Source organism: Anser cygnoides, chromosome 1, assembly GCF_040182565.1.
Source record: "Anser cygnoides isolate HZ-2024a breed goose chromosome 1, Taihu_goose_T2T_genome, whole genome shotgun sequence".
Lineage (NCBI taxonomy): Eukaryota > Metazoa > Chordata > Aves > Anseriformes > Anatidae > Anser > Anser cygnoides.
The window spans coordinates 104,535,512-104,649,095 of record NC_089873.1 but is presented as its reverse complement, the minus strand read 5'-3'; the positions used below and the strand labels follow the sequence as shown (position 1 = coordinate 104,649,095).

The window sequence follows — 113,584 nt, the reverse complement described above, 5'->3', positions numbered from 1 at the left end:
TTCATTGACCAACAGAGGTCTCCACCAGCTCTCTGCAACATCCATTAGAAACGGCACCATCTGCAAAGATGATGTCTGAAGAACGAGCTCCAGTTCCACATTGTTCATGTCTGGGTCTGAAAGGTCTAGGGTGCAGGGATACCATCTTTTAGCACCCAAGGGTCAGCCTAGAACTCACAAATTAAACATGGGGGCCATTTTCTAGCACTGACAACCTGTATAGAAAGGTAGGCAACTGTGTTGCTTAACCATCCTGGCTTTCAGAAGAGCATTGTCACCATGTAAATTGCCAGTCATGAGTAGTGCATGGATTGCATAAACTCATGAACTACATCTGCAACACATGTGAGACAGCATTAGTTAGGTCAGGTGGAAATGTAACAGGGACTGTCCTAAAAATACAGACAGCTAAGGTTCTGTACATGGAAATATTTCCCAGCACTGTCTAATAGTGCTGATGCAGCCTAAGCTTTACATATCTAGGTCCTAATGTGGCATTACTCAAGCAGGCAGCTGGTACCTCCATATCTGGCAAAACCAGGCTCCAGGATGCCTAGAAATTTCCATCTAACCTGGGATTGCTGTTCCCCGGGCTCTCCATACTCTTTTTCCAGCTGGGGTTTGAAAGACTGATCTCCATTTGACTGCTCTCCATTTCACCTCTATCACCAGGCCACTCTAAAGCAAGCATGCGTCATGTGGGCTATCTGCTATGCACAGGAGCACTTGGTGCTAGTACTGCCTTTGCCTCAAGTGAGTATTTCACTGCTCATCTGGCCTCTGGCCAATTAGCTTAATCAGTTCTCACAACTCATTTCAGAGATCACTTTGAGTCAGCCTAAATCAGAGCTAGGCAGCCAGGCAAGGAAGACCGGCCACTTTTTATTTTGATAGACACATTCTCCCCATTCTTGTGAAGGAAGGTCACGTTACTGAAAATGGCAGACAGATTTTTAAATTGCTCCTTTGCCTAAAATCTGTCATTTTCCCAGAGAAAGCACCAGCCAGGTGCAATAAAATAAAAGCAATAAAAACAATAAACTGTAGCCAGAGAGGGCCAGCTGCTGGCAGATTTCTGACAGGACCTGTGCCCACCAAGACCAGCGCTGGGGAGAGCTCTCTGATCCTGTCCCACTGTGCTCCTCCTACAGTGTTTGCCCAGGTGCATTCTCTGTTTCTTGTTTGACTTAGGCAAACCTGGCTCTTGGTCACAGCAACATGCATATGAAGGATATGTATTGAAGGCAGTGACTGACAGCTGCAGAGGTGTCACAGACCTGAAGAAGTCTCTGAAATACAGAGAGTACAGCAAAGCTGTGCACAGCTTCTGCAGTTTGTTTCTGTAAATGGACTCAGAGAATGCCTTTGTGATAGAAGTGCTCAGTCAAGGAATCCAAGAGAGGTAAAGGATCTATATCCATCATGAAAATACACTATTCAGCTGGAGCAAAGGACACACACAGTGGTAACACAAAACCAAACAGAAACCTGTTTCTCAATAGATGGTTTGCATCAAAAATGGAAAGGAAGGAGTAAAGACTTAGTAAAGGTCACACCCATGATCAGGGAAGACACCTCCCATGGTTCAGAATCAGGATTAAGTGCAGTGGCATCTTGGAACTCACTCCAGTGTTTTAATCTAATTGAAGAAATTATAAAGGCAATGGTATTATCATTCTCTATAAGAAAAGCACTAGGAAAGCAGAGCACTGACAGAAGACTGAGCAGAGAAGAAGAACTGATCATTGCCCCTCCCTGGAAGTGTTCAAAGCCAGGCTGGATGGGGCTTTGAGCAACTTCATCTAATGAAAGATGTCCCTGACCATGGCAGGGGGAGAGCTGGACTAGATGTTCTTTAAAGGCCCCTTCCAACTCAGATATTCTACGATTCTGACTTTATCATTTTCTTTAAAGAACCATATCTGTTACAGAGCCTGTGCTCCATAATTGGCCATCAAGGCCACTGAATCACTCTTCATTTTCCTGCAAACACTCATTTCCAGGCCTGGGGCCTCCTCCGTTGTTGCCTCCTTTCCTTTGCAACTGCAGACTTCATGATCCTGATCACTGACATTCCCAGCTCACCTCTTATACACCCATACCATCTATACCCGCTGTGTAGTATCTTCTTTGAAGACGATGGGATTTGATAGTATACTGAAGTATACTTTTGCATTAAGAATTTTTCACAGTCCATTCAAGGTTTGTAAAATCTGTGAGGCCATAATATTTCTGCAACCTGACTAGCATGCATAACATAATGGAGTCCTCAAAAGAATCTTTCTGTAATACCAAGTTGGAGAACTGTGCCTATTTTCTGCTGCTTTGACAGCAAAATTTGTCCACTGCACCAAAGTCAGTCAAGGACTTGAGAGCACACCTGGACAAACAGCAGAAGGAGCAGGAACTGACTGGGTCAGAAAGCTTGAAGGAGACATAGGGTAAATTGTTCTATGCCTCTAACAATGATTGGCCTCTACACAGAGACCATCCAAAGAACTGCAATTTGAAGGAAAATCCAAAAGCCTGTATCAGGATTAATCCCGTCTTCTGAAACCTTTGCCTGGGAATCTAGTGCAAGTTTTTTATATCATAAGCTTTGAATTTGTTAACTGGAACTGAGCTTTGGAGAATTATGGAAGTATGGACTTTGGAAATCTTCACAAGAAGGTTCTCAAACAGAGGGCAAGGCATGTCTCTCTCTCCAAAACACAGGTGAAGCCTCCTGAAGCCTGCAGCTTTTGCATACTTTACATGAAAGGGCACCAATAACTAGCAAAACTTATTTCTAGCTAACATTCCAAAAATCTGTGCAACCCATTGAAAGCATCTGTTGTCTTCTGAACCTTCTTGACACAAAACCAAAGCTCTGGTTCTTGCTTGATCTCTCCCACTTACCCCACTGAACTGAGAAAGTGTCACCAGCTTTCCAGGCATAATGACTGCCCTGGTTCTTGTCTTTGCAGCCAGCTGCTTGGACCCTACTAGTTCTGGATCACTTTTCTTTACCTTCTAAAAGAGTCAGAAGAAGAAAAGGGAGGGAGAGGTGAGAGGTATACCAGTGTCCTAAAGAGTTCATCATAAGCCTTATGCTTATATCAGGCCAGTGACAGTTATGAGGAGGACCAACAGCATTTTTGCATATTTCCTTTACCACCAAGGTGCTCTAGCCAGCCTATTAGAAGAGTGAGAGCAACAAGTCACCTCCATCATTTCTGGGACAGTTATACAATTGGTTTCCCTGGCAGGGGGAATTCAGTGGGACCAAGAAGAAGTGACACAACTGGTCTGAGCCCATATAGTAACAATGAGTCATAGTTACTCCCACTGAGAGGGGTGGGAAGAGAGGACACCTTTGTACATTTGTGCCACTAGGGCTCCCCACCCTTACAAGCACAGGACAAGGACTTCTACACAGGACAGACTCCTGTGCAGAAGGAGAAGGTGTTTACTGAAATGTCCAAGATGAAACAACCCATCCCAGTGTGGTAGGAGAGAGAGAAAGGGACTGATAGGTACAATCTGGTGCTGACAGGTGCTCTGAAAGGGACTCTCAGGTAGCACTGGTTCATGAGCACTGACAGCACCGGGTGACATAGGTATGAACCAGTCTGCAAAAACAGCAAGTGCAAGAAAGGATCCAGGACCAAAGACATTGCAGAAAAATGAGATTATGGCTAGAGGATATCACAAATCAAGGACTCTCTCTTTACTTCCCGAGATGGATCTGGAAGAGTGCAGTTGTACCTCTCCAAATACAGCGGAGGATTCATTGCTATGTTTGAACTGAAAATCTCTCTGGTAGCCTGGGTGGGAGAGAAATAAGAGTGAAGATCTTCCAGAAGCAACAACTACTTTCCATCTGCCATAATTGTATTGTACTCATGAAGAAGAAACCACTTGTTAAGAGAACTGGAACACTCAGTACTGACAGTAAAGAAATGGTGTAACAGATCTGATGAACCTGTCTGCAAGAATTCCATAGCTTTAATCTTCAGCTTTTCTGTCAGCTGCCTTGTCTTCTCCAGGTATTGTAGCACACAAATTATGGGGACAAATTGTGCCATGTTCTGCTCCCCACAGCCATGGGCATCTGGTTGGGACACAGAACCAGGTGATCCAGGTTCTTCAGAGCCATCCCCATGATGTTACCTGGGCATCTAGGATAAAAGACAACAAGGAAAGGGCAAAGCTCAGATATTCAGGCATAGTTCCAAACCTACTTGTTTGGAAAGTAAACAAAATTCATTTTTCAAATAATAGACAAGAAACACACAGACACAGTAGATACACATGTTCCTCTTACCTGCCACCCTTTCTGTACCCACTCTTCCCTACAGATACCTGAAAAATAAACAAAATTCCAGTGAATCCAAATGCACTTCTGCAAAGTCCCCAGCCTCTTCATTGACATCCAATTCTTCCACATACCCGTGCAGGTTCCAAGTCACATGCCATTTGCTAACACACCTTTTTCCCAGCTCCTGACCACATCAGGTACCTGACAAATTCCTTACCCAGCACCAACACTTGGGACCTTGTTGAATTTTACACCATGTTCTCATGGAGCAGCATGACACCATGTTCCAGGTGAAATTTCCCACCAATGGACAGCAAAGAAAATAATGACTCAACACATATCACCCAGCCAGAGTACCTCTGACAGTGATGGCTCTCCTGAGTTCCAACACAGAAGGGAGATGAACTAAACATTTCAGCAATAAAGGAAAAAAAGAAGAAAGATCAGTTTGAGCTGGTCACATACCGATCAGTGACCTTCAAGTACATACACATATTGACACATTTATATAAACCATGTTCCCATTATAGAAAAACAAGTATTCCTTGTGTACTAGTTGCTTTTCACCACCAGCACCTGCTCAGCACATTTTTACTGCCTAAATGAAAATTCTATTGTTTCTGAAGCCTTTCCTGACTTTTCAATTCGCATCTACATTTTGGGCAGAGGGGAAAGCTGTGAGAAATCTCCCCAGTACATCTTCCAGATTGTGGAAGACATAAAGGAAAACGTAGTAAGTACATAATAGTGGGGAAAAAAACAACAACAACCAACCAACCAAACAAACAAAAAACCACACTGTCACTGTGTACATTTGCAGAACTTTGGGGCTTTGTTTCTTCACTCACCTTAGAGAAACCAGAGGGTCTTGCATTGGGAATGTCTTGGCATTTCACAGAATCACAGAATCACAGAACTGTAGGGGTTGGAAGGGACCTCAAGAGATCCTTGGGGCCAACCCCCTGCCAAAGCAGGTTCCCTAGAGCAGGTTGCACAGGTAGGCGTCCAGATGGGCCTTGAATATCCCCAGAGAAGGAGACTCCACAACCTCCCTGGGCAGCCTGTTCCAGTGCTCCGTCACCCTCACCGTGAAGAAGTTCTTTCTCATGTTGTTGTGGAACTTCCTGTGATCCATTTTGTGGCCATTGCCCCTTGTCCTATCCCCACAAACCACTGAAAAGAGGTTGGCCAAATCCCTCTGTCTCCCACACCTCAGGTATTTATAAACATTGATGAGATCCCCCCTCAGTCTTCTTTTCTCCAGGCTGAACAGACCCAGGTCTCTCAGCCTTTCCTCACAGGGGCAATGCTCCAAGCCCCGTATCATCTTTGTGGCCCTCCGCTGGACTCTTTCCAGGAGATCCCTGTCTTTTTTGTACCGGGAAGCCCAGAACTGGACACAGTACTCCAGGTGAGGCCTGACCAGGGCAGAGCAGAGGGGAGGATCACCTCCCTTGACCTGCTGGCCACGCTCCTTTTAATGCATGCCAGGATCCCATTGGCCCTCTTGGCCACCAGGGCACACTGCTGGCTCATGGTCAACCTGTCGTCCACCAGGACCCCCAGGTCCTTCTCCTCAGAGCTCCTCTCCAGCAGGCCATCCCCCAGCCTGTACTGATACATGCGGTTGTTCCTTCCCAGGTGCAGGACTCTACACTTGCTCTTGTTAAACTTAATTTGGTTTCTTCCTGAAGTATTCAGGAAAAAATTCAGTATTTCAGTATTGCTGTTCCACAAGGTGGACAGAGTATTGTGTCTTTCTCTTGTGTAGCCGCACACATGCTCCCCCTTCCCCCCCCAAAAAAAAAAGTTATTCGTAATTAAATACAAAATCCACTGGCTTCTTTACCCTGCCATTTGCAAGAATTTTCACTCCCATGTCTTCCTTTCTTTTCACTATAGACTTTAAAAACAAAATGAATAAAATATTAGAAATGGAAGTCTACATTTCCTTACAGTATTGCTTCTTGGTATGTCACTAAATTAATTCCCTCCATTTTCTTTACCACCCTCCATCTCCTTCCCTTCTTCCTCCAGTCTTTCCTGAGGTCTTTTCATAGAAGTTGAGGAAACTAAAACTTAATGATTCCGCAAGGTGGCTGGTTGTCCCATTTGTCATCATCACTGCCAGCAGCAGAACGCCCAAGGATCAGTCTGATTGCTTCAGTAGTACATTGTATTAGCTGCAGGAAGCAACCCATAAAGCACAAGGCTCTGGTCCATATCAGATATTCAAAATGAGAACTGGATTTGTAAAGATATAATTGTTTTTTTGTTAGCATTAATTGTTTGTTTTAACTTGGAGAAAAAAAAATAATAATAATCCCAGATCCTTTTGTAGCTGCAGGACTCAGAATTCAGCATGGAAACTTACAGGCTTACATTCAGACTTAAGGACCACTCTGCCATGTTCACTGGCTTTACTTTGGAAATTAATTTGTTTCAGACATCTAAGACAAAAAGTATCTGACAGTTTGTATTGCCAACACCTGAACATGGCCCAGCTGGATTCCATTTTGATTTGTCTATTGTGAGTATGAAATGACCAAAAGAGATCATTAACAGAGATCATTTGAAAAACAGCCTCTTAGCGCTGTCATGGTTGAGATAGTAAATTTTCTTCACAGAGGCTCATATGATGCTCTGTTTTGGATGTTTGATGAAAACTGTGGTGTTAACATGCTGATGTTTTTAGTTGTTGCTGAGCAGGGCTTAGACAGAGCCGAGGACTTCTCATCTTCTCATACTGCCCTGCCAGCAAGGAGGCTGGGGGTGCACAAGCAACTGGGAAGGGACACAGTCAGGACAGCTGGCCTAAACCGGCCAAAGAGATATCCCATACCATATGACATATATCAGGATGAGGGTGGGACAAGGGGTCACCAACACATGGCTGATTCTCCCCTCCATCCCAACATCATGCCCAGCAGTAAAAGCTGGGGTAAAGAAGGAGGAAGGAGAGTATGTTTGGAGTGATGGCATTTGTCTTCCCAAGAAACCATTACACGTGATGAGCCCTGCTTTCCTGGAGGTGGCTGAACACCTGCCTGCTGACGGCAAATAGTGAACAAATTCCTTGTTTTGTTTTGCTTGCACACACAGCTTTTGCTTTACCTAGTAAACTGTCTCTATCTCAACCCACGAGTTCTCTCACTTCTACCTTTCCGATTCTCTCCCCCATCCCATCTGGGGAGTGTGGTGGTTAGCTGCCTACCGGGGTTAAAACACAGCAAGAGTTAACAGCTTGTCTCTCTTTTGCAGGTTTCTCTCCCTCACTGTAGGTGTTGTACAGCTTCTCAGCGCAGGAAGAGCTTGTAGGAATCTGCCTTTAGAAAGCTGAGGAAGTCAAGCTGGATGATTGAGCCACAAGAAAAGATATCTCCGACGTTCTAGGGACACAGGATCAATGACAGGTATTGGAAATGACCTTACCCTGGTACAGAGCAGTCAATGTCCTCATCAATTTCAATCTCAAAATGGAGGTTATCCCACCTGCTATCACACAGGAACTCCAAGAGAAAAGAACAAAAAGCTCACACTGCAGACAAGACACATGATAGAATCATAGAATCACAGAATCATTAGGGTTGGAAAAGACCTCCAAGATCATCTGGTCCAACCATCCCCCTACCACCACTATCACCCACTAAACCATGTCCCTAAGAACCAGGTCCAAACTTTCCTTGAACCCCCCCAGGGACGGTGACTCCATGATAGATTATCATCCCACAGATTTCCTTCTTCCTTACATTTCAAATACCAGCAAGCCACCACGTACTGTAGCACCAAAAAATTATTTAAACAAGTTCATCAGTTATTAACAGCTAGAATTATAGTGTCATTTAATCATATTTCAGCAGACTTGCTGAAGGTTTCAAAGCCTGTGGAAAGTTAGGGTGATTGTGTCTTTTCCCTGGCAATAGCTTTTTGAACTACTAACCCATCAGCTCCCTAAGACATGAAACATCTCTGACTCTATAACGTTTGATTAAGAAGTTAACAGTTATAAAGAAAAGAGAGGCCAGCTATCATATCTTTCACAGAGGAGGAGTATGCTGTTGAAGATCAGCAGTGATCTATCTTGTACAGCAGCTACATGGCCAGCTGGTCAGTGGATGACTACAGGTTAGTCAGAGAGCAAACAAATAGTTCTCAGTCAGCCGGAATATGCACTGCCTCTTGCCCTAGCCAGAAGTACAGAAATACAGGAAAACTGGGTTATAAGAATTAGGACACTAAGAATTCATAAAAAGCAGTTTAAAATGAAGGAGAAAGGCGTAGACAAATAACATATAAGTCACTAAGAAGTCAAACTGTCTTAGTTTTTGGTGTTTATTTAACAGTTTGGTTTAAAAATAAGTATTTTTACAATTCATTTTAAATTCATAACAGACATATGCTGAGTCCTGACTAACTTTTTAGAATACAGCCAATTAACTAAAGTAAAAAATTAATAAAGCCCTCGAAGTTTCCTACAAGATTTTGAAGATCAAACTACTGAGCAAGTATGTCATTAGTAACAGTCCAGAAAACAGTTTACAAAGGTGTTCAGCCAGTTTTTGACAAGAGCAGTCTGTTCATGTCCCCACAGAATATTTCCTTTCTTCTGTTTATTCACCTGGTTCAAAGTAATGACGAGCTTATTCAAACGAAAAGAGGCTTAGGGGACTGAAAAAGCATGGAAATTGCTTCTTCTTTCCATATCTACAAACAGGAACTAGTTTTGAGGAGATAAGCTCCCTGATTTCTGAAACGCAGAAAAGAAGTAACCAGAAAAAGAAAAAAGATCGATCAACTAATTATTTTTTGAGAGATAAATCTTGCTTTATTTAAATTGAATCCATGTCTGTGTTAAATATGTTTAGACTAGTTTACTTTTTGTGAATCCAACATGTTTAAGGTAGCTTTAATGACAAATTTTAAGTGCTGAGGGATTGTGCATTAACTGAATTCCAGCTTCCATGAAGCTATACTTGAATGCATTGAGAAACAAAACCTGATGCTTATCTAGTTATTTACTCATCGTGAAAAAGGATAAAAGTGAAGAATCTAAACCATTAACTTAACAGGGTTGATTAAAATGCACAGCTTTACTATACACACTTCTGGATAGCAAAAATAGTTTAAAATGTAACACAGACTATAATTATTCAGTGTATACTGGTTAGTACCCCAGGAGAAGATGAAATATCTTAACGGCTTCATATTAGTTCATTTCAATGTATTTACATAAATGATTTACAGCACTTCAGTTTGCATCAGTTTATCTCAGAGGCACTGCAGTTCTGACCCCGGTTCTTTACTCAGCACAAACACCTGCTGTCCATTCACCAGCTCAACTCCTACTACAACTCAGTACAATTTTTCTGTCTTTCTGCCCTTTCTACTGCCTCGCTGCCTGTCACATCCAGCCATTCACGCTGCTGTTGCCAAGCTCATCCCCTGGTCTCAGGAGCAGCACACTCTGGTACCAAAGAGCACCCTGTGCCCTGATCCCACCACAACGCTCACCGAGGCGAGGGACTCCGGTGCAGGCACGTCCTGGAGCAGAGTGCTCAGGGGGGCCTGAGCGAGGGGACCCCAGGGCGTGCGGGAAGGGCTCACAGGAGGCAGCGTCCGCCAGATCGGCTGGCGGGGTTTGAGTGGGCCAACGAAGGCTGCAGTGGGGCGGGAACGGTGCAGGGACAGCGCTGCCATGCTTGCAGCGGCCGTTTTAGCCCGCTCACAAGGAGCTCCAGTCATGGTACGTGCCCAGCAGGAAGCCATGTCCTCTGTGTCCCCTCGTGGCCTCTCCAGCCACGGGGAGCAATGCGCCTACCCAGACGGAGCTCCCCAGGAGACATGCGGCCATCCAGGCCCCAGGCTGCAGGGTGTACCTGAGTGATCTGCCAGTGTCTGAGGGGAGCAGCGAGCACAGCTGTGGGAGGCATGCGCAGGTTGAAGGGCTGCTTCGCCTGGTGACAGAGCTTTGGGAAGAGGTGGGCAGGCTGAGGAGCATCAGGCAGCTGGAGGAGGAGATCAGCTGGTGGAATCGTCCTGTACCATCCCTGAAACAGACTTTTCAGCCAGCCACAAGAAACAAAGGATCCCCTACCCACTTGCCACCAGGCAATAGGAGGGAACCCGGGAGACAGGGGAATGGAAGCAATCTTCTGCTCAGGGCAACAGGCAGACCCCCCCTCCCTGCCTCCCTCATCTTCCCAGGTGCTCTTACACCTGCATGGGGCTCTGGAACTGGATGGACAGGAAAATGGTGATGTGGACAGAGGACTGTCTGGGTCAGAGGGGTCAGCAAGTCAGCCTAGCCCCTGTACCATGACCACCTCCATCACAAAAAAAAAGTAAAAAAAAAAAAGTTGTTGTCATAGGTGACTTCCTTCTGTCAATAAGACGTTACTAGAAAACTCGCTAGTCTGGTGCAGCTCTCTGATCATCATCCATTATCAATTTTTCATATTGGCAGTCATGAAGCAGCAAAGAAAAGTCCAAGGGCAATCAAGAGGGATGGTAGGGCTTTGGGGCAATTAGTGAAAAGATAAGGCATGCAGGTAATGTTTTCCTCTATCCTTCCAATAGCAGGGAACCACATTGACATGGCTCCAAGGCTGGCACTGGCAGAATTTGGGGTTTCTCACTTACGGGACAGTCTACACAACACCAGGACTGCTGGCGCCTGATGGGAATACACTTTTCTCAGAAGGGAAAAAGGATTTTTGTGCAGAAGTTAGCAGGGCTGATCATTAGGGCTTTAAACTAGATTTGAAGGGGAAAAAGGATAAAACCAGGCCCACCAATGATAAGCCATGGGATGGCATGCCAAAAATTGAGGGACTGTATGCTTGTGAGATCCTTCAGTCTGCTCCGTGAGGTGCTGGGTACAATGAAGCACATTTGAAACGTTTCTACACCACTGCATGCAACACGAGGAACAAGCAAGAGGAGCTAGAAGCCTTGCTACAGTCCCAGAGCTGTAACATCATTGTCATAAGCAAGCAAGTCCTGGTGGGAAGAGTCCTGTGACTGGAGTGTTACGATGGGTGGCTATAGGCTCTTCAGAAGGGATAGGAAGGGCGGGTGAGGCAGGGGGTGGCATTCTGTGTAATGGAGAGACTACACTGTACGGGGCTTGAGAGCTTCTGGGTTAGGATTAAGGGATAAGTAAATAAAGGAGATGTCATTGTGAGAGTCTGCTATAGGCCCCACCCTAGATGACAACACAGATGAGTTATCTCTTTAAGGAACTGAGAGATACCTCTAGATCAGCTGCCCTTGTCCCTATGGGTGACTTCAACTTGCCAAATGTGAACTGAGAATATCAGACAGCCGATACAAACAGGTCCAGGAGATTCCTCAAGCACCTTGATGATAATTTCTAGGTAGAGGCATTAAGGGAGCTGGCTAGGAAAGGTGCCGTCCTAGATCTGTTTCTTCTGAACAGAGAGGATCTCATGGGTGAAGTGGTGAATTGGTGGACATCTTGGCCATAGTAATCATAAAGTGGTCTAGTTTAAAATCTTTGGTGATAGCAAGAAAAATGCCACCAGAACTTCAGTCCTGGATCTAGAGATAGCAGACTTTGGGCTGCTCAGGGAACTAGTTAGTAAGGTCCCCCAGGAAGCTGCTTTTGAAGATATTGGCACCCATCAGTGATGCTGTAGAGCAGCCCTGCAAAAAGGGATCTCGGGGTTTTGGTTGACAGCAAGCTGACCATGAGCCAACAGTGTGCCTTGGCGGCCAGGAGGGCTAACCGTATCCTGGGGTGCATCAAGAAGAGCAATGCTAGCTGGTCAAGGGTGATTGTTCCACTCTGCTCTGCATTGGTGCAGCCTCACCTTGAGTACTGTGTGCAGTTTTGGGTACCACATAAAACTGTTAGAGAGTGTCCAAAGGAGGGCAGCAAAGATGGTAAAGGATCTAGAGGGGAAGATGTATGAGGAACAGCTGAAGTCACTTGGATTGTTCAGCCTGGAGAAGAGGAGACTGAGGGGAGGCCTCATCATGATCTGCAACTTCCTCAAGAAGTGGAGTGGAGGGGCGGGTGCTGATCTCTCCTCTCTGGTGACTAGCGATAGGACCCAAGGGAATGGCTTGAAGCTGCAACAGGGGAGGGTCAGGCTGGATCTTAGGAAAAGGTGCTTCACTGAGAAGGCGGTCAGGCACTGGAACAGGCTCCCCAGGGAAGTGGTCACAGCACTGAGTCTGACAGAGTTCAAGAAGCATTTGGACAATGCTGTCAGACACACGATCTGTCAGCTTACAAAGACAAAATTTTGTCACTTCATCTCTTCGGTCTGTATCCTCTCCAAATAAGTTAGCATGTATATCACACACACAAAAATAGGCAAGTCATTCTAGCCCAATGTACTGCTTTAAGTAGGGTGCAGGGCCAACTTTACATCTAGATGAGATCATTCTGGGCTCAGGCATGGTCATTCCCCAGCATCTTCAGGCACCTGCTCCAATGCTGCATTGCTCTCTCACTGAGTAACTTCCTCCCATGTCTAATTCATATTTTCCTAATTGTAGCCTTGGTTGTATCTTCTACCTTTAGGAAAATCTCCTGCTAATACTTTGTGGCATTTGGGGAATACAATCAACTACATCAATTCTACTCCTGTTGATAGTTCCACTGGAATGATTCTTTTTTAATACTGCAAGGAAGTATTTTTATTTTGATATTTATTTCCAATGTCTTTGTGTGTTTTCCCTTAGCAGTTCAAAATTGTATTTATTTGTTGTATTTAAAGATTTTTTTTATTTTTTATTTTTTTTTAGAAAACAAGTGTTTCACTGGTTAGCCCTGTTGCTGTGGTCACTGAAGAAGACAGTTCAAATGTTTCACTTGGAATTACAAGGAAGCAACAACTTTAGAAGTTTGGTTGTGAGTGGAAAAAAAACGAAAGAAAAAAAAACCACCACAATATTAACTACATGCCAGCAGAGGGAAACACAGCCTCAAGAAAAACTCAAATCTCCTTTGGAGATGTTTTTACCTTGTTTTTACCCAACACATCCATTGAAACTGACTGATTTACCCAGAGATTAATTAGACTTATAGAAATGTGGTAAGATATATCATCTTGTTTCCTGTATATACTATGTACACCACCAGAAATATATAAAAGTGATCTTTGATTTGCACTGCTTTTGTTAATACATGACTAGGACATCTTCAGCTTGATTTTTTTAAAGGTTGTTAAGTGCTTCCCACTCTATGTGAAGTTAATGGATCTGGAATTCATTTGGCAAAATACAATCCAAAGTCAGCATAGTTAGAAGTGGCTTCTGTGTGTTGGAATTCACATCGTTCACCTTGAAAGATGTCATTCAGGTATTAGTCACTGGGGCAGTAGGTGCATGCTTTTTATCAAACCATTTCTGGAAAAAAGAAACAGAATGATGAACAGGCATGATAGGCAAGCTCTATATGAGTACTTCTCCTGCACCAGTTCAGGGCATCTCTGTCCTGAACGCTGAAGACTAACACCCAGGTCAGGTAGATGTTCAGAAAGCCAGTGCTAGATTTTATTAGAAGGGGAGTATTTCTGTTCTTATGGAGGGGTGTTCAGACAGCATGCATCCAAAACACTGGGAGAACTTCTAATTATAATGAGGAAGGTAGGAACTTTAAAAAGTCTTCCAAGAGTGGTTCTGCCTAGGAGTGTGAATTTCAGTTCTCTGAAAGTTCTCACTATCCAGGCTCAGAGCATCTGCTTTCAAATCCCTCCAAACCAGCCTACTTCTCATACTCACTGTTCTAGCTTCTAAGCATTACTTCTGTTAAAGGACACTTATAAAAATATTAAAATATATAAATATTACAATAATTGTATATATATTTAAATAAATATTAAATAATAATTAAAAGATGCTGAACTCCTCCAGACAACCAAAGCAAAAACACACTGTGACCTGCTTGCCAACTCTACACGAACAAAATAATGCAGCATAGCGTGCCCCACTCCAAAGGTCACTCAATGCAGTGATATTAAACACCAGTCATTTGGCTAAGAGAAGGAGATGGAAATTTAATTAAACTTGATAGTTACAGTGATGTAATTTTGCAAGATTTGGATCCCTTAAGAATACATTCTCTTCTTTCCCCTTGACATGTCTAAAGTCAGAGACAGCCTCATCCTAGATGCTATGAGCACCTTCTTTTCTCTCTGAAGTCAGAAGGCGTGGACAAAGTTAAGCACACTGAATCATTTCCCACAAAGCATCACAAATGAACTCTTACTTCTCTCCCACCTCCACTGTGCAAAAGAGTTTGTTGCCACTGCACGCAGAGAACTGATGCCACTTTGTGAGTTTGGGTCATCTAAAGTGTGTCTACAGAGCATCCTAAGTATAAAATTCCTGTGACTGCATCCCAACTTCTGCTTCTATCACCTTCAGCTGCATGCAGCTCACTGGGAGGTCCCTAAGTGAAAAATAAAATTGTGACAATTCAGCCTGGGAAGGGAGGTCACCACCACCCTTTCCCATGAGTATGTAGGCTGGGAAATGCATTAGCTGCTCAAGAACAGATGTCCATAGATTCTACCTGTAAATGTAGTGTGTCTCTACAGTAATTCCACGAGGGTGAAAAACAGGATGTATGCAAAGCACAAAAGTCAGCCTATGTACAGAATCTTGCTTGCTTTTCATCTCTCAGTCTAATGGATCCCAAAGCAGAATGGATAGCTATCCCTGCATCACAGGTACGTTACAACTTTTAATTATCGGCATGTAGTTTCCTTGCATTCTTCCATCTTGTCTTCTGCTTTGACTGTATGCTTTTGAGTAGGTTCGTCTTTTTGTAAAGCCTAGAATACCACACACTCAATGCCACTGTCCTCTAAATAAGTAACTAAATTTCCAAAGAAACACAGCTACTTCTCCTAGTGTAAAGCTCATCAGGAATTCCATAATGGTCATGATGCAAGAAAGTCTTGCACAAAGGAATATAAACCACAGCGCATTAAAATTGAATAGAAAATAAATAAATAAATAAAATGAAATAGAAGTGCTCCCCTTACAACCTTCTAAGTTGTGACATAGATATTTGAAAATTAATAGCCAGTCTTGTAAGAAATTCCAGGAAACCTTTGCTCAGTTGCCAAAAAAATAAAAAAATAATTAAAAAAAGGAACCTCCAAGAGTTAAGAACTTGTGACCCTTGAAATTAAAGTGAAAAGGAACCTACCAAATCACTCTGCAAAATGGTATCTCAGTAGAGCAATAGGAGGAATAGTGTTTAGAGAAGAAAACGTAGTTAGGAACCCCTCTCATCCTCCCACTACCACGTCATCACTAGACCAAGCATAGTCAGCTGCATCTAACCAAAGCCATACTCCTTCAGTGTTTCCCATACAAGCAAACTGACTCCCTATGACATGTGATGAAATCAGGACCAGGAGTGTTGTAACAGACAGTTACGCACACCCACGTATCAAAATAGGTGGTTGGACTAAATGATCTTAGAGGTCTTTTCCAACCTGAATGATTCCATGAAAATCTGAAAATTTAGATATTGAAAATACTTCTCCCTTCCCTCCAGCTACAGGGCCTCTTCTCTTCTCCTGCTTCAGGGTTTGCTTGTTCCAGAATGAAGTCTCATAACTGGGCTGCTATTTTTCATTTTAATTTCTTGCTTACAAACTCAGCTGTTTTCAAAATAAATGCTTCATTATTAAAATTGGACTAAGATGAAAGATCACCAAACCAAGTCATGAAAAGATTCAGTCTGAATGATTTTGTAAAGGCGTTCTTCTGTCAGTCTTATCCTCCAAATAGGGCCACATAAAAGCTGTGCTGTCTGATATTACAGGGAGAACTAAGGAGATATTCTTCCCTGTTACACAGCTCTGGCCACAAGGCTAGAAAGAAAGGACAAGAGAACTGCGGCGGTTACTTCTTTTTTACTCTGAAAGCCCTAGCTTTGCAACCAGCTCTTTCCCCCACCAAAGATATAACCTCTACAGCTGGAAGTGATTCTGCCCCTTCTTTACCTGCTTCCTCCTGTCTCAGTTCCACATTTTTAGAGACAAGCAGTGTCACCACCAGTGTCACAAGCAGAACAGGGGCATCTGGGATGCTCGAAAGTCACACCTCATTCTTTTCCCTTGGAAGCTCAAATCAAAACACCGCTATATTCTTCTGCGTCTCTTTATCCTGGATCTTAAGGACTGTAGGGAAGAAATGATAATACTTTGGACAGCTCTAACGGCTGCTGTATGCTCTCTCTAGGAAGGAAAACATAGAACTAGGAGGATTTTTTTCTTCATTAGAAATATTCAGAAGCCCTGACACAAAAAGGGTAAAGAATTTTTTTAATGAAAAAGCTCAAGAAAAAAATGGAGCAGTTGTAACTCCATCTCTGACAGAAACTCTTCCTAATGGCTTTCAGATGCTTTTGGAGCCCACTACTACTCATCTCACTTCCATAAACTAGGACGGCAGATCCACAACAGACCGTGACAAACAAATGCAGAAGGCAAGGAACTTGCCTGTATCTCAAACGCACACATTTGCAAAGCAAGAAAGAGCGCAGCAGTAATCATTGATCTCACCAACTGGCAGAAAGAAGTACTGTTTATCCTAACCAATGAAGCATGCCAACATCTAAGATAAAGCACGTAAGCCAATAAACAGTGCAAGGTCCTGCATCTGGGCCGGGACAATCCTAAGCACAAATACAGGCTGGGCAGAGAATGGATTGAAAGCAGCCGTGATGAGGACCTGGGGGTGTTGGTTGATGAGAAGCTCAACACGATTCAGCAGTGTGTGCTTGCAGCCCAGAAAGTCAGCTGTATCCTGGGCTGCATCAAAAGAAGCATGGCCAGCAGGTCAAGGGAAGTGATTCTTCCCCTCTGCTCTGCTCTCACGAGACCCCACCTGGAGTACTGCGTTTGGCTCTGGGGCCCCTGGCACAAGAAGCATATGGAAGTATTAGAATGAGTCAAGAGGAGGGCCACGAGGATGATCAAGGGGCTGGAGCACCTCTCCTGTGAAGACAGGCCAAGGGAGTTGAGGTTGTTCAGCCTGGAGAAGAGAAGGATCTGGTGAGACCTTACAGCAGCCTTCCAGTACCTAAAGGGGGCCTACAGGAAAGCTGAGGAGGGACTCTTTATCAGAGGGTGTAGTGATAGGACAAGGAATAAAAAATTTAAACCAAAAGAGGGTAGATTTAGATCAGTTATATGAAAGAAATTATTCACTAGGAGGGTATTTAGACACTGGAAATGCTTGCCCAGAGACCTCTCCCTGGAGGTGTTCAAGGCCAGGCTGGATGGGGCTTTGAGCAGCCTGGTCTGGTGGGAGGTGTCCCTGCCCATGGCAGGGGGGTTGGAACTGGGTGATCTTTAAGGTCCCTTCCAACCCAAATCATTCTGTGATTATATGATTATTAGCTTGTGTTTTGCCTACTAGCCTGTGCACCAACAGGCTAAACTTGGGGGGTTATAGAAGAGCAAGTACAGAATGGCAGCCTCTCCACCACATATTACACCTCTGAGGCTTTTGAGGCAACTTTGACATTGTATTGCGTGCTTCTCCTTCTCAACATTACTATCCCAACAGAGGAAGTCCTCTGAAGTAGCGTATCTGGAAAAATATTGAAATGATGACAGCGTGGGATGAGAAAGTGGCAGAGAAGATGATTCAATGAGTAGTTCCAATCTGATACCTAGAGCTTGAGATAACCTAAAGTAAATATACAGTAATAAACCAAGCTGTTCAGAGAGGGAAAGAGTGGGTTGGAAAAGCAATCAAGGTGACAGAGCAAAAGATAAGGAAAACGACCCAGAAAAACAAAAGACAGTGATCAAAACAGTGCTGTCTGCTTAGATCATGCACAACTGGGAATGCAGACCAGCCAAGTTACAGAGGTTTTCCAGAGCTTATTATAAACATAGTTACAGCCTCTCTCCCTGTATGGCCCTGATACAAATGCACTCCACCCCAAGACCTCATTACACTAAGCAGACCCAAGTTCTACAAGTGCTCCGTTTCTGTAGCCAGCACAAAACCACAATTCCAGTTAAGAGGAAATGCAAGAAGTGCAAAAGGAACCATTTATACCCAGTTTTCCTAACTGTCACAGCACAGGTCAGTAATAACATCATAGGCATATTCTCATGCTGTTTCCACTGTACCGTTTGAGTCAAATAGTAATATTCAAATATTTTATTATGAATATCCAAGTACTATATAATTATTGATACCCAGTATTCATATCCAAAGGATACAAAAGAAATACAAAGAGAAATAAAACTTAACATGTTACTAACACATTCTTGATCATAGCTCTTTAGCAAGAGCCTTTAAGTGAGGTACATGAAGACTGCAAGGAGATCAATCCCTCTCCCCAAATTGCTAAATGAGTGCAAGAGCCAGAGACCTATTGATCTTTTCAGTATTGAAGTTTGCTGGCTATTGCTCACTGAGACATTGAATTGAAAGTAGACATCTTCATTAACTTAACATTCTACCTTGTTCAGAACAAGAGGTATTTACAAAACTCTTTACACAATTAGCACCGGTTTAAGTCTTCACAGTGTTTCACTAACAAGAAATTTAAAGAGATACATGCAAGATCTATATAACCTTAGCTCTTGTCAGGAAAAGCATATAGTAAGAATTCACGTATCCACGTACATAACTGCCAAAGCCCCAGATTCAAACACACCTTATCTTAATAAAGAATCTCTGATTGGTTGACAGAGGTGCAGTTCTGTTTCTCTCTAGCAGTCACAAATGCTATCAAGATAGCATAATTTTCCTTTTAAAACCCGCAAGACTTGTACTCTCAGGGACTTAGGTGAACTGATAACATGACTGATAAAACCAAGGCCTGACACTGGGTTTCCAAAGCATTTTAGAATGCTTGGGAATTAAATTGCTGGGGGAAGAAAAAAATAAAAACAAAAAACAAACAAAAAAAAAAAACAGCCCAATATGATGGAGATTATATGATGGAGATTATATGATATGATATGATGGAGATTATATGATGGAGATAATATGCTGTCTTGGACTTCCGGAGGGCTGACTTTGAGCTGCTCAGGACGCTGGTTGGCCGAGTCCCTTGGGAGGCAGTTCTGAAGGGCAGAGGAGTCCAGGAAGGCTGGGCGCTCCTCAAGAAGGAAATCGTGATGGCACAGGAGCGGTCCGTCCCCACGTGCCCAAAGATGAGCCGGCGTGGAAGAAGACCGGCCTGGCTCAACAGAGAGTTGCGGCTGGAGCTTAGCAGAAAAAAGAGGGTTTATAATCTTTGGAAAAAAGGGCGGGCCACTGAGGAGGACTACAAGGATGTAGCGAGGCTGTGCAGGGAGAAAATTAGAAAGGCCAAAGCTCATCTGGAGCTCAATCTGGCTACTGCCGTTAAAGACAACAAAAAATCCTTTTACAAATACATCAACGCGAAACGGAGGACTAGGGAGAATCTCCATCCTTTACTGGATGCGAGGGGAAACCTAGTTACTAAGGATGAGGAAAAGGCTGAGGTGCTTAATGCCGCCTTTGCCTCAGTCTTTAGCGGCAATACCGGTTGTTCTCCGGACACCCAGTGCCCTGAGCTGGTGGAAGGGGATGGGGAGCAGGATGTGGCCTTCGCTATCCATGAGGAAATGGTTGGCGACCTACTACGGAGCTTGGATGTGCGCAAGTCGATGGGGCCGGATGGGATCCACCCAAGGGTACTGAGAGAACTGGCGGAGGAGCTGGCCGAGCCGCTTTCCATCATTTATCGGCAGTCCTGGCTATCGGGGGAGGTCCCGGTTGACTGGCGGCTAGCCAATGTGACGCCCATCTATAAGAAGGGCCGGAGGGCAGACCCGGGGAACTATAGGCCTGTCAGTTTGACCTCAGTGCCGGGGAAGCTCATGGAGCAGATTATCTTGAGGGTCATCACGCGGCACTTGCAGGGCAAGCAGGCGATCAGGCCCAGTCAGCATGGGTTTATGAAAGGCAGGTCCTGCTTGACGAACCTGATCTCCTTCTATGACCAAGTGACGCGCTTGGTGGATGAGGGAAAGGCTGTGGACGTGGTCTACCTTGACCTCAGTAAGGCTTTTGACACCGTTCCCCACAACATTCTCCTCAAGAAACTGGCTGCTCGGGGCTTGGACTGGCGTACGCTTCGCTGGGTTAGAAACTGGCTGGATGGCCGGGCCCAGAGAGTTGTGGTGAATGGAGTCAAATCTGGTTGGAGGCCGGTCACTAGTGGAGTCCCCCAGGGCTCGGTACTGGGGCCGGTCCTCTTTAATATCTTTATTGATGATCTGGATGAGGGCGTCCAGTGCACCGTCAGTAAGTTTGCAGATGACACCAAGCTAAGTGCGTGTGTCGATCTGCTCGAGGGCAGGAAGGCTCTGCAGGAGGATCTGGATAGGCTGGAGCGATGGGCTGAGGTCAACTGCATGAAGTTCAACAAGGCCAAGTGCCGGGTCCTGCACCTGGGCTGCAACAACCCCAAGCAGAGCTACAGGCTGGGAGATGAGTGGCTGGAAAGCTGCCTGGCCGAGAAGGACCTGGGAGTATTGGTGGATAGTCGGCTGAATATGAGCCAGCAGTGTGCTCAGGTGGCCAAGAGGGCCAACGGCATCCTGGCCTGTATAAGAAGCAGTGTGGCCAGCAGGTCGAGGGAAGTGATTGTGCCCCTGTACTCGGCTCTGGTGAGGCCGCACCTCGAGTACTGTGTTCAGTTTTGGGCCCCTCGCTACAGGAAGGACATGGACGTGCTCGAGCGAGTCCAGAGAAGGGCGACCAAGCTTGTGAGGGGTCTGGAGAACAAGTCTTACGAGGAGCGGCTGAGGGAGCTGGGATTGTTCAGCCTGGAGAAGAGGAGGCTCAGGGGCGACCTTATCGCTCTCTACAGTTACCTGAAAGGAGGCTGTAGAGAGGTGGGGGTTGGTCTATTCTCCCACGTGCCTAGTGACAGGACGAGGGGGAATGGGCTAAAGTTGCGACAGGGGAGTTTTAGGTTGGATGTTAGGAAGTACTTCTTTACCGAAAGGGTTATTAAGCATTGGAACGGGCTGCCCAGGGAGGTGGTGGAGTCACCATCCCTGGAGGTCTTTAAAAGACGTTTAGATGTAGAGCTTAGGGGTATGGTTTAGTGGAGTACTTAGTGTTAGGTCGGAGGTTGGACTCGATGATCTTGAGGTCTCTTCCAACCTAGAGAAATCTGTGAATCTGTGAATCTGAGAACATCCGATGTGTCTTATTTTTCTGGCTTAGCTGTATCAAATAATAGAACCATAAAATCACAGAATGTTTGGCTTGGAAGAGCCAAAAGATCATCCATGTCTAACCCCCTGCCATGGGCAGGGATGCAACCCACTAGATCAGGTTGCCCAGGGCCTCATCCAACCTGGTCTTGAACACCTCCAGGGATGGGGCATCCACAGCTTCTCTGGGCAACCTGTTCCAGTGTCTCACCACCCTCTGAGTGAAGAATTTCTTCCTAACCTCTAATCTAAATCTTTAAAACCTTTCCCCCTTGTCCTAACATTATCTGCCCAAGCAAAGGTTGCTCTCCATCTTCTTCATAAGCCCCCTTCGAGTATTGAAAAGCTGCAATAAGGTCACCCCAGAGCCTTGTCTTCTTCAGGCTGAACAGCTCCAGCTTTCTCAGCCTTTCTTCACAGGAGAGGTGCTCCAGCCCTCTCATCTTCTTCAGGATTCTCCTCTGGACCTGCTCTAACAGATCCACATCCTTCTTGTGCTGGGGACCCCAGAGCTGGACGCAGTACTGCAGGTGGGGCCTCACAAGGACAGAACAGAGGGGGACAATCACCTCCCTCGACCTGCTGGCCACTCCTCTGTTGATGCAGCCCAGGACGCAGTTGGCCTTCTGTGCTGCAAGCACACACTGGCTCATGTCGAGCTTTTTGTCCACCAGAACACCAAAGTCCTTCTCTGCAGGGCTGCTCTCAACAAGTTCTTCTCCCAGTCTGTGCTCATGTCTGGGCTTGCCCAGACCCAGGTGCAGCACCTTGCACTTGTTGAACCTCATTAGGTTCACATGGGCCCACTTCTCAAACTTGTCCAGGCCCCTTTGGATGGCATCCCTTCCTTCTGTTGCATCAACTGCACCACTCAGCTCAGTGTCATCTGCAAAGTTGCTGAGGGTGCACTTGATCCACTGTCTCTGTCATTAATGTCTACATCAAAGCTGCAAGATCAACAGATTTCTGAAGTTAACCAGCACTTGAAGAAAGGGTAATTGGTAAAGAAGACACAACGAAAAACCACACACCCTCATGAATTAGAAGTATTAACTCTTTTATTCAGTTCTCTGTGTTTGTAAGACAGCGTTCATTATGACTGCTAACCCCATGTCTGGACATTCCCCCATTCCACTTTACTTTTGGTCTGTCCCTTCTTCCCTTTACTGTGAAGGGGGCATTACCAAGAGATAAGTGTCCCAGTAAGAAGGAAAGCACGCATCCTGCTGATGCAGAAAACCTAGAGAAAAAAATCGTTCAAAGAGTTAGGCTTTTCCCAAAAAACTGTGCATCAAAAATTCAATCAGGCATCATAAAGAAGATTTCTGTAACTGGCATCTATCTTATTTCCTTGATATCTGCATTACAGGTGCACCAAGGGTGGAGCCATGGGTTATCAAACTCCTCTTCTGACCTAGGAAAAGGCCCTTCCAGTTCAAGGAGTGAGGTACAGCGTTCTAAAGGTGAAATCTAGTTCCTGTTACCTTTCCTGCAGGTAGAGGAGTTCAGTCTCTGCAACTGCTGATCCATCAACTTTTCACAAGCATTACATTCCTGTGGAAACATTTCACGTGGAGGAAAAATTGTATATTAAGTTCAGCAAAGTCAAACTGCAACTTATTTCTGCCTAGTATCTCCTGAGATAAGACTTCCATATTTGCCATTTGGTAAACAAACATTTCCATTTAGGCATGCACAAGCATTCCTACATCACAATACATTTGTGCTACTCCTCCCACACACTGCTGTAAGGATAGGTGGGGCAAGTAACTAATATTTCTGTTGTTTCTTTTGCCCTTGCGTTTGTAAGATGGACGGGAAAATATAAACACCAGCTTCTAAAGTGTCCTCCTGGAACTCATAAAATACTATACAATTTTTGTGCTTAGTACACAATGCTGATGAACAGACAGAATCCAGGGAATAACATTAGCAGACAGTACTTTGCATAGTAGTAGTGAGGAAGACAAACTATACACACCTCCTGGGGTAAACCACACTTCTTGTGAACACCAGATATGAAATATTTGCGATATATTTACAGCTGTACCAACAGCCAATACAACATTCCCATTCCTCACCATCGTATGACTGAAACAGTCATCTTGACTCCCAGCCTTCCACTACATTGATAAAACTGAATTGAATGGATACCGGTGTATACAGCTTCTGCTCAATCTTCCTTCTGTGCTTCGGGACACCTTCCTGGTTTGTCCATGTAATACTGTGTATTGTATTCATCTGTCCAGATCCTTCCTCCCTAAGATGTAAGTACTTTATGACACTGATAAACTAAGTATCAAGGAAGCTTAGTAGTGTCATTGCTTCTACCATAAACAGGAAATATGCATAGCAAAAATGTGTGACAGGCCAAAGAGGCAGCAACAACTGGGTTACTGTTTTTTCCTCCCACTTTAACAAGTGCCATTTTGTACGTGAGCAATCATCCCATAAAATTCTGGAAATAGCACATATTCCCAAAAAACTATCAATGTAATAGTGTTTTCTGATTAAAATATTTTACTCAAAAAAATTTCAATGCCCTGTAATAAAACTCCATTCCTATTCCATTCCTGTGTTGAAGCATATTTGAAATTGTATTGCAATTTGTCTAAAACAAAAATTCACTCCTTATTTTGTGTATATCTTAGGTTAAGCCACAGATTAATGTAATATAGTACTGGTGGGAAAACGCAACTGTACTTTCTGGTACCAAATATTCAATATACTGTTTGACAAAGAATTTTGCTACTACATTAAAAATATAAAGACCTGCAAAATTAATGTTAGGCTCGAACTCTGTACTCACTTAGTCATCCAGATCAGCACAGCCAACATTTCTCAGTTAGAGAGCTCTCCAAACCTATTTCCCCTGTTCAACTGACCTCAGCCTGAAGAACCAGAGACATTTTAGCAGCCAATACTCTTTTTAATAAGGTACATACATGTACAGAAGTACATCAAAGAGTTCTGAATGCAACGAAAGATGTAATTTGATGTATGCAACACTTTCAAAGTCCTTTCTCACATGTCTCTTTACCTCCTCTTATTAATAGATATACCAAAAAGCCTTCTCCCTAGCAACATCAATGAGTGCCTAACTGAGACTGGGCTTTGGATATCACTATCTTGTAGGTAGGCATTTTGACTGCTTATCAATTCTGCTTCCTATAGGAATGAACAACCAAATGACATATATAACTCCTTAAGCACATTTCCTTCCAAACCAAAACCAAAATCTATTGCTGAGACAGTGTTATATGTAATTGCATCTACCAGTTGCCTCCAAGTAAAAAAGTAGACTTAGTAGACACAGAAATTCACATAAATCTTTTATGAGCCCTTTCTCACCCACAAACTAGGCAGAACTTAATATGCTGATACACTACTATCCGGGCTCTGTACATTCTATTAACACTTGCACTGTTTCTAAATGCAACAAAAGGGGAATGCAGAAACACCCTCGAAATGGTCTTCCTTAAATTCACTGTAAACGTCAACTTTTCTATCAGCCTAATTCATAACCTACTTCTCCTCCAGAGTGAGGAACTTGTCCTTTCTTCCCTTCACATATATACCAACCCTTCCCTGCCCACAGAAGTCTATGAATAAGAATAGAAAGTATCATTTTTCCATTCTTCAAATCCACACCAGATCAGGGTTGCAGAGAACAGTATCGGTTGCTTTACTATGTCGTATCTAGTAGAAAAAAAAACACTTTGTATCAACAGTCACATGTAAAAATGTGGAGGATCTACTAGAATACTCTAAATCCATGCTTGTCTTACACCCAAAAAATCTTTCCTTAACAGCTGACTGAATCACCTGAAATGGTGGTCCCTGCTAAAAAGGCTGATATACATTTCTATGCCTCTAAGCCTTACCTAAAATGGCTTCCAAAAACTGTTGAGAAGCAAAAGCTCACAGGTTCGGGGACAGATGACCAACTCTTCCTTCCACAAATTACTGTCATCTAGACTCAGCACAGTAACATTTTTAATCCACATGACCATCCATTCTAGTAGGCAAGTACTACAGCTAGTTTCCATATCAACAGCTCTATAATCAGCATTCAGCTCTCTTCCTTGATATCCAGTCCCCAAAGGCTAGCATGCCTATCATATATTATGTACAGAAAGTCTGGTGATATTCCTCCTTACAACAAAAAGCTGGGAATGCTCAAGATCAGCAAAAGCTCTTTTACTGCCTTCTCTCCATCTCTGATGACAGACTGATATATGCTTAGACTCCTTTGCCTCTACTACCAGAAGATAGTTTCTCCCTTTCACATCTCTGCTGTCTTACTGGATGTAAAAACTTTCTCTATGGGGCTTCATCAGCTACATAGACTTTGCTCATTGTTATATTCAATAACTCTTTTCAAATCTCTGTCCAAAATATTTTTCACTTTGTGCATTTGATCTCCCTTTCACTCTGCAGTAACTCAGTTCTGCGATTTAAAGCCTGTGGTCCACATACTACCTCTACAAGCTCTATGAGAACTGACAAGCTGCTAAGAAAAGCACATCAGTTGTCTGTAGTCCTAGGTGGTACCTGATGTGCACTGGAAACTCTTTGGTGGCCTGAATATCAAAAACTCAGATCCAGCTTAGTTCCCATGTTTAAGTATTCTTTCCAATTTTAGCATGACCATCCCAGATAACTACAGAAATGGAATTCGGAATTTATCAGCTAATACTTGATAACTGTTCCACATTCAACTGATCCAGATTCAAACTTCCCCCCATGCTAGACTGTTCATCAGTGCCTCCATAACCTGGCTCTTCTCTCCCATTTTCTTTTCTTTTCAGAAACAGAAGTCATCTTACTGGATGTCAGCATCTTAATCTCTGGTAGGAGATACAGTTAACATGGAGGTCTTGTTATGATGAAACATACTGACTACTTGTGCAACAATAACTCTTTGATGATGTCTACATCATTGGTCTCCAAAGCGGGGAGCACAAGACAATCCATTAGGGTGCAAAAAGAAATTATTTTGGTACCATTAGTAAATTAAATGAAATACTTTTTAGAACAGAATTTGTTTCATCTTTATCTGATCTTTTATTTCTGTGTATGTTTAATAATGTATATAATAGTACAGTAGTACATGTACATACTGTATAAATAAATGAATATACATATATTGGGGTGCATAATCAAAATGTTTTACGAGATACACACAAAATAAAAACATTTTATGGGAAAGGGATGCACAATCAAAAACGTGTGAGACATTGAAGTCTAGATAACTGAAGAGGTGGCTAAAACTACTCACTGTTAGTCATTACATCAGAAACACTATAGATTTTACATTTCTCACTGTCTCCCACTTCCATACGCAATTTAACTTTTGGTCTTTTGAGTATTTTTTCTATCTTGAGATATAAGATATCTCGATAAAGCATACTGTCCTTTACTATCATGGTGTTTCTAAGGCATCTATCATTTAATCTAAGTTGTGCTCTGTAAGTATTATTACACAATAACTAATATTTATATAAGATTCACAGAAGAGAATAATAGATCTGCTTTTTGGCTTTTTCTGGTTTAGAGCTCTTAATATTTCCAAATTTGGAACTGACAACATTTGGGTGTCTAAGGCATTTTGCACTTTTATTTTTGTACCTGTAATCAACCTCTTACCTAACCCTTACATATAAATATTTTATCATTACATAGAAATGTTATTTCTTAAATGTAAAATGTAAAGATATTTAAATATTTCAATTAATAAGATATTATTTATGTTGTAATGGGCTAATGAGTGGTACACCCACCCAAAAAGCAATTTATCTTCTTTACTTACCAGTTTGGATTTACTAAAATGACTAGCTAAATTAACCAAAAAGAGGCCAGGATTCAGAAACAGAAGGGACAGCCTCAAAGAGTCTTTTTACACATAGAAAACCTTATACCAGAATTTTGAAAAAATACATCTAGTTCTGTCTGAATAAATGTGCACCATTGTGCCCTACTGATCAAAATTAGAATGGTTCAAGGATACAATTTAGACTTAGTGTCAAACCAATTTATTTGTTTAAGGTGGACCCCTGCTGTTGTCCCCTAAATCTCAAATGACCATTATGTACTACATGAGAATCCTGATTTCCTAAAGTGTCATTAGAACATGAAACTGGCTGCTTACTATGTGCATCTATAAACTATGCCCCTTGGACAAAAACAATGAATGTGGGCAACAGTAAAAGATCTTCACACTCAAAGGGGGACCAGGCTTTAGATGCAGAGGAAAAAACATCTGATGAGAAATGTTAAGATATATGTTTACACACATGCAATGTCAGTTACCACCAAGTACAATTGTGATGAACTACTCAAAAACATTTCAAGAAGACATACATATGTTTGAAAAGTACATAAAAGAATCACCCAAAAGGTAGTATCAGATAGCAGATGGGCCAAAATGAAGTAGCAAAAATTAGACAAGCTCTCAGCCCGTAACACTGACTACTGTCTGACAGTGGTCATTTCCTCCCTTCATAAAAAAAAAAAAATCTGTAGATAAAAACTGCACAATGTTCCTCATTTATTCCTTTTTTTAAAAAAAAAAATGTTAAAACAAACGTCATCAACAGCATAACTTGGACTGATCTTCTTGTGGGGCAGATAGATGAATGGACTAGATTAATTCCTTCCAGCCCTAGTTTTCCATATTCTTAAGATGTGGCAATTTAAGTGAAGTTTAAATTTTTAGGGCATATACTGTACCTTACAGAAGCAGAGAGGAAAATGGAATGTTGACTGAAAGACCAGAATTAGGACATCAGGTAACCAAACATTAAATCAGATAGAACCATGTGTCTACTGTAATACAGTTAGTCTTGTGATGGTTAGAATTCAGTAAATTAGACTCACCATTCAAAAGGACAGTTCAGGGACTCTGCCTCTCTCCTCCGTCCCCATTACTCCAGTTAATATTTTGCAATCCATCTCTCCCAGTACTGTAGTTTTCTCAGGTCACAGTCACATGAGTTTCTTCTGCTGCTGCTGCCACCTACCAGTTTTAATATTCTGTTGCAGCAGAAGGGCATATAGAAGAAGTTCTTGTTCAGCACTTACATAATCACCATCCTTTGTCTAAGATGTCATGGTTTTATTCAAGTTCTACAATGTTTCCCTATACACCAGGCAAAGCACTGGGAACAATCAACATGAGCAAGGAACAACCAATAAGGCTTTGAAAGCCATTCCATAAGCAGGCAGGAGCATAATCTGTAAAAACATCTTTCAAGCAATTACTTAATAAAGATTAACTTCTGCAGAATGCAGTAAATTTTGATTAACTCTCCCCCCAAAAGATCATTTGCAGACACTACAAAGAACTAGTACTGTCCTTCTTTCAAGAAAATCTTCAAGTAATACTTTGGAAGTAAGATTGGAGATACTAAACTATGAGACTGTGAATTTGTTCAACAAATTTGAGGAAAATAAATTCTTTTTTAGACATTACTATAAACCCACAAAGCTCTCCCCCAGAAAGACACCCAACCACATGCCTGAGAAGTGTTACACCCATGTCCTATAGCAGCTGATGTACAAAAATATTACACAAATAAAGGAATAGGCCTGCCCAGTGCTGAGACGCAAGAAGCGGGTGTGTCTGAAAGGAAAAAGCATTAGAAACATAAGTATAACATGTCTGTAAAATTATCTTAAAAGTAAAATTAAAGAAACAAATTATACTCTCAATTATACCAGTGAAATTGGATATCACATAGAGATTCCAGGTTTATCTCAGCATAGCTGAGAGCAAAATTTGGCTCCAAACTGATTCCCTCCCACTGTAATCTGAAGATGTAATTTATGGTAGTGCTGACAAATTTGCTGCGTTCCAGGAAAACATAAACTGAGAAAAGTACAGTATTTAATGATAATATAGAGGAGTTATTTAAAGTACACAGAAAAAAAGATTGAAACAAAAGCTAATTCTTTACAGATGTCATGAGAAATAAAACACGGCATCAGGAAACTTGGAAGCCTGTCTGAAGGTTAGCATTCCTCTACTTTGAATGGAATTCCAGTTGTCTGATATTTACCACTGTATATAAAATACAGATTCTCCTCTTCGCACAAAATAAAACCTGAAGTTCTCATCAACTTTGAAGTGGTTTGAGACTAAAGGAGAGAGTTTACAGAGAAGGATAACATTTACAGGTATTTAGATCTATTAGCGAGGGCAACATGAACTGTATCCCCCATCCTTTGCTAACAAATAATCAGACCCACAACTTTTGTTTTTATTTTCCTCTAGAACACCCATTCTCCCATCTGTCCTCTTCACAGGATCCAGCTCTACTGAATTTTAGTAAATTTAATTTAATTTCCTTAGTACTCGTTTTTATGTACCTCTCAGCACCCAATTGATGCAGTTAAATGTTATGCTCACTTTGCAACTGGAAAGCATTATATCTTTCAAGAACCGAAGCTAAAATAGTACACTTAAAAGCAAACTACCTAAAAGTGATAAAGAGGTAGAATTAATGTATTACAAAACTCTCTCATATATCTACCATGAGAGGACTTTTAACCTGCCCTAATTTTTGTCTTATCTGAGTAAAGCAAAGGACAATGACAGACTTCTTAAAGGTCAGCATGTATAAGGAGGGGATATAAAGAAAAGTAAGATTTATCTAAATTATCACTAGTAAAATCATTCAGAAAGTTTCACCAAAACGGACCAACTGGGAAAACAGGAAGAAAGGAAGGCAAACAAGTTAGCAAATTTACGAAGGTTACATAGAGCAGAAAAGAGTCAATTTACCTGACAACAGGTCGGTTTTAGATGTCACCAAACTGCTGCGTTTACCATTCTACCCGCTTGCATTACTGGGGGGAAAAGTTTAGGAAGAAACATTCTCAAGGACTTTTCATAAGTTCTCACTCTCGCCACCGGAAAGGGGAGAAGGGAAGGTTTTCTCTGGATTGTTTGACTTTTTTGGCTCCTGAAAAGTTTTGCAAAGAACAGTAAGAAAGTGCGAACTGTTAGAACACATTTCTGTTAAAAAAAAGGGGGGGGGGAAGGGGGAGGGAATAAGTCAAATAAGTCATACAGAATAGAGCAACAACAAAACCCACCCAAAATTCGTGCATCAAATTTCTGTCATCAGTTTAAACAAATAAACAAAACAAAAACTTTTCAACTCAAAGTGGAAACATGAGAGGCTTGGAGACTTCCAACAGCAAGATCCACCATCAGAATGCTCCGAAAGTCTCCCTCAAAGATTAAGACTTAAAGAAAAAAAAAAAAAAAGGAAAAGCCAGCAAACACCTGGTTATAGATCCTGCAGTGTTCAGTTTAAAACAACTCCTAGAACAGTGAAAAAATTAAAAATTAAAAAAGACAGTAGCAACAGAGGTTACCTGTCCGAGCACCTACAATTCCATAGAGAGAACAGGAGTGGGTCGTATGTCTCACACCAGCCATAAAGCCCATAAACCTTCTCAAAAAGAGTGAGCCATGAGAAAGATACTGTACATGGGATTTGTTTCCACAAAGTCTCTCTAATCCTTTAGGGTCCCTTACACATTTAACTGACAAATTTCCACAACAAGGCGGAGAAAAGATTTAGCAAATGTCACATGTGTTGGATTTTGAAGTCCAATGTAACATCTTAAGAAGTATCCTTTGCATTTGACAAACACCGATGTTCCAGAGGTTATGTCCTGAGTAAGTATCACACATGGAAGATAGCCCACGAAGTGGAAGAAAATGCTCCAAGAGTGACCATTAGCAGAACAAAAAGGAAACAGTCCACATCGGCATCAAGCATTAACCTTCTATTGCATTATGGGTGACATGGTATAACATTCCATAAAAGCATTTTATAAAACACATTAAAGCATTAAATACAAAGTTTAACATACAATCCATATATTGACACAGCAAGACATCAATTATAAGCATATTAAATTTAACAGAAGAAACTCTGCACTGTTACAAAAAAAGAAAAAAAAACAATTTTATCAGATGTAGTTTAAGGAACTTATTGTTGCAAACAAGTTTCTAACTGGCTCTTTCAAACATTAAAAAATACAAAAATAATTGTATCACCATCAGATCTATTAATGCTATTATAATCCAGCACTACATTGACCACTTTTTCACCATAAGCTTCCAAACTCAAGTACAGAGGTAGTGTTAGTGCAACTGCATGAAAGTTTAGCATGTGTTTTTCAGCGTATGTAACTGAAGGAAATACAGCATATAAAGCTGATACCTGTAAAGTTCACCTTACATGGGAAATACTGCCTGGTTACAACAGACTACATTTGGGTGGTGGTGTTTTTTTTTGCTTTAAGTGAAAACAAGAAGCTCCCTCCACAACCCATCCCATTCTATACATTTCACTATTTCAAAAGCAATGGATAAATACTGAGTAAATATATCAGACAAGTGTGCCTATTCATACCAATGAGTCTTCAAGCAAGGTTTCCATATGTAGTATCAATAACTTACGTACAAACAAACGTACGTGATGTTTCAAATACTGTTTTCTTCCCTGACCACTATGCAAAGACTTATCTCCAAACTTGCTGGGGAAGCACCAACCACAGAGGAGCACCTCATCACAAGGGAAGCAAACTTTAAGTCTCTCAACCCACTGCTTGTCTTTCAAAAAATCTCATGTTTACTTCACAAATTTTATTACTTTAAGATGTTACCTGGACATTCTGAAAGGGTGATAAGAAATGTAAAGTTCCTGTGCATCACACCATTTCTCCACAAAATAGAATGGAGCCTTAAAAAAACAGTCCGGAATATTCAGTTACCTGCTCTCTACTCTCAAAGGTATCTCCTGTGATAGAAATACAGAGGTCCTATTGTACCAACAAGCATATGCTTACTCTCTGCTGTTATCCTACATGTGCTCAATGTGTGTGACAGCTGAAAAGGGAAGGGTTGACCCTATCAGCCTCTCAAGAAGTGCACACACCTACCACTAATAAGAAAAAGGAAAAGAAAAAAAAAGGGGGAGGGGAACAGGAAGGGGGAAAAAAACCAAAGAACTAACACCCAAATTCCCCTTAGATAAACAAACCAGGGGATAAGAGCCTCTGAAGAGACTGCTCAATGACTAGAAAATTAGTTTTGTGTTCTGTGTTTCTGCAACTGTTCACAGAAGTTGAAGACCTTTATATTCTTCAAGTATAACCTGTGCACTTGAAGGCTCAGAAGATTTGAAAATACCTTGACTGCTGAAGCTCCTTTTGTTGCTGGACCAGCTGGTCCACTTCTCTTGCTTAACACCAATAGTCAACCTTTCACTTGATTTTAATAATAATATTTAATTCTACAAAAAAAAAAGCCATTTTATTACATTCCTTTTAAAATAAAATAATAATAATAAAAAAAACAAACTGTACAAAGAAGCATGATCAAACTTCCATGAAAGCAGGTTAATACTGTTTATTGCCTCTTGAAGACTCTCTGCATAATGTCCGTGAGTTGTGTCTAAGGTCCAAAGTGAAGATAAAACAGCAGAGCAGCAGAGAGGTGAGGAGGGGCCACAGAGGTGGGCAGTGCAGAGCCTCAGAGGGTACATGGGACATGCTCCATTAAGTATCCAGAAAACAGCAGCATTGCACACACACAACCCCCCTCCAAACAAACCCTATTTTCACAAGATTGTTTTTCAGTTGTAAACATTTTACCTTTTGTTTTTAAAAAAAGAGGCTTATGTTTATATATATATATATATATTTCTATCTTATATATATATATATATATATAGACACACACACATACACACATATATATAGTTCCAGGGCTTTATGAACCCAGAAAATGGGAAAGGAACGAGAACAGAGGGAGGAGGAGGAGGAAAAGGAGGGGGAAGATAGGGACTGAAAAATGGACTCGGTATATCTGTTTTGGTTATCTGTTTTCCAAAACAGCTCAAGGGGAATGAGAAAATGCACAGCCAGAAGGACTAAGAAAAATCAGGCAGCCTAGAAAAAGTATAGGATCTAAACAGCCAAAACCCAAAAAGAAATGAAGCAAAGCAAATGTGCATATACAAACACACAAGTGTGTGCACTCACACCACATACACATAAGGGTCCAGGATCGATTTGTTACTTGTATATGGACCTAGGTTATATGTTTTTTATTTTTATTTTTTTTAATTCTGGCTGAGCTCTCTTTTTTTTTTTCCTTTTTTCTTTTTTTAAATTTAATTTGCTGCATGTTTCCCAAAACTAAGAATTTAGTATTTGTCCCCAGTTATGCTCTTTGGATTTCTGACATCAGCTTTTAAGTATTTTCAACGGGGAAAAAGTAAACCTTGCAAGTATTGTATGAACTGCAGCTTTATTCTAAAGTACCTCTAGAATTCTAATCACTTTTAACCAACTTTTCACTCCTCCACACTTACCACATTTCTCCCCCCGAAGAACAGAAAATATCACCCTCCCCCCCCAAAAAAAAACTGTACAGGCTTTAACTCAGTGTTTTCTTAGCAAATATTCTGCAGTGTTTTCACTTTGGCCACTGTAAAGATGCAGGCATAGAGAAGGGAGTGTTGGACTAGCATGTATTAAAAAAAAAAAAGAACATTAACATTGCAGATCTCTCTCAAAAAGACTAAAACACTAACAAATACAAGTCAATGCACGTTTGTTTTAAACTAGTGTAATTCTTTTTCACATTGGATTAAACATTATTTTGTATACCAAACATTACAGTGCTGTTTATCTCCTCCAATCATGCAAAAATAGTTAAAACGTGACACTTCTGCCACAAATATAATGAGAAATTCCCCTGCATACCTTCCAAAATCTGGAGTTGAAATGAGAAAAACACAAGTTCTAGAAATCCTCCTTCAAAAGCTTTATAAAGAAATATGGACACAAAGCTGCCAATTAATACCAAGACGGCACAAATTAGAGACTTGTACAGAAAGCTCACATTAAGTCAAACGACACTTCTCTCTGCCTCATCATTTGAAGGGCCATATCCTGCAAGGTCAGAAAGGGATGACTTTAAAAGTATGCTGAACCTACGGCTCCCACCTACAAGAGAGGGAACAGTAGGTGTCCAGGAACATTGAAATACCTGGCATTTAACACCTTCAGCTCTCACTGAGAACTAAAGGCACTGAGCAATTTACAGGATCAAGCCTTACAGAGGTAGAAGAGACTTAACTGCTGCATTAATTCCCGGAAGTTTCTAGAGAGCTGCCAGAGCTTTCTGAAAATCTTCCAGTGAATCATGCTTCAATGCTTTCCTGTGAACACATGCGCACTGCAATATGTCTGGGGACCAAAGCAGCATCCAAATAAAACTTCCATTTAGGTTGTGAATTGAGCATCTTCATTAGAAAACTGATGCTGAAGAATGAACACAATATTATGTTCTGCAAAAACACAGGGGCAGCAGTCACAGAACGCATGTCTTTTAATCTTGCTCTCTTGATTGACTCCCCTTTCCTCATTTCTCTGAGCTTCTCTGATAAACAGCATTGCAAGTTGGTTTAAAGGAAATTTTTACAAGAGAGAGTTCTGTTGGTCATCTATTTACACGTGGCATCACTCCACAAGAAGTTTGATCTCATTGGCTAATAGCTGGTTCATGTTGAATAGAGCCCCCGGGAGCTTGGTGAGCAACTCTCTCTCCGTGGTCTCAGGGTCGCTGTCGACAGAGCTGGAGCTAGCACTCATATTGTCGACAGCGGCACTAGCTGGAGGGCCCAGCTCTGGCTCGCTAGTCTCGCTTGCCGTGGACACCACAGAGAGCAAGGACATGCGCCGCGTCAAGCGACCGGGGGTTAAAAGAGAAGCGGCATAGTCCGCTATGATACCAGCTACATCTAGATTACAAGCCTTGTCAAAGGCAATGAAACCTACATTTGCATTGGCCTCGCAGACGTAGAATGAACCGTCGTCCTTCATCAGCAGGTCAATGCCACACACGTCCATCCCCAGGATGTTTGATACTTGGACTGCCAGTTGCTTGCCTTGTTCACTCAGTGAGCACATCATCCCTACACCACCTGCAAGAAGTGGGGAAAAAAAACTTGCTGTCTCTAATCTGGTCACAGGTGACCAACATGATTCTTGACTGGCTGGTGCACTTTGGTTGTGAAGCTCCAAAACAATCCTGCAAGCATAGTGTTGATGATGATTCACAAAGTGACTTCCTTTCCGCAGTGACTACTAATGAACTTGAAGTCACAGCAGGGTTTTGAAAGACTCTGTCCTGCCAAAGGCAGTTCAAGATTATGGTTTGTTTTTAAAAATGGTAGCTACTGACTTTTTAGTCAAAAAAAATAACATTTTTACAATCTTGGGATATTAAAAGGATGACAAAACAAATCACCTTTGTTTCTTCTTCTAAGGCAGAGGCTTTCTATGCATGCCCTTGTTTCTTCCTTTACAGTAGAGGTTTGCTATACATGTTTATAAGAAGAAATCTTCCAACAAAATTAAAACAAATATTCCAGATAAGACTACAGGTCTGACAGACATAATCGAGGGGGAAGAGGGTAAAGATATTATCTTTACTTGTGTCCCTCTCAGCTTGCTTCATAGGTTACTGTCTCTAAAGAAAGAATTCTGGAAAATTTGTGTCTGCACCTCAGCTGGTCCAGTACACAGTCCATAATCTAAGTATTAAATGAAACAGACTTAATCCTTAATCTGTCATAACTCTTAAATTTAAAAATATAAAAGAAAAATAAAAACATTTAGCAGAAAAATCTTCCAGGTTACATTTCCTAAGCATCAAGAAAGCAGTAACTAAAATCTTTCAGGCATTTTGACTTAGTAAAACCGTATTGCATACAAACACATTTTATCCAATCCTGCTCAGGTCAATTTCAGTTTCAGTAATTTCAGATAATTAACCAGCCAGGTAACCTCTATCCTACTTCCTTCTTCCACCCTAAGAATCCTCTCCTATCCTACACACAAAGTGACGCAGAAACTCAGTTCTAAGGATACTAGCACTAAATTTCCTCTTCCTCACAGACATGTTTTTTAAGCAAAAAAAATGTTGCATGGAGGAGACTGACACTTAAGGCAGCACAGCAGCTGCATATGTAGTCCAACTGTTGATTGCCTTCAACAGTTTTCTCTCTTAACACTCTACCCTCTTGCCAACTGGATGTCTCCTCTACCACCCTCGCTCTCTTTTTCCATCTTCCTTCTTTTTCCGTTCCTCTTAAAAGGATGTAATGAATGATAATATGGCATTAGCATGATGTTGCCATTATCACATCATTTGCTCTGTTTGCGTTCCTAGAACTCTACATTCCCTTTCATCTGTCCTATCCACCTAAAACTTCAGGCAGAAATAGTCTCTGATTATGGGTTTGTGCAATGCACATCTCACTTACTCCTCACTCTCATGTTTTCTCTGTAAACATCCAACAGTAAACACAATTAATAGAAAATAAAACCTGCAGCTTCTTTCAGTTGGGTTTGTCATTTTTCCACTGGATTAAAGTATTTTGATCAAAACTATGAATAAAGCTTTTCCTACCAAGTGAGCAGTTACTCTGCATTCTCCCATCTGTTGAGCAACGGAGCATGGTGCCCACCACACGGCCTCCTACTACGATGACACGTACATCCTTGCCATGGGACTCTTTAACATATTTTTGAAATAAGTAAGGGGCATCATGACGGATCAAATGGCTCAGGTCTGCCAAATGGTGCTTGTCTCGTGCCAGGAATACAGCTTTGCCTGTATGAAGAAAAAGAACATTGTAGAATTAGAAGAAACTACCAATTTGAGCTGCATCAATGATTCAACATAGAAAAGTTAAACCTCTGACCAGTATGCTGGTCAGTCTCATGTGCCTCATCTGTAGTTTATATCCATTTACAAATTCTTCTGTGGACATCAGTGTTCCACTGCTTCAGTGCTTCTAAGTGTTCAAGGACTGAAAGAGTTGAGGAGCCATGAGAACAGTATTAAAATTAAAAAAAAAAAAAACCACCATTGCTTTAGATAAAGGAGGCAGTTTTGTAATTTCAAACCGTTCTGGTACAAGTCCCTAATGAGAGATGAAAGACGTAAAAAAAAGAAAACAACACGAAAAGAGCAGTAAATAACTAATAGCATGGAGCTATTCATCTAAAAAGACTAGATCCACAGACTACAAGTTTGATGCACAGAAACCATTTGCATGAAACTGTTAAAGAACAGGCTGCTAGGAACTCTTACATCATTAGTATGCCACTGCAAAGCTATTTAACTATTGGAAAGATGCTGACAGCTGCTCTTCCCAGTACTTCTAAGAACTCACAACTCCAGAATGAGGCTTTGCAGTAGTACTAAGTTCAGAACAAAACTCTAGACTCCAAAGCATATGAGATAAATTTAGCAAAATATTCCACAAAACATAAAAGTAAATGGTATGTACTGCAGTTTTGAAGAAACTGTTTAGAATTTAAAATCACTGGCTTTTTTGCAAGTAAATATCTTAAGGATTTTTGTCATTTCATTCCCCTTCATTTCTAAAGCACATCAAAGACTTCTCTCTTCTCTTCCAATTTTACTAATACTAACGAAAAGCATTCCTGAAAGATTCTACCATTTCCATCTCTTTTTAGTCTCACAAGAAGGTATCTGTTTCCATCTTCAGCCACTTCTCTCAACTCCTCTCCCACTTTGTTTACACTCATTTATGTTGTATTAGATTTACATTTTGCAATAAGGCTGCACTGATTTTTTGTGGCAGAATTGTCACTCATTTATGCTGCAATGTTAACAATGCTGAAATGTTAACAGAATTCAAAAAACAATTGATGAACTGCCTATCTTAATTAAAGGAACAGAAATGCAGCAGCAGAATAGGAGAAATAACGTGCTAAGAATTCCATTCCAGCAAGTGCTCCAAAGCCCACCTGGGACAGCTTCTGCTTCCTCAGGGTTTAAGGTCTGTCTAACAAAAAATGTTGCTTGAGGAACATAGAATCTCTCATAACAAACAGCAGCAGAATGTAGACTTAAAATCATGACCAAAAAAGCAAATTCCTCCATGTGATCTCTCCCATACCCAACTCTAAGTCTCCTACAGGCACTTAATAATTCTACTGTACTCCTAAAACTGGACAGAAAGAATGACTCCTTGGAGGGGAACTACTTAATTCTTGGTAATTATGCTGCACCATGACATCTTTGCAAAAATAATATTGGCACATTTGCAGCAGCAGCATTAACTGTGCAGAAAATGGGCTTAGAAGAACATGACTTTTATTCATCAGCATCTATAACCATGCTTGCCTCATTTTCTAAATACCATTTGCAAATGGCTGCTCTTTAATTAATTTGAAAAGGTTTCCCCAACTCTCTTAATGTGAAAGGGCATGCACTCTGATAAATTTGCACTAAAACTCATGAAATTTAAAGTGCTTTAAAGAAAAACTTGTAAACAGAAGCACAGAATCAATGGACGTTTTAAGAACCTCTGGAGGTCATCCAGTCCAATCCCTTACTCAAGCAGGTACACCTAGAGCAGGATGTGCAGCACAGTGCCCACACAGCTTTTGAGTATTTCCAAGGAGGAAGACTCCACAACCTCTCTGGGCAACCTGTGCCAGTGCTCTCAGTCACCCTCACAATAAAGTGTTTTCTGATGTTTAGAGGGAACTTCCTGTGTTTCCATTTCCTCCCATTGCCTCTTGTCCTGGCACTGGGTTCCATTAAAAAGAGCTTGGCTCCATCTTCTTTGCACACTCCCTTCAAGTATTTAATCACACCAATATGATTCCCCTGAGCCTTTTCTCTAGGCTGAACAGTCCCAGCTCTCCCAGTGTTCCCTCACGGGAGATATTCCAGTCTCTTAATCATCTCTGTGGCCCTTCACTGGACTCTCCAGTAGCTCCATGTTGCTCTTGAATTGGGTAGCCCAGTACTGGAACCATCGCTCCAGTTGTGGCTTGACCAGGGCTGAGTAGAGGGGAAGAGACACCTCCCTCAACCTGCTGGCAATACTTTGCCTAATGCAGCCCAGGACATGAATTCTGGCTAAAAATGGAAAAGCAAGTCAATAGCTGCAAACTCTATAATTACTTCTAGATCTTAACAACCGGTAATGTCAAGTCAAGTCCAGTGTTTCAGTAAATCCACGTTTGTCAAACTGAGCTTACTACGAAGACAAGCCCCAACTTTGCTTCATAGCTCTGCAAGCACTTTAAGACCACATAAACAGGTATGACTGCCAAAATCTTCCTCTGCCCCAGCCTTTTGCTCTCACTCTTCCATTACATCAATACAGGAAATTGTGAAAGTAAATGATAATTCAAGCAAGGAATTAATCCAAGTAAACATAACCAGTCTAGATTTAGCTAAGATCTGTTCCTGAATCCATTTACTATCCGGTTACAGAAATACTCATGTCAGCAGAAGAGATGCACCAGAGCAGCAAAATGTGGGAACAAAGACAGGGACAATAAGAAGGAAGAGGTGGCTTTTTTTAAATGTTTCAGTTTGTTTATGGTAACTCCTGGCTTATGTGGTGAAACATCAGTTTCAGACTCTTTTTACTGCTAGTATTTATTAAATTGGTTTTAAAACCAGTGACCTCCTGTGTAAATAATTCTGAACTTGGTTTCCTTTAGTAGATCACTAGCTACCATTAAACTAAATCAATGTAGTTCAACACTTTCTATTTCAACACCTAAAATAAAATAATAAAAAAAAAATAACACAAAAATTTCATCTGAACCTGCTGCGCTATCACTAGCAGTCAGAGTTTTTTCAGGGGAGGGGAGGAATCAATCCCATTTGGCAAACAGTATATGAGATTGTATTTAAACCAGAATCCTAATTACCGACAAAGTCAATTAGAAAGAAAAGTCAAATTAAGATTCAATGAACTAAGACTTCATTTCTTACGCCTATTTAGAAAAATCCCTAAAATCCATGTAGGCTTCCCTCTGCATCCCTAAAGCCAGACCTTCCATTAATCCAGTTCAAAGCTTTCCTCTCAAAAGTCACCAATGCACCATTATTTTGAACACCTATCCCCCCTGCTATTCCAAGACTATGTTCTACTAAAACTGCTTTCCAGTGTGCAGCCCTCTCAATATTGAGAAGTTTGAGGCTAGGAGAACTTAGAAGTACTACAAAAAAAGTTCAACACCTAACAGAAGACCTTCTTAACTATTACCCCTTGACAAGACAAAATCTTAAAGAGTGCTGCTAACAATATTCCTTGCCCTCACCTCTGACCTCACACCCACCTCGGTGACCCCGCGTGTTCTTCACCACCATAGGGAACTCCAGCACTTCCGCCTCATCAATCATTTTGGCAAAATTCTCATGACCACCTGGCAAAAGAAAACCAACAATATTATGTGCCACCAGCCTGATGTGGCCAAATTGGGGATGTAATTGCCATGCATTCCTCCCACCCTTCTAACTTAGATAATGCAGAAAAAACTAACAATTAAGAAGAACTTGGTCACGGAGTACTGTCAGACTTTGTGGTGTTTGTAACTTGTGCAATACTTATTCCTATGTCCTTTGGAATGAAAGAAACAAATTGACAAAGGGCTATTGATCGCAACCCCAAAAGACTCAACCCAGTGTTCCGAATCTGAATGCCCCAATTCTACCATCTTGTTCCAGTTTAGCCCTATTACCTTAAAAGCTCCTATTTTTTCAAATGTCTTGCAGGAAAATGCAATGGACATAACACCAGGAACAGTTCCATCCAAACTACTAACAAGGAAAACAGCATGAAATACAAAGACAAGGCATAATCCAGAGAGCAGCAACAACCCAAATCTTGGAACTCTACCTCCCCCTTTACCAAGGCTTAAGGGTCCTTCATCTCATTCTCCCTATTTCTTGAAGTACTACTTAAACCTTCTTCTTTTATTGCATCTCTAAGAATCGTAGGGGGCAGCTTTTAATGACCATTGACAATGGTTGATGCTTTAATTTTATGTTTGATTCACAGAAGGCTGACCATAGTACAAGAAATAAGATGAAAGTCAGCAGACAAAAGGATGAGACTCCTCTAAAGGCATGTGCAGTAAAATGCAGAAGTCAAGCCAAGACATTGGTCAGAAAGCCAGAAGTAACCATCACTATCCTAACATGGGTTTTAATGCATGTCACGGAATAACATGCAGTTCAGCACATACTGCTGGCAAAGCCAGATCTTACTGACAACTTGATACTTGTGTAAAAACGGAAGGCCATGCTTCTGTCAAATTCTAGAGAGAGGCATTAAAAGAAATGTCATGGAGTTACAAAGAAACAGAGATGTTCTCCAACTACCCCATAATTTGCGGTTTCCCTTTCCCAACAAAAATTAAAAACTCATTCCACTCTCAAAGATCTAGAGCAACTGCCTCTACAAAGGAAGGATGTTCTCAAATGTATTTTCATACTAATTGATGGAAATATTTGACTGATGTTTTTGTCAAGTTCCCATTACAGAAGCCTGTCAGTGTAAGTGCACAAAGGAAAGGAAAGCACTAGTGTTTCCCAAGAAGGAAAGTAAAGCTAAGAGGCATCTTCCATTCTTCAACATATTATAAGTAAAATCAGAAAAAGTATCAGGGTAGCTCAGTCAAATGGTTCTTCTAATTTAGCACTCTGTCAGGAGCCATACATTCCAGAGGCAGGAACAAGGAATATCAGTAATTAACTGATGGAGGGAATTCTGGAGGGAAAGCAAACACCAAAGAACTGTTAATAGTTGAACACAAGAGCCTGTGCTATTTCTGTCCTTTTATAATAAATAATATATTTGCAGATATTTTTAGTCATATAGAAGTTTAATCTATTTTCAGATGTTACTGAAGTGTAGATTCTGACAATATCTTGTGACATTTAGTTTCTTGAGTTCCTGTCTCTTGTTTTGGGCAACTGGAAAAGAGTTCAAAATGTGTCAGTAGTAACAACCAAAGTTAGATGCTTAAGTTGAGGTATAATTAAACTATTCTTCATAAAGCATCAAGCAAACCAACATAGCCAAAACCAGAAGCTTGAGTTTCATAACTTTTTTGCTTCTTCTGGTTACTGAACACTTATCTGTGAAACTAGCCTCACACTACTTGCACAGATTATTGTAGGCAGCTATTTTATCCTTTTGATCCCAAAGCCTTACCATACGAAAAGGTGTCTGGCAGGGGTACACCATGACCAGCAAGTTCTTGAAACGTCCAGAACTTATTGACACAGTTGAGGATGGCTTGGGGACGATTCATCAATCGACAACCCATCTTCTCTAGGTGGCGAAGGACTGTGATATCACTGTCACTTTGGACCCAAGGTGTTGGTACACGCACAACCACCACCTGTGGGTAAGCAGTAATAAGCTCACCATTCACCCGGAGACCTAAAGAAGGAAAATAAGAACATTCCAATCAACTACAAGGTTTTCACGAAGATGTAAACACGCAAAGAAATACTGCCCTGTATCTAATTACATCAGATTTCAATGGTGAGCATTAGAACAACACAACTCTTCCTAAAACACATCTTGTCAGTTGTACTGTTTCATATATGCTACTTTTAGCCTACTTAAAACTAGGGCTAGGCAAAGAACATTGTATGAGGGCACATAATCTTGGGCTTCTTCCCAAGATTAAAGACTTTCTAGGTTGACGTGTCATCCTTTCTATGCATGTTAGCTGCACAGTACATTGACATGGGCAGTAACAATAGCTCAGGAAGTCTCTGCCTCTCACAGACATTTCTTGCCTACATGACACAGTTTATACCTTTCCCAGTCCCAGTTGTATCGATCCCTCTGATTTTGGCATCATGTTGCACAACAATTGCCAAAGTAACTGAGGCTAGATACGACCCTTAAAAAATAGCAGTATTTTTTAACATGACCCATATCAACAATCTGATATATAATAATACTCAGAAATAATTTTATCAGCTAACAGGGCAGCACCCTGTGGCATTAAGACAGGAATCAGAAGGAAAGCCAGCTTTGTCACCAAGACCAACGTATCCCTTAGTCATGATCTATAGCTTTACAGAAATTGTCTCTGAAAAAGAAACATGGAAAGAAAAGTTGCAGGAATGGAAATATGATAGGATTAGTTGGGAAGGCATCGAGCTTGATGAAGACAGTCTGGCAGCTGAAAATGAGAACAGACAAGACGTATTCAATATTCACTTTATTCGCCTTATGTTCAAACTAAAACCGTCCGACTACAATGTAAAATACACAGTTGACACTGCTGTCAGCAGCTTAAGGGTTAAAAAGAAGTGATCTGAGAAATCACAGTTCATCTGCATTTCTGTGCCCACGAAAGGCCTGCTCCTTCAGATCTAGCCCACATTAATTACCTGTTTAGTTCTATTCTAAAGATGTTACTTTACAAATACAAACTTGCATCTACTCAATCTGTAGACACACATATTGTCAGGCAATATATTTTCATTTAATTTTCATTTAAAGGTGCATTTGAATTAACGTGTGTGTTGGGGGTGAGAATTCCTCTCTGTACTTCCTATTTTGTTTTCTTCTCCCAGCCAGGTTGTATTTTAGAGCTTGCATTAAATATAATGAAGTAACCACCTAACTCCCCAAATAGAAGTAGAAATATGCTGTCCAGCCCTCAGGAGAGCATAGAACCATACTCTGGAAAGGCCAAAACAAACCCATAGGCAATACAAATCCTTTTTTTTCAGTACCCATTGCCATAATTGTACTGAGATGAGAGAACATAAGCAGACGGGTGCTCTGGCTGCTCACCTCATTAGCACCAAGCACTGCCGCATTGCAGCTGACATGACTTGCGTGTTTAAACAAGCAGGCTTCAGATGCACACACAACCATTTTACAGAAGCATCTCAAGCAAGAATAAAAACAAAAGACTGATAAAAGTCTGAGCAGAATGTGAACATCAGTAAATAGACTATGATCTCCTTTAGTCAGAAAAAGAGTACTGATTTGGCAAGCAAAAGATTTTAACTTGTCATTCAGATTCCATTTTACACATGTAGAAAATACATTTAGGTTTACATCCAACTACACCCCCTTTTTGCCATTGCAATTGCATGCATATCCTGATCCACGTGCAAGCTGTGTAACAACCCATTTTAGAAAGGACTGTATTTTCTATAGACCTCAAAGATTGCCACTGTACATCTCTGCCGTGAACCAAAACTACAGTTTTCTAATTCCTATCATCTCAGAGTCTATTTTGTTATTCTTCTTTACAGCCATACCACGTGCTGAAATTCTGCACAACTGAGTCTGAAAAATCAAACAGAAGTGATGCATATGCCTCAGATAGGATATTGTCCTGAATACCTGGATTAAACTTGACTATCAGACTGGTTCGAATTCAGTCAGGTCACCACTCCCCCTGGAGTGACATTGGATGTACAATGTATTGGAGTACAGTCATGTTATCAACAGAATAATCTGAGCTTTTGTTCCCAATTCAAACATTTTCACATTTCTCCAGAGCATTTTTTTTCTCTCCCCTAATAGAAGACAGTTTACAAACAAAGAGAAGAGCTACTCAATGAAATGTATAATTTGAGTCACCACTACTGACATGCGCCACAAAAATTAGCTGCAGTCTCCCAGCAACACAGTGCTGCAAACAGAAGCAGCTTTATTACAGTAAAAAGGAGCCAGATTCTGCCATTTTGAAAAACAAGCTTGTATTCAGCATTCCATCCGAGATCCAGCAGTTAATGGTCATTATTGCTGAGTGGCTGATCAAATAATATTTATTCACTATGATACACTGAAACTTGAAACACAGAAAATATCAATCCATACAATTAATTTCTTTTCCAAAGAACCAATTCTTGTATACAAAGATGGAGAAAGTTTTTTTGTTTTTTTTTTTTTAAAAAAGATAGGCTACAGTGGGATTAATCTTTTTTTTTTTTTTTTTTTTTTGAAAATGGAGATGAGCTCTCTTTCCTTTGTAGTAATAGCACCATTCCAGTCCCAGAAGAGTAGTAGTGAGTTACATTCATGGTCGCCTGCAGACAATGAACCAAATTCACAAACAAGCAGAAGGCAGATGTTCAGACCATGTGCAAGTACCTAAACAAATAACAGCCTGGTCCATTCATTGGCTTTCTCAATGGATGCCCATGACATTGCAGACATAGAAAACACAGACAGCTGTAGAGTCCTTTGAAGTACCAATAATCACAGCAAGGAAAGAGAGATTTTACTGATTCTCCAATATCTTTAACTTTACCAACATCCATTTCACACTGCTTGGAAGACAATTTCTCAAGTTATCATAAAACATTTGGGTATTCTTTGGCCCTATGAGATAGAGGACTCCTGAGCTGGAATATCATACTATAACAACAAATGTAAAATCTGCACTTGAACAAGACCTTTTCTTCCACTCACTACCAGTTTTCCTTGGTTTACCTCTGTGAAATGTCTCGAAAACTACATATGACAGACCCTTAACATTATACTGCAGATATCACAGTATTCAGATCAAAGTGCAAAAGGAGTTCTTGCAGTAAGAATTGTAATCACCTGCGAATGAACTTAACCAGGTTACACTATGTCCTTCAGATAAAGCCAAAAAGCTTCAAGTTTCTCTCAAATACAGCTCAAAGCAACTCATGATAACTGAGCAGGTAAGTACATGATTCCTCATCAGCTGGCCCAACTGGTCCTGCTGCTTGTCATTCTAAAAGAGTAGCAGGTGAGCTTAAAGTATAAAGCACCTGGTCTCTACTGAAGAGTTTTACTGTGATCCAAACAGATTAGAAGCCACCACATGAATCTCTGAAGCCCACAGAAAACAGATGCAACATTATTCTCCAGCGAAGATGAAAGAGGCAGAAACTTCTGCTGCTGCTACCAGTGAAATCGGGAGACATGTATCTACAGCCTAAGAAAGTCCTTGAGACAATAACATCTAATACAGTGCATCCTATTTGCATAGCACTTATCTAGAGGACAACAGTTTCCTCTCTACAGGGTGATTTAGTAGAATTTTAGGGTGGAAGCCCATATTTTAAAAAATAAAAATCAACTCTGGAATTTCTCAGTCCTCATTCACACATGCAGATTTTTTTAGTAGCGTATGTCTTCCTGTCTATGACAACTGTGGTGGTTTTACTCAGGTAGGCAGCCGAGTTCCACCACGGCTGCTCTCTCACTCCCCCTCCTCAAAGGGAAAGGGGGAGAAAATACGACACAAAGGGCTCAAGGGTTGAGGTAAGGACGGCGAGATAGCTCAACAATTATTGTGATAGGCAAAACAGACTCAAAGTAGGGAGATAGTAAGATTTATTGCCTATTGTTAGCAAGCTAGAGAAGTGAGAAACAGAGGAAACAAACCAAAAACGCCTTCCCCCCATCCGCCCTCTTCCACCTTCTCCCCCCGAGCGGCGCAGGGGAACGGGGCAATGGGGGTTGCGGTCAGTCTATGGCACTTCATCTCCGCCGCTCCTTCTCGGTCACTCTCGTCCCCTGCTCCAGGTGGGGTCCCTCCCATGGGATGCCGTCCTTGCTGAACTGATCCGGCGTGGGCTGCCCACAGGCAGCAGCTCTTCAAGAACTGCTCCAGATATGGGTCCGTACCACGGGGTCCATCCCTCAGGAGCAAACTGCTCCAACCTGGATCCCCCACGGGCAGCAGCTCCTGCCAGGTCACCTGCTCCTGCGTGGTCTCCTCTCCACGGGCTACAGGTCCGGCCCGGAATCTGCTGCGGCAGGGGTCTTCCACAGGCCGCAGCCTCCGTTGGTGCAGCTCCACCTGCTCCACCGTGGTCTCCTCCATGGGCTGCAGGGTGGAACCCTGCTCCACCGTGGTACTCCATGGGCTGCAGGGGGACAGCCTGCTTCACCATGGTCCTCACCACAGGCCGCAGGGGACTTCTGCTCCGGCGCCTGGAGCACCTCTCTCCCTCCTTCTTCACTGACCTTGGTGCAAGACTCTTTCTCACTCCTCTCTCTCTCCCAGCTGCTGTTCCCAGCAGTTTTTTTTCCCTGTCTTACATATGCTCTCACAGAAGCGCAAACAACATCGCTTATTGGCTTGGCTCTGGCCAGCAGCAGGGTCCTTATCTAACATGTGGCAGCTTCTGGATTCTTCTCACAGAAGCCACCCCTATGGCCCCTGCCATGTAAACCCACTACAACAACGTATTTCATGAAAATTCAATTCAGTTACATTTCTCAATTATAAAACCTCATTTTTAAGAGAGTTATCATTTAGGTGGCACATATTCCAAATGAAATGCCTCAAAATAGACATGCAAACAACACTGAGTTATTGTGACTTAAGTTGCTGCCTGTCAACTAAGACTCCTAAGCTGTCTATGTGCTTGTTCCCACCCTACAACAAAACACAAGGCCAAATGCTTGACCTTAAGCCTCAGTGAAGAGGTTTCACAATGAATCTCGCTACGCAACTGGGAGAAGCTAAGTGCACAAACACATTCATGATATCCTGTAAAGCTTGCAAGTCAAACACACTTCTGCAAGTCAATCACATCCACAGACAGAGTACATAAATTCCTGAACTGCAGCCTCATGCCTATTATAATCCATAAGCATCAGTGTTCACCTATCCATTTAGGTTAACCTACTTTCTTGTGCTTTAGAAACTCTAAGCAGCACTTTCACATTGATGAATGGCTACAAAGGATCAAGATTTCAAGTAACAGTGTGCAGCTTCTGAACATCTTAACTCACACCCAAGCAGCATTTTAAATTACTAGTCATTTCTGAAGCTCAATTTAGTTTTGCACGCTACACAAATCCCTTCCAAATTCTACAAGAATCAGTTCATCAACAGGTTAATAGCTAATGTGAAGCAACATCTTAGATCCATCTTGCATGTTATGAACAGCTGTATTTTCAGCTGAAACAATGCATATGTTCACAGAAGGAATATGATTTCAGGAGATAGGTCTAAAACCTCAAAGATTTGCTAAAGACATAAGAAATAATTAAAGGTTTTATGCCTCTCATTACAGCAAATATTAAGCATTTTAAACAAAATATAAATCACAGTAATATCAAATAAGTTGATTTTAAGTATTTTCATTCCAAATCATAGTTTTCGAAAACAGTCAAAAAAAAAAAAAAAAAGCAAACTGACTCACCAATACCATGAAGTACCCAGCACTCAAATTCAGGTCTTCAAGTACACCACGACTGTAGGGACCACAGCTTGGTTAAATTCTTTAATAAAATGGTATGATACAAAGCTAAATGCATAAAGTATTCAATGCACAAGCACAAGGAAAACTGGATAGACTTCCAGTAAATCAAATTACTGGTATCAAGCTTCTATTCTTATGCAATTTAAATCATCAGTATTAACTGATACACTATCACAGATAAAAAGACTGAAGTAGCTGGAAATGTCAGAAGCTATGGCCTGAAGAAACCCAAAGGACAACAGCATAAGAGAAAGGAAGAAGAAAACTTTCTCAGCAAAAAATACATTTACTTGTACTTCTATGTATGTAAAAACAAAACAAAGAAAAATACAGTAAACAGGTTTCCATAATCAAAACCATAAGTCAAAAAATAAGCAGAAAATAACTGTTTCAGTATTCAGACGGATCCAGTATGCAGAATACATTTTTAACAGCAGTAGCATACAACTGGAATACATGGTCATTGTGCATGCAACATTCCAAAAAAATAAGTTTGAATTACATTTTCAAAAACATGAAACATACACCAGCTCCATCACATTCCCAATGGGAGCTAGCATGGACTGAGAACTTCCAAAAAAATTACACTGAGGAAAAATCCTCAGAGATCTGTATGCTAACCTGAAAGTCTCCAGCTCTCTCAACTTCACTGTACCAATTTATTCATCCAGACATTCACAGATTTGCTAATGTTTCCCAAATGAACAGACCTCCAGCATGCAGGCTATTATGATTTCAACTTACTCTGCTGGGAAAAACAGGCTAGCCTTCCAGCATACAAACTGTTCCCCAAAATATGAGGACATCACTTTCTGCTACCTGTTTTTCCCAGTTAATTGGTTGTTGTAACAAGAATCATTGAATTGTCCTACAAGCCTTGACTCACTCTTGTTCTCAAAACAGTGCATTGCTATTTCTGGTTTGTTCATCCTCCCAATATCTGTCAGCCACAAGACACTGCATAATATGTGTTAAATTTCTGAAATGTTTAATATTTACTTACAGTTTAGTTGAAGAGAGTTAAATGTGTTTCATCCTAATTGCTATATAAAAATTCAAAAAGGAAGTACCCCAAACTTTACCTCTAACAGTAGATTACTGGCAATAACAAAATACAAATTTACTCACCAACCTCAAAAGAAAAACCACATAACTATATCTCTAAAATTCTTAAAACTCTGCATACTTTGAACGCAAATTCTGCCAAGAGAGTGGCAGTATTTAGGCATAATTAACAACAGCATTAACAAAATGCCATTGTATACATCAAAAACTTGCTTTAATCTGTTGATCTAACCTTACATATCGATCTTGTAAAATGACTATAAGCAGGATAGATGTCCACAAAATGAGTAATGCTTAGTAAAGTACAGCACTTCAAATGCAATTTTATTTCAACTAGTCCTTAACCTGAAGAGAGCAGCTAAGAGCACAACCACAGCTCCAAACAGAAAGAAAGCAGGAACCTAAATTGAACCAGTTCTATTTCATGTCCCTTCCTTGACTCAGAATATCTCTTACCTTCCCAAGAAAGAACGCAGAATCATTCTTAGAAATGCATGTGCTATTGAAAATGTTGAAAAACTTGGGAAGGAGAATGACACTCAAAGTGATTATGGCCATTCTGGATACAGCAATCTTTTCAATACAAAGGAGAAGCAGGCCAGATGCCTGTATGTATACCTCATTAATACTAAGTAAACTGGTTATGGCTAGATCTGTGTTTCTGAACATTTCTGGTAACAATACACCGCTTATAATCCCAAACCACAAGCACTTCTTTGGAGTCATGCATAAATATGAAGTGAATGGACCCAAATATAAAGACATATACTGTAAAAAGGTATATCATAAACATAAATTCATTCTAGACCACCATCTTGCTCTGAAAATGTATTTCATGGTAGGAATACAAACATGGAAACTATACTAAAATCATGTTAAAGCCTCAGCTATAGTTATTATATTACGTAAACATTCATACATTTAAGAAAAACTTTCCATCAACAACAAAAAAGATGGATTTCCAGAAAATACTCAAAAGGCATTTGAACAAGTAAAGATAGAAACACATGGCATTTTAGCCAGATTCCCATATATGGATGCTTTAGTGATACAACTGTTAAGATGGATTTTTAAAGGGAGTGTTGTAAAAAAAATTATAAACAAAAAAAATGCAAAAAAGAGGAATCAAAAGATTCAATGGTTAAACAAACAACAGTGTTAGAAAATACATTATTTCAAATACCTTGAAAAGTTAAATTCTGTTTGTAATTTGTTCCTGGGCAAAGTTAGAAGAATTTAAGTATTTTCCATAACAAAAACTCAAAAAAAAATTCATTGTGAGATAAATTTGAACATATTGAAATTAAAAAATAAGTTTTGATCAAAGTTTTAAATTATTTTAATTACACTGAAGACAAGTCCCTCACAGCTCAAGTTAATGACTCGGTGAGTGCACGGGAGTTTTAACTTGAATAGTGCAAAAAGCTTTCCCTATTCTTATACAAGTATATGAATGTGTGAACATACACGCATGCAATATAGCCACTTCACAAACTATCATTAGATTCTCTTTCTCCATCAGATTTCCCTTCAAAGCTCATAACGAAGAAAGTGATTCTCCTTATTAAAAAGAAGATCAGGCTCATAAACAGGATTTAGATATCCAGCCCTCACTCACTATATGCCCTTAAAAATGCCTACCTAGCAACTGCACTGCAAATGCTTTTTTTTGTTGTTGTTTTTGCACGTGAAAAAAAAGAAACTTGGGTTTCATGATCTGACTGACGTAAGCCAGCGCTGACATACACGGGGACAATGTTGCCTTTTACCACACTACCAGCAATGTGCTTCCACCACCTCTCCTTTGGCCTGGTGATGGTGCTCAACAGGCAACTCATTTTACAGGAGGAAAAAAAAGTTTTCAGTTTACACAGCTTCATAGTTGCTATTATCAACATAATTAACAAGGCATGGTGAGATGACAAGCAACACAACTACTTTGAGCAACTGAAAGTGTGAAATTTTAAATTTAGGGTGGGGCTGTACAAGACAGCTGAGACAACAAACTTATCACTGAAACAAAAACAAGCAGTCTCAATACCCTCTATTCTGACCATACATTTCCACTCTCCTTTGCTCGGTATTTCTGGTGCTCATCTGATCCTGTCAGCGAGTCGGGCTGGCTTGCTAAATTTGCAGAGAACCGTTCATGACTTTTTGTGCTCAAACAGCAACCTGAAACATTAGTGGGGTAATATCTCAGATAATCAGGTCCCGTATTGCAAAAGCAAGGGGTGGGACCGCACAGACAGGAGAGGTGAGGAGGAAGACGGACAGCCCTTTGAGTACTGAAAGTGCAGTCAGCTCTAACATCTCACAAATCACCACACTTGTGCACAAACACTATAAACCAGCACAAATCAGCACTGCCACAGAAAGAAAGCCCTGCTCTTTTGCTGTTGCAGCTGCTGGTTCCAAATCCACAAATGCTTCTGCCCATCGCCTGTGAAAGTATTTCCACATCTACCAATTGACCTGAACCCACAAAAAAGAGAAGGCAGTGCACAGACAACAATGTGTAGTTAAGAATAGGGACGGCTTTCCTCTACTTCTTCCATGGGCAGTGTCATCTTACAGTTTTCTGACTCTTAAAATATTTCAGATGACTTCTGAGTAGACCAGGACTTTAGATACTATTATTTGGATTAATAACAAAAGGTTCATCAGCCACTGCTACTGCCTAGCTTTTGCAGCATGGTTAAAGTAACTTTAGCTTTCTTGAAGGAATCTCATTTAAAACAAGATAGTCTAAGTTAAGTTGTAAGAAAAAAAATCAAAGCATTTAGTATATTTTAATATATTTTATAATATATTTTTATATTTTATATAAATATATATATAATATATTTTATATTTTAATATATTTTAACTTTTAGTTATTAATTATTATTAGTTTTATTATTAAATTAGTAATTATTATTATCATTAAATTAATTAATTATTAAATTATTATTAAATTAGTATTATTATTAGTTATTTTAATTATTAAAATTTAGTTAATATTTTTAACTTTTAGTTCCTTCTGTAAAAGGGAGGAAAACTACTTGACTAGTAGAGAAGTACAAATGCAAAATACAAAACGGCAACATGGGAAAAAATGGCATTTTATGAAAGGTAGTTAAAACAAATTCTAACATGGCAGTTTTCCATTTGCTTTATCAACTTCTTGGGTTCTTCTCCCCTACTCTGCTGGACTTCTGTAGGGCCTCTGATGTGGTTCCACATGACATCTTGATCTCCAAATTGTAGAGATACAGATTTGAAGGGTGGGGGAAAATGAGGGGAAAAAGAGGAAAGAAAGCTAGAGACTATTTTTGTATTTAAACATCTAGCTAACTCAACTCACTAAGTAGTCGTGAAATGTTAAACTGCAAGGGAAGCAACAGGGACACAATGTGTACAGGAAAAACAGAACCATTCCTTTCAATAACGGTCTGCATTTATGTTATGAAATACTTTCTTCTGTTTTCCACTCAACACTACAATTGCAAAGTTGTAACAGTTGTGTTTGCACTGTCATTTGTAAGAAGTGGTCCTAGTACTCACACACACCCTCCTCACAGTTCTCCTTCTTTTGTGCTAGCAGCAACGCTCATGGCTATGGAGTGAATCAGACGAGGTAATTATTGTGAATTAATAATCAAACCAGCAATGAAATTCATTATTTTTTTACCCCACAGGAATTCTTAAGTTTTGTTCATTATGTAGCCATAAAAAAAAAAGTTTGAGCTAAGTATAGAACCAGTGTGACAAACAAGTAGGCAGCTCTCTGCTGAGAATATGTATCATACAGAGCAGGATATGACCAAAAAAGACTAGTCAGAAATAATAACATAAAGCAGTGGGAATACTCAGGAATACAGCCCTAATGCTTATAGATTTTGTTTATTTATGGAGGAGTCTGTATTGATTTCTTTAGATTAGCTTTTGTCTTTTGTACTAGGGATCTTAGATAAGATAATTAGTTTAGAAAGATATTCAGATAACATGCAGTGAATCTGAATGTCAGATTAATGTAATGTTCTGACAGTTGAACATTGTGTGAATCAGAATTGTGTTGATACACCTCTCATGTCTTGTACTGATAATACACTTTCTAGAAAAAAACTAAACATGAACTGAAAACCAAACTATTTCAAAATGTCACCAAAGCCAATTCAAAATGTCACCAGGGCCGCTACAAAATGAGAATGATAAATAATTTGTACACAATTGTAATGATCTTAGAAAGTCAATGTTTTAACAAACTATGAATACTTTGAAGACACAGATTGGCACTCCCAAATAAAGTATCATAATCATGTTAATATGTCAAAGCATGAGGCAGGTCTAAGAAAAAAGCAGTGGAGAGAAAGAAAGGGAAAGTAATCTATCTAGGAAACACAGGTGTGACCATCTAAAGCTCCCAAAGCTCAGTAACTGGTGAAGAATTAAAACCTACAGAATGGTTACTTGAGATCTGAATTAAGAACTGTTCTCTCCCCCTCTTTCTCTCTCCCCTTATGAACGTGGGTATATGTGACTAACGCTGAACTGACTTGCTTTAGATGACAAAAGCAGCGGGGACCTAACCCAAACAAACACTAGTGAGTTACAGCTGCTCAGGAGTTACAAGAGCCAAGGTAAGAGAAAAAGCAAACACAAACCTAACAAGAGGAGCATGCTCTTCCTCTTCTCATAGCAGCAGCTTAACAGTTTTGTGAACATTAGCTGCAGCGCATGGTTTCTTGAAGAGAGTAGAAGTAACAGCTTCCCTGTCATAAAAAGAAGTTTATCCTATACCCATCTCCCTCCTGCTTGCACTTTGGGCGAGCTTTGGTAGCCACCTGGTTGCACTACAGGCCACCTCAACAAACCAGTATTGACAGAAAATTGACCTGGGAGGGGGGAAACAGGTGGTAGGGTGTTTGTTTTTTTTTAGTGAGATTAATTGGCCTGTGATTAGAAGATGAGTGTAAGTGCCTGCACAAGGGAGAAATGATGGCATAACGGGGAACAGAGATGAGAAAGGGACCAAGGGAAACAAGGGCTCCCTCCACCTTTTGGAAGCCAGGAGTTGCAAATTTAACAAGGTTGTATGATGAAACTGTTGCCTAAAACCACTGCTCAGCACAGACTGTACCTCAGAAGCAGGAGTATTATGTCATAAACCAGACATGAACTCTCACTTTCTACATAGCTGTAGGTGAGACTTCTTGTACGATTTTTGTATGTTTTCCACTAGGAGATCTCAGAACATCCCTGGGTCAAGTACGTTCTTAATTTTTTTAAAAGTACAAAGCATTCTCTCAACTGACAGAAAACCTCCTTATAGCAGATATCTGTCCTTTTATATCATCTATCCAGAGCCCATCTACACTGAGAGTCTTAGAAATATAGTGCTGGGCTCCCCCTCAGCCCCAGATGCACAGTCACAAGCATCAAATGTTTCAAACTTAAAATACAAGTCTTCAATGTTATAGAACAAGACTAGAGACAAATATGTAACTAACCTTACTGCAAACTCACTCCACTTTTAATGTTCAGTCTCTCCCATGTTTTGAATGTCCAACTTCCATTAATTTTAAATAGCAGATGAAGAAAAGAATTAAGAACCCACCCCCAGAAAACAGGTAATCAGAAAGGTCTTTCCGAAAGCAGAAAGAAATCCAGAGGAAAGACTGAAGCAACTCAGAATGGACCATCTAAGGAAATCTGGATGTGTGTAAGTCCATGGCGCCAGATGGTATACATCCCAGGGTGCAGAGAGAGATGGCTGATGTGGTTGCCGAGCCGCTCTCCGTCATATTTGAAAAATCATGGCTGTCGGGTGAAGTCCCTGGTGACCGGAAAAAGGGAAACATTACTCCCATTTTCAAGAAGGGGAGAAAGGAAGACCCAGGGAACTACAGGCCGGTGAGCCTCACCTCTGTGCCTGGGTAGATCATGGAGCAGATCCTCCTGGAAGACATGTTAAGGCATGCACGAGATAAAGAGGTGATCCGAGACAGCCAGCACTGCTTCACCAAAGGCAGATCTTGCCTAACCAATCTGGTGGCCTTCTATGATGGAGTGACGGCATAGGTGGAAAAAGGAAGGGCGATGGATATATCTACCTGGACTTGAGCAAAGCCAAGTTCTTCTCTCTAAATTGGACAGGTATGGATTTGAACGATGGACTGTTAGGTGGATAAAGAATTGGTTGGCTGGTCACAGCCAAAGGGTTGTGGTCAATGGTTCTACGTCTGGGTGGAGGACGGTCACAAGTGGCATCCCTCAGGGTTTGGTCTTGGGTCCAGTGCTCTCCAACATCTTTATCAAAGACATAGACGATGGAATCGAGTGCACCCTCAGCAAGTTTGCAGATGACACCAAGCTGAGTGGTGCAGTTGACACAATAGAGGGAAGGGATGCCATCCAGAGGGACCTGGACAGGCTGGAGAAGTGGGCCCATGAGAACCTAATGAGGTTCAACAAGACCAAGTGCAAGATGTTGCACTTGGGCTGGAGCAATCTCAGGTATTTATATAGACTGGGCGAAGAAGAGCTAGAGAACAAGCAGCCCTGCAGAGAAGGACTTGGGGGTCCTGATAGACGAGAAGCTGGACATGAGCCGGCAGTGCACGCTTGCAGCCCGGAAGGCCAGCTATGTCCTGGGCTGCATTAAAAAAAGGGGTGGCCAGCAGGGAGAGGGAGGTGATTGTCCCCCTCTACTCTGCTCTTGTGAGACCCCACCTGGAATACTGGGTGCAAGTCTGGGGCCCCCAGCACAAGAAGGATGTGGAGCTCTTGGAACGGGTCCAGAGGAGGGCCACTAAGATGATCAGAGGGCTGGAGCACCTCTCCTATGCAGAAAGGTTGAGGGAACTGGGCTTGTTTAACTTGGAGAAGAGAAGGCTCCAGGGAGACCTCATTGCGGCCTTCCAGTACTTGAAGGGAGCGTAGAAACAGCAGGGGGAATGCCTGTTTACATCTGTTGGTAGTGATAGGACAAGGGGGAATGGTTTTAAACCAAGACAGGGGAGATTTAGGTTAGAAATTAGGAGAAAGTTTTTCACTCAGAGGGTGGTGAGGCACTGGAACGGGTTACCCAGAGAAGCTGTGGATGCCCCACCCCTGGAGGCATTCAAGGCCAGGCTGGATGTGGCTCTGGGCAGCCTGTTCTAGTGGTTGGCAATCCTGCCTAGAGCAGGGGTTTGAAACTACATGATCTTTAAGGTCCTTTTCAACCCAGGCCATTCTATGATTCTATGTATCTTTCATATCTGGATCCCATTTCAAAAAAAGATATCTGGAAGCACTTATACACTGTCAGGAGCTTATAAGAAATAATATTAAACTACCTGTCCCTTTCAAGCGTTCCTAGACATACTTCACTGAATTTTGGGGAATGGAAAGGTCCCCTCAGATAGGTCCCCTTAGATTTCTGTTTTGACCTGTCATTCCAGTCTAAGGACTTTCTAAACAAAACCACACTAAATTTATGAATTGGAGGCATTTGCTTTGGAGACAAATTACTCTTGAAGGGAGTAATTCAATAGTGATCTTTTAGGAAAAAAAAAGTGTTAAAACTGACTCTACCGCTTGCAGAGATAACATCAGCTCCTATCTCCAAGGACAGTCTATATCTCACCTTTTTTGGTGGTTGTGGTGGTGTGGCAGAGAAGTATTTAATGTCCTCGGGTATATGATATGCAAGTTTGGGGTCTCTTCATAAGTACATTTTCCTACACACACCCACCAAAAAAAATGTTGTAGACCAAACATATAACCCAAAATTGCCTAGTTTTGACAGATACTAATATAAAACTACAGACAAAGTAAAGCTAGAGATGGAAGAATTCTATTTTTCCCCACACCTCTGTAAGCTCACTTGGCTTGTTTCCTCTTCCCAGCTTTACAGGGTTAAAACCATACTGCAGTTAACTGTACTTGAGTTCCATGCCAGCACTGTAAAGAAAATAAAGTATACAAGTATATATGCCACAGTATTATTTCCTACCTGTTCTGGATGCAGGAGCTTCCACCTAGGACCAAAAAGGTGTTAATTAATTAGACGTTATCTTAGCATGTTCCCTAATTAAAACAATCCACATAGACTGTAACTACCTTAAAAGAAAACATTCTTCACAAAGACACAGATATACAGTCCTTTAACCAGATCAGTCAAACAAGTGAAATCAAGCAGTGGTAGTATTGAACTCAGAGACAGCAGGTTAAAGCAAGCAGAAGGGACATCCCCCACTGTCAGCTTGTTTCAACCTTTGCAGTCAACACATTTAAGAGATCAGGCTATCTTAACACTAATCTTTGGACTGTAAATGTAGCCCTGAGTTTAGCAATCCCTACAAATTCAGAAATATCATTATCTACATTTTATCTGAACTACAAGTTCAAAAACTTTGTCTTGTCTATTTGGAAATAAGCATCTGCCTAACTTAAAGAAACAACAATCAGTGAGGGGCTGCTGATCTTATCATGAACAAATTAGTGTCAGAAATGCGAAAATGAAGCTTTTTTTTTTTAACAAGCAGCTGGTATTACAAGTCTCCTTTGTTCATTTATCTACATCTTGCATAGATTCCTCTAAGAATCTCCTTTAAGTATTTGCAGATTACATTTTCTTCAAGTTCCTCCATTTTACAGGAACACAATGAGATAAATCTCACTTCCAAATGCCACTTTGGATCCATTCTCAGTAACAGAATCATAATTTACATTACTCCTAAACTACTGAACTAGTTACTCCTAAACTCTGCCTCTAATAATTGGAAAAGATTAATAATTCTTAGAGGAAAATGGTTAATTGCACATTATGTACCTTGGACCCAAGCAAGAAAAGGGGATAAATGAACATATTTTTAGAAATTCCCATGTGAAAAGGATGCTGGACAGAGCAGTTACATAATATCATGTTTCTAAGACAATTTAAGTCACCCTAAACTGCTGCTGTAGCAGTTTTACTCTCCAGTCACACGCAATCCTGTTGGGGCACGTAGTACCAACCACTCCCTAGCACTCGCTGCATACACTGGCAAGCAGAAAAGCTTCCTACACTAGCAAAAAAGCAATCCTGTTCTTTTGTTGAATTAGACTTCTGCAGGTTATGCCACTGCATAATGAACCAGCTCACTACAGGATCTGATCAACCCAAAAGTCAGCGCAACAGACAAGGCTGGGTCACAGGAACAACAGCAATCATCTGAACAGCTTAAATTGCTAGGATCCTGCCATTTATAGACTGCAGAATTGTATGTAGTGAGATCTTCTTCTTTGTGCTTTTCTTCTTTTCTTCATAGCTGTATGGTCACTATGCTAGCCCAGCTTCCAACTTTGCAAAAACAAGCCTGTCAAATAGATTTCTTTCTCCAATTGTTCCCTTTGCTCTCCCGTCCTGAGCCAAGAGTACATTCTCCAGTGGCTCCCACTGTGCCAGGTAAGAAACGTTTACAGAAAACTGTGACAAAGGCCCAGCTGCTGGACTCATTCTACCATAATGAACAAGTGCAAGCATTGAGGCATGCAGTTTAGACATACAGCACCTTTATCATTTGAAGCCACAGACCTTGTTCACCTCAAAGCATCCACAAAGGGCACGTGCTTTCAGAATCCTGCCTCACCCTTCATCCCAAGAGGGTAAGGAGGAACGCACAGAGAACCAGTCTTAGGCCAGAACGATCCTGGGAAGACTGACAGAAAACGAAAAGGAAGCAAGATATGAACATCTCAAAAACCTCCAGTCATTATTCAGCAACTTCTCTCTACCTCTCAGCCTATCGTGACTCCAACCAGTAATCTCTACTCATTGGCAGCTCTCTGGGGAAGCTTGTCTGAACCTTTCATGCAAATAGTAACCGGTTTGTGTGCATTTGCAGTGGTATAGTGCCTGAAGAAGACTCCAACAGACACGCAAGAGACTGTCAACAGATCTGAAGGTCCTTCTTGGTAACAGGTGAGGAACAAGTTCTGTCAGGAACGGCAGCAAACATAGCTAAACCTGACTGATGCAGTACAACCCAGAGGCAACAACAGGTGACAAAGGGTACAGACTCCTTTCAGCAGACCGAACTCTGCAAAGGGCTTCCATCTGCAATGCTGTGAAGAAATTCCTGAGATTAGTCCAGCCTTTGGGCTACTATACCTTTCAGATCATTTATGTGTGCACTGGTGAGACTACCAAAGGAAAACCAGAACATATCAAAAGCTACTCCAAGCTCAAGGGGCCAGAGTGAAGGGTACAATTACCCAGGTACTGTACTCCTCCACCCTGTCCGTAAGAGGAAACGCTTGGGCAGGAGAAGAAACATCTTCCAAATCAACATCTCATTTCACAGCTGTTGCCATAAGCAAGGCTTTGGCTTTTATCATCACAAGATACTTTCTGAAGAATGGGGACTGCTGAAGAGAGACAGAATCTCTCTGACAAAGTAGAGCTAGAGTGGGATCCTATCTTAAGTATTTGTTCATGCATTCATGCCGTGTGGGAAACAAAAAGGAGGAACAGGAAGGCCACATGCAGTGGAAAAGGTATGATTAATAGAATCACAGAATCATAGAATGTTTTGGGTTGGAAGGGACCTTAAAGATCATCCAGTTACAACCCCCCTGCCACGAGCAGGGATGCCACCCACCAGATCAGGTTGCCAGCCTGTCTTGAACACCTCCAGGGATAAGGCATCCACAGCTTCTCTGGGCAACCTGTTCCAGTGCCTCACCACCCTCTGAGTGAAGAATTTCTTCCGAATATGTAATCTAGATCTACTCCTTTTTAGTTTAAAATGGTTACACCTTCGTCTATCACTACACTCCCTGATAGAGTCCCTCTCCAGCTTCCTTGTAGGCCCCCTTTAGGTACTGGAAGACTGCTATATGGTCTCCACAGAACCTTCTTTTCTCCAGGCTGAACAACCCCAAGTCCCTCAGCCTGTCTTAATAGGAGGTGTTCCAGCCCTATGATCATTCTCACGGCCCTCCTCTGGACCTGCTCTAAAGGTCTATGTTGTTCTTATATCGGGGGCCCCACAGCTGAACACAGTACTCCAGGTGAGGTCTCACAAGAACAAAGTAGAGCGGGAGAATCACTTCCCTTGTCCCGCTAGCTACGCTTCTTTTGATGCAGCTCAGGGTAGAGTTGGCTTTCTGGGCTGCAAGCAGATGTTGAGCTTCTCGTCAACCAACACCCCTAGGTTCTTCTCCTCACGGCTTCTCTCAATCCACTCTTCACTCACAAATACAGGCTGAGTGGAGAATGGATTGAATGGATTGAGGAGAACAACTTGGGGGTGTTGGCTGACAAGAAGCTGAACATGATCTCACTAGTAAACACAGAAATATGGTTGAATAGTTTGCATGTCTGGAGTGCTGTGGTGAATTGATAAAGGCTCTTGCAGAAAGGCTGTGAAAGTGAGGAGGAGGGCTTCTACTCCACACAAAGGAGCAGATCACATACACACAGCTTTGCTCTGCAGCGAGCAATGAGCTAGTCAAAAATTAGTAATGGATACAACCTACAAACACAATTTTGACTGTGTATTATTTTTTTATTTTTTTCCTCTGTGAGGGCAGCCAAACATTGGAGCTGATTACCCAGAGTGGCTGTGGAGTCTTCATTCTTGAAGGTATTTAAAAGCTGTCTGGATATGGCCCAAGCAATCTAATCTAACTTCAAACCTGGATCTAGCTTTCAAATTGGCCCTGCTTTCAGCAGGTTGATCCAGATGACTTTCACAGGTCCCTTTCAATCTGAACTATTCTATGATTCTCTGTAGTATTCTCCTATGGTGTGCCTGGCTTCTTATGTGGCTGCAAGAGTAGTACGTATATTCCACAGTGCGCTCTTTCACAGCTCAAACAAGATTTGTGGGTACAATGGGAAATGTCCTTTCTTTCAAGATCATTAGACAAGTTAATACAGTCATTAAAAAAATAAAAGGAAAGTTCTCTAAGATGAAAGCAGAAAGTGCCTCCCTTCCACAGGTTTGATGGTTGGGCAGGAAAGAAGAGACACGGCCTGATTCCCTGATGACAGTGAAATCTGGAATGCTATTTAAGAAGAAATTCAGTACATGGGTACAGGCAAACCCTGTCTGAAAAATCAAACAAAGGGAAAAAAAAAGTGTAAAATTTTCATTGTTAAGCTAATAAGGAAAAAAAAAAAACATTTCTCACCACTATTCCACCCTCCTAGTGCAAGTAGTCATCCAACAATATACTCCTTTACATGCAGGTGCAAGAGGTTGTCAGTGGCACAAATGTTAGTCACCATTAGGTCCTGAGCTGAGCTCGAGCCTGGTTTTGTGGAACAAGTAAGAGCTATTCCAACCTTTTCATGATTTTTTAAGGTACAAGTACCAAAAGTCTGTCTCACTAGGAATTAGCCAAGATGGCAATAGATGGATTGCAACCCAGGCAAAGAATAGTTAAAATTTTAATCCCAGTATAAGTGACATTTACAAATAACACCTGAGTCAGGGAAACAGGGATACTCAGTATCGCTAGCAAGAGAACCTGATTTGGACTCTTTTGTTTATTAATAAAGACCTTCTTCACTGAGGAGGAAAGGGCATGCTATAGGAATGAAAGCCAACCCTCAACAACATTAAGAAGTATAGCATAATCTGATTTGGATGTCTACTACTTTCTATGGATGTCTCTACTTTTTATAGCTAAAAAAGGACAGCCTTCTTTCAGGTCTCCTTTCTGAGCTAAAAGATACATGTGTTTCATGCAGAAAATCCTGAACTCCTAAAAAATTTATTTCAGGACCATAACAACTGACTGTCTCTGCCATGCCAGACTCATACATATGTACTGGTATTCTCTTGCTGCTTCATATTAAAATTTCTCCACTTAAAGCACAGCATCCTGCCTGGCCACAGAGCTAAGACTGTAGCTCATCTGTGGGTCTGTTATTCATTCAGGAACAGAAGGTCCAATATTTCAAGTTGATATGCAGAAGTAATGTGTACATATACATGTTTTTATACATATATACATATGATTATATATATATATAAACACACAGACATACAGATATGTGTACTTAACTGAAGATAAGATGTTCTTTATCATGAAATATGACCTGCATGGCACCTCGTAAAACATGAAACATTTGAGCGCGCTGAAAGACATGCTGTCAAAAGAACTCAAACAAAAAGAACTCCCAGTAATAGAACAAGTCATTTTCCAAAGCAGTTGAGAAGTACAGTAGCAATGGTGACTAACCAACTTACAAATTCATAAAACAAGTACAAGAGAGAACAAGGTACAAGCACAGCCTCTCGAGGTGAAAGGATTCCTCAGTCTCAATGACAGACACATTTTTGAATGTAAATATTTCTATGGCCATTATTCAAAGCCAGCATATTGGATTACACAAATAAAAGGTTATCACTACATCACTACTGTTTTTTACTCTATCTGCATTTTCCAAAGCCTTGCTAGTAAACAGCATTGAAGCATCCAGCTAGTCTGTATGTGACTGCACATACATCGATTACAAAAAATGTATGCATACAATATTACATTAAAAAACTACATTAAAAGAAAACTATTAAAGCTGCAAAGTCAAGCACATAAATGTTAGAAAAAGCCACACCTAAGGGTATGCCCGCAGCATTGATCTGCTGGCCTATTCACATAATCTTCAATTACATGAACAAATATTATTTTTTCCTCACAGCATTTATCTCATGCAGTACACAGGAGGTACAGCAGTCACTTAACAAGCAACTACTCAGCATTGTATTTTCGTTTAGTTAGTCCATGGATTGATGTGTTGAAACACACAGTTATTAATTTTTTCAAAAGTCTTCTCTATTCCGCTTATCACAGTCACATCTGAGTGCTTCACAATCTTTATTTATTTTGTTGACACCACAGGAAACCAGTGAGTGTTCTACTGATTTCCTATAAAGGGATGAGAAACCCAGAGATAAGAGGTAAACAAGTAATTTTGGATGCTACATTTGAGAGACTATGATTTCTCAGTTTCCAGTGCCGCTCTGATTTATCTTGTTTGTGTATGCAAGTATTCAGCACTTTCACAAAGCTTATCTTAGTAATCAAAGTTTGGGAACTCAGAAAATGGAAAAACATGCAATTAAAGGCAATGTATGCACGGTTCAATTTAAATCACCATACTCGTCTTCCAGCAATGTTCTGCTTCAATTGTCACCAATTCCTATAACAAAAAAAGAAAGCCTCCTACAAGCTGCCCTCTCCTTCACTATGCCATAATTTATGTTCCCAGAGTAGAACCACCCTGTACATTAAAGAGGCTGAAGAAAAAGTAGCATGTGATCAAACAATTTAAAATGTATCCAAAAACAAATCTACAAGAAAGGACACAAAAATCCAAACTTGTTTTTGAAGTTCTAAATTGGGGGTATTTCATGTTGCCACTCTTATTAGTATTTTATCTTTATATTTGCAGAGAATCAAAAGCAAACTTCATCACTTGGCATCTAAATAACATGCATGATACTGCGGTGGAATAAGGCACAAGGGTTACAACAGTTTCATCTCCTGTACGGATCTTTGACACAAGCTGACAGAACTAAGTGTCAGCAGCACGGGGTCAGGAGCCTCTGTGAGGACCAGCACCTAATCTGAACGGACTCTACTGTCAGCAAGCATCCATGAGAGCAACTTGCAGAAGAATGTTTCTCTGCAGGAGAGAAAAGTTCTGGAAGCTTTGATTCCATTCCATGTTTTGGAAGTGAGCAACTACCGCATGCAGCTTATTCTGCCCCCGATTTATCACTCTCCATTCTCCCTATAGGATTCACCTCCCTAGACATAACCTTTGTGCTTCCATTCCCTCACTGTCCCATGTTTATTATATTTTCCTTATTTATCCAGCTCATTTCCAAATTTCAGCTTTCTCCTACTGTCAAATAGCTTCTTTGCCTGCAATTTTGAATACCACCCTTGCCACCCAGTTTCCTGCCTTGCCTCCAACCTTTTTTCCCTTTGAGGCTCCTTGTTCAGTTTGCATCTCTTTGCAGAAAGGTCTCAACACACAACCTATGTTCTCACCAGTCTGCAGCTCCAATTTCCTTCTTGAGGGAAATGGATAGCTAATTTCTTATCTAGCAAGTTTCACTGTATCCCTTCCTGTTACCCTGTTTCTTGTTCCAACATTTTTGGAAAGCACATTGCCTCCTCAGCAGATTCTTCCGCACTGACACAGAAGTCCCCAGTCCCAAACCAATTTCACTCTTTTTGTCCCTGCTAGATATGAATGGTGCAATTTACCCCAAAGAGGTCTTTTATCTATGAGAGGAGTATAATGAACATGAACGATAATCTCCATTTTAAATTGTAGCCCATCCTGTAGCAGACAAGGCCACACCACCAGAAGTCCCTTCTTTGCATAGTACAGCGGTATGTTTCAGAAGTTTTAGCTGTGAAGCTTAACAAGTCTCTCTAAGATTCTAAGCAGACTGTTTTTGAAAGAGTAATATTTGGGGACAAATTTATGTCTACTTACATACATATAACAAGTAATAGCCACTTCGGCCAAACTAAGTTTCTGTTCCAAGCTATTTCTTCCAAAAACACCATTACACATTTAGAGAAAAAGATTTTCTGTTGTTGTTGTCTGAAGTGCTCTCCTTCAACTGAATTATTTTGCTAAAAATTTCCAAAACTGTCTCCAAAAAATATTCCAAGGTGGAGAGGAGAGGAAGGCGGATGTGAGTTATAAACAATAAAAATCTATCTTAAAAGGAAAGTTGGGCCACTTGTAATGTTAAGATAGGCAGACCCATCCACAATGTCAAAAGAACACCTTATACAATGTGTCAGAAGATAGAGTATGCCACTTACAAACAGAATGGGTAGTTAAATGCAAGATATCCTGGCCCAGACTAAGCAAAGAACCAGTTTTGTATCAATGTCACCTGCTTGGCCAACAGATGAAAACATTTTTGTTTTATTTCATGCATAAGAGATAAAGGAATGGGCTCTTCTTACTGGAAAGCAGGGAGTAAGGCATTACATATTAGGACATTTCATCCATTTACCATTTTGAGTGTCAGTCTGAAATTGTATTTTTCAATAAATCCTCTGACTTTCAGAAGTAAGCATAATGTCACTAAACCAGCAATTGCAACAGTTAGGTGACCCATTCAGACATCAAAACAGAAAAATAGTAAATTAAGTTAGAAACAGTGGTCTTAGTATATAGAAGCAAGCAGCTAGTAATCTAGTCACAGGGGTAGATTAAGTCTACTTAACTGACTTAACTGTAGCGACTTAGACAAGCCTTTTAACTGTCCCATATATTGTTTGTACATTGGTTAACATAGCAAACCATTGCACTCATTCTATAAGAATATTACTGAGGATTTAATCTGTGTTTTTAAAAAGCCCTGAGGTTTTCAGATAAAAATTATTTGGAGACTACTGAGTGAAACAATTACAGTGTTTCATAGCATTTAAACTGAAAAAAAAATGTGATCTCAGTCTCCAAAAATAAACTACTACTACTGTCAGACTTGTCTATACTGAAACAACATACACATTTTTGTTCCATCATCATATATGGCATTTTCACTTTGTAAAAATACTGTTTGAACAAATGTTCCCAATATAGCAACAACAAACTAACAAAAACACTGAAGGCCATAATTCCCTTGAGTACCAAATCTAATTTGTTGTAATATACCCAAGTAAAGATTCCCTCCAAAAATTAAATTCTCAGATGATACTCAATTGGGTATTCTAAGAAGCTTTGAAAGCTAAATGTAAAATGAAGTATTTTTTATTAGGTATAGGGGAAAGCAATAGGATTAATTCAAGACTTTCACAGTAGTATCTGAAACATAAAAAGAAATTCAGAAGCAGCTTGACTTTTCACACTGGGTTCACAAAGGGATATTGGCACTTTGCACAATAACCATTTGGTAGTGGTGGAGATATTGCAGTACCTCTTCATTCACGGACGGCTATTTGGATATTGAAGACTTTACCCAAATACTGACAGAGTCATCAGGCTACACGGTATTCTTAAGTTGGTCTCTCTCTCTTCGTATCAATACATTCTGTATTATATAAAGCAAATATCTACTAAATTTCTACTAAACCTTGGAGAAAACACACTGATATTCCATTGTTACCCTCATCTTAGGCAGAATCACAGAACGGCTGAGGTTGGAAGGGACCTCCAGAGATCATCTAGTCCAACCCCCCTGCTCAAGCAGGGTCACCTAGAGCATTTAACAAAAGTCTCTCACATGCAGGCAAATGCCCCAAACTGCAAATTCTCTATGCTGCTAGCTCTTCTCTTCCCCATAATGGATCAATAATCTCCTCAGAAGGCTCAGAGGAGATGGGTAAGGGCAACATGCCCATGAAGCTCTTTGAAGAACGTAGGGATTGCCCAGACCTGTTGTAAGGAAAGCTGACCTTATCTTACAAGAAAGGGTTTAAGATAAAGAGTTGTAACAGTTACAGGGATCAGCTGACTCTCAGATGACTAGGTTGTGTAAACTTTTGACCAGGAGAGAGTCAGGAGCATCAATGTCTACTTGAGTCAGCTAGACCAGCACCAGGTAGCAGATAGAGCTCAGCCCAACCTACAGTATAAAAACAGAACAACTAATTAAAAAGAAATTTGAAGAGAGCAACTGGCTTGGGCTAGCTTAAACCCATTTATCCCCGTGATAGCATGGATTTTGAGCATATTATTTCAGTGACATTGCATTATGCTATGACCATAAACAAAATAATCTACCTTATTTATTGTCTCAGTGCAACCCACCCACCTTCTCAGCTAAAAACACAGAAGAGAAAACAGGCCTGTTTAGTCTTTCTACGTCGTCCTTGCCAAAACTACTAGTCTGCCTCATCTGATACTCATTTTTCCACTATGCCAGTACTGGGTATATCCTATTCTCCAATACTTCTGCCTCTATCATCCAACATCATGTATTTAGGTATGGGAAGAAACAGAGAAAGAAGAAACTTCCTTCACATTAAGCCTACAAGTATTCCACTGGATTACTTTTTACCTGACCTTAGAAGAAGCACATTTCTCTCCCCCTCTTTTCATTCAAACGTATTCCTACCATTTGGAAGCCAAATTAGTCACTAGTAAAACTTAGTTGAAAAAAAAATCCACGTTTTATTCATAGATGCATCTGGATGAATTCCCACTAGCACAGGAACAGCTGGAAAAATGGGAGGGAAACCCCCAGCCATACTCTCGATAAAGACTGTCTTATGACACATTAGGCTAATTTTCATCCCTTGACTATGATGTATGGAAAAACCTCCTTCTTCTTTCTTTCATCTTTTTGACATTATCTTCCCCCAGATGGCCATTCCTGAAAATTCTTACAACAATCCAGAATCTGGCGATGTTTCTGACATTTTCAGATATGATGACATGCATGTATGTTCAAAATGATGTGCCCTAAAAGTCTGATTTTCCTGACTGACCATTCTGGAACACGTACAAATGAGAAGTCCTTAGAACTGCCTGCTGAAATGGCCGTAATAATACCTTTCTATGCATAAATATTCCTACCTCTCTACCTTGCAAAGGTAATTTTGGACAGAGCCCTGATCCACCACAGATGACCTACTGACATTTACTGAAAAAAATGAACAATTCTAAAAAGATCAAATTCATTTTTAGCCTTTGTTCTTTAGTATCAGCTTGAGATAACAAGTGGTCATTCTTTTAAGTACAGAAATCCCTGAAAGTAAAGAAGAAAACTGCAAGGATATCTAGGCTCACAGACCATAAATCCTATCTTCACATATGCACCATAAGAAAGTTGTGTCTGGTGTGACAGTTTTGAAAGAAAACAACAACTCTTCCCAAAACACACTGCAGCTGAAATGCACTGTTGTTAAAATATGTCTCTAAGACAATAAAGCAGATGTTTGATTTGCTGTTTCTTCTATCAGGGATGTGTCTGTCTATGACCATCCCAATATTAAATAATGTAACATATTCATCTACCTCTAAACATGGCTACCATTCCAGAATACCTTCTGTACAGTCCACGATTGCCTGCTAGTAATGCTTGTTATAATGTTTAACATCAATTAGAATGGCAAGGCACACATTTCCGCAGTGAAAGTCTCAAGTGGTTCTGAGAGACAGTCTCAAGTGGTTCTGAGCACAACACTTTCACCAACACAAAATTCACATAATTTCTAACCCCTTTCCAGTCCTTTGCACACAATGCAGTTTGTTATCCACCTCTCACTATTGAGTTACAAACCAATTTTTCAAGACTGCAGTGGAAGAAATGGCTGCTCTGGCTGTTGTTAGTAGCAGGAAACGGGCCAACTCTGCAGTGTTCAACAAGGCACCTTGCCAAGGCCACTTGCCTCTGCTCCATCACTCCCAGAGCCATTTGCTACACACTGCAGGAAAAGCTCTTAGAGTAAGGTGCACTGCTGGACAAACAAGTGCCAGGGGACTGCTGAAACAGTCAGCAGGAAGAAGAGGTGACTGTATGACAGAAAATAGTCTTCAAGGTGACTTAAAGGTGATTCATAAATATTAAGAATCTTGACTTTGATATAAATACCATTCTGTAGATGTAAAAGCCCTCTCTTAACACGGATATAGCTGAATGCTTTTCTAACCATTACACTGAAAACAGTTACTTACTAGCCTTAGCCTTTTTTCTTCAGCCTTCTATACTTTATACTGAAGTATTTCTTTATACTTCAAATATCCTTACTTCTCCATTTTTATTTTCAATGCTATCTAATCCAGTGTGAGGAAAAAAAAAAAAAAGACCATAACTGTTCATTACTTGTTTAGACCAAATTAGAAATGAAGGACAGATCATATGCAAGAAAAATAGATTTTCCAAGATTAAAGACTTGAACTACATAGTTGACTAGCACTGCAGATTTCAGGCCCACACGGGAAACCCAAGTACCTAAATCATCACACCAGCAATCTTTACTAAGTTAGAGGAATGTATCTTCTAAATACTTCCTCTGAGAAAAAAGAAAGAAAAAGAATGACAATGAAATCAGTTCCCTGATGTCACACACCTGACTACAGAAAAGACCTGATCATGCACAAAGCATTATTGCCTAAGCACAGACGACTATTACATCTTGATCACTTGCTTTTACATCCCCAAAGAAATGTCAAGAAGCTCTTAAGAAAGGTTCACACTTTGTTTTATGCTGTAGGATTCTCCAATTCAACTCAGCCCAGCATCTTTAATATTTAGAAGTTCACAAAAGTAACTTTCCTCAAAACTAATTTCCTCCACCGGAGAGTATCAGAAAATATGGAGATTCCAAATACCTACAATAAAGGAGTTGATATGTTGCTGGTTCAGTGATCTCAAAATTCTGCTGGCTCTGCTATTCTGCTAGCAGAGAAATTTCAATGAAGACGCTGTTGTATAGATTTTAATGAATGAAAGATCCAAAGTTATGTAGGCAGTCCTTCATCAACCACCAGCTCTTAAATTCCGTATCTCTACAGTTAAGGTGTGTAATCTGTGGGGAAGATTTCTGCTAAGCCCTACACACAGGTAAGAAGAAAGAGTGCTCTATTCAGAAAAAGGAGACAATCAATCAATTACATTTTGTCTCCTGCTGACTAACTCTCAAAATTCTGACTTCCTTTAGGCTTTGTGCACCTGTTCACAAGCTTTAATCTGTCTAGTTTCAAGTTCTCCAAGCCAGTCGTATCATTAGGCTAGCAAACAGACAAATACTTAAAAATTAGACATTTTAACAGCACTCACTGTTAAGACTTCAGATGCATGTCTGAAAACGTCATGCTAAATTTGCTAAATTATCTGCTATTTGTTTCAAATGAATACAGGAATTGCCAGACTAATCTACTAGCCATTTAATTTAGTAATCCAGTGCTTTCCTTATAGCAGCAAACAGCATATGCTTCACAGGAACACACCAAGCAAGCAAACAAAAGAAACCTGTTGCTGATACTACTGAATTTCCTGTCCACAAGAAAATTCCAGTTTTAAATTATGCTTTGAATCTATAACTATATCCACCTAGATATAAGCCATTGCCTAAAAGAGCAGCCACATTCTCCCCTGCTCTCTTGTACTAGAGGTTGCAATTGCATAACCACAAAACGATTTGATGCACCAAGCTATCCCAACAGAAAATTGTTAAATATTTGGACAAAGTTAGTGTTCCATTAAATTAGCCCACTCAGCTCATACAATTGCCAGATCCTGCAAAAGAGCAGAGAATTTGATCAACCTTTTTTGGGTTAGATTAGCTTAGCTACAGCATGAAAGCAAGCCCAAAGATAAATGAAGGCCTTATAACACAGCAAGCAGCACCAACAAGGCTGGAAAAGCAGAAGAGGCACAGGGCTGCTCCATTCGGTAGCAAATTATTATTAGACTGGTTTAGCTTCTAGAATTTCTCTCTTAAGAAACTTAGGCTATGGCTGCACCATAGTCTGAGCCATCTTAAATCAAAACAGCTGCAACATTACCCTACATTTTTGCCCATACATGTATCTCTGTCCTTTCCCATGTGTCAGTATCGTACATTTCTGATTCAGTAACCACCTCAGCAGGTTCAGCCCACCAAAGAATCAGAAAAACAATCATTGTTTTATGCATCTGGAATTTTCCATTTATTTATTCTGCACTTACTAAGATGGGGAATAAGCCATAGTCGCTTTCAAAAACTATTTGTTGAACTTATGTCGATGTACACTTAACCTGTTTTGGTAATAGTTAAGCGTTCCCTTCTAAACCTAAAGGAATAACTAAGTCTACATTTCTTAATTTGCATTTCCAGTCACTTTCGGACTCATGCTGCATTGTAGCACCTATCATGCAGATCTTGAGCTGCACACAATTCTCCGGCAGACTCAGAGAGACCCTGATAAAGGTTCATCATGTAGCCAGTAATGCCGGGGCAGGAGGATGCTAGGGATGCTGGGTCATCCCCCGTTTTGGCTGTAGAAGAAAAGGCACCAGCAGGGCCTGCTGGACCTACGCTGGCTGTTGGCTTGCCTGGGGATCCAGCCAGACTTCCCATCCAACCCTGCAATACAGCAGAGTAGTGACCCAGTTGCTACTGCTGTGACCACTTACTGAAATAACCCTAGCTCTCCCTCTCCCTTTGGCATGGTACATGGTAACTCTTACCATTCTCTGACATACGGATTTTGAAAGAGTCATAATTTTGCTCAAGATCTGTCTTTGGCTCTGGACTTCAGTGATATTTACATCAGCATGCTCTACCATCAAAGCATACAACATAATTGATACAAGGGCCAGTTTTCAGCCTCAGTACATGTCCTGCTGTGCTGCTAACTCCTCGTAAGTTAAGTGTCCTTTCCACTTTCCCTCTGTAAGGCAAATGACTTCAAGCTTCTTAATGTACTACGCTGAATTTTTGGTCTCTGAGTTCTTCATCCATGTTTCTGACAGCCATCAAGACCACACAGAAGTATCACTGATTATATCATGTACGAAAATGCCACATTCTAAGGTTTTAAATAGCATCCTTCAATTGTTAACTTTACAAAGTCAAGTTGAATTTCTCTTAACAATTAACTTAAGAAATCACCTAGACCATAAAGAATAAAAAAAAGACCAAATCACAAGTTTGAGTATGTGAAAGCCTACTACTTACTCCATATAATGTATTAACCTCAGAGTTTGAGACCTGTATTGCGAAGCTTTCAACAAAAACAATAAATGTGGAGGCGAAAACAGGTATTATCCACTGAATATATAGACTCTTGACAAAGCCCTCTATGTCACACAAAATTTTACTCAGTCTGGACCCCTCACACAACAGCAGGTTACAGAAAGGGTACAGAATGCATTAACTGCTGAATTTTGTTCCAGGACACCTTTTTTCTAGGCCAACTGAGCACTTTAATGAAGAATATGAAGCACGTAACTTTTATATGTATCCTCAACCAGAAATCTCTACCAATACATGTGGACAAGCACTGGGAAAAAGAAAAATGAAAAATTAAGGGGCACAATTTTTCATCTCTTTCCAGGAGAAAGAACTGTCCGATATAAAACACACACACACACAAATCCACAACAGTGTTTAAACTTGCTCTTTTGAAAAGGTTAGTTACTTACACAGTTTTGAATGAACACATATGAAAACAAATTTCCTTTTTCTGCTTTTTCTTTCAAGTTATTTCCTTATTTTTTTCTCATTCTTACACTATACATTTCTTGGTATTAGTTCTCCAATTTGCATACTTTATCTTTTCTTCTTGCAGCATTAAATGGAAGAGAACAGAAAGGACCACAGTTCGTGCTTACCATAACTAATACTCCAAATACAGGCAGAAGACAGGAAAGAAAACATCACCAGGAAATAAAAACAGTACTGAAAAGCTGAAGCAAAAACTACGAATCTTATTGACTGCAGCCACAGTTCTGGTTGGCTGCCTTAGCAGATCATACTGTCCAGAGCATTGCATACTCAAGGCAAAAAGATGTTCAGACTTCCTGACAAGAAGTTTCTCTGACTTGAAGACGTCCTGCAGAATTTCAAGTCTCTGATTAAAAAGTCTCTGACATCTCAGAATAAAAAATAAAATAAATAAATAAAAACTAACAATGCAAATTAACAAAAAACTAACAAAATGAAAGTTTAGTAGTAGGAATGTTTAGTAGAAGAATGGTGTGTAGTAGTAGACACTCATTTTCTAGTAGTAGACACTCATTTTCCAACTCATTTCTGTTTTATCCTTGATTGCTTCATGTTATAATATAGTACAACAAACACTGACCAAAGCTTATCCCCAGAGTCAGCTTTAAGCTTTCCCTCCTATATAGATTCCTCAATAAGAAACAAAGCATTAGCTAACGTGGCAGCCTCTTCTTCAGGCTGTGGGTACCTGTACATCTTCTTCCTACACAGAAATTATTCAAACACAACTCGCAGGAATGTAATTCTTTCCTGGATCTCCAATGATATTTTTTTGAGTGATACATTAGGAAGAGGAATGGAAGAGGTACACATGCAAAACAACTGCAGTCTCCTTCCTTTAGGAAACTCAAACTAAAAAACTTGTAAAAACATTGTAATAGTGTTAAGAAGATTGACTGGTGGTATTCTTCCTGTAACATAAGCTTACTATCTACAGCATTGTTTTACTTAACACTTCTAACTCACCATAATGTCTTTTCATTTTTAATCACCACCAAAAAAAAGCTAATCAGAAAACAGAATAAAAATGTTACAATTTAGTTTAAAACACCGTAAGTTGTAGTAATAGCTCAAATTACTCTGATGTGCATACTTTATATGCCAGTCCCTTTCTTTTCTTAATAAATACCCACCTGTACAGCAGCATGCTTTACTTATGTCACATTATTACCTCTACCGCCCTAACAGCTTGTACTGTTCACTGAAAATTCCTTTTATTTTAGTTCATATGTGTTTGATATCTTGGAGCCAGAACATAAACAGAGGACAAAAGTCCCCTAAAACTTTTAAAATATGATATATGAACTTGAAGCATCTGTGTAAAACTGAAACTCAGTAATTTTGTCTTAATTCAGAGGTCCTATAGTCCTTATCCTGGAATCAACACGCTAAAGCAAACCCACTCTCTGTACTACAGAGGAAGGACAAAAGCAGTTCTAACACAAACTGACAAAGTTAATAATTAGATTTGATTATCATAATAAATGCTAAAGCGTATGGTATCATGTACATGTACATGATTTAGATGATATATCTAAATATATCAGTCTGGCACACATGGAATTCATTATCAAAAAGTACACACACTTCATTTTATAATCTTTTTACACGGACCCTTTCAGCACTTTCCCAGCCTTATCTCATCCTCACCAAGATTTCCATCCTCAATGGTCAGGACCACTTCATCCATCAGCAAGGCCCGAAAATCTAGCTCCTCTTCACAGCACTTGGCCTTCAAGGCTCTCAAGATCTCCTGCTGAGGGTAATCTTCTCTGATGCGACGGTCTGTTAAGAACCACAGCCTGGGAGCAACTGAACTGCACATCTTGGACTTGTCTTGCAACCTTCAAGGTTTCTTTTCAATGGAAATTCTCTAGATGGTGGAGAAGATGAGACTCTGTTAGAGTACAAAGGCTTCTATCTTCATGTTCCCCACTGTCCTGAGTCCTATTCCCTCTGTCAGTCCTTTTCACTGGAGTGTAACTTGCAACCTCCAAGTGGGGAAGCAATGTCTATGCCTAATCTGTAACAGAAGTAACAAAAGAAATAAATCCATTTACATTCAATGGCTACCTACCAAATGCTAAATTCAGGTCTTGGCTCTTATCCTAGTTTCATCCACAAGAAGTATACATTTGACCTAACTACTGGTAGCAGTAATACCACCCCCCTTCCCTGACAGAACCAAGAAGCATGCCAGAGACTGAAAACGTCTTGAGTGGCAATCTCTGAAGGCTAGAAATTCAACTTAACATTTGGGATAATTTCTTACAATTGTAAATAATTCCGCTGCTGTCCTAGGTACTGCTAAAACACCTGTGATAGGCTTTACACCCTACAAACAGGTGGATTCTCTTTCCAACATATAGAAAACAGATGACAACCAAATTCTTTCTGTTAGAAAAGTAGCCCGGACAAGAAAGGATGAAACGCATCAAAACAGAATTTTCTATAGTAGTATTTCAAGACTGATTCATTCTTACAAATATTTCACAACTACTGTGAAATATATTTAGTATTATGCATAACAGCGCTGGAAAGCTGATGGAACAAGGAGCATCAACATAATGTTATTACTAAACAATAATGTAACCTAAAGCAGAATCAAGGCTTAAATCTGAGTGTTAGCCCTCTTCCTTGCTCCAAAAAGAAAAATAACCTTTATATATAAACAGCATTAATGAATTCAACACCAAAGACATAAAGAACACTTCACATTAGAGAATTTCAATATTAGAAGTGATAAAAGCAAGGTAGTGTTCCTCTTGATTTGAACATAGAGGACTTTGACTGGTTTTGACTATATACTAAAGTATTTCAAAAGCTGCAAAACAATCACAGATACGTTAATGGACTAGAAAAAATACACTCATTTGCATATTTTTAAACAAAAGCAGGAAGCAGCATGGTGTAAGGAAAAAGAATTCTGGAAAAAAACAGGGCTGTTTTCTGCCACATATTTTAAATCTTCCTATTAAAACAAAGAGGTAAAAATCATTGTTTTCACATATACTTACGTGATTTTTAAACAGAGTTGAACTCTCAGATAGGCACAGTCATTTTGCCTGGCAGTCTTAATGACAGGACATGGTATCAGAAGATACAAGCACAGACAAGACTACAGGTATACAACTACCTTCATTTAATATTCCAACGAATTTTCACTGTGTGTGTGTGTGTGTGTGTGTGTGTGTTGTTCTAGGCTCAAGTTTCTGCAGTAGGTATTAGGGCAGAAGGAATGTTTTGCAGCAACCCCTATAACAAGCTGATTTTTTTTCCCTTTTTTTTCTAATTGAGAAACATGTTTTTGCTATTAGTGAAGTTATTTCTTAAACAACAGAAAGATAACATTTTAGGTGGCCACTTTTATTCCTGGTACTGGGAACCGTAGTGGCAACAAGCAAACCCTAAAGACTCTGTGACTGCTTTTCCACTCCTTTGGTAAATTAGAAGAAACAATAAAGCCGAGGACTAAAGTTCTTCATAGTAACAGACTGAAAGAAAGTAGAAGCTAGGGAAAGGCAATCACAGATGCAGACCAGCCCCTGACAGCAGGCAAGATGCTGGATCAAGAACAACGGGATAATGAGTGTTTGCTCCTTGCAGGAAAATGGGTATGAAAGGGGGTAGACTGTAAAAATATCTTTTGCATCAACAGTCCCTTTCTCCTTCAAAGCAGCTGAAAGTGAAAAGGGCAAGATGAGACTTGGGCATGCAAGTGCTGACAACTGTCAGATCCTGCCCCACTTTTGGTTTTCTCAACAATGGATTTCTCAGTGCAGTAGTATACAGAAAACTTTCTGGGGCAACACCCTCAGGTAAGAATGGGGACAAGCTATATTTTTCAGAAATGGCACTCTTACAGCACAGTTCAGAAGGCTTCTTGTCAATTTACCTTTATTTCTGCTATTTGCATGCATCACTGGGGAGACCAAACAGCCCCACCTACCGTTTCTCTTTTGAAAAGCAGCTTTATCTAGCAGGATAGCATAGCTAATTAAAAAAAAAAAAAAAAAGCTATAGAACATATAGAACATAAAAATATACTAGACAGACTTTTTCATGGTTTTAAAAAAATCGGAAGCCATTATAAATCTTCAGGCTGTTTTTTGTTGGTTTGTTTTGTTGTGAGGTTTTTATGTTTGTTCATTTTTTTTCTTGGTACTGGTTCTAACACTGGTACAAAAGAGCATGTATGTTCTGTACTGCAACCTTCTCCCTGTTTTTGCTGGCTACTAACATGATTTCTTTGCCAACAGAGATCTGCTCCCATTTTTCTTACATCTCTTTTCTACATGGCCCCACTTGTAACCCTTTAAATCGGTGGAAATTATGCCATCACCTCCCCTGATTGCCATTTCAGCACTTCCTTTCTTAGAAATCAGCAAAGCGTTGAAGAAAAAAGAAAACAAATATATATATGTTTTCTTTTTATATATAAAGGATATATATATATATATCTCCTTTTCTTCTCTCCATCTTTCTTCTGTTTTGTAAGGAGCTAGAGCACTCCAATCCAACTACCATATTAAACCATCAACCATATCAAAAATACCTTGTACATGTATTCATCTCCCTCCTAATAGTTCGTCTATTTTTTCTAAATCTTGAAAGTTTTATAAATGTATATACTAAGGCTAAGGCTCACATCTCAACATAACATAGGCAGGTTGCAACCTTAGGTCTTGAGATAAAGATTAAGGAACTCACTTTAGATCAAGCTTTAAGTCTGTGGCACGGGCATAAATGAGTAATCCATACTATAGGGTCCTTGACCTCCTAACCAATACCAATTTTCTTCCACCAAGAGAAATATTCCCATCAACCTAACATTCTGTTCCTAAAAACAGAATCTACTTACTGAATTCAGCCTCTCCTTATAATCTCTGTTTTGATCATGTAAGAAGTCTCATGGAACACAAAACCTGCAATTTACCCTATTAACCCAAACATCTTAACAATCCCTCCCACATCCTCAAGAAAATGGTCTGTAGGAGGAAAGCTTGCCTTGCAATCAGATGCACAAGAATATTAAGCTCTCAAGTTGGATTTCCAGAATTTTTCCCTGAAAACCAACTCCAGCCATTTCAATTTAAAAGACATAGCCTGAGACAATGCTGGGTGTGCGTTAAGTATTTGCTAATCCATGTGAACACCTATTACAAAATATATATATGGGGAAGAGCAGATGTTTAAAAGTCTTCAAGACAACCAGTTTAAATGCAGTTTTTCCTCAAAGTTACTACAGTCAATTTAAGTGGAATTTTTCAATAACTAATGGATTTACAGAACAAAAAGCAACAAGGAAAAAAAAATATAGACTTAGCTGCATAAAACAGAATGGGAGAGGTAAAAGGGTGGCATCAAAGTTCTGTAACAGAAATCAAACTGTGTACCAGACTAGCCAAGAAATCACTGCCGCATCTACTTCAGAGAGATGCCGTGTGAACTTCTCAATTTATACAGAAAGTTGGTGGAACCTGAACTTTCAGCCGTGGCATCCCTGTATTGCTTAACCTAGGTTCATTCTGGCATTCACATAGCAGTTTCCTCCCTTCCCCATCAGATGCAAATCTATTTCTTCCTGCATTCCTTGAATCTGTAATACACCTTTAGCAGCTGTTGTAACAAAAGCAGTCACCGTGCTACTTTTCTACTTTACATCATACAAGAATATGTTTTACTGGCGTAACAGGGAATTTAGCCAATCATATCAGCTGTCCAGAGAGATCTGGAAATCTGAAGAGCACCCTTTTTCCCTTGAAGGGGAATTTTGAAGCTCTCTTCAAACAGAAGAGCTTTAAGGACATTCTTCCACAAAAGAAAGATTGGCCTCCCTTGTCCATTTACTCCTTGTCCTGTCTTCAACACCAAACAGCAGGAGCAAAAATGGACTAGCTACTTCTTCTTTTTGATTGTAAGGTATTTTCCCCTAAGCTGAAACAAGGAACTGATTATTAGGATATACTAATTCATTTATGTATTATTGATAACTGTGTGACGTTAAAGGTATCTAGTACACAAAAAGATCGTTCCATATCCCTTCTATTCAAAATGCAACTACTCAGTGCATTTGTATATTAAAACAAGGCTAGGTTGTTTCTTCCCAATGGGAATTACAAATGGGATTCTAGATGTCTTGCAGCATTAGAAATCAATGTGATCTAGCTATCTCAACTGCCTAACTTGTGATCCTATGCATTGTAGGCAATGGGAGTCTGCTGCAATCTGGGAAACAAGTTATTGGAACAATTATTATCAGCAGCCCCTCCCGGAACCACCTCTTTTTTTAGTCCTTAGCTCAGACTTTTGGCTTCGGTTACAACACTGTACTGCTAACATAACTGCATGGATTTTAGCAGTTAAGAGAGAGGTACAACATAATATTAGTTTTAGCATACCGATAGGCATGCTTAATCCCGACAGCTCAGATCATGATAATAAAAATCTCACAGAAGTGAGAAGGAAAGAGCAAAGAGACTGACAGCCATGATTGCCATGGGAAATGGAGAACTAGGAAAAATTTAACTCCGAGCAGTCATCTCACTATGAATAACACTGCACTTCTACATTTATCATTAATGCATATCCCTTAATACTTTTTTTTTTCCCAGAATAGTGTTATTCAAGATGGAAAAAGGTATTTTGCTCTCGTTCCTATCTTAAATTAGCTAAGGCTTGAAACTGCATATATACTTCCAGAAAACATTTTCTCTACCATTACAGCAGCTTCTAGAATGCTGATTTGGAGGCCACACCTCAAGATACTAAAGACCTAAAAACCATTTGTCAGACACTCCTAAGTTATAACAAGGGAGATACCTCAAGGCAGAATTATAATGGCAATGTCAGGTATCAGATTGGTTAAGCACTTAGCTAAGGTTTGTGCAGCATATGACCCAGCATATGATCCATCACATCCTTGCCGTGGAAGTCTCTGTGTCACCCTAGTGAGAACAGGGCAGTATCCGAAACACCCCAGAAATATGACTTTCCTATGCCATAAGAAGAGCAGGTCTGAAAACAGCTCTTTCAAGCATAAAGAACAATTAATTCTGTTCCCAGTAAGATACCAGAATGATGATTATCTAAAGAAAACCTTAAGATTTATGGATAAATTCATTCACGGATGAATATAACCCAAGGTGAAATATACTGACATTAAAAAAAAAAAAAAAAAGACATCTTAAACCACTTCTAAAATTGCTTGAGAAAAATAAGCCCAACATAAATCAACTCATTCCTGACACTGCTGCTCTACGGTGATGGTTAAGGACAACCTGAAGAAAAATTCCTCTCTTGTCTACCAGAGACTTGTTTTCATCAAGCTGTCACATAACTGTTTGAGAATCTTTGGAAAGAACAAATTTTAAAAAACGAAAAATCTTAAAATTAAAATACGTGTTTAAATGCATTTTATATAATACGTTGAGCAGCTGCAGTGCAATCTGTCCAGTGCTGCTGCATTATCATCCGCCCTCTATACATGCAGCACAGAATTTAAAGTCACTGCAAGCAGGTAAACCCCAAGCACACCTCTGAAAGCACAGCTTGCTTTTCACCTCCTTTTCCATGTGAGATTTGTAGACTGCAAGAGTCAGAGGATACAGAAAGACACTAATCTTTCCCATGCATTCCCAGTACAACCCTCCACCCCTGCAACTGCACTCCCTGCGATGGCTTTCATCCGCTCTTCCCCACCTTTGCACGGAGTGATGTTAAAGATGCTAGCAGCAATCCTTCCAGGCAGGATTGCCTGTAAAACGCTGGCATCCACACCCCCAGCCTTTCCTCATATATGTTCATGCTTGCAAGTAGGTGACAACATTCCTCATTCACACACCCCAGTTCCTGATCGCCAGGGAATAATCTACCCTCTTCCCCCCCAGAAACACAAGGCAACATCAGCTGGTCAACACCAGCCAACATCAGCTATCCTACTTCCGCCTCGGTATTTTTTGTCTACAACTGGCTCACAGCCTTTTCATCCCCCTCTGCTCCGCATGGCGTGTACGTGTGCGCACGGCCGCGCAAATAAAGCACACGTTTCCTCCAACATCAGCCGCTTTCCTTAAGAGAGGGTCTTCCGCCTCTGTGCGGGTTCCTCCGCAGCGTGGCACAAAACACCCCTCTCCCTCCCGATCTGTGCGTGCAGCCCCTTTTCCCTCCTCCCTTCCCCCACCCTACGCTCGGTCTCTGTGCATGCTTCTCCTAGCGCCTGGCGTGGGGGAAGGGACACACGCACTGTATGAATGAATGGGCCGACGGGACTTACCAGAAATTTGGTGCCGGAGGAGCGGAAGACGATGAAGGTGCCAAAGAGGTGCTTCCTTTGGCGTGCCGAGCGCTGCTTCGGTCCTGGCTCCGTGAGGACGTCACGTGTCGCGGCAGGTACCCCTTCTCCCGGATCCCCACTACCGCTCGGAGACGGAGGGCAAGCAGGTCTTCTGGATGCCTCCTCTGCACCGCACTCCGACGGAGGGAAGGGTGCTGCTGAAGCTCCCAAAGCACGCACGGAACGACGACGGGAACGCTCCCCTGCACCTGGAACTGTCAGTGTCCACCTGATGCCTCAAGGACCAAGGCAGATTTCTGAAGGGGGAAAGGGGAGTGAATGACCGTTAAGGCAGTTACCAAACTGAACTTCCCTGTGGGAGAGGAGGGATGGGACGAAGGGAAAAGAATACTGGTGTGGAGCTGTAGTTCTGTGTGTGAGACAGATTCAATCCCTGTGTCTCTACTTCCTCAGAGCTAAACCCCTAAAGGAGCCTGAAGACACCAACACCTAGGGAGGAAAAAGAAACACCCCCATCAGGCACAGACAAACATACAAAGATACCTAGTAAAATAAATTCAAATGGAAGAAAAGGTACTATACAAGAGAGCAAGAAGAACCAAAAAGAGACATGATGAACCAATCAGGTGAAACGTGCAACTTCAGATATTTTCCAGAAATATACTGTCACAGAAACCCATTTGGGGGGGGGGGGGGGGGGGGGGAAGGAAAAACAACACCAACAACAGAAGCTTCAGCAGTTTGTTCGTTTACTGAGGAACGCGTGCTTGAAGGAAAGGTGAATCTGTGTCGACACGTGAACACGCGAAGAGATTCCGTTCTAAAACCTAATATTCGCACTCATTTGTGACTCCCGAAACCCCTCCCCCCGAGGAACACTCGGAATCCAAATCAGAAGACCGGAGCAAAGTGCGCGGCGGGTCAGGAGCGCATCCCCGTGTGTCAGACCCCCGGGGCCGCTTCCCAGCGGTGCCGCGCACACAATAAGCCACACGCCCGGGGGATGCTCCCTCAGCCGCCGGGGCTCACCGGCCCCGCGCTGCCACACTCCGCCGAGGGAGCCCGCGGCAGCCGAGCCGCCTCTCCCACCGTCAGACAACAAAAGAGCCGCAGGGACCTCGCTCCGGCCGCCCCACCGGGCGCACACCGGCCCCGACCCGCGCCGCCGCCTCGCAGCCCGGGGGCGCGCAGCGGAGCCCCCCCCCCCCCCCATCACACACACACACACACACAGACGCACACCCGCACCCACACCCCGGTGCTCCGGGGGGCGGTCTCGCCGATGACCCACCTGGGCGCCCGGCCCGGCCCGGCCCGGCCCGGCCGCGGGGTGGGAAGGCGGCGGCGGCAGGTCGGAGCGCTGCCCCGGCTCCGCGCCGCGATGCACAATCACCATGGGCGCAGCGCGGCGGCGGGGCGGGACGGCCGAGGGGACGGTCCCAACCCCCCGGGCGCGGCGGACCCCACCCCCGGGCTCGCGGCCGCTCAGCCCGACATCTCGCCCACCCGGCCGCCGCCGAGCCCGAGAGGAGCGGAGCGGAGCCGCGGGGCTGCGCGCGCCCCCGCTTCGGCACCGCCCGGGCCCAGGCGGAGGCCGCGGGGCGAAGCGGGCTGCGGGGAGACGCGCCCCGTCCTCCCCCCCTCCCCCTCCTCCTCCTCCCCGCGGCTGTTCCCTGCGCCGCCGCCCCCCGCTCCAGCCACGGCGCGGCCCCCGCCGCGCTCGCTCCCGCCGCCCGACTGAGGCGGTGGCGGCGGCGCCCAACGGCCGCGCGCGGGGGGAGGGGGCGCGAGGCGGGGCGCGCAGCTCGCGGCGGGGGCGGGCGCGGCAAGGCAAGGCGCGCTCCCGCCTGACGGGGCGCCGGGCGCGCGCAGCCCCGAGCCGCAACGGCTGCCCCGAGCCGCCGGGCCCGGCACCGCGCCCCCCCCCCCCCCCACCACGGCGCTTCGGGCTCCGCAGCGCCCCCCTCAGGCAGGGGCAGGAGGGACCGGTCACGCCGAGCCCGCGGTGCCGCGTCCCGACCCGGCGGGACAAAAGGGGGCCTCAGGCGGCCGGGCCGGGCCGTGCCCAGTCTCTCCCGCAGCCCCCTGAGGTGTTTCCAGCCGTGCTGTGCCCCGTGCCACCGCCGCCGGCCCACAGCACGGCACAGGTATCCCGAGGCGGCATGGCGAAGTGTATGATGCCTGTCACGCTTCCCTCCGCTGCTGTTGGCATGTGGCACGCGACGCCAGAACCTTTGTCCTTCGTGTGACAGAGAAACGTGTGACATATCCCACACACCACCTGCCATACAACATCACATGTTTGACATAGCCAGTGTGTAGCCTGGGCTGCATCATCCCTCGCTGCTATCATTCCTCTAAAATAATAACTGTTGTCAACAAATGAATATGACACATTCGAGGTATTAACCAACACCTTGTTTATCAGTTTCTGTGGCACACCTACTCAGTTTCCTCCATACCACACCACAACACACGCTACAGCTTATTATCTGCGTATTTCATGTTGACAGCCACAGACCGCAAAATACATGCCAAGCACACTTTCACACAACACACCTGATGATTCTTTCTCTTCCACATCTCCTATATTTTCATATATGGCCGAATTTAGGCTCTCAGCATAGGATTGCTTACTAAGCAGCACACATTGACAATCCCCTAACTTCTACATTACACCTGTCAATTGCCTTATTTCCTTCTCATGAGTGGTGTGACCAAAACGCTCCCTGTATGACGCTCGCATATCTAACAACCCTAGTACAACCAGCTGCCTAGTCACCACAACTGACAGCAGGATATTTCCAAGAACTTCTCAACTATGCAATGGTGTTAATTATTTTGACATGTGCCATGTGTATAGCAAACCCACACCACTGCCCCACAGGCACTGAGGGGCACGTACATGGATTCCACGTATATAAACTACCGTTCATACATGTGACGCAGAGTTCTATTCCATCCATCACCACAGGATCAGAAAATTGGTGAAACTGGAAGGCATCTTTGGAGACTGTCTAGACCAGCCCCCCTACCCAGAGCAGGTTCATCTAGAGCAGGTCGCCCAGGCTCACGGCCAGTTGGGTTTTGAGCATCTCCAAGGGCGGAGGCTCCATGATCTCTCTGGGCAAGCTGTGCTAGTGTTTAACCACCATCACAGTAAAATAAATAAATAAATAAACAATCTTATGTTTAAATGGAGTATTTTGTAATTCACCTTGTGCCTACTGATTAGATTGTTCACCACTGGTACCACTGACCAAAATCTGCCTCCACCTTCTTTACTCCTTTCAGTCAGGTACTTATACACACCAGTAAGATCCCCCTGAGGATTCTCTTCTCCAGGCTGAACAGTTCCAGTTCTCACAGCCTCTGCTTGTATGAGAGATTCTCCAAGTCCTTAATCATCTTCACGGCCCTTTGCTGGACTTGTCAAATATGTCCATGTCTTTCTCATATTGAGGAGCTCAGGAGTGGACAAATCGCTCCAGATGCAGTCTCACCATACACACCACACATATTCAACTTACTGCCCTGATTCTGCCCTGTATGAAATTCTCATTCATCTGCTTTCACAACATCTAGATACAACACACACAGTCTGTGCCCCAGGGAAGCGGCATATATATCGTTCAACCGTGTGTTATACTCGCAACTTCTCAGATACGGGACATTCTCACCTGGTTATGTGTGATACTCCCAAATATTCATCCTGTCAAGAACATAACAAATTCAACCTACTCCTTTGCCTTTTAAGCACGTGGCAGTTCCGTGCTAACCATCTTAATTCTCCCACCTGACTGGCAGATGCTTACAATACTCCATGCCTCCCCAGTGTAGTTCATCTACACTTGACACATCCAGAACCATTCCAGACAAGCAATGAAACCTGCAGTTGCAGGGTAAAGATGTGGCATCCAACTCTTTAATGCAGTACCCCCCTATATTTAACTGACATGGTGGGATAGATTTCCATAATAGTAATGTATACGCTCTATGACAGAATATCCGAAAGTTTGCTGCAATGTTTATTCATTCATACTGCAGAATGATGTACCGTAGTATCATATATTCCTACTTTGCTATTCCTTCTGCAAAATTACAGCTGAAGGTTAAAATACGCATGCAAACACCACTGAGCATTTCCAAGTCTGACCTTACCAAAGGCCATGTAGGTTTGTTTCTTTGGTTCTGCAAATGTCTGGGTTCTTCTACTCGCTAAACTTCAAAGCCATTCAGGCAGCTCTCCTGAAAACATTTTCCCTAATGAGTTTGCATGGAAAGGGCTACCTCACAGACGATGACAGTGGCCAAAATTCCCATTTACTCAGACATCATCTGAAGCACTGCCTGCCTGTCTGCTTAGGTCGTTTGCCAATACTTCTGGCTCCTTATTAGTCCATGGCTGCAAGCCAGATACCACTTCTGGATTCCAGGTTCCCATCTGCCTGACTCTGTACAACTGCATAGAGAAAAACACACTAGCACTTGTTTAAATGCCAATGAAAAGTAAAACTTGAGAGCAGGAGGTAATTGTATGCAACTCCCTGTGGGGTAAATAAATGCATAAAGAAATAGCCACCAAAATGCTGGACAGTATTTTTGTCAGTTTGACATTGACAAAATAATACGCTCTTTGGCAGAATTACTATACTCTAAGCCTTCTGGAATAGAGTTCACACATGCATCAAGTTCACACTTCCAAAAGCTCCGATTTCATGTTGTGAGGTGCATGGGTTTGTTTACATAGGGAATTTACTAACGGAAAACTACTGTGGTATCACTACACTACTGAAGGTATGTGTAACCTCAACACATCATTTAGCAGATATATTTATCTCAGCGTAATTCCTCTGGATTAATGTATGCTGCTTTAAAGACAGTATAAAGCAAAGAGGAAGGAGAATTTAGGATGTACATGGCTATAACTACAGTGATACGTAACAAATGTATAGCACATATTTTTCTTTTATATTTCTGTAAGTAGACAAGCTTTAAGGCAGGTGCCTCTGCGTCCCAAACATGGTTAACAGTTTTTGGAAAGAAGAGAACTGCACAGCTGGGAAATTCTGTAATGTAGATTTTGGGGACATGTGTATGTGTTTGGTTATAAGACATCTGAGTGAAAGTCATTCCACAAGTACAGGAAAGACACGCAGCTTGGTGACAGTAACACATATGATCTACATCTAAAACTGAGATATTTCAGCTGGGTCTTATGATTATTAGTAACAATTTATTCCATCAGCTACTATTTGCCTTCTCAGCTCTCTTGCATGCAAAATGTAGCCTTGGATCACTTTTATTACTTTTTCTTGAGCTGACAGAGTTCTAGTACATTAAACTCGGGCACAAACAGACTTTGAGTTTCATGGCATCAGTTAAAAGAGCAGGTTGGATAGCACCTCTCTAGAATAATTTCCCATCATCCAGCAACTTAAGTAATTTTGGAGGGAGTACTGAAATTCTTTCGCTATTTCTTAAGAGGGTGGAGCAGAAGAAAGCACCAACATACTGCTAAGGAAGTGCCCACAGCTGAAGAATTTTATGTTATTTTTAAAGTGTTGTTACTGCAGCTGAGTTGGATGTAGATATTATACTTCTCTGCAACAATACTTGCATATACCTTTTTGTCAGTGAAGGTGAGGTCTCTCCCGTCACTTATTAATCTATTCCTAGGACAAAATTCTCACTATTTGACAGTGGAAGAACATTTGCTTGTGCCCTCTGTGTCAGTGGTCCAGAAGACTACCACCTAGTTTCACCCTTCAGGAAAGAAATCTAATTGTAGTATCAGCAACGAATGGGTGCCTCTGAACACCATGCATTCCTGGTACTCTTTTGCAATGTTTCCCATGCACTCTGAAATGGATAACGTAAGGACTAGTCCAAAGCTTTAATGTATGCTAAATCTGATTTCACGGTTGATTCCATGAAACATCTTTTGTCACTGAGATCACTAAAAATGCAAACCAGCCGTTTAGTTCTGAAGCAGAAGTCCGAAGGTCATTAATCCATTACTGACACCAGAAAGTTCCATATACTGTCTGTGTTTGGGTATATGAGATTCCGATGAGGGAAATGGTGGTGCAAATGTTGCTAAGCCTAACATTTATACCAATTTTCTTCGGCCTCTGTGATGTGTCTGCAATAGCTATGTATTTGCTCAACTAAGTCTCATAGTGATGTTTCTGTTTCCCACTTGGATGCCTGAATAATAAAAATATACGGCAAGGTAAATAAATGCCTTTGTTCACACATGAATGCTTGGCTTCACACATGAACACAGATGTTCCTGTGGAGGGAAAAAAAATCTGGATTATGTTTCAGTGAGAAAATGGCCATATTGTGCTTGTTTCACACAATGTTAAATGAGGACTACGAAAACTTGTGCAGAATTACCTTGAATTTTGTGTGACCTCGGTTTCTCTTTGGTTCTGTTATACTAATTTTTGTACTGAACACACTACTAGGTGTCAGGAAACTGACCCAGTTAACAGGGTTCGCAGCAAGCTCTAGGTTTCACCTATCTCACCCCAAAACCCTTTCAACTCCGCACCACACGTCCCCAGTTTCAACCAGCAGCACCAGGCTCCTCTCTGGAGGCCGTAACCACCCGGTTACCACTCACCGCACGGAACACCCGCCTCTTTACTCCGTGACACACATAACCCGCCCAGCGCGAAGTGCCCCACCACGCCTCAGCCCTGCCGCACGGCCGGCGGGGCACCGCAAAATGGCGGCCGCCAGCCGCAGCCCCGCGCCCTCGAGCCCGCACGTGCGCCGCCTGCCCCAGCCCGCCCCACCGCCGGGCGGGGGGCGCATGCGCAGAGGGGCGGGCGGCGCGCTCACCCTGCCCGCAGCAGCCGGCTGGAACCGGCGGCCGTGCCCGCCCCCCCCCTCCTCCCGCCGCCATCTCGCGGCCGCGCGGGGCACGGCGCGGGGGGCGCTGAGGCGGGTGGCGGCGCCCGTCAGGACCGGGGTCGGGGAGGGGAGCCGTAGCGTGGCTTTTCCAGCCAGACAGCGGCCGTTGGGGGGCTTAGGGGAGGGGAGCGCGTATCTCATTGAATAGGCAACTGCGGGGAAGGTCAGAGGCTTCTGCTGCCCTTCCTCTGGGCACAGTTCGGGAGCGGGAAGACACAAAGAAGCTCAGGCAGGCAGAGTTAGGAGCAGAAACAAAGGGGTGGATGAATAGCAGCTGGTAGGCTTCAAGCCCTGGTGCATAACCAGCAGCTCCCAGTTCCAGAAGAGAGGAGTGTCTGCGTGTGCTGTGTTGCAGCTACACAGCGCATATACACGGAGCAGTGCTGAGGAGCTGGACAAAGGGGAAAAAGTGGCCTCCGAGGGAAATGATAGTTTGGAAAGAAAATGCTTCCTTCTCTCTGCCTCTCCTATCCATCTGCCAGCTCCTTTTCCCCAGCTGTTTCTCAATTTTTCCTTTACCAGCCTGAAAAAGTTCCTCTCCCTTTTCTGTCTCCTTTTGTTTGCTTCCAGTTCCTTTCCCTCTGTTTCACTGCTGCTCTACCCTTTTCTGTCTGTTTCCCCATTGTCTTTTGATGAATGCTGTTGCAGCGATGACTTAGGATTTCAGTGCCTGTTGGGAAGGATGTGATGCAACCACAGGGTGGCTGTACCTTGCAGGCACTTTGCTGCATTAAGATTGATAAACATCTGCCCTGCAAGCTAAAGACCTTGCAGTTTCTCCCAGTTTTTTTGTGTGTGTGTGTGCGCGCTTTCCTTCTGTGACGAGCAATTCCGCACCCAGAACCGACGAGACGGCTCCAGGGAGCCTATTTTTCAGACTTGCCCCTCTCGCGTAGACCACTTTCTCCATCTAACCCGGTGCCCCTTCCCCCTGGCTCCTCCTGCAGCCGTCCCAGGTGCTGAGGAGAGGGCAGGGCGGCGGAGGGCCCTGCGGGGAGGCCAGAACTAGGTCAGCGGCGCTGGAAGCTGCAGCTGGTGCAGCGCCATGCCGGGGGGAGAGCGGCGGGCAGACAGCACAAGCCGGGGCGGGGGAGCGGGAGAGGGTTGGTGTCGAGGAGGGGGTCTCTGAGAAGTTGGGGGGGACGGGACACACAGCCCTCTGCTGGCTTCCCAGGCTGCCCTGACACGGAACCAGGGGGGAGCTGGGGGGTGTGCAAAAGGAGGGAGGGTTGGGAGGGGATCGAGGGAAAGATGCCGAGAGGAGAAGGCAGGCTGGGGGGAGCAGAGAGAAGGAGAAAAATCTGGCCAATGAGTAAGGAACAGATGGAGAAGCGTAGAGAAAAAATGAAGGAGGAAGAAGAGAAGCACGAGAGGCAACAACAACTGGTGTTTCAGCGCTGGTAGCTGGTGCTGCGGGGAGGAGGTCGGCTGTTTCTCGCAGTGCCCCAGAAGGGCACACCCTCCTTGCCAAAATCCACAAAGCAGCAAAGCTTCTGCAGCCAGGGGCTGCCGACGCGCATGCCATCACCAGCAGCTTCAGAGGCACTGATGTGCCTCGCTGCTGTCCAAAGGTCACCCTTGTTGTCACCCTTCAGAGCACAATGAAAATGGTCCTCAGTAAGGTTTGCCATGCTCCTTGCCCGACCTTCTGAATGTTTCTAAGTCCCCAACGCTGACTCCCTTGCTACAGCTCCAACGAGCTGTAAGAGTTGCGTTCTTTTATCCTTGCTGTACGACCAACGCCTCACTTTCTCTCTGACTTTCTCCCCCTCCTCCCTTTTCCCACTGCTTTTCCGTTTTCTGCCCGTCTCCCCCGCCGCCCTGCCACAGCCTTGCCCCTGCTGCCTTTTGCCATCTTTGGCGAAAGCTTTCGGGGCCGCTCAGCCCGATGCAGAATGGTGCAGCCTGCAGAAGCGCACGCCCTCCCAGGCGTGCCCCCCTTCCCCATCCTCGGCTCCCCCTCCCCTCCTTCGATCAGTCCCCAACTACATCCTTCCTGTCCTGACGCTGGCAGCGTGTCTCCTCCCTTCCCCATCCCTCCCCCTGCTCGCCCCTGCAGTGCTCCCAGCCCTCGCTGCAGTGCAATCCATCACTCGCAGCCCAGGGCTCCGTGCGGGGCTGGGGGTGGGCAGGGAGAGCAGCCCTCTTCTTTGCTGAGTAAGAGGAGCCCTCGGAATACGTACAGACTCTTCTGGAACCGAAGCCTCCTGTCTGCTTCTAGCTATTTTATTTATTCATTTAGCCTCTTTGTTTTCAAAGAAAAAAAAAAAAGCAAAAAAAAAAAGCGTTTCTGCCAACATTCCAGTGAAGGTGACTGAAAGGAAACCAGGGAGACAGAGAGAAAGCCAGAGTCAAGACAGCTTACCCAGAAAGAGAAACTGGGAGAAAGGGAGCACGGGGGAAAGAACAGAAAGAGGGGGGAAAAAAAGGACAGACACAGAAGAGGAGAGAAACACAGGAAGAAATATGGAGATTAAAAGGGGGAGAAAAAAAAAGATTGCGGAGGGGGGGGGAAGGGGGAAGAGAGAGGGAATGTAGGGGGGAAAATGAGTGAAATTTGAGAGAATGCCCAAGATGGCAGGCAAGGAAACAGAACGGAAGGGTACAATAAATAGCCAAAGGCTTGTTGAACAGGGTAGGCTGATATGAAGAAATAGCATTTAGATACTTCAACGAGCAAACCCAGCATGTTTTGATTTGAATGCAAATATTCTCTACAGCTGCATGCAAATGAAATTCCAGTGCATTTTTATTCTAAGAACAATTACAAATGAGGAAATAATGAGTTGAATTATTTTTCATAAAAAGATACATATCAGGGCACCTGCATCAATGAATAAAAGCAAGAAATTATTAGAGTAATATCAAAGCAGTGGGTTTTTTAGCCACCAGTGTTGCTCCCCTTTTAACAGTCATTTTGTAAAGGTGTTGTTTACATTGGTGCAGAATGGTTTACTTTCGGTGCTGTTTTCATCTCTGTAAAGCCGAGATTAGCTAAATCAGCGCAGGCCCTTTAACTGCATACATATCACATTAGGACAGATTTTCATTAACACCATTTGCCTTGGTTTCAGTCTGCTATCAAATCAGAATAGTGACTACGCATGGGGATGGACAGAAAAAAATTGAAGTAATCTGGTCAAAGCCAGGTGTACGTACAGGAGGGACAGCGATTTATGTTAGTGTAGTTGCAGTAATGCTTAAAATCTTTGTTTGTTCAAATTCGTCTGATGTCAATTGCAGAGTAAAACATAACTGAGGATTTAAAAGATAAGTCAGCCTTTACGGTCCCTGTGGAAGGATAGAAAATGGAGGGATAAAAACCTGAAAGGTGGTACTTCCTAATTTTTCATACAATATAAATTCAATATAAAATCAATTTCTCTGCTGACATATAGCTTTATTTGCATTTATTCTACTCAGTACAATTGCTCCTCTCCTTTCTTACATCCTTCCAGAAACAGGGTACGTGCTGTCATTGCTGACACTGAGGGCTTCAACAGTTTGCATATGTTACAGAATTTAAAGCAAATTGCCATTTTGCCCCCTTCCCTGATTACGTTTAAAAGCTTATAGTGGTATCATATTATTATTATTATTATTATTAATAATAATAATAATAATAATAATAATAATTTTAAACTGAAGGGGTATGTCTGATTTGGGCATTGCCAGCTGTCCTGATTTCATCACATCGTATAGTAGCCAGTGCTTCCCTGAACCCTCACTACTGGAACACAAGGCTGTGTGAGGATCCCAGAACAGGGCACTCCTCAGCACTGCAGCGTTCAAACAACAGAGTGGCTTGTTGAGACTGTAATTTCTGAAGCTGATTTGCTTGGGGGGAGTGGTGGGAAGGGGGCACAGCTCCCAGTTTTGGACTGCTGGGGGAAGTAAAACTGCCTAAATCTGTTCCGTCTTAGAGAACTCCTATAAGACAATATAATAATACAGAAGTCTGAGCCACAACTAAGACCTGAAGTAATGATGGGAAAGCTCAGAGGTGACTTGCTCTCCACCAGATCAGCTCTGGTGAACTTTCCAGGTACGTTTAAGACAGCCCTACCTCCTCATGCTTTCCTCGCTCACAGCCAGAAGCCACATTTTTGCAACAGCAGTATTCGGACCAGTTGAGCAGAATTGTGATGACTCCACTTACAGTCTGAAGTCCTGAATGGACGTATGTGTCAGTTTGCAGGAACAGTTTAGGAGACAAACTGCATTTCAAGAGAAGGTCCTTTCCTCCTGAAGCTTCAGAAGCAGCTGGTTGTGGGCAAGGCATGAGCAGGCACCCTGGAGCAGTGACTTCTTTAGCCAGTTCTGATTACTGCTCGTTGATGGAGGATTAATCCTGCTAACTTTACTCCAGGGCTTGTGAAGTCCAGAAGAGATGGGAGAAATGGAGGAGGAATCAGTCATGTCTTAAACTGCTAGAGACGGCATTTTTATTTGGTCCAAAGTCTATACGGACACACATAACTACTCTTACAACAGAGATTTATATATTTGATAAGCTTAAAGTGTTATCTGTCTCCCTGGGAGAAAAGTCTTGGAGAAAAGGCACTGAGGGAAGCCACATTTGTGTTCAGCTGCTTGTAGAAAGAGGAGTGCCCAAGGGACATGTGAAGTAGCCAGGAAAAATTGTCCCTGGGACAGCATAAGGGACCAGAAAGGAAGGGTGTTTCTGGTAGCATAAACTACAGAAAGAGCAGAGAATCTCTTCCCTTCCTGAAGCACAGCAAGGGAAGAAGGAAGATCCTGACAAGTCACTGCAGGTTTCTTGGCCAGGAGAATCCCGAATCCCATGGCCAAATCACCAACTAAACATCAAAGATTTCACTAAATGCCTGTTCTCATGCTTAGTTCTTCATGAGTGTTGAACTGATTTGAAGGAGCTGAGCATGTATTAATTAGTTTCATGGTCTCCCTTAGGGTTTTCTGTGACCACAAGACACTGCGAGGTAAGCCTGCTGATTTGGAAGTAAATGGGTGAAGAATTCCTTATTCTTGTAGATGAACAGCAAACACATGACCATTAGTCAACAAGATGTGGATTGTATCCAGGCTCCTATACTTTACAGGGTTCCCACTTCTACAGTGAACTGTATACAAAGTCAGACCTGAATCCCTCGAATCTGGGGACAGGTGGATCAGGCTTCAAGCTCATGCCCCTTCCCAATGATGACCTTGGCTACAACAGTGAAACCACTGCAGGGTAGTGTCAGACCTCAGGTATGGAGCCCATCAGCAATGAGGAGTCATCAGTGTGCATCCCAGGAAAACTCATTTCACCAGCCCCAATTCAAATGACCACTTAGTACTACGTTATTGAAGTGGTGCATTCAAACATCGTACAGCAGTTTATTAATTTCTTATCACTCAAATGTAACTTAACACCCTGTTACTGTGGGGATATGAGAAGGCCAGGGAGACAGAGAGCAAGACAGAAAGAAAATAGCTGGCATTTAAATGCCTCTCCAGGACCTTTGCAAATGACAAACACCTGTCTGCTGAGATGCAGTAATCTCTGGGGTGAAATGCACCAGGAAGTTTTAATTTCTGAAAACGCTCATTTTGTGTCTCATCCAAAATATCATGCTACTATTGCTATAGCATCCCCGGTAACATAAGGAGATCAGTACCAAGTACTTGGAAGGAAGAGAACTTCTTGCTGAATCACTGCCACTGCATTTCATCTTAGGTAAACACCTACAGGCACTGGGGTCAGTGCAGCTTAGGGAATGTCTGCATGAAGGTGGACGCGTTTCCTTCATGAGTCACCCGCGCTATTCACTGCGGCACAGTTCTCCTTCACACCGTACCGTGGCACTGATACCTGACTTTTCAGAGGGAAGAGTGCTTTACCTTGAGTCATCTGCTGGATCACTGCAGATGTCCCCAAAGTACCCTCTGCTGGAGAAGGACAACTACGTGCAAAGCAGAAGGTAGTAAAATGGATGAGAATGGAAGAATAATGTTAATTATTCATATCTACCGTCAGCGAGGACTGTCCAGCCATCTTTGTGAATACTGTGAGACGGGGATGGGGGGAAAATAACAAGATTATTCCCCTTCCCCTAAATCTAAACGGTTAAAGAGTTGTAGATCCAATACACTGATAAACAGGACGGCTAAAAGGAGAGCCTTCATACCAGATCAGGGCCTGCAGGCACGGAGCCACCTCTCTTAAAGAATGTGCTTGGACTGCGAGAGAAAAGAAACGGAGCTTCCACTGCCTGTGAGCTGCAGCTCCCTCCGGCGTCCGCAGAGAGCAGGAGCAGCAGACTGTCTCCATTTACTTCACTGCGGTTTGTCTGGTGTATAAAATACTGAACTGCTTCCCAGCCAGCAATTCTACCACCAAGGGCATCCGCCCATCTGCACCAAGCTCCCCAGCTGGAGGGCTGCTGCTAGCATAAGGCGTCTAATCCGCACTGAGCAGCCTGGGAAGGACACAGTCTCCCAGTCTGAAAAAAAAAAAGAGTTAAAAGATCAAAAGTAACCTGAAGAAACCTTGTTTAGGATCAGAGTTGAATCCTACTGTCTGTGGTAGATAGTGATAGATCAATAACATTGCCAGACCACAACATACAGCATCAATGGGAGTTTTCAAATAAATGTGTTTCAGACCTCATGAGGTCTTAATCTGCATAGATATTTTAGTTATCCATGGCTTGAATTACATCACAGAGGCACAAAGGAAAGAAAAGGAAAAATAAAAACAAACAAAAAATCTGTGTGGAAAGATATAGCCTAAACAAGCTGTCATCTGGTCATGCAGAAAAAGGCAAGGATCTGAGAGGATTCCTCAAACCAAGGAGTATTTATAGCTTCTACCATTTTCTTTGGGCCATTTAATCACCTTTTGAGCATCTCCAGTGGACTGAGTTTTGGCCAGACCTTGAAAGTAGGACTGGTGGTATCTAGCTCCACTGAAACAGTGATGGTGCATCAGTCCAAAACACCGCCCTGGTGAACTTGGAAATGCCCAGCTTTCCCCATTCCCTCTATCGATCTTCTGCTACTGCCACACCAGTGCTTTACCTCTGAGTCTTGGGAGGACCAGAAATAATAACAAGTAGTCATTCTGTCTGTTCTCATGAACTCTGCCACGAGCAATGCTCAGCTGCTGTTGGTGTTAGGTAAGAAGTGCTGGCTTCTGTTGTCTTGCATGCAGATAACACTCTTTGGGTCCTTCAAGGCAGATGAAGGATTAGTGAGGATTTCCTTAATAATTGCACGCAAGGTATTATTGGACTTTACTCATAGTTTGCCATTTGCTGAGAAAAGAGAGCGTTACCTAGCTACCAGGGTAAGCCTTACAGGACACAGTTTTCCCCTACAAGGTTTCTGTCTTGCCTTCCTGTACAGGGAGGGAGCCTGGGCCATATCCTTGCTTGAGAAGGCAGCAGGAGGCAGGATTTGCCAGGGCTGTTGGAGGAAGAGTTGGGATAGAGCGTATCCTCCAGTGGGATTAACTGCTTTGCCCCCTCTTTTTTCGTAAAGATAGTATGCCTGGAGGCACAGCAGCACAAGGAATCCAGAAGGATGGCACCAATGAGGCTCAAATCTCCTTCCCCCATTTCTTTTCTCAGTTTGTTTGCGTCCCTTCCATTTTGCTACTTTTTCTCTTCTGCACAAAATTTCTCTGCTCCCCATCCTTTTCAGACTGGCCAGAATGGCAGTGGCACTGCTTCCCATCCCCCTGTACATGACCCCGGAGTGGAGTGAGCACCATCCCATCCCATCCCATCCCATCCCATCCCATCCCATCCCATCCCATCCCATCCCATCCCATCCCATCCCATCCCCATCCCCATCCCCATCCCTATCCCATCCCCATCCCATCCCCATCCCCATCCCCATCCCATCCCCATCCCCATCCCCATTTGCATCCCCATCCCCATCCCCATCCCCATCCCAATCCCATCCCTATCCCCATCCCATCCCATCCCCATCCCCATCTCCATCCCCATCACCATCCCCATCTCCATCTCCATCTTCATCCCATCCCATCCCCATCCCATCCCATCCCATCCCCATCCCATCCCATCCCATCCCATCCCATCCCATCCCATCCCCATCCCCATCCCCATCCCATCCCATCCCTATCCCATCCCCATCCCATCCCCATCCCATCCCATCCCCATCCCCCCCATCCCCATCCCATCCCTATCCCATCCCCATCCCATCCCCATCCCATCCCATCCCCATCCCCATCCCCATCCCATCCCTATCCCATCCCCATCCCATCCCCATCCCATCCCATCCCCATCCCCATCCCCATCCCCATCCCATCCCCATCCCCATCCCATCCCATCCCCATCCCCATCCCCATCCCCATCCCCATCCCCATCCCCATCCCATCCCCATCCCCATCCCCATCCCCATCCCATCCCCATCCCCATCCCCATCCCCATCCCATCCCTTCCCATCCCATCCCATCACCATCTGCATCCCCATCCCCATCTGCATCCCCCCATCCCCATCCCCATCCCATCCCCATCCCCATCCCCATCTGCATCCCCATCCCCATCCCCATCCCCATCCCCATCCCATCCCTATCCCCATCCCATCCCATCCCCATCCCCCCATCTCCATCCCCATCACCATCCCCATCTCCATCTCCATCTCCATCCCATCCCATCCCCATCCCATCCCATCCCCATCCCATCCCATCCCATCCCATCCCATCCCATCCCATCCCATCCCCATCCCATCCCATCCCATCCCATCCCATCCCATCCCCATCCCCATCCCATCCCATCCCATCCCATCCCATCCCCATCCCATCCCATCCCATCCCCATCCCATCCCCATCCCATCCCCATCCCCATCCCATCCCATCCCATCCCATCCCATCCCATCCCCATCCCATCCCATCCCATGTCCATCCCCATCCCATCCCATCCCACCCCATCCCACCCCCATCCCATCCCATCCCCATCCCATCCCATCCCATCCCATCCCCATCCCATCTCATCCCATCCCATCCCATCCCATCCCCATCCCATCCCCATCCCCATCCCATCCCCATCCCATCCCATCCCCATCCCATCCCATCCCATCCCATCCCCATCCCATCCCATCCCATCCCATCCCATCCCATCCCATCCCATCCCCATCCCCATCCCATCCCATCCCATCCCATCCCATCCCATCCCCATCCCCATCCCATCCCATCCCATCCCATCCCATCCCATCCCATCCCCATCCCATCCCATCCCATCCCCATCCCATCCCCATCCCATCCCCATCCCCATCCCATCCCATCCCATCCCATCCCATCCCCATCCCATCCCATCCCATGTCCATCCCCATCCCATCCCATCCCACCCCATCCCACCCCCATCCCATCCCATCCCCATCCCATCCCCATCCCATCCCATCCCATCCCATCCCATCCCCATCCCATCCCATCCCCACCCCACCCACATCCCCTTCCCCACCCCGGGGGATGGGGGGGAGGTCACTCGCGTTCTCCCCTTCTCCCCCTTCCCGTGGAGACGAGTGACGTCATCGCCGTTCCTGTCGGCTGATTGGCTGCCGGCCAGCTCCATTTTCGCGCGGCGGGGGCCGGTGGCGCCGGCGGGACCCCCAGCTCCCCGCTCCCGGTGCGGGACCGCCCGGGGCTTGCGCTCGCCCCGCGCCCCCCGGCGCCCCGCTGCCCCTGCCCCTGCCCCTGCCCCTGCCCCTGCCCCTGCCCCTGCCCCTGCCCCTGCCCCTGCCCCTGCCCGGCGGTCTGGCAGCGGGTGCTGCTGGCCGGGAGGTTTCAGATTCCTCCTGCACAGCATCACTTGCAGCGCAGGCTGGACGGGGCTGCCTGCCGGGAATGCTGTAATCCCGGGGAACAGGGGGAGGCTAGAGTCCGTCCTGTCACCATGGCGAGACGGGCGTGTTGTTGAGGAAAACATAGATGGGGGATCTGCAGCCTGTCAGCCTGCGGGAGAGGGGCAGGGAAGCGGTAAGGATAGAGAGAGGACTGCGGGGATGGGGTAGAAACGGGCGGTAAATGGGACAACAGGGCTCGATGCAGAGAAGGAGAGGAGGGAGAGCAGGGGCACTGTGCAGGAGGGCAGAGCAAAATGTGTAATGTCGACACAAGAATCCGTTCCTGATGCTGGGCCATCCTGGGGGAATGGGAGGAGCAGCCTCCCTTTGGAGTACAATAAACTGTGGAATGAGGGTGTGGGCTGCTTCTCTTTGCTCCCCCCCCCCACCTCATTCCAGCAGCATGATGACACCACGTCCCAACGTCCCCCTGGCTTCTTTTTCTTTCTTTTCTTTTTTTTTTTTTTTTTTTTCTTCCCAAAATTGTATTTTGAAGACAACCCAAAGTAGAGCATGTTCTGGGTGTGGCTGCATGTGATTTACCCAGTAGCCAAAGTGGGGGGAACCGCTGAAGGGGAAAGGCAGAGCGTCTGCTGCTGAAACAATTGGAGACCGAGGGCAACAGTAAGTGATGGGAATCTTATCTGTTCTCTCAGTACCATTTAAAACAATGTGAAAGTAGAAAAGAGTGGAGGGAGACAACAAGATAACTCTTCTTTGCATGCTGGAGTTGTGTGTGGAGGGGGGCTTAGCCACCTGGATGAAAAAAGGGACGGAGACTGAAAGAAGACGTGGAAAGAGAAAGAAGGCAGATGGAGTTACATGTTGAGCCCCAAATGTTTCAGAAACATCTGGAAAACAGGCAGGTTAGGAGGGAGACAGGTGGGAGAAAGGCTGGAAAGAACAAATGGGAGGCAAATGGACAAGGAAATGGAGGCAGCAAGCAGTTTCTGGGCTACAGGGGAGAGTATCCCCACTCCTAACTAACTTTCTTCTCCTCCTGTCCACAGCGATGAAGACCTCTGGAGCCTGTACACTGTTGTGTCTCTTAGCTTTCTTCTCGTCTCCAGCCGGTGAGTCCGTACTCCAAGGGGAGGATTTCTTCTCCACCCTGGCCCTGTGCAGTATCCTACAGAGGCTTAACGTGCCAATGATCTCAGGACAAAGACAGAGACATGTAGATGGATGGTGGTAAAGGGGAAAGGACTGAACAGGAAAGGCAAGGTAGATACAGGGTCATAAGGAAAAATTTGGCAACTTGGGAGTGGTACCTGCATGTGTCAACCGTTCAGCAAATAGCTGGAGTCACAAGACAGAGGTCCAGCGCTTGCACTACAGGGACGTTTGGGTAAGCAAAACAGCCAGGTTCAGAGTTTAGAAAGAGGGTTAGCTAGGGTTTTTGCTTGCTATAGATTGTGCTGTACTTCACATGGCTGATAACCTGCGTCTGCATGATCTGCAGAGCGTTTTCCAGTGCTCCACAAAATGTTGTGAAACAGCTGCTGTCTCTAGCGGTTCCTGCTGGAGGGCACCCCTGGCCAGGCTTCTTGATTTCCAGAAAGTTTTGTCACTCTTAGTGTTGTTGTTTCGACATGCCTAACCTCCAAATTTTAAACCACTCTCTGCTTCTGTTGTTGTTCTGTTTTCTTGCTTCGTGTCTTTGCTTGGAGTTTCTTTTGCAAAAATCCTGGCAGGATCAGCTTTGTAAGGAGAGGGGAAGGGGGTCAGCATCAGCCATTAGAGTCAGAAAACGCAGGACAGGCAGCAAAAGAAGTTTAATTCCAGTGAGTGGGGAAAGTTTCATCACAGAAAGACTGTATGACAGACAGGTGACTGCACCTATTGCATTCAAATCAACTTACTCCAATCTTCACAGCCCTCCCCTCATGCTGAAATAGGTAGCTTGTGATGCACCTCCCTTGTTGTTTGGATCTTGGATTTAACTGAAGCCTGGTTTTGTTCCTGATAACACTTTTTTTTTTCCTGTAAGCATGCACAGTATTTGTCACAAAGAGGATGTCATGTTTGTTACTGTGAAGCAGGGAGGAAAGGCTTCCAACGGCTGAACTTGTAGGTGGCTTACAAAGTTAACGGTAGAAAAAAAAAGTGTTGTTTTTTGTTTTTTTTTTTTTTTTTTTTACAATACATGAAATGAGGCCTTAAAGGAAGATTTCTTGCTTCTATGTATCTTGTTTTAGAATTTCTGTTAATTATATTTAACTTGGAAATTAGCAGGAATCACCATCTGGTGTCTCGTCATTTTTGTTTTTGGGTCAGCCACAGATTTGGTGAGTTAGGGTTGCAGTTCTCTCAGACTCCAAGGATGAATTTACTGCAACTTGGATAACAAAATCCAAGCATTTATAAAGCACATGAATTGGTACCTGAACAAATATAAATTGAAGTGGCTGAAAATCTGAAGAAAAAGAAAAAAAAAGAAAAAAAAAAGATGTAGTAGTAAAAGCTGACTTTTCAGTGTTAAAATGGTTGGGTTTATGTCAGAATTTGAATTCTTCCTTTTGTATCAGGAGCAATTAAGAAAGTAAAGATTTTTTTATTTTTATTTTTTTGCCTCTGCTTATAACCATTACGAAACTAGCCAGAACAGGAAAAGTTTCGGGCTCCACTACAGTGTGTACGTAAGTTATTATACATGTCTGACTCTCCCTGGGTCAACAGCCAGCAGCTGAGCCCTTGCTGGCAGCTGGCTGTGGAAAGGAATAGCAGGGTCCTGTAATGCCACAGAGTAGGATTAAATAGAGGCCCCAAGAGTCCTTTTGCAGCCTGCAAGTAACAGCTCTTGGAATGAGCAAGAACTAAGACTGAAGCTCCAGACCAGATAGTGTTTTTACACATGCAGTGCTCCCATTAAGCTAAAGGCTGAGTTAATAAAATATAGCAGGGTGTACGGTGCTTGGCTGGTCCTGCACACATCCCTGCAGTGCCTCAGATCACTGTTGTTTTTTTCCCTGCCAACTCTTTCCTTCAACCCACCCCCAGTTATGCAGACATTTCCCTCCTCTGTGGCTAGCAGGAAATATTTTCCTATTCCTGGCTACTGGAGGAAGCAGCTCTCTCACCATTTATGTTTGGACAAATGAACAGTCTACTTCAGTTTCAATTTCTCCTCTGCCACACGGCATGCACAGCCAAGCCTTCATTGTCCCTCTCCAATTCTTGCAGGGGCCGAGAGGGAAAAGATCTTCCACTCTGCGCTTCATACCCCGGGGGGGATGATGGACCACATAATTATTTGCTTACGGAGCTACAAGACCTGCAATCTGTTGCTTACTGTGCCAACAACTCACTCTTGTGACTCCAAGCAAATAATTTCCATGATTCAATTTCCTCTTTCTTCCCTAAAATGCAGACAGGGATTTTGACCAACCTCCAGAGTGGGAAGGCAAGGTGCAATTTGTTTTCAAAGTACATCAAAGGGTGTTGCAGAAGTGCAAAGTCTGGTAGAGCTGGAGATTCCTGTGCTCAGCCTTCAGCCCCGATGGAAGCAGCAGTGGCAGAATCAGGACTCACAGTAACCAAGGGTTTTTGTAGAGGAAACCCAGCCAGCAGCGGAGGCTGAGGCAGAGAGGAGAGCGTTTCTCCCTTCAGCAGAGGGCAGTGTTGTCTCCTGGACAAACAAGAATCTCAAAAAATTTCACAAAGCCTTCAGCCCATTGAAATCTCTCTCTGTGTCCTTTCCTCACTCTCCTGTCTTGTCTCCTTGCAGACTGGTTTCCGTGGGCCGCCAATGGGCAAGAACCGGACAGTGTAACTGGTGAGTATTACAGGCATGTCGTGTGCTAGAAGCTCATGTCACCTAGTCGTCCTACATAATTAACGGCCTGTTTAATTGCAAACACTATTCTTTGTTTCCGTGCCTTTGATGCTGTAACCTTGCCTTTCAGTGAAGATTAAACAAGGCTTCTAAGACAACCTGCTAAGTGTTGTGTGTTCTTTACAAATAATTCACTAGTGCTGGGGTGCTAAACACTTTGCATGGAGTTATGTTTGCAGTCAGGGGCTGTGGGAGATCCATGAGAAGTCACATTTTTTGAGCACTGGGAAGCTAGGGGAACTCTACAACTGCTCAGGATAATTCTGAGCAAAAAGGTGCACAAGTGATGCGGTGCTTTAGCAGCGAGGGTTGCTGAGAAAGGATATTGACTGATCTTCATTAGAATGTGTTTTGGCAAGTAAATTGCTTTATCCCTCTGGCTCTTACTTTTTCAATTTCTGTGACATGATAAGATAGAATAAATACATGTTTGCATCACGCTTCAGCGATCAGAGGAACCACAAGAGCCTGCCTTTTCTTCAAACTGAAGTCACTGGCTAAGACTTCAGATATCTCCCAGATATAATCCTGTCACGTGCAGTATCTGGGGCTTTCCAGAAAACTATTCAGAAGCCAGACCAGAATACGTTCACCAAGCTCCCCTTTCCTTTGTACTTTATCCTTCCATCACACCTACCTTAGCTTTGCCATCAGTTGCCTTTCAAAGAAATCCATCTGCTGGTGAAATTTTGCAGTCAAGCCTAGCTTCTGGAGCTGCGTCCCTCCTTCTGTGCAGCGGGTACTACAGCTGCCTGTCCTGCTGCTGCAGGAGCCACCAGTGCTTTGGTTTTACAAGTTTTTCCTTCCAGTCAACATGCCTACCAGTGGCCACATGTGAGAAGAAAGAATATGAACCCAGAGTTCAGTAAGGGTTAGTACGACCTGTGCACTAAAAAATCCAATTCCAGCTTAGCCACTGTGGAGAGCAATGGATAAGGGTGAGATGAGTTTACTGTGCTTATGTACCTACTGGATTGATCCCCACTAATTCCTGAGCCTATCATGGCAGCCAAGATAATTCAAGCTAGCTATGGCTTGCTATGTAAGGAACCACAAAAGTAATGACAATCTCTCTCAGGACATTCTCTCTTTTCCAGATGAAGTTCACACCGACTCTTTCATCAGCACACCTGGTAAGTTCTTACCTCACAGCAACTTCAGGCTTCATTACCCCTTGTTCACCTTTAATACCACTTACATAGCCCCAGAAATTACCCATTATGTTCAGAAACCCCTCTTCCCCATCTTTGACATCTAGACATGCTCTTCCAGCATTTACAGCTCTTGGGGAGCCCTTTCTGTGCTCTGTGCAGGGAGGTGAATTAGGGTGGCTAATGATCTGTTCTCCAAGGAAATGCCAGTCTCACCGTGTGTACGCAGGGCTGTCTGAAGTTGTTCGCATTGCAAGAAGTCATGACATCTGAAGCTCACACAGCCTGAGCTTTCAGAGGAAGCTGCAGGGAGGAAGACATTAAATGACGAGGGGGAGAAATTGGTCAGGTTCACCAGTTAATGTGACAGCATTGCAACACAAGATTACGTGCATGTCTGCTGACAGCCAGCAGCTATGCTTGAGAGCTCGGGAGACAGAGGTGGTGAAGAAAGGAAAAATAATAATAAAGCAAACTTTGAACAGTGCTGGGATGGAGAGGTAGAAATATTCTTTTAGTACTGTCCTCCCTACCCTGCCTGCAGCTATGTCACTGAGGGGCAGCAAAATGTGAAAGACAGAGCAGATGGAGGACAATCAAGACAAGCACTTGCAGCATGCAACATGCCTCTCCGGAAAGCCAGGCCATGCTGTAGAGATAGCCCCAGGGGAAGGACGGTGGGCTGATGGAAGTATATGCATTAACAAGATAAACTAATCCTGCCAGGCACACAGAGGGTAATGGAGGAAAGGTCCAGAGCCTCCCCACTTTTCCGTATGGGTCCTATTTAAAATCTGGTACCACTGACCTCTGCGATGGCTTCTTTCTACTGTGGCAGACTCTCAAACACACCCTGCAGAGGTGCGAGGGGACCAGGCAGGTCAGTGAGAAGGAGAACACATCTAGTCAAGTGGTATGGGGAGTCATGCGCTTGTTCAAAAAACTAAAAAGAGTCAGCAGTGCTTGGCTCCTGCTGGGAAGTGTGGCTTGTGGGTAGGAAAGCTCATCTGAGTGTGATTCTCCAGGACAGAAGTTCCGTGGTATCTTCTCTGCTCTGTGACTATGCTCAACAGCTGGTGAGAGTATTGTGGGTCAATCTGAGCAGCTGTCACGGAGGAGCAAAGTGAAAACACGGTGTCATGTACACATGGTGCATGATCTTCCTGGTGGGTGGTGGCAGGTGAAGGCAACCGATGAGTCTCATGTTTGGTCTGTGAGACCTGGCAGTCTGTAGGAGGATAAATAAAGACATTCTGTGTCCGTATGAAAGTGGCTGTGGCTAACCTATATCTAAACCTGAAAAAGATAAATATGAAGCCTTGACAACAGACTTTAGTTTCAAAACACTTAATGTGGAGGGATCAAGAAGAAACTCTTAATAGAAGGTGTACCATGGGGCCCACCTCTGCTCTACAGCATCCCATCAGCTGTAGGGAGCCCAGCATATTCACAGGAGAAGCCTGCTGTTACCCTGACAAGTCAGATTGTGGTGATACTATGAACAGCATGTGGGATGGCTACAAGTCAAGAGTGATGAGCCACTGGCAGAACTGTGGGAGGGAGGAAGAGGCTGAAATCTCAAATTAAGATCTCTCAGAACATCTTCTCTTTTTCCAGCTGCAGCTGTAACGCCACCTGTTCTTCTTAGTCCTGGTGAGTTTATTCATAATTCACAGTTCAATGTTTCCACCTTCCCTCTCCTCCTCCTGTTCCTTGCACACACAGAATTCCTCCTTTCCTGAATGCCCCTAACTGGAGCTCTGTTGTCCAGAAGACTCCTCTCTACATCCATGTGTTTTGCCTGTGCTTCTGGATGATGTTATTGCCCATGAAGTAGGCAGAAGTAGAAGTCCTCTATTACCATTGATGAAAACTTGCACCTATCAAGTCCTCTGAGTTCCCTTCCAGTTTGTCACTGGGTAAATGATGAAATTTACTGTGTTTTACTGTAGTAGAGGTGGATTGGCTTATAAGAGGGAACAACAAAACCAACCATCTTTTGCTGCCTTGTCATGGGCATTAAAGAACCTGCTGGTAAGAAGAGCTAGTCACAGGCTCCTTCACTTGTCTAGATAGATGGCAATTGCAGTGACATATACTCAGCCTTTTGAATTATAAATCGGGATGTCTTTACAGTGTAATTTTGAAAAGAAGAGGTAACGCTTTATGGTAAAGCTTGAATGGATTTTTACTGTCATTGGCTAGATAGCTGGCACTAGATTCATACTGGTTTTGTACTTTCTTTTGTTTCATGTTAGTAACAATAAAAGATTTTCCCACATCAGAAGTTACGATGGAGGGCTTTTGAAAGAGCTTTCCAGGCATTTGTTTTCAACAAACTGATGTCTAGGAAAGAATCATGGTAAACCACACTAATTTTGTCTTCCAGTTCAGTCTGACAGTGAAACCACAACAGCTTCATCAGGTATGTTTAAGTTTGGTGCCTGCACCTTCTCCCTGGCCCCCTCTCACCCACCCTGTTACCTCTCCCAGCAGGTGCTGTCTGAGCACTGAGCTTCATCTCCTGAGGCCTGCTGAAGAATTCACTTCATTCTGTTCCTTGGGTTAGGAGTACTGGGGAATGGCAATAGTGGAAGCTGAAGTCTTTCACTCAGTGGCATGCCCAGGATGGGAGGAATTAGCAAACAACTAGACCAGACCTGCTGAGCGGCCAAGAGCTGGTGTTTCAGAAGGAAATGCAAAAAAAAAAAATTCATAGTTGGCTATGGGGTTGATTGCCCAGAAAAGAAAGGAATGAAATTTGTGACCTGAAGTGTGAGATTGTAGATCTATTAGAAACGTGTATGTGAAACATATGACTACGATTCACATTTTATTTGTGTCCATCCCCTTTAAAACGTGAGCTTTCAGTGTTGAGAATTCCCAATGGGCTTGTTTTGCACTTCACTTTACTCTCCCTTACTTTTGTCTTATGCGGCAAGGAGATCAGAAATATTTGCCCTGTTTTCTTCTTCACTAAACCATCCCCATCTCTTACATGAGAATGGAAAGTGGAGCCTAGAGGCCTTCACTTGAAGTCTGGAGGACAGTACCTAGTGAAACTATATGTGTGCCAGAATGCGTACCCCTGCCGTGATGCTGGATTGCACCTCTGTGTGTGTGTTCTCAGATTGTCGTGAAGAGCAGTTCCCTTGTACACGCCTGTACTCTGTTCACAAGCCGGTGAAGCAGTGTATCAGCTACCTCTGTGTTACAAGGTAAGAAAACAGCAGTCCCCAAGAAAAACCCTAAAAGCTCTCCAGAAATGGCATGTCCAGTTCAGCAATTGTTTCCTTTTGAAACTAGAGCTTCCTTTGGGAAACTAGTTGGTGAGATTAATCCTATCCTCAGAGCTGCCTTTTAAGGTGATTAATTAAAACAGCATAATAACTATAATCAGTGCAGCACTAAGAAGCTATTATGTGTCCAGTATTGTAATCCTTACGTAAGCTATTTGGCCATATCATGAAGTCTTAATGAAGGCTACCTTTCTATTGACAACAGCCTTGTTCTAGATTAACTAATCCTAAAGATTTAGGGTTTGACTCCTCATCATGAGTGTAAACATGAATACATGTTTATTGCCTATATCCCTTTTTTGTTTCTTTTTGTCCCTGTGCCTTTCTCCACTGTCCTTGGCATGCTCCCGGTGATCCCTCAGCGTGCGGCGCATGTACATAATAAACAAGGAGGTGTGCTCCCGCATTGTCTGCAAAGAGAATGAGGTCATGCAAGGTGAGTGACAGCACAAGCTAACCTAGAAGAGGAAATCAAGGAATAGCTGTAGCCATCTGATACTGTCTTCAAGCTTCAAGCTAACTTATTTCCCAGCCCCAATCAGTATGTAGTAATTTCCCTGGGCTTATTCTGGGGGAGCTTTAATGCAATGCGGGGTCCAGTATGCATGCCATGAAAAACGCTAGGAAGTAGATATTGTACTACCAAAAAGTTAAAGAGCTCTTGATTCTGCCTTCAATCTACTCAGCCTTCATCACGCTCCACTAACTCCAGGCAAGCCTTTATTCAAAGTTACATTCCTTTGAGGTCAAAGAGTAACTGTCAGTATTTCTATTCACAAATTAAAACTGGATCCAGTCAAGATTTCTCATGCAGTCTTTGTTGCAGCAAAATGTGAGTGATTTTAATATGTATTGTACATGAATAAAGCCACAAGAGAATTAACAAAGGCCTAAGGGTTTAGTCACTTGCCTCATGTATATGAGCATTCAGCAGTTCCAATAGTTTCTGCAGGCACAGAGAAGGATGTACTTCTAACTATTCTGACAGTGAAGAATTTGAAGGAAACTTTGATTATCCGTCAACATGTATTTGCTCTGTCTTCAGATGAGATCTGTCGCCAGCTGGCTGGCCTTCCTTCTCGACGTCTCCGCCGATCGGGGCAATTTGCGCATCTCCCCTGCAGACAGCTCCTGGAGCAGCAGCAGAGAAGTCCTGGTGGTCTGTAAGCTACCAACAATAGAAGAGAAAAAGGAAGGGAGAGAAGAGAAATCATCATCTGCCACCTACAACCCAAGACAAGTCCTTCTTGCTTGTTGTGATTCCCCCACCATTTCCTTACTTCTCTGCATTCTCCCACATCCTCTTCTTCAGGTGCTGCAGCACACAGAGCCCCCTGTCTCCTACCCTGTCATGGTGGCTGCTCTTATCCTCTATCTGTTGCTGAGGATGTGGGATGCTCCCCTTCTCTTTCAAATTCTGTTCAGCAGGCCATGATCTGCTCATTTCCCAGAGGTCCTTATAACTGTGCTGCATCTTCTCTTGCTTTGCCCCCGCAGAGAAACATAAATGAGACAGGATGTAGTCTTCTCCTGTGGCAGAGATGCCCAAGGCTGTGTCTGATGTGGAGGAGTGCAAACCCTGATGCCCTAGACTTTATGCCCTTGCCTAGGTTTCTTGCATGGCACCAGTGTGAGTTCTGATACACTTGTTCAGCCTGTGCCTCTCCAGCCCTCCTCAGCCACTGAGTTTGCTCTGTGATAGCACAGACTCCCTCTGTCTGCTGGACTCAGAGAAGTGACAGGATGGGGAGATGAGCTGTCCTCAACCCAAGACAAACCTCATTGTCCCTGTATGGCAGCAGATCATTTATAACTACCTCTGGGAAGTTCTTTCAAGCCCATTGCCTCCCTCATACACAAATGCTACCAAAAGGAAGAACTCTGGATTTAATACGGCATTATATTTTTCTCAAGAAGATTATGTTGGATCAGAGGAGAGATCTCTCCTCTCCTCTCCTCTCCTCTCCTCTCCTCTCCTCTCCTCTCCTCTCCTCTCTCTCCTCTCCTCTCCTCTCCTCTCCTCTCCTCTCCTCTCCTCTCCTCTCCTCTCCTCTCCTCTCCTCTCCTCTCCTCTCCTCTCCTCTCCTCTCCTCTCCTCTCCTCTCCTCTCCTCTCCTCTCCTCTCCTCTCCTCTCCTCTCCTCTCCTCTCCTCTCCTCTCCTCTCCTCTCCTCTCCTCTCCTCTCCTCTCTCTCCTCTCCTCTCCTCTCCTCTCCTCTCCTCTCCTCTCCTCTCCTCTCCTCTCCTCTCCTCTCCTCTCCTCTCCTCTCCTCTCCTCTCCTCTCCTCTCCTCTCCTCTCCAAGAAATCTCTTGATGCCCATTCCAGGCAAGTTCCAAGGAGCAGAAAGTATGGCTGCATCTGCTCCTAAGCTCCAAGAGAGCCCAAAGAACATGTGTGTCCTTGGAGAACTGGGAACTTGCTTCTTCTGGGCTGAAGGACAAGGCAGAAGGCAATGAATTAGCTTGTTCTGATGCCTTGTCACAGTCTGGATACCTCTACACTCTCCAGCTGCTGAGCCTGCTTTCAGTATCTCCACTTCAGTTCCTACCTCCTGACCAGGGAGCTTCTGCACAAAGCAGAAAGGAGTCACAAACTGGAATGAGATGTGGGAGAGGAATCATTATCTGCAGATTCACTTTGTATGTGGTCCTGCACGGAGCCAGTTAATTGTGAGGTGGTGGACTATCTACAGGCTTGAACACAGAGACAGACCAACCTTGGGAAAATATTCACTCTGGTAGCACTGAATGTCTGTTGGCTGCTAGAGAACCTTGTTTTCTGGATACATAGAAAACACTTCCAGGTATATAGCCAGTTTTCACTATGAGAATGGAAAGGGGAAGATCTGCCTGAAGTGTCTTAACCACTCTTCATGACCCCTGGTGTCCCTGACCCCTGAATGGCATGATCAGCCATTCTGTGGGGCACCTGAGCTCAGCAGCTTAGCTCGTTGCAGCAGAAGACCAGTGAGACCCTGTGCCTAGGATCTTTAAGTATTGTTCCTGACTGCAACAGACAGGCACTTTGCTAGAGCAGGCATTGACACCCATTGCATAATATACTCTGCTGCTGAACTGAGTACCATTCAGCCTGGCAGGAGCACTGGTCTACTGAACAGCCGGAGTAACATAATAGAGGGGACAGGATGCTGCGCAGAGGCAGAATTCTCAGAAAATTGAGAAGAAAAGCAGATAATGTAATAGCCTCTCCACATGACTTAGATTTCTGCTGTATGCAGCAAGAAGCTGCATTATGTCTTCTGTGTTGGGGAAAATACCCTTGTGCAGAGGCATATTTGTTCTACATAAGGTCAAAATTGGCCATAGATGGGATAAATCTCTCTCTGTTACTCCATTATGCAGGAGAAAGAATTCCAGGTTATGCAGTGACTGGAATTTCACCTTACACACAGGAGCATAGCACTCCTACACAGACAGCGATGATCTTCTTGAGTACTCAAGGCTCACTAGATTAGGGATGGAGGAGGATATTCTCTATACTGAGGGTATGCATGTTTCTGTAGAGGAGGGCACCAAGAGCTTGATCTCAAAGCCATTCAAGTCATGTGCAGCCATTGACTTCTGTGGTGGGATACCTGTAAAATTTGCCTGCGAGGAGGAAGGTAAGCCGGAGATGTTAGATGGAGCTCTTGGAAACTGGACTAGGGCAAGTCTCCACCCTGTATTTAGAGTTGAATGTAAGCTGATATATAAATATATAACTGTATAACATAGCTACTGTACAGTACATAGAAATTTAACATTCATAAATTTGGGGAATGGTTTGAAACCTTTCTGTTGCTTGCTTTCAGCAGGGGCAGGAAGAGGTGCTCCTCCCCAGAAGAACATTGTTTTAATGCTAGAGTCCATATAATACACACAAACTATTAAAAGAAAATTTATTTCCTGTTGTTCTTGGCAACTCTCATGTGTTTGGGTTTATTTGTCTCTAGCTGTATTTCCTACTGATTTATGGGTAGATTTGATTCCAGCCCAAATCTGTCATTTGGACCTCTTTACTGCCTGCTAGCTCAGTCCTGGGCTGCCACCCACCCTTCACTCGTGAATCACAGGTCTTTCTAGGAGTTTGTTTTTTTTTTTCCTACAGATACAGAAAATTACACTCAGCAGTTTATTTATTTATTTATTTATTAAATGGATGGTTGTGCTAGATTTTCCTGACAATTGGTAGCTGCTGAGCACAGGGATAACTTCTCCCAGCCCATGAGATGCATGCTGAAAACACGTCTTCTGACTGAGCATGTGCCATGACTTAATGACAGAGAATTACTGTCTCTAAGTAAAATGGTAAGGTGATTGAAGCAAGAGTAGAGCTGTGATGCATCATCTTATAAGCAAAGAAGAACTTGTTCAGTAGAGACATTTAGCTCAGAAATGAGGATAACTGAAAGATTTACTACATTAAATATTATACATCTAGGTCAAGAGGATTAGAAAAAAAAATCTTTCATTGAACTTCTGACTTTCACATAGATTCATCAGGCACTAACTGTGCAACACATTTCATTTACAAAGATGGAGCACCCAGAGCATAGAGGACTCTAGGCAGTGTCTGTACCTGTGCAAGCAGTCAAGGGGACTACATTTAGATGGTATTTCTAGAACAAAAGTGTCTGTGGGCCAAATTAACCAGTAATCTGCCTCTGATAATGTCCCAACATTCTTCAGGACTGAAGTGCATGTTATTGCAATGCATGTTATTGCACAACACTATCCCCTAGGATCAATGTTTACTGCTGGCTAACATTGGTGAGTCCCTGTTTCATAGATGAGTCCCTCATCTTTGAGTCCCTGTTTTATTATAATAAAAATAGCCCCAGCACAAGTGACTGTAAATGCTGCTTCCACCTACGCAGGCCTGATCCTGCTTGCACTCATGAGCTCTTTTGTCTTTGCAGTGTCCTATCAGCACGTTCCACAGGCTATGTGAGCTGAGTGCATATGCCATTGTCTTCTTATGATTCAGTTTATTCTTCCTTTGCCCTTCAGTACTGGAGCCCACAGACAGGTTCCTCAATCTTTGTTAGTATTTATCTCACGTTATTTATCTCCCCCGCCGTTCCTACCTGAGTTGCCATAGCTCTGAGTTGCATGTCTCTGGGCACTGCTTGTTCTCAGCACCTTGTTTTTCTCGTGTAAACTGCAGAAATGGTTTTAAACATAGCTCCAGTAAAGTCTGTGAGGTTGAACAAGCCAGAAAGGTGCCAGAGTTCCACTTCAGAAGCACGGCATAGAGTTTGTGGCTGATTTTCATAAACTCTCCTGACCTGGAAGGGGAGTAACACAGCCTGCCGTCGCTTCCCACACAATGGCTGTTTTTGCTCATCTTGCTGGGCACGGCTCCTGATTACTGATCAGCGGTGCCAGTTTCAAGGCTGCTGTGCCCAGCGGTCTGGTGCCTGGTTGCCAGTTTGAAGTGGTGCCTCACTTTGCTGAGGACAGGGAGATGGCCTTTCCCTGCAAGGGAAGCTGCTTGCACAGACAACAGCTTTCTGCTGCACCCAGAATGCGAAGGTCAATCGGTCTTCCCAAGGTGGGAAAGAAAGGGAGTGCTTCAGCCCAATGTATTACACCCTCTGCTAGGCTGTTGCTCAGCTTTTGCTGTGGGAAATCATGGGGAGGCTGTTGGAAGCGGCTGCCATGGAATAAGGAAGCTCCGTGTTGTCTGGATCTTGCCTATGAGCAGGTGAAGCACGAACAAAATGTGGTGTCATCCGGTGACTCAGCTTGGAGGGATCCCTAAAGGGCATCCTGCCGACTGCAATGCGGGCTTGTCCTTCACAGGGGGGGGCTGTGCTTGCAATCCATGCAGAAGGAACACCACTGTTACATAAAGAGTAGCTGGACTGAAACCAAAAATAACTTCATTTAAAAAAAAAAAAAAGCTTAAAAAATATTCTAAAGATACACGATCCGATCCCATTTACTCCTGTCTTCACATGGTTTGACATTGTTGGATGGTGTACATGTCTCTGCATGGGTCCAGCTGTGAACAGCCCCTTGACTGGGACACAGGAGGTCTGAGGGTCTGAGTTCTGTTTCTGCATCTCCACTTCCTGCTCTGTGATCTTCAGTATCTTGCTTCACTTCTCTCTGTTCCTTTCCCATCCTTAGCCCTTTTAATGCAGCAAGGTGGAATAAACTCCCACAAAATAGAGTTGAATTTTAGTCCATAATAAATAAATAAGTAAATCCCAAAACGTGAAACATCATGAACCAATTTAATTGCCTACTTTGGCCATTAAAATAATGTGGTTTTTTAATATTTTTTTTTTAGTAAGTGTTTCCAATAATATAAATTGTATCAGAACCCTAGTTCAGCTAAGTTTTGAAAAAGTTGGCAAGGATGGAGAATCCACAGCCTCTCTGCTCACCTGTTCCAGTGCTGCACCACACTTAAGGTGGAAAATATTTTACTGATGTTAAATCAGAAATTCCTTTGTTGCAGCTTTAACCTGTTGCCTCTGTTCCTTTTGCTGTGCACCTCTGAGAAGAGTCTGGCACCCTCTTCTCTACAATTCTGCTGTAGAGAATTGAATAAAATAGCAAAAATAAATATTATAATTCATACAAAGCCTGAGTTTTCTTTCAAATCAAGGTATTTTAATAATTACAGTTACTTATCTTCCTTTTGGGGAACTGCATTAAAAATACAAAACATTATTAAAATCAATTTTTCAACTAGAGGATTTATATTCTGTGTCCCTGAAGGGGGACTCTTTGCTTGTGCTCGTATAGCATCTGCTTCTTCTTGTGCACTGCCTGCTTAGACTGAGCCACTTTTGATTTCTCTGCCTTGGGTTTGTCAGCCTCGGGTTTCACTGCTCTGCCCTTAGATGGGATCTTTGCCTTTTTTGGTTTGTCAGCTTTCATATTCTCTAGTCTCTTGATTGCTTTCTTGGCCATTGTGGTTGCCGGTTTCTTGGCTTTGCTCAGTATTTTCTTCAGAGCCAGAGTTATTCTGTGCTTCTTTGCAGTGCCTGCTAAGGGTCTGGTGCTTCTTGGTCTTTGCTGCTTTCTTGACTTCTTCTTGACTTTTTGCTGAGCTTTAGGGAGCGAGAAGCACCAAGTTCTCCTGTGCTGTCCTTGTCCAAGCTCCTCAGCCCCAGCCTGGTGCAGCTGTTTTTCTGATTTTCTTCTGCACTACTTCGACCAGTTCCCTTTTGGAGTGGTGAGATAAAGCTAATTTGTGCTTCTTGGAGACAGGGCAATATAGAGTCAATCTGTGCTTCTCGGAGACAGGCATAACCCTCACAATCATCTACCACCACCCCCTGGAGACTGTAGGTTTGCAGGATTTGGATCCTACTGCCACTTTATCTGGCTTCTTTACAGATGCCTTACAGGCTGGAGCACACATGCAGCAGCAGCAATTGTTTC

General features: G+C 42.9%; 2 protein-coding genes and 1 long non-coding RNA gene across 5 annotated transcripts; 1 reads left to right on the top strand and 2 right to left on the bottom strand.

Annotated features, from left to right (window-relative positions):
* Positions 1-28,085: 28,085 nt before the first annotated feature.
* RIMKLB (ribosomal modification protein rimK like family member B) lies at positions 28,086-82,787 on the bottom strand. Of its 3 annotated transcripts, XM_067005576.1 has the most exons (9): positions 82,435-82,781; positions 81,535-81,632; positions 81,123-81,439; positions 74,498-74,720; positions 42,609-42,839; positions 40,729-40,815; positions 37,019-37,222; positions 30,898-35,528; positions 28,086-30,479 (listed from the first exon to the last, which is right to left on the bottom strand). In XM_067005576.1, exons 4-8 carry the CDS (start codon positions 74,670-74,672, stop codon positions 35,065-35,067), a joined length of 1,161 nt encoding a protein of 386 aa, XP_066861677.1. In that variant the 5' UTR covers positions 74,673-74,720; positions 81,123-81,439; positions 81,535-81,632; positions 82,435-82,781; the 3' UTR covers positions 28,086-30,479; positions 30,898-35,064. The 3 variants fall into 3 exon arrangements, with proteins under 3 accessions (XP_066861677.1, XP_066861679.1, XP_066861682.1); XM_067005578.1 differs by lacking the exon at positions 81,535-81,632; XM_067005581.1 differs by lacking the exon at positions 40,729-40,815 and having other exon boundaries at positions 81,123-81,632; positions 82,435-82,787.
* An 11,407-nt stretch (positions 82,788-94,194) lies between these two features.
* On the bottom strand, positions 94,195-95,837 carry LOC125180821 (uncharacterized). The gene is made up of 3 exons (XR_007159719.2): positions 95,368-95,837; positions 95,112-95,261; positions 94,195-94,534 (listed from the first exon to the last, which is right to left on the bottom strand). It is a non-coding gene; the product is annotated as an uncharacterized lncRNA (long non-coding RNA).
* A 2,449-nt stretch (positions 95,838-98,286) lies between these two features.
* MFAP5 (microfibril associated protein 5) lies at positions 98,287-110,105 on the top strand. Its single transcript, XM_013199856.3, is given in 11 exon segments — positions 98,287-98,332; positions 98,335-98,462; positions 98,465-98,522; positions 98,909-98,971; positions 101,626-101,673; positions 102,831-102,866; positions 104,502-104,537; positions 105,274-105,309; positions 106,015-106,102; positions 106,546-106,619; positions 107,229-110,105. Coding segments are annotated over 11 exon segments (720 nt in total). The 5' UTR covers positions 98,287-98,301; the 3' UTR covers positions 107,351-110,105.
* The last annotated feature ends 3,479 nt before the right edge of the window (positions 110,106-113,584 follow it).

Bases quoted from the DNA above. Each gene is read 5' to 3' on its own strand.
- RIMKLB (XM_067005576.1), bottom strand. From the start codon at position 74,672: ATGTGCAGTTCAGTTGCTCCCAGGCTGTGGTTCTTAACAGACCGTCGC. The intron at 42,840-74,497 runs GTGAGGATGAGA...TTCCTTCTTTAG, and splicing joins CATTGAGGATGGAAATCTTG to GTCTCCGGGTGAATGGTGAG. The intron at 35,529-37,018 runs GTAGGAAAAGCT...CACTTCTTGCAG, and splicing joins GCAGAGTAACTGCTCACTTG to GTGGTGTAGGGATGATGTGC.